At 37.7% G+C, this 144,179-nt stretch overlaps 1 protein-coding gene across 1 annotated transcript; it reads left to right on the top strand.

The window, feature by feature from the left end:
• Positions 1-30,827: 30,827 nt before the first annotated feature.
• wif1 (wnt inhibitory factor 1) lies at positions 30,828-136,999 on the top strand. The gene is made up of 9 exons (XM_028806979.2): positions 30,828-31,135; positions 31,344-31,483; positions 82,704-82,812; positions 86,204-86,344; positions 97,220-97,315; positions 103,757-103,852; positions 108,123-108,218; positions 109,123-109,218; positions 136,451-136,999. The coding sequence occupies exons 1-9, from the start codon at positions 30,994-30,996 to the stop codon at positions 136,570-136,572; spliced, it is 1,038 nt and encodes a 345-aa protein (XP_028662812.1). The 5' UTR covers positions 30,828-30,993; the 3' UTR covers positions 136,573-136,999.
• Positions 137,000-144,179: the final 7,180 nt, after the last annotated feature.

Below are 144,179 nucleotides of genomic sequence, written 5' to 3'. Positions count from 1 at the left end.
TTCCCACTTTTGTACTATTGGAACTTGTGGTGTGCATTATGCATAATTATAGTGACTACCAGAAAAGGCTTTACATCATTTGTCATTGTAACTAGATGAAATTTAATAAAATCATTGATATCAGACCTCAGTATGTGCGTCTCGGGAACTGCAGGTCTGACAGTGTGGTCAGCAGCACAGGAGCGCTGCAGGGGACTGTACTTTCTCCGGTCCTGTTCAGCCTATATACATCGGACTACCAATACAACTCGGAGTCCTGCCACGTGCAAAAGTTCGCTGATGACACTGCTATCGTGGGCTGCATCAGGAGTGGGCAGGAGGAGGAGTATAGGAACCTAATCAAGGACTTTGTTAAATGGTGCGACTCAAACCACCTACAACTGAACACCAGCAAAACCAAGGAGCTGGTGGTGGATTTTAGGAGGCCCAGGCCCCTCATGAACCCCGTGATCATCAGAGGTGACTGTGTGCAGAGGGTGCAGACCTATAAATACCTGGGAGTGCAGCTGGATGATAAATTGGACTGGACTGCCAATACTGATGCTCTGTGCAAGAGAAGACAGAGCCGACTATACTTTCTTAGAAGGCTGGCGTCCTTCAATATCTGCAATAAGATGCTGCAGATGTTCTATCAGACGATTGTGGCCAGCGCCCTCTTCTACGCGGTGGTGTGCTGGGGAGGCAGCATAAAGAAGAGGGACGCCTCACGCCTGGACAAACTGGTGAGGAAGGCAGGCTCTATTATAGGCACGGAGCTGGACAGTATGACATCTGTGGCAGAGCGACGGGCGCTGAGCAGGCTCCTGTCAATTATGGAGAATCCACTGCATCCACTAAACAGTATCATCTCCAGACAGAGGAGCAGCTTCAGCGACAGACTGCTGTCAAAGTCCTGCTCCACTGACAGACTGAGGAGATCGTTCCTCCCCCAAACTATGCGACTCTTCAATTCCACCTGGAGGAGTGGAGGGGTGGGGGGTAAACATTAACATTATACAAAGTTATTGTCTGTTTTACCTTCATTTTTATCACTCTTTAATTTAATATTGTTTTTTATCAGTATGCTGCTGGCTGCTGGAGTAAGTGAATTTCCCCTTGGGATTAATAAAGTATCTATCTATCTATCTATCTATCTATCTATCTATCTATCTATCTATCTATCTATCTATCTATCTATCTATCTATCTATCTATCTATCTATCTATCTATCTATCAGAGGGTACTAAGGGCAATAAATATGCGTAACTGTGCTCTTATTTTATTGGACAGGAGCAGAACTCTGCCTTTGCCCTAAAAGGTTATAGAGAGTTGTGTCTTCTGCTCTGTTTCTTTCTTTACCACTGCAGTACACTGCTTTTAAGCTAACTGACTGTAACCCATCTGTTGTCTTGCACAAGCCATGTCTGTGTCTGTCAGCCTTCCAAATCAATCATCTATTTCCATCCACATGATAGTCATTGATTGCACATTGACTAGATGGTGATCTGTTCTCCACATACTCTTAACACTATTTTTGTGAAAATTCCAGCACAGCTATTGTGAATAATACAATAATTAGAATGTAAGAACAATTTTGAATAGAACAGGTCATTCAGTCCAGCATACTGCTTAGCTCATCAGTCCCTAGTCATAGGCAAGATATCACCCAGTTGTGTATCAAAGGTCCCCAAAATACTACTACCCATCACAATAATTGTAATTTATTCCAGACAATGTCTCTCTGTGTGTAGAAAACCTAACACACACAACATTAACCTTTAAGCAGCTTATATCTGTGTCCTGTATCTTGTTGATTCAGTCTTCTCTCCTCATTCCTCCCGATTCAAAACAATTCAATAATACATCCTCTTAAGATTCACTTCTTGAAATCTTTACTCAGCTCACACCCTGTGGTCCTAAAATAAGCCCACTTCTCTCTGAACTTTATTTAGTGCTGTTGTATCTTTTTTGTAATATGAAGTCCAGAACTGTACACAGTATTCCAGATGAGGACTCACTAGAACAGGGGTGGGCAAAGTCATTCCTGGAGGGCCGCAGTGGCTGCAGGTTTTTGTTCCAACCCAATTGCTTAATAAGAAGCACTTATTGCTCTAGAAACACTTCTGCTTCATTTTAGTTATCTCCCTCATTAAGATTTTGAACCCTTATTGCTTATTTAAGTCTTAAACAGCTGCATTCTCGGTTTTAATTGCTCCTTATTAGCAATAAGATGCAAATGACAAAAGAAACCAGCAGTTATTCATTTTGCTTGTTACCCTTTACACCTGTGTGTATTTATCGTGCACTATTTGGTTTAATTAAATACTTGGAAGGAAAGAGAAAAGAAAAAAGTGAAGGATTGAGAATTACCCATCCGTTTTACACTTCAAAGTATTTGGATGATATTCTTAGAATGGAAAAAAAAATCTAGGATACGAGAATGACTTGACATGGCAGAGTTAAAGCACTAACAAGCCATGAAATGTAATTATTGGCAAGGATTGTTTTCTAATTAAGCAACTGGGTTGGAACAAAAACCCACGGGCACTGCGGCCCTCCAGGAATGACTTTGCCCACCCCTGCACTAGAAGATTGCGTAGCTTATCACTTTAAATTTGTTTACATTATCTTTCATCCGCCACATACCAGCCCAAGTCTGAATTCTGTTGACTCTAGGGCAGTGGTCCCACACTCCGGTCTTGGAGGGTCACAGTGGCTGCAGGTTTTCATTCTAACCATTTTCTTAATTAGTGACCTGTTTTAGGTGCTTATTAACTTCTTTTGAATTAATTTTAATTGACTTGCTCTTGAAGACTCAGACCCCTTAATTGTTTCTTTTTCCTTAATTAGCAGCTGTGAAGACACAGACAGGCAGGAGACAGATTTTGCCACAGAAAACCAATTTACAATTGGGTAGCGTTTCACCCTGCTCCCCACAGCACAGTGCACCAATCACCATTCAACACAATTCAGTCCCTTCCTTGCCACCAGTTCATCCACATCCACCTCCACTCCACTCCACTCCACTCCACTCCACTCCACTCCACTCCACTCCACTCCAGGCTTTGTTCTCTTCCTCCCGACTCTGGCCCTTGAATGGAGTGAGGCGGCTCCTCTTATTCAGGTCCCGGGAGTGTTCCACGTGGCTCATCAGTATTACCTGGAATCACTCCCAGGTGTGCTGGAGGTCCTTTATAGGGCTATGCAGCTCACCCCTGGCGGCCCTCACAGAACCCAACAGGGCTTCACCAAATTCCAGCTCCTGACATGCCCTGCAGGAATCCATGGTGCCACAGCCGCCCAGGAGGTCTGCCCTCTAGTATCCCAGGGGAGGTTTTACCTCACCAATGTCCTTTCCCCTGGTCCTTACACTCTGGTGATGTCCCAGCCATCACACAGTGAAACAGTAATGAGATACAAAATGCGCTAAAACATGACCAGCAAACAGCATCCCTCATACAATATCTGAAAATAAAGTAAGGTGAAGGTCCCTAAAACACTTTAGCAGTGCTCTTAGAAAAGAGAAAATTGAAATGTCTGCTATTGCACAATGAGAGCAGCAACAAGTCGTGGAATTAAAGAATGAGTTTAATTAACAACAAGACTCAGCGCTTAATTAAGCAACTGGTTGGAGTGAAATTGGTTGGAGTTTGAGGCCCTGAGTAAGATGGTCTTCTGTTGACTCACTCACTTCACATTTCATTTCTGTTTGGGTACCATTTAAGGAAAGAAATTAATCAATTCAGGGGAACAAATCTTAAAAAAACAAGTCAATTAAAATGAAAGGAAAAGGAGGAGTTAATTAGCAGCAAAAATGGGTCACCAATTAAGAAAAGGGTTTGAATGAAAGCTGGCAGCCATTGCAGCCCTTCAGGACTGGAATTTGAGACCACTGCTCTAGGGTATCTTACATACCACCTAGCTTAGTGTCATCAACTTTTAAGTAAAATTTTTATCAAGCTACTTTAAGTTCAGAAAAAGTTACTCTCTCTGTGATGTCCTGTTTTCCTATGTTTAAGCCAATTTTGCACACATTTGTACTAAGCACTTCAAATTCCACCTTCTCTCTTAGTTTGATCATGAGCCCCTCATGTGGTACATTATTTAAATCTGTTTGAAAATCAAGATAAATAATATTGGTGGAACACCATCTCTTCATTTAAACCTGTGTTGATCATACATCTGCACTTGATATAGGCTGCTCAACCTTTTCTTTAATAATTGCATCCATTAAATTATCCATAATACACATTAGGCTTGCTGGAAAATTGTTGCTAGGACTGCAATTATTATGCATACAATAAGACAGTTTTGTAGTTTCAGTCTTTAATAATAATAATTCATTACATAGCGCTTTTCTCAGTACTCAAAGCACTATCCACACAGGGAGGAACCGAACCCACAATCTTCCACAGTCTCCTTACTGTAAAGCAGCAGCACTACCACTGCGCCACCTGTGAGTCTTTAGGAATTTCTCCATTGTGCAGCAATTATCAAACATACACCTTAAAGTTTAATATATATAATCACTATCATTTTTTGAGCACTATAGTATAAATATTATTACATTCCAGTGATTTTTTTAATTTCATCTTTTTTAATCTTGGTAGCACCTTTTTTCTTATCTTTTCCATATTATTTAATACCTCCGTAATAATCCCTACAGGTTAACAACTACTTAACACATCAGTACTTCACAAAATATTAATTCAGAGCATTTGATATGTCGGCCTTATTTTTCTTAATACACTTTGTGAAAAATTCACGAAACATGGGTGCAAGGGCTTAGGATATTAGGCAAGAGAGCCCTATTTAATAACAAAAATTTAGCCTACTTATGCTTAAGTGGCAGATATAAACAAAAAGAAAACCATAATTTGACTTCTTTTATATTGTCTCACCATAGCTCTAGGGGACAGTAAGAATTTTTTCAATGGAAGGATTCATTACAGTACTGCACAGCCCCTTAATGGCCACTAAATTATAGGAGCAAATGCTGCAAATAAAATTAAAACTGGCACACTAACAAGAACAAGGACAAGCTCTCTACTTTTCCCAAAATATGATGATGTCAGTGCAAAGCAAAGATTTGCATATCAGCAGAGGCAGTTGGCATGTGGCATTCATTGTCATGCCATGTACAAAGCAATCACACATAGGCTAATACTATACTTTGACACCTTAACGAATGCTTTAAGTAGTATTGTCTGCATATGGAATCCATTCATTAATTGAGTCAATTACATGTGAAGAGCTGGTGTATCCAATAAAGTGTCCACTCAATGTACATTTGTGTGTTCATTTTCTTCAGTAGTAATTCACAATAGTGAGAACACTTGTTGAGGGTCTCTTTGACAAATATATGGACACAGCTGGCTTTACAGATAAGCCAAGTTTACATCAGACAAGGGACATTGTTCCTTCCCACTGGCTGAATACCAAACAAATTAGGATTGTATTAGCCATTTGCCCCATGTATAGATCCTGCAGTAATAATAAAATGTGTTTTAGACTTTTCTTCTCATGTGTTCAGTAATCAGTACAGGACCAGATGCATTTGTGTGCTTATCAGACTGCAGAGCTTTGCTAAATATTGTTGCACTCAGCAGTTACATAAGGAAATGGAATTCTGAACTACAAAGAATTATTGCACAGGAAAGCAGTAGCATTGGTTAGACAGACTGGCTGTTGAAGGGAACAAAGGAAGTTCACTTAAGAAGTTTCTTTTACGGACCCTTCTAGTTCCAGACAGAATGGCTCTTACAGCTAAACAGAAGAATGTTTTTTTGCCAGAGGGGATGTAGAGACAGACACATTTCTTCCCATATGTTCTGGATACATCCCAAAGCCAAAAAAAGAAAGTAGAATTCTTAGTAAGAACAGATTGTAATATAGGATGTTCACCATGTTAGGTACTGTAAATACTATGCAGGTATTTAGTGCTCATTTCATCCAAATTCAGTATTCAGGACAGCTTGTAAAACAGATATAAAGAACAGTATTATTAGTGCTCCGTTTGAAGTAGAGGAGCATATTATAGACAAAGAGCATGTGCCCAATTTGTAGACCTAAATAGCATTTTATTGATAGAAAATTAGAAAACTACTCCACAATCCAGTGGAACTAAACTCACTAACTAGAAATCTGATGAAATCATAAATTTTCATATGCCAAAATAGCTTGATGTGCATCTGACCCAATCCCACTTTGTACATGTTGGCTGAGGATTGATAAAATGATAGAAGAAGTATAATTAATGAGTAATGGCTCTTGTAGGTTGCTTGGCACACAACACTCCCACACATTGGACTCCAAAGTGAATTTACATGGTAACTATTTATAAAGCCAACTTGATTCCTAAAGAATGTTACAAAAGTTCTATGCTAGAAAATACCATTGAGACCAACACTGCTTGTTATTTATTCTTCATTTGGTATTTCCAAAACCATATCAAATACAGATTGGTTTCCAAGATACTACTTTAGTGAAATTTCTGAATAAATAATTCCATATAATAACAATTATGTGTGCTTTTAAACATCCATCCACTATTAAACTCACTTATCCTGAGCAGGGTTGCGAGGATGCTGGAGCTTATCCTAGCAAGTATTAAGCCAAGGCCAATTGGACAGATGAAAAATATTTTAATTATGAATTAATGTAAAGTTTATTTGTCTTCATAATTAGGCATTTCTTATTTTTGTTTCCTCTTACCTTTTCCTTTTTTGACATAGCTAATACCCAACATTTCAGGAATAAGTCTGGTAGCTTTAATTTGTATTTTCTTTAAAATGTTCATGTTGTTTTAGAGATATAAGACCAAAACTGAACATGCTATTCTAAACAACCTTTCAAAAATGTATTATATTGCTCAAGCAGTGTCTCCTTTAATTTCTAATTTCATTCATATTGCAATTTGGCTTTTAAGTGTAGGATTGTGGTAGGCTGGAGCCTATCTAACAGTACTTAGTGCAAAAGAGGAATTAATCCTTGGCAGAGTGACAGTCCTTTTCAGACTACACTCAGGGACACACCCACATTCACTCACTCTGAACCAGTTTAGGGACTCATTCTTGGAAACTAAATAGCCTAACCTGTTCCGTGTAATTATATCTAAAATTTTTGCTCTATACACTTTACATTCCTTTACATTAATCTTCTGCCATATACTACATCTGCTAAAGTTTAAATTTTGTTTGGGTCCCACCTGTAATGATTCTGCTGAGTGTTGGGTATCATTCTGTCTTTTATCAGGATGAATTATGAAAATCAAAAAAAGTTGTGCCCCCACATGATATGAAAGTCATGTGATGTATCATGTCTCTTCTGTATAAGATGTTAGTATCTTATACTGTATATCTTAACGGCCTTGCTTTGGGTCTCTCTTATCACTTACATAGATTGTCTCTCTGTCCCTCTTGCTTCTGCTCTCTTTTTAGAGCAGAGGAAGCTAGAAGACTCTTCAAATAACATTTTGGTACCATTTATTTATTAAAAAAGAGTGAGTTTCCCACCAGAAGGAGTCCCTGAGGGCAACAACAGAAAAATCAAAAATGCCCATACAAAGGCAAAGATAGCCAACTATAAAATGAAAAAAAAAAAAAAAACATAGCTTAAAATAATTATTTTCTAAGTAACAAAACATTATGTAACTTTGATTTAAAAGGTGCACTGTTTGAAGTCAACATTATATCACTTGGAAGATTATTCCAGAAAATTGGGTTGTGTTACATCTGATTACTAAGAATGCTCTGCCATTACTGCTAACAAAATTAGCCAAATACCTATAGTTTCTAACTGCCACAAAAGGAGCATGAAGAGCAGAATGCAAAAGATGTCCAACCTTTTGGGTAGGCTTTAAAGAGAAAAGTGAGAGAAAGAACAGTTCTCTCTGACAAAGGGCAATAGCTAGATTAGGTAGTAAAAACTTAATATTGTTAATAGCTTTGTCTAATAGTATCAGATGGCAATCAACAGCAGAAATCCAAAAAGGTGAGCATTGTCCAAACATGGGTATAATAAAAGCAAAAAATTATCTAACAACTGCAACATTGCTACCATATTGGCAAATGACATTTAGACAAAAGACAAAGGTAAACCTTTAAAATGAGCTAACTATCAATAACTATACCCAACAGCTTGACAGTGTCAGCCATGGAAAGTTTGAGACCACTAAGAAATAAGGCTGGATGGTGAGGAAGCAAGGTTCTAGACCTGCTTATAATGATAGAAAGAGATCTCTGTAGGGTTCAAAACCATACTCAGTGCATACACCAGTTTGATATTTGAGCTAGATCCTTATTAACTGGACAAGCAATGCTCAAACAGTGCCAAACATGAACAATCAACTTATTCTCCAATTTCTGCCACGTATCAGCCATGTAAAAAAAATAAAACTAGACCTGAAACTCTGCCTTATGGATCAAAGAAGACTCCACGAAGCAATGGACTAGATTTATCATCAACAACAAAAACCCACTGTTGTCCAATTGTTAAGAAATTCTTCAAGGCAGAGTACTGTAGAATGCACCTCCAGTACAAAATAACAACTGTTTTTATAGTGTGGCCTTATGGTGACCATAAGTCTGCCATAACAGCTGGGTTCAACTTTTAGTCCACCAGAGCTAAGCAGTATGGTTAAAAATTAAAACACTGTGACAATATTGGTGACAACAGATTTTATCTCAAGAACATCTCTTGGTGACTTTAGGAGGAATTTTTCTAGAAATTGATGCAGGCTAAGTAATTAGACCATTAGAATTTCCATTTTATAGAGTATTACAGATACAGTATCTTCAGAAATAAGCTAGTAAGTACAAGACTTTAAAATAACTTTTTGACAAAAGGTTGAATTGGGTAAAAACCCCTTGCAATATTAAAAGTCTCCAAAGGGGGTAAAACTTTGGCAGTAACGACACCAGGTACATCAGTAAGTAAGCAATCTAAAGATTCCCAAAATGAAGTGTAGAACCATACATTAATTGATCACAACCTGAGTTAGAAACATTCAAAGCAGCCACACTATAATGGAGACAAATAATAAATGCAAATAATCATTGTTGGTAAGCATTAAAATCACCAACAAAAATAAAGGATGATTTATTATTGGTTTCCTGAAAGGAAGTCATTGCTTCAAGGGTATAATTATAAATATCTGCTAAATCCATACTGAAAATTAATACTTAACATATAAAAATTGTTTAAATGGCTTGAGGTCTTAACAATGTAACATAGCTAGTCAGAAACAAAAATTGCACTAACAGCAGCCTTTATATACAGTACGTAGTCAGACCACAAAGTCTATGGATTGGGTCCCCATGAAGCAACTTTACTTTTCTGAAGTTAGCCAAAAGAATTTCAGAGGTATGTCTGGAACCTGAAACTAAAGTTTCAAAACACAAAACAATATTTTAATTCTTAGATGCAATAGACAATTCTTGAATGTTACTGAGGAATTCATTTATATTAGTATTCATTAATCTACAATTCTGAGATCTTTGAGGATCTGGATTTACTTCAACTTTGCAACAAAAAATAATAAGCAAAAAAGACAAGCATAAAAAAAGAAAAGAGACAGAAAAAAATGACAATACAAATAAAAGAATCCAAAGATTATTGAAAACCACAGACTACTTAAAGACTGTTAGGGTTGCGGACAAATATCAAACAGCTATCCATAGTTCTTCTTAAGGAAAAAAAAATCAGAAGAGTAATGAGAAAAATGTCAGATAGCAGAAAAGAATGAGTGGTGGTAGTGTGGAAGACCATTTGCCTACCTTAGGAAGTCACTATCAACAATCCAGTCATCCCAAGAAAAAGAGACAGAACGAGCACTGATATTCCAAAGGCAGAAAATGCTCTAATAGCTAGTTTAAATTTACACACTACCAGAAAAGAAATGTAATGAGCATAAGTCTGAAACAATATAAAGCACCACATTGATGACAACAGCACACAACTCAGAGTTGACATCCCATGGCAAAAGTTCTGACTCTGTGAAGAAGACATATATGACAGAAAAATATTTCACTTTCATTCACAGATATTTGCACACAACAGACTTCACCATGTAACAATAAAATAAATAGTCCTTGTTCATTAATACGACTATAAATATCTCATCAGAGCCCTCTACTGGAAGAAAGGGATGGTTACAATCAGCACATTTGAAAGAAAAAACACAGGATTGTAACTGTTTGCTTGTTTATTGACTTTTATTCTGTTTAGTGCTTTGCCTTTGACATGATGTTCTTTGTTGTCTATGTTCTATGCCTGTTCTATTGATTAGTCAGTCAGTCAGTCATCATCCAACCCGCTATATCCTAACACAGGGGGTCTGCTGGAGCCAATCCCAGCCAACACAGGGCGCAAGGCAGGAACAAACCCTGGGCAGGGCACCAGCCCACCGCAGGGCACACACACACACGAACAAACCCCGGGCAGGGCACCAGCCCACCGCAGGGCACACACACACACACACACCAAGCACACACTAAGGACAATTTAGAATCACCAATGCACCTAACCTGCATGTCTTTGGACTGTGGGAGGAAACCGGAGTACCCGGAGGAAACCCACGCAGACACGGGGAGAACATGCAGACTACACGCAGGGAGGACCAGGGAAGCGAACCCAGGTCTCCTTACTGCGAGGCAGCAGCGCTACCACTGCGCCACCGTGCTGCCCCTTCTATTGATTAAGGTTCTGCCAATCACTTCTCTATTTGCCATCTCCTAGTTTTTCCTAACTCTGTTCTCTTCAGGGCTCCCTCTGCTGGCAGGTTGATTATTCCAGAGTTTAGAAGCTAGATAGCTGAAGGCTCTATTTCCTACATTTGTTCTACTTATTCTTGGAATTTTCAGAAGACTTAACGATTTGAGATCAAAGTGTTCACTCTGGAGTACATGTATTAATAAATTCTATAAGGTAAAGGAAAGAAAGCTGCGTCTTAGTTCTACTTATGAACCTTGCTGCAGTATATTCAATTAATTAGAGTAATAATTGAACAATTCGGACTCAAAACAATTTAAAAAGTCAATTCTTTTTGGCATATTAAAATATTTTTGCAGTATTTATCTCTAGAAGTATTTACTGGAACCTAAGTCAGTACCAAATAAAACACCTTAATTTTATGTTGATTCATTCAAGATAAAGTTCAAGCACTTCAGTTCCATAAGAAATAATTTTCAACCCATCATATGTTTCACATGACTAAAACACAAAATATTGGCATAAAAGGGGAAGTAACCTTTGATTTTATCAATAAATAAAACTGTCATCAGCAGTAAACCGAAAAACAATATTATGTTTCCACTTCATATTTTCTAACAACATATAAAGACAAAAATTAATTGGGCTCTGAATTAATGTAAGCAATTGTTGCAAAGATAGCTGGAACTGGAAGTGGGTGGGCATGATGATAATATGAGCAAGTCAGAGTTAGTAAAGAACACTTAAAAACATCTTTGTCATACAATTATTTATATACTAGTCATTTAGCCCGTTACAATAATGGGCGATAGAACAGTAGTGCATAAACATTAGTAGGAACAGTCTATATTAAATGGCAAGGGACTTTGACCTCATTCTTTTTGTTGCTCGTATTTTTCTTTCTTTCAGCCTTACTTTTGTTGATGTTTACTTGCTGAGCTGACCGTTCTTCGTGGGCCACCACTGTGTATTGTGTGTCTTTAATTTTCTGTGACAGTAATACTGTCTTGTACGTCCGCTGGCTTGTACGTCCGTAATATACCTTTAATTTTCTCTGGCAGTAATACAGGCGTGCGCATCAGTAATATGCCTTTAATCTCCTCTGACAGTAATACTAATATGTGGCTGTAATATGCGTCACTGTATTGTGTACCTTTAATTTCCTCTCGCAATAATACTGGTTTGTATTTCCGTAAAACGCCTCTAACTTTCTCTGACAGTAATATCGCGCATCGCACCATGCCCCGTGCATGCACACTTCACCAGAAGCCCCGCGCATGCGCACTTCACCAGAAGACACACACACACGGACACATGGACGCACAAAGGGATTTTATTAAAGAGGACTAGACATTAAGCCTGTTACTATATTTCATTTATGTTAGGTAGAATGCCCAGAGGGGACTGGGCCGTCTCGTGGGCTGGAACCCCTACAGATTTTATTTTTTTCTCCAGCTTTCTGGAGTTTTTTTTTGTTTTTTCTATCCACCCTGGCCATCGGACCTTACTCCTTTTCTATGTTAACTAATGTTGTCTTATTTTAATTTCTTATTTTGTCTTTTATTTTTCTTTTCTTCATTATGTAAAGCACTTTGAGCTACTTTTTGTATGAAAATGTGCTATATAAATAAATGTTGTTGTTACAATAATGGGAGCTAGAACAGTAGTGCATAAACATTAGTAGGAATAGTCTATATTAAATGGCAAGGGACCTTGACCTCATTCTGTTTCTTGTCTTAATTTTTTTTTGTCAAAAATATTGCAGAGTCTCCCCAGGATGATAATGTAATGTGTGGCGTGCAGCGGATAATCGTGGCTATGCCGTCTCTCCAGCAAGTACTGTGCAGTTTCCCAGCAAGTATTTATTCTGTGCTGGCGTGCAGCTGATTATTGTATGTGTGGCGTCTCCCCAGCAATGGATTTTATGCACGCGGCCGCGAGTACCCAATCAGCACTCTCCCCAGCAATGATGTCCTTTATCAAAGAGCTCCCGCGCATGCGCACTTCACCAGAAGACACACACACGGACACATGGACGCACACAGGGATTTTATTAAAGAGGATATTGATTTCTATATGCGGTGAATAAACATATAACACTGCTCACTATAGAAGTGAGGCAGTGCAATACAGAGACTGGAATATTTATGACAACAGCCAGAGTATTATGGCGTGCAGCTGATTATTGTATGTGACGCGTCTCCCCAGCAACGGATTTTATGCGCATGGCCGCGAGTACCCAATCAGCACTCTCCCCAGCAATGATGTTCTTTATTAAAGAGTGCCCCGCGCATGCGCACTTCACCAGAAGACACACACACACGGACACATGGACGCACACAGGGATTTTATTAAACAGGATAACTAGCCATAGTAGCTATGAGAGACAGATAGTAGAATAATTAAAAATATTTGCTACCTCTTGCCCTACAAATACCTTTAGTGCCTTTCCTCTGTGTGATTGTGTGTCTGAGTCTTTCTTAACTGATGCTCCATCTCTCAAGCATGCTCCCATAAACTCTGCTTCTCAGACTCTGTCATTAATTTCAAGGCACCTTTCTCCCTGCTCTTGTAGTGTACATGTTTGCCTAGTTCTGAAAATATTTGATGAATACTTCTTTTGACAAAAAAGCAAAGTAAACAAAATATATATTTTCTACTTTCAGATTCAAAATGCAGGAGATCTATTTCATACTGATAGAGCTAAAGAAGGAATTATGAATTTTGAGCTCCAAAAAACTCATTGATTTTGACCAGAGATTTCTGACATATTTCACAAAAAACTTAAACAGAGATCTTTTCAAAAGAGTGACCTTATGTGTTAGTTAGTCAGGTCTGCATTCAAGTATGGTTGACTCAGACATGTTTAGTTTAACAAATAATGACAGTAACTGTTGTCATAGATGGCCGGCAGCTCAATCCAGTCGGGACATCCCAGGATGGGAACAATGGACAAGGGTACCCTTTCCAGGGCACTGCCTCCCCCAGGACGCTAAGTGGCAGCTCCCCTGGATGGGAAATGTACCCCGGATTCCCGCAGGACATCATGGGACGTGGAGTCCATTTTCTCAGCACTGTTGGGTGCCATGGGTGCCGCCAGGGGGAGCTCTTAAAGGACCTGGGGACTCTTATGTTTCCTACAACCCGGAAGTACTTTGGAGTCACGAGGACGGAAGCCCACAGTACTTCCAGAATATTTGAGGACTGATGATGTGGCGTTTGACCCGGAAAAAGAGAAGGAGCACTTCTGAGTCAAGGAATATAAAAAGGACTGTTGGAGACCCAGCAAAGAGAGCCAGAGTTGGGAGGGTGGGTGACGAAGCTGCTGGGAGTGGAGGATTGTTGTATTGTTATTGATTTATTGTATTGATTTATAGTATTGGAGATTTGTGGAGTGTGTGGTGCTTTGTGCACTGTATTGAAGAAAATAATTCAAAATTCTTCTTGGTGCTTTTAAACGTGTGTCCTGGACGTCTGTCTGTGGGGATTCACGGGGCAACAGCGACCCCTAATGCCACACTTTATATTTTTTAGTTTAGGGGTTTAGGAGAGAACCCTTTTTAACATATATTTTGAAGTTATATTTTTATTTTCAGGTCAGCTAAATTTCCCCCTTCTGACAACAACAACAACATTTATTTCTGTAGCATGTTTTCATACAAAAGATTACACAATGTGAAAGAAATAGATCACATAAAGTTCTTATTTAGGACTTTCTTGTCAAGATTCTAAAGAGAAATCAGATAATAAGCTTAGATGGCAAAGCTTAGATGGCACAGTGGGGTTGTAAGGGGAGTTTCAGGGGCATAAGCCCTTGGTATTGGGCATTCAGCCCCTTATCTTCCTGATCAGCATGCTTTGATTTGTCATACTTTGAAAATAACAGATGGGGCTAAGACTATGATATCGGCAAATCTAAATGACACGCCTGGAAGGATAGAAAAAGAAATTTAAAAGCCACCATAGGGAAAATACTAAATAAAAAGCAAAATATGGAGGGGTTCCAATGCCAAAAGATGGTTGAAAATAGTCCCAGGCTGGGAGAGAAGGAATTAGGATCAGGTAGTAAAAGGTCAACCAGGGCATGTGGTCTTTTCCAAGCTAATTAAAGATTCAGGGATGCATGGATGACCTAGGCAAGTATATTTGTTATAAAAATAACCCCCACAATCCTTTTGTGGGGTTTAAAGTTGCCTTGTGCCCAAAAGCTGACTGAGTTTAGATTCAAGAGCTAAGCTGGAAAAACAGCTCAGCTAGTGGATGGAGAAAAGTGGCCAGACTACAGGAAGAACAAGAGAGAGAGAGAGAGAGAGAGAGAAGGCCAGGAAGGAAGCACAAAGTGATACTTCAGTAGTATGAGCTATAAGAGGATAACACAAGAGTCAATAGCCTGAATGATATGACTCTGAATGGTATTAGTTTTGTTGTTTATTCTCCATATTTGCTTCTTTCTACCTTTCAGCATCTCTCCTTTGTGTTATTTGTTTAATATATGAACCATTTTTTTCTTTCTTACTTGCACTGTTCTGAATAGAATGGATGTTATCATAGCTTCACCTCTTTTTGCGAAAGTGGTATAAACTATTCTATAAAAGGCAAATCAAAAATATGTGTGGAAATATGTATGAATGTTAACAAAGCTGAATCATTTAGGTACAGCAGAAATGATTCATAATGCAACAGATATGGATAGTCACTTAGAAAACAGGGGTAAATTTTGCTATAAGATTCATGTTGAATCCTTTTTATTCCCTTTAATACTTGATACTGGTGCATGTCCCTCTGATGCCTAAATTTCAATTTTATGTTTAATATCAAGTACAGACAGTGCAATGAAAATCTTATTTGCATGTTTCCTACACTAGTGAGTTTAATACAATGCAAATAACAAGCAATGAATATTACATTAGGTGATAAATACTATATATTTAAATGTGTATATCATACTTTTGTACAGGCAGGTCAAAGGACTTGCTCAGGGTCACACAGTGTCAATAGCAGGATTTGAACCCACAATTTCAGGGTTTGAAGCCCAAAGCCTTAACCGCTACACCACACTGCCTGATAGTTATTTTGATATTGCATTCTTAAGGATTGCATGTAATTGCATATAAACACTTAAAAATCACTTCATTTTTTTGTCTGGCACCTCCTGACTCACCAATACGCTTGACTCATCTTGATGTCTACTTATGCAAGATATCAAGCATAAATTTTTAGCCCCTTTAGTGCAGGAAATTACACACATGCTAAAGAGTAAATCGGTATGTGTTTTCATTAAAAATTATCAAAAGTACTTGAAGTTGTGCATGCCACATCAACTGACCCCATGGGTTTACCCCCAATGGGATAGGAAGGGTCAAAGTTACTCCTTTTCACAAAACTTGAAAAAATATAGGTATTTGGAGTGCTGTTTTATGTTATTTCAAGTTTTACGATCATGAATATTATAATATTTTGATATCTGTATCCCTGCATGTAGCCCTCCAACATGCAGGGAAAAACTTGAGGGCTGGTGGCAGAATTGGCACTCCAGCCACCATAAAAAAACCTCACACTGTTCCACTCCATCTGAACTAGTGTGGCGCTGAAGGGTCACCCATTGCATGGCTGCACTCAGGTCCAAATCTGGATCCTGAGTTGGTTTGTCGTGTGGTGGATGCAGCAATGCGCTGTATCAGAGTGTGCTCCTAACCTCTCTCTCGCTCTCTTTACCTGTGGTCCAAACCTTCTAAGACCCACTCCCAGAAAGTTCTGAAAACATGTTCTGGGCAAACTTCAGTCCCACTTTGCTCAAATGAATTCCCTTAAATTGCTCATTGGATGTGTTCATACTGTTTTTCAGTAATGACTTAAACTGGAATTAAGCTAGAACAGAAAATTGTAAATGGGTATTCATGAATATTTTGTACATAAGCCTTCAATATTTTCAACTTAAAAGGTGGCATGACTTTAAAGAAGTTTTGTTTAAGTCCATTTCTCACTTCTGTAATCTTATTTAAAAGAGCCTAATAAGACTCAACCAGGCTATCTTCAAACAGATGGCTGTTTTGGGAACTGGTTCTTTGAAGGACTTAGAATATACTTGCCAGTATTCTAGAAGTTGGGATTAAATTTGAAGAATGCTATTTCAACTTGTCAGGAACTTTTAAACAGAGCTGGGCCAATCATCTCAGACTGACAAAAACATAGAACAATTGCTTTCTGCAAATTCTGATACTTATAAAAACAATGAATAAAAACAAACAAATACATGGAAATGCTTTCTGTCTACATATAGATATGCCTTTTTTATATGGAACATTTTCAAAATATATGAAGTAGTGACAAATCATAAACAGAGAAACACAGAAAACATTTCTTTTGCTTTAAAGTGCCAATGCAACTCTGTCATTTGTCAGTACAATGTGCTACCTACTTTGTATTCACCATTCAAAATAGTTATGTTGAGTTATGTTGAGTTCTCAAACATAATGCCATCTTCCACTACACAATCATATAATCTCAAAATACATTAAGGTATTCAATCTTGAAGTTTAAGTATATTTGAAGGCAGTCAGAAAAAGAGAATCAGTTGAAAGACATCAACCAAGGGGCATCTACCTCCCTTCCTTGAGAGCTGCAACACTACTTTCCCTTTTAAAAAAGAGATAAAGGAGGAACCATCCATACATCCATTTTTTGCTTCTGTTTAGTATGTTGAAGGGATTGCTTCATCTCCACCTATTCCACTAGCCTCAGGTGCAAAGCACAAGTAAAGTTTGTGCAAAGTCCATGTTCACTGCACAGCTTGCTCACATACACCACAAACTAACTCTGACAGGGCCCATTTAGAATCAGCAATCCACCATAATGTCCATGTTTTTTGAGATGTGATAAAAAATGGAAAGACTTCAAGAATATCCACACAGACAAATGGACCTGGATGTTATTTAAACAGGATCCAAAATCATGTTTAGCAATTCTTCTTACAACCCAAGCATATCCAAGATTCTATTTCAGGAAGTCAAATCTCTAGAGCCAAAAAACTTTTCCAGTGTATTACTTAACCTGTCAAATAAGTGCTCAGTATTAATTAATTTCATCTTTAAGAAACTGTCTCAATTCCCTGACAGTGATACTTGCATCTGATTTCTCTTTAAAGTTCTGTCTATTAAAATGCACCTTTCAGATACACAGATACACAGACATGCACATTACTATAATTGTGTTTGCACTTTCTTTTAATTCCTATCAGTTATGTAGCTTATAAAATTATTTAGCTAGGATAAATGCAATGATTCTTTTCAATTAAACTACTTTTAGCATTAAAAGTAAGCCTGCAATTAAAACCTGTATTCTGGAGCTCATTTTGCCACCCCTCCTGTATTTCATGCTGCTTTTCCCATTGTTTGCCACCAGGTGGCACAGCAAGCTTGCCAATGCACTGGAGTAAAAACTGCTTGAAACATCAGTACAGCTTGATTCTAGTCTCAACCCCAATAAAATACAGTTTGACAAAAATTAGTAATCTCTGCAAAGCTAGGAGAAGAGTTTTCTGCTTAACACTATAAATTACATTTGGCTTTAATATGCACTGTCCCTATGAGTTTAAATTGGATTAAGCAGACTTCAGAATATTATGTGAGATTATGTGCTGTTTAGTGCTAAATAGCTTCTTTAGATGAAAAGAGTTTCCGGAAAGGCAGAAAGTCAATCATCTTAGGTCTATATTCATTTCTAATAAAAATATCTGAGAAGCTAATTTACTTTACAAGCTTATCCATCATCTATGCATTATGAAATCTACTTAATCAAGTTAGGGGTTACAAGTACTGGGAATAAGGCAGAAGCATCCCTACATGGTGTGCCAGTCCAGCACAAGTCTAATTTAGAGTCAGCAATCAGCCAAACCCACAAATCCTTGACATTAAAGAGAAAAAACGGGATGCTAGAGAAAACGCACAGGCATGGGGAAACCATAAACATCTCATATAGATATTAGTGATTAGGCCGTTATATGAGTTTGTGACACTGTAATCCTTAATCAACTTTATATCAACTTAAGAAAGTTTAGGAGAAGGAGGCCTACTATAGGTTAAATCTAAATCAAAAGAAAACAAAACAAGAAAAGGTATTTACCACTTAAAAATACAAACTAGTTGGAGTCCATTCCATCTCTTAACAGAGACAGATAGGAACCAACTTAATGGTTCTTGTGAAAAAATCCTCATTGCCTCTAAACTCATAATTTGTTCAACCAGGTTAAATGTTGCTCTTTTGATATGTTTGCTATTTCATCTCTCTTAGTTACACAGTCTGCAGCAGTTGCTTATAAAGTCTTCACCTCACCAGTATGGCAAGGTCCTAAACACTGGTCTGAGTAAAGAGAGCATATAACCCAGAAAGAACATCTCACTGTTCCTGTGGTGGTCTATTGGTCTATTTTGCACTAAACATGACTGATGGAGTAATTACCATCAATATCATTTGCATTCCAGAAGTAAACTATAGAATTTAATCATTTTGGAAAAAAACTGGAAAAAGATATAGGGAGTGTTATACAGTATAACCAACGATTCAGTGCAAAAACAAAGGATAAAGTTTATAAAACAGTAATCAGACCAGAATTGATGTATGAATTAGAAGCCTGGGCAGTTAGAAAGATTCATGAAAGAAAACTGGATGTTATATAAATGAGGCTGTTGAAATGGACATGTGGAGTAACAGAATCAGGGGTACAGTTAAAGTTGGGGAAAGCCCAAAGAAAATACAAAAAGAAGGTTAAGGCATGTCAGGTGAAGACAGCTAAACAGCTTGGGGAGAATAATCTTGGATATGAAACACCAAAGATGAAGTGGTTGGGCTTTGTGTAGGGGGATTTAAAGGAGTAAAGGGTATCAGGTGATGAAATGTACAACAGATGACAGTAGAGAATGATGGTCAAATATTGCAAACCCACACGAAATTGGGAAAAGCTTTAGAAGAAGAATAGATTGTTTGCATTGACCAACAGAGGAAATGCACTTAACACTGCTAAATAAATATATATCAGTAATGGAATCCATCAAAGGAATAAAATAATAAAGAGAAAAATAATTTAAAAAGTCTCAACTTCTCAAAACATTAAAATAAGTGTACATCATAACAAAAGACAATAACTGTGCAATAACAGCAAAGTATAAGCAATTACAAACATTAATCAAGTCTAAGATGAAAAATACAATAAGTACATTTAGTCACCCCCTGCAGCCCTGAACTGGATTGAGCAGGTTTCAAAATGGATGGAATTAGTCACTCATGGCATGAGAATACAAAGAGAGATTCAAACAAAGAAAAGAACATTAAAGTGAAAAAGAAATATTGCACTTATTAAAAAAGAATGCAACAGTATAATTATGAAGCATCAGTGTAATTAAAGTATAATTTTGGTGACCTAATAAGCAAGGTGATTAATCAAATTTGGAAAAGCTCGTTCATCTTTGCAGAAAGAGATGATTCTGTATGGATGGCTTTGTAGTCTTTGTTCTCTGCCTTAAAATTCTTCTTTACAGTATGTCATTTTGGGGAGGAGACTGTCAACTTTAAATTGAATAATTAGAACCCCTCATTTGGGCAGCATGGTAGAACATTGATTTGCCCTGCAGAGTCCAGGCTCCAGGGACCTTGGTTTGCTAGTCTTGTTATTGCCTGGGTACAATTTGTAAGTTCACACGATATTTTCATGGGTTTTCCCGAGGTGCTGCTGTTACATACTGGTTAAGTTATGTGATGGTTCTAAACTGGCCCAACACACCTAAGAGTGAGTCGATCTCTGATTTGACCATCAGGGCATGGATTTAATAACGTGTCAAAAGAGTCACACATGAATGTCAGCTCATGTCAACTAAAATATGCCCTATTTTATTTGGTAGGGACTTTAGTATGTAGTCTGCATCATTCCACAAGTGTATAGTTGGTTAGATATTTAGTAACACATGGAGATACTCCATTTAGTTGAATTCTCTGCCAAATCAAATGGTATAAAAGCAAATTTTCAGAAAATTAATTAATGTATGGGCAATACGTATTTTATCTACCTGTTAGTACTGCGATCCTTACCTTTGTGTGTGAAGTTTGCATGTTCCCACCTGTTTTTTTATGTTTTTCTGCCACATCCTCAAAATACACGTTTGGTAGGTTAATTGGTGATTAGAAGTTGGCCACACATGAATGTGAAGAACCCACGACAGGATACCTTTTCAGCCCATCTTGGGTTGGGTCTTGCATTGCACACAATGCTGTCAGGACAGGTTCTTCCTGCCTGTGACCATGTATTAGTTTAATTGAATTTGAAAAAGTTATGTTCAAATTTAATGAGGTATTCTGAATTAATAAGGCAAACCAAATAAAGGGGAAGCGAAAACAAATATAGCTAAAAAATTAATTTACTACAGGAGTTCAATGATAAAACTGGACCTTTAATTGTGGAAAAATCAAATTTGTTCTAGAAAATACAGTGGCATGCAAAAAGGTACCATTGCTTAAAATGTCTGTTACTGTGAATAGTTAAGTGAGCAGAAGATGAACTGACCACCAAAAGGCATAAGGTTAAAGATGACACATTTCTTTTCAGCATTTTATGGAAGATTAGTGATTTTTTTGTTTTGTACAATTGTACAGTGAAAAAGGGAAAGGAGCATCACGCAAAAGTTTCAGCACCCCAAGATATTAGAGGTCTCAGATAACATTTACCAAGGTCTCAGATCGTAATTACCTCTTTACAGCTTTGGCTTATTCAGAGCCATCATTAGGAAACCCCAGGTGATGCAAATTGCAAAGCTGTATAAATTCTCTGGACCTTCAAACTTTGTCCCAACAATCAGTAGCCATGGGATCCTATAAGAGCTGCTTAGCACTCTGAAAAATAAAATAATTGATGCTCACAAAGCAGGAGAAGGCTACAAGAAGAGAGCAAAGCATTTTCAGGTAGATGTTTCCTCAGTTCATAATGCTATTAAGAAATGGCAGTTAACAGAAGTGGTGGAGGACAAGTTGAGGTCTGGAAGACCAAAAAAAAATTCTGAAAAAACAGTTTGTTGGATTGCTAGAAAGGCAAATATAAACCCCTGTTTGACTACAAAAGACCTTCAGGAAGATTTTGCAAACTCTGGAGTGGTGGTGCACTGTTCTACTGTGCAGCTGTACATGAACAAATACGACCTTCATGGAAGAGTCAACAGAAGAAAACCGTTCCTGCACCCTATCCACAAAATTCAGCACCTTAAGTTTCCAAATGAATATCTAAACATTAGCATGCCACTAAAGACAAAAAGCACTTACTACTTTTACATTTTAGGTGTTATCTTTGTGGTTTGTATTTTGGTTATCACATAGTTGCACTTAGCGGTGCAATATATCATATGATGAGCACAGATATTTCTGGGTTTTCTTCACTGATGGCCTCGTAAATCCACATGTTTAGTTTTTTAGCTAAACATATGGTGCACAAAAAGGTTGACTTCACTTTTTCTTTTCCTGATACTGTTGCTCAGTTATGGGTAGACCAAGCGATGCATGGTAAAACACTGAGGAAATTTGATTCCCAGCAGCAGATATTTCCCGTCAATTCCAATGTGTTTTCCTGCATAATCTACACTTGATACACTCTCTTTGGTGGTTGTAACTTGCAGTAATAACTGATCAACAATTAATAATTCACTGTGATTTGTGCTATAAAAGGCTTCACATTTGTTTTTGTTATATTTAGTCATTTGCAAATGTACTGTATTTACATTGCATTTATATATGAAATATTTATACTTAATTTCAAACATAATATGAAATTATGTAGCATGATATTTAGATTATACAAAACTATGTCATTTTTAAATTATAACCATACAAAACAGAATAAGCCAGAGGTAATTCAGTAGATTCTTTTATGTGAGAATGTATAGCCTGCATTCTCCAGAATATTCAATTTGGGGTCTTTAAAGGGATATTTTACTAATGTTTTGGTTATTGTATTGATTCTTGTAAACAACATTCAAATAAAGTGATAAAAATAGCAGCTAGCATACTCTCCTGATGCTGCTGCTGTCACTATGGTTTATCATCTCAGTGCTTTCTTCTAGAGTTAACAAGTCATCCAGACCCTGCATGTCTCTTCTCTAGACCAGCTCAGCTGGAGACAGCTAAATAGTCAAGAATTCAGCAATAAACAACCAGGCACTCCTTTGATCTTGCCTCCATTACTGCACAGCAGAGATTCCTGTTTTGAGAGTGATGCTGGTGATGGTGATATTTTACTTGTCTCTAAAGATGCTGTGCATAGATAGATCAGGAATAAAAGTGAAGCTAAGTGCTACTTTTTCCTCTATGTTTTAGTGGGATGTCTATGCATGTAAGTAGAAGAATCTGACTTTTAGAGAATATGAGAAAAATAACCAAATTTATGTTACTGTGCACCCCTAAAGAATGCAGTCATCATAACAAGAGACAACAACTGCCTAGAGATGCTATTCTAACATTTCATGCAGCACTGAAGTGTTATGAATAGACTATTTCTTTATATTTTCCAGGCTTTTCTGATGCTGAAAAACTCCTCTGCCTGTCATTTCTGGGGTTTATACCCATCAATGAATTTAATTATGTGGTTAATTTTTTAATTACAGCCTTCATTTAAAAAACTGACTTTTATTTAATATCTTTTTAGACACCATTCTGTTTAGAGTATGGGGCTGGCCGTTTTGTAGTTTCAGTCATCATGATGCAGATACTGGTTGCTAAGGACATGGCCTTTAAGGTCATTCCACTGAGGGTAATTGGTGAAGGGTTAAAAGGCCGCCTCGATGGCCATTTTGTATCCAAGACTGGATCAAACCCAGTGATTCACTTTACTTGATATTTTGGTTACTGGTTATTGAATCTAAGCTCTGTCTTTTGACACTGATTTTTAACTCCATTGTTCTCTCTTTTTGACTTTTGGTTTTGAATTCACTTTTCCTTGACTCTGTTCTTCCTCCTGTGCCTCACACGTGTTTTCTGAACTGACTGCCCTTTTTGTGGTTAGTACATGAAGAGGTATGGTGAATCAAGACAACCATATAAAATCTATGACTTTGACCTCATCTTGTGGAGTTTCTCAGTCACTAGAGCCACATAAATAAGCCCAGATCTAATACATACAATATCCACTGTCTCCTCTTAGAAGAACATGGTCACAGTTTTTAGAAATGACAGAAAGTGTACAATAAATCTGCAGTCAACATTCTCTGTCAGTGTCAATATTTTCACTTTCTTGGCTCACAGACAGCACTTAGTGAAATAAAAAGAAGGCACTTAGTGAAATAAAAAGAAGTTTTTGCTTGGAAGGCCTCCATTAACTTCTTGATGATTAATCTTATGGCCTACCAAAATACCTGGTCAACCATCACTGCAATTATATACATTTTAGATAACAGATAACTGTCACAATCAACAAGTTCTGTCATGTTCATTTTAGGGCATTTCAGTAGGTTTGTCAGATGCATTAGAGGAGGGTACACTAATAATTGAAATTAATAACCAACATTTGCAGAGCAACACAAAACTCATAGTCAATACATAAGTCCAAACCAGAATCCTATACTAATTTAATTTTACTGAAAAACTGGGTCTTTCAAAGTCTTCTTTTATTTTAAAAATCAATCACTCATTTTTGGCCCAAGGTAATCTGGTACCAGCTACAACTTTAAGCATGTATTTGTTTGAAAACTGAGTTTGTTATGGACAGTCCATGACAAGCTGAGGAATCCAATGACAATTCATCACTTAAATTTGGATGACAGAGGTAATTTTTTCAATTATGTTCCTCTGGGTCTCTCTATAATAAATATGTAATTCGCTCCAGATGCAAATCATACTCATTTTCAGTGGAACTTTGGGACCCTATTACCTACTGGAAAAAACTTCCATGCTTCATATACGCGGGAGAAATACCATCTGAACCACGTTTAGTCCCTTGCTCCTCCATCACATGACTGCCGTTCAATGAGCATAGTATAGCAACAGACAGGTCTGAGAAGTGTCACTGGCTATTTAAAGGGCTAAAGAATGTTAAGATTAAGAGCTGCTGTAAAGTCCTTATGCAAACTCTAGCTGCACTGTATTCAGGCTAGGTCTGAACATTAATAATTTAATAAGGTTTTACTATTTTTTGATGTTATTGGATGTACCATTAGTACACATTACCAAGCTAAAGCTGTTTAGCAATTTGTATAATAGCATATGGGATGCTGGAGGCGGCCCCACAAAAAAGCAATGAAAAGGAAAAGTAAGATTTCTATTGTTACTTATTCAGGAATAAGCCATGGAAAACTCTGGGCCTATATTTTAATAGATTTTATTTGTAGAAAATTACATTCCATACAATCAAAACTTTCTTTACAACAAAGAAAATAATATTACATACAATTGAGTCAAACTTAACAAACCCAAATTCAACCCCTGTCCAGGGAGGCCTATTTTTCATTTATTTTGTTGTTTTTTAGTTGGCTATGTCACACTGGATAGCAGTGTTTCAGTTCTGCTTAGTTCTACGTGTTATACTGAACACTGGTTCACCTATTTCTGTTAGGACTGGTATCATAGCTCAGCTAGCATGAGGGAAAAAAACAAACAATTTGCCAGTAAAACCTTACTTATTATTGTGACAATATGATTAAAAGAAAGCATTTGGTATAATTGCTAAAAGAGTGTTAGATGGAAACAGGCTGAATTAAAAAGAAGCCATATGAAAAGCTCATAAACTTCACTCAGCAGTCTTGTGTGACCAGAGAAAACTCCTCCCAAAAACTCACCAAAGATACCTCTTGAACGGGAGTGCCAGACATAGAAAATTAGCAGCCCATAGGGTCAAGGAAAAAGCAATCAAGAAATGAAAGCAAAGTCAAAACAAAGCAGAAGTTAAAACTAGAAAGGAAACAACTGTGTATCCAAAACCAACATGAAAACAAAATTTGAACCTAGCCAAAAAAAGTCAAGGACTAGAATAATGCTAAGCAAAAACTTTTTAGATTGCATCCTGGAGATTGGACAGGTTTTGGCTTGGAACACCATCTTAAATAATGTTGAGTTGGTCACATCATGCAACATGATTTCTGAAGGCAGAACCTAGCGACAGATGCCCACATCTTAGCGATAAGAGCAGAAAATGGCAGTGCCCATTAAATAAATAAATGTAATCTAGAAATCTCCAAGCAAAAATAAAGCACAAATATAGATGTAAAACAAAAAACTGTGTGATCCAAAACCTAGAAAAATAAATTGTCAAGCTTATACACTTTATTGTTGAAACAAATCAGAATGCATAACTATGAAAAATATAAAAAAAATAACAAACAGTAATGAAAAAATATACATGAAAGACAATGACCATAATGCTGAAATTCACTAGGTAAAAAACTTTAGAACAATGTCACAAACATGGCACCTCCCTTTTCTAAAATGGATTAGTAAAACCTGAGCACTCATTTTGACCTCTTCCGCTTTATTTCCAAAAAATGGTAACTACCACTTTCAAATGCCCAATTGCCCATAATAACGGACCATGTTCTCCATGCTTGTATGCAACCATGCTCATCACTGTCATATGGTGTCCTGAGAACAGGAAGGACAGCAGAAATTATTAAAAAACATAAGGAAAAAATAAAAACACATGCAATATGAATAATACATTTTGCAAGTTGTGTCATGTCACAAGGTTTTATATCTGTCCAGCTAACCAACCCTCAAGCACTTACACTGTTTCTGTTTAGGTTGTGCACCATGTCTTTGTCTTCTCTGCCTAATATGCCAAATATCAACAAATGCAAAGGTTATATTGTCTCTGTGTTATTGCATTTTCACTTCTCATTAAAATAGGCAGTTGCTGTCACTTTCTATTCTGTCTCAACAGTTGGCTAATACTCAAACTAAGAGACAGCTAACATTAATGTAAGCTTTGTTAAGCCAAACTCAACAATAGAGATGCTGGATACAGCACCAGGCAGAACACTAGACAGAATGGCCAGGTCCAAAACCAGAAACTGAATGTAGAAATGAAAACAAATATAACTGAGGTGTTAGAAACCCTAAAAGAATAATTCCATCATGAAAATTCCACACTGGAAAATGTTCACATCAATGTTTTGAGGATAGAGGGGATACTTTTTGGGACAGACAGAAGCTGTCTTCTTCTCAGTTTTTATTTTCCAAGGACATGATGAAAAGTTTACTGAAAATGGAGAACAGTTTAAAAAAACAATTTGCAATGTGGTACATTTGACAATTTCCCAGCACAAAAGCTAAAGGAGCCAAATTCCTTTGGCAAAATAGGGATATGTTTTATGCAGTATTCATTTGAACAGATATGATCAAGTACAGTATAATGTCATTATTAGAAGAGCAAAAGCGACATATCAGACATCCTGTCCAAAAGAAAAAACAATTAGTTATCTAGAAGAAATTACATTTAGTCTTAAAGGAACTAAAAGTAACTGAGGAATCTAATAATGATTGTTCAAACACCTGTGCTGGTGCTGAAAGTACAGTTTGTTTTCTTTTAAAATAATTTGGGGAAGTGTAAAAACATTGTAAAATGTAATGTATGTACAGTGCCAGGAAAATTGTGGATGACACAAAAGAGAAATTAATAACATCCTCACTTCATTAAGCTTAGATATACTAACATGGAAGAAGGCCATTTTTCCTTCCACTGACTGGTAACTGCTCCCATTGAGATTGCATGTGGTTTCTGCAATGGGATTCTGCAACCATATCTATAGCATGCTGGATTTTATTCATATGATGTTATCATTTACAGCTTGATATGTAAAACATATGCAGTAACCGTGCAGTTATTCAGGCTTTATGGGAGGGAACACTCATGGTTAACCAAATCAGATGCTTGTGTGAGGCAAATTCTGCTAAATATTTGACTTACATGATTTGTTTCATTTTGAAAAACCTTAAGAAATAAGGATAGTGGTTGAATGTTATGTGCCAGTTGCCATAAGAAAAGGGTCAGGGATATTTCTGGGTTACTACACTGTTATATGATAACAGTATTATTTATTATTTATTCATTAATTTGTTTATTTTTGCCTACCAGGCATTCTGTATCTTTTGCACTCATATGGTACGAGTGGTATGTCTGAATTAGTTGACTAGAAAATAGAAAAATATTTAAGTGAACAGGAAGTGCAGTAGAAAAAGGAAGAAAAAACATGAAAGTGAAGAAAACTATCACCCTCCTGGTATTGTTAGGAAGATCAAAACTAAAGTATTTTGTACTCTGGGAGATATCTATGACTACATTTGAGGAAGTGTTCTGTAAGCAGAAAGGGCAAAAAAAATGTAAATTGTGAGGTAGAATGACAGATACTTAGAAAATAGATGTGCCAGGTAGGGTTTAAAAGTGAGGGAAATAAGTGAGAAAAAAAAAAGTTAATATGGCTAAGCTAATCTATCAGCAACTAGAAATGCCTTGTACATCATTACTGTATACCTTCAAATTCATGAAATCCTCTGGAATTTTAAATTCACAGACTAGAGCACTCAGTTTCCCAGCACTCCTGAGTCCATAGTAAATACTGTCTTTTCATAATTGCATTTTCACTTACAGAAGCCACATACTGCCACTTCTTTAAGTCAGACTTCTATCTAGACCCCTGACCAGTGCCGGATTAACCAATAGGCACATGTAGCATATGCTACGGGCCCCACAATTTCGGGGGCCCCCAAATGGTGGACCCAATATTTAATGAAAAAGTGTAGCATTGAAAAACTGGTCTTTAAAAATATTATCTTTACGTTTTTAAACTGTAAATTTCTTACACAACAAAACTTTAGGGGCCCAACACATAAAATTCACATAAATATTATAAGATTCTTATTATAATCGAGAGTAAAATAATTATTTAGTCCGGTTTGAACTGTTCAGAATCTAAACTTCAGATGATGCAGACCAAAAGGGCCCCCAAATTTGAAATGTGCTACGGGCCCCCAAAGCTCTTAATCCGGCCCTGCCTCTGACTGTTAGACAGGCGAGTAGTGGTCTTCTACTAGGTTTCCCTAAATTCATTCTTAAATAAACAACCTTGTCCCAGCTTCTCTACATATTCCCTGTGCTGCCACCTGATTACCAGGAGATACTATACATAGCCTCATCAAGCCTTTATATCCTCTAAATCTTTCTTGCTCTATGAGATTGGATTGCTTATGTTTTAATGTCCTCTGAGAACTTTGCATGTTTTCATCCATACCATCATTCTCTCTTTCTGGTAGTGGCACTTTACCTAAAAATGTGCACTGCCACTTTGTGGCCCCTGCCTCCCCACACTAGCATACCTGTATAAATATCAAGGGTCAACCTCAAACACTTTTAAGTGCCAGTTTCTTCCGTGCTTAATATCATGGAGTCAGAAAAGAGCATTGTTACTGGAAGAAAGGAGGTGAGCTCAAAGGTACACTTTATGGTCAATGTCTTCCCACTTTGCACAACCCTTCAGATAAGCCCTATATACAGATCAATGCATCATTGTAAACCAGGAAATGAACAATATCAGCTTATTTCATATTGTTGATTATCTTTACACTTTTTTCATTATTTTCCTTGTTAATATGTGTGGGTCCATATTTATTATTAATTCATTTTCAAATGTACTAAGTCTAATAATGATTTTGGGAGGCTGGAAGCTATAAAGGAGGAACTGAGCACAAGGCAATAAATAACCATGCATGGGGCAATGGCCAGTTGCAGGACACGCTGGTTGTTCAGTCACATGCACAGCCCCAGCTCCAGAGCAACACAGTAAGGAAGTTGTGTGAAATACTAGGTGGGGCAAGGAATGATAAAAATCCTCAAAGATGCAACAAGTAGCAGTATACCCAATACCCAGCAAAATCCTCATTGTTAAATTCATACTTTAAGTGTATATTTTGGCTCACTTTGATACATTAGTTAATGTAACCTGGCAATTTGACTGTGTAGCGTGGATAAGGAGGTCTTGACATGATATTTGGAGGGCTTAGCCTGGCTAATTGACTCCCTGGAGCCAGTCCTGCATAGACAGATCATTCAAACTCCTTATAGACAGTAATTTGGCAGGGATTTTAACTCATTCTACTTAGAGCTGTAATGCACCAGTTCCAATGCGCCACCCCAGTATTTATCAGCTAACTTTATATCAAGAATGCAAACACACATTGTTAGCCATTCGTACAGACGTTTGTGCATCATTAACTTGCTTAGATGTGCAGGGATCTCAACTTCAGTTACCAACAGTGAACGTATAACATCTGGCGCACACATTATGAAGAGTTTTCTTGCGAACAAATTAGCTGTGCAGCACCTCCAGCTGATGAGATCTGCTCACCGCCCCTCTGATTTTGTTAAATTGTGGCTCGTGCACTACTTTGAGGAACTCACCGCTGATGTTTGCATGTGAATCTCCTTCAAGCTGAGCAGTCAAATAAAGCTAGAGACTCCGTTTTATATTCACGCTTCTTGGACACTTAATGTCATAACCCTCCACCCGCATCCCCCCTAATGCCTTGCCGTTTTTGACTTACTTCTTCCATTATTCGGTAACGGTAAAATGTTAAGACTTTGTTGTAGCCAACTGAAAAGTCATTAGAGACTTTACAAAAATACAATTTGGCAAATCAAATGAACTATGCTTGGCTCAGTTTTTTAGAGTATCATGGCACTGGTATTAAGATAACAGATTATGCACCCATTAATACTTTTAGGAGAATGTCGTATTCCTAAATATGTAATCACATTCAAAGTTCGGATACGACTATCGTACATGACTGTAAATATATTTTAAACGAACGTTGAGATACGCTTACATTACAACCTTAAAGAATACATACATTAGCCTATGTCTTGATCTGTGCGGTGAACAATAAATGTAATTTTATTCATGGACTTCAAAGTTTTCTTAAGACAGTGTGTGCGCGCACGCTACTACTCAGTTCAAGTTCATTTACTCGCCTTCTTTTGAATTTATCGACAACGCAAGGAAAGTCCTTTAGTGTCAAGCCGCCCTCGAGTATGCAAAGACGACTATAGCCCTCTTACAAAGCGGCGGATCGGTGCGTGCAGCGCGCTTCGGCTACTCGAAGTCGCCCCCTTGAGGCACACGTTGTACACCCCCTTTATAGCGGGGCTGGCCGGACAGCGGCGTCTCACTTCAGCTTTTGCTCCTTGACAGCTGGAGACCCCTGCGGTGAGCGGCACGCACTGAGCAAACGGCACTGAGCACGGGGGGAAAGAAAGTTACAAAAAGGCGTATTAGAATAGACTGAGACTCGAGTATGGCCACCAGCACGGCTACCTACGCTTCGCTGCGCTCCTACGCTCTTCTACACGTGCTGCCGTTCCTGTTGGCGAGCGCTGCGCAGCGAGAGGGGACTTTCTACTTGTGGATCGATGCGCATCAAGCCAGGACACTGATAGGTAACAGCAACCACCGGCACTGTCACGTTTCTTATTGAAGCTTAAGTGTTTTCATTCCCCAAAGTCTTTAATTGGGGTTCTAATAAACACAAAACTGGCAGTGATGCAAAAAGACTGCCAGGCATTGTGCAAGCTCAGTAATTAACGTACCGGTTTTATGGCCGTGATGTATTGTATTTCACCGAACTTTCTTCGCTCTCGCTTGCAGGTTTCGAGGAAGATATTTTAATTGTGTCCGAGGGAAAAATGGCTCCGTTTACTCACGATTTCAGGAAAGCGCAGCAGAGGATGCCAGCGGTTCCTGTCAATATCCAGTACATGAATTTCACATGGCAAGCCACTGGCCAGGTAGGCTCAGCTTTTCAGCACTTCATAACTGCCACTGCATATTATTATTGGCATGAACTTCTACTGAACTTTGAGAAATCTGAGAAAAAAAATCGGTTACTTTGATGATGTTTGATGTACAATGCTTTGGATTATTTTGTCACAACACTTCAAAAAAAGAATTATGCCTTTAAATGTTCTACCAGGCAACTTTTATGAGTTGAATTTATAACTTTTTTCTATGTAAGATTTTAAAATTTTGATTATAATTAGTTAGTGACAGAATATCTTAAAAGAAGCAAATAGAAATAATATTAACATTCACAAACCTACCTAATCTATGTCAAGGTCATGGTGGGAACCAGAGGCTGTCCTAGCAGCGGTAAGCACAAGGTATGAAACAGCACTAAACAGGGCAACAGTCCAACAGAGGGCTCACACACACACACACACACACACAACACACAAATTAAGAATTGACAGTTAACCTATCCTGCACCTCTTTTTGATGAAACCCCACAAAGTCAGAGGAAAAAATGCAAACTAAACATGGATCAAAACAACAATGTGATTTGAACCTAGGATTCTGGAGCTGCCAGTCGCACCACACAGTCTAATAAAGGTGTATGGTAAATGTTAGTTTATTCAGTGTAAAATAAAACATTGTGTAAAATTTAGCTGTATGTATTATTTTTCCTGTTACATAGGCATACTGAAATACAGTGCTGGTGCTACGTTATTTTGTGCCCTAGGCCCAGCTTATTAGTGTACCAACTGTTTGGTAGTTAAGACATTCGGCTGGGTCTCCCCCCCACCCACTACTTATGGTCTGTGCCCTATGCAAATACCTAATTCGCCTTAATGGTAGCACCAGTCCTGCTGATATGTATCTATATATTTATGTATGTATTACTTTAACTTCAGAAAAATGCTACTAAGTAGTGAAAAAAGTGCATTTTTAGTTTTAGAAAAGAGGGGCATTTTTCTGTAGACTTCTTTTTGAAAGTCTTATTGTAGCTCCTCTTCTGTAATTTCTGCTCTCTCTTTCTAGCTCAGGGCATGTATTAAATATCTAATCTGTAGAATGAAAACTCCCATCAGTTGCTTCCCAAACTGAAAGAGTGTACCTTTAGCACTAAGGACTACCATAGTTGTAGTGAAAAAGTCACCCATGGTTCAAGAGGCGTGTGACAAAGTCAGATCTACAGCTTAGCTGGTCCTTCTGAGGTTGCACCAATAAATATATAAGTCCTGTCCAAGTCACCATGAGGTAGATATAGTTTTCCTGGGCATTGCTTCAAAGGAGTTTGCACCCCACACGTCCACACATAGGAGCAGTAAAATAAATACATAAAACAGAAACACTGTCAGTTTACTAAACAGTCGTGTATAATGTTTTTATGGTGCAGCATTAGTGGGTGTAAAATAATTCATGAGTAATGTTTTTGAGCCAATGCAACAAGCATTTGATATGCAAAAGTAATTCACATAAAAGAACTAATCCATGCACTTAAGTTTTTATTCCTTTTTTTTTAAATCACACGTATGTACTCACTTATAGCCATCCATTTGTTTGAACCTATCCAGTTGTAGGGTTGCTAGAGTCAGTGCCATTTCTTGCAGAACTGAGCACGCTAGCAAACTGAATTGGATGCTGGTTAATATTGGCCACATTCATACACCCACTTACACTCACTTATATTAGATCAGTTTAGAGAGCCTAATCTATTTCACAGGAATATGTTTGACAAGAGTGAGGGAAAACTCACACATGGACACGATGAGACAATGAAAACTCAACATAGTCGGCAAGTGGGCGTGTAATTCGAAGTCAGGAAGCTAGATCCAGAAGGCAACTGTGTTAACCACAAAATAACTTGATATTAAGTGAGCTGTAAATAAAAGTTTTAGTGAGTTGTAAGAACATCACAGAATTTAGTATACTTTTAGAGCCTTATTTATGAATGAACATTATTTCTGCCTAAATGGTACAGAAAATTAGGATTAATTTTATTTGTATATTTTTTTAAACTTTGGAGTCTTTTAAAACCAAAAAAATGTTATTTTGGGATTCTGTTATAAATTAAAATTTATAACAGAATACCAAAAACTATTGGTACAATTGTTTTCATACATACTGACATAAAAGTATTGAAATATAATGCATTAAGATGTATCAACATCAGTAACTAGTGAGTGGATAGTTTATTTTTTATGTAAGTTTTCAGCATTATTGTTACTGGTTCTTCTTTCTTTCTCTATTACTGGATTTTCCACCCTGTCCAGTATTCAGAAAACTGGGAAATTCTGGGCAGATGTTAAATTTGTGATATAAGTGAATCAGAATGTTTAGATAGATAGTACTTTATATGTCTCAAGGAGAAATTAGCTTTTAACAGAATCTCAATAAATATTACAACAACAGCAACCCTTTTAGATATACACCAGGATTACTAAATGAGCAGAGAGCAGAGACAGTGAGACATTATGCAGGTATATTACTGCTGGTATACAGGAGCCTGAGTAGCGTTTCTTGACACACTTCTGCTGAATAATTTGTTGTCTAAAAGTACTCAATACCAGTGTGTCAGAGAGAGAAAGTTTATCATTGCTTATAATAGCACTCAGGTTTGTTTCCATTCTCTCCTCTACCACTTCCAGAGGGTCGAGAGTATGCCTCATGACTGAGCCTGCCTTCTTAATCAGCTTATTGATTCAGTGGTCCTCTCCTGAAGTGACGTTACCCAGCACACCACAGTATAGAAAATTACACTGGTCATCACAGAGCTATAGAAAACATAAAGAATATAATTAACCACATTAAAGGAAGAAATCTTCTCAGATAAAAAAGACATCTCTGCCCTTTCTTATATAGATGTGATATACAGAGTATGTTTAATTGGAGTCTGTCCAGGTTTAACAGTAAAAATGAATATCACTTAAAAGTTAGCAGTTGTATATTCTATTACATAAGTTCATAAGAAGTCTCAAAGCAAAGAAGAGCTCACTGAGTCACAAAAATCATTCATATTTTTTAAAGATTTTGGTTCAACAATATGGCTTAGTAATATGTTCCTCATTGCTGTGACTCTTTCTATGAAGAAGTGCTTCCTGTCTTCTTTCTTACGAAAATGCACTTCTGTTAATTTACACCAGTGAACCGAACTATATGATTTATTGTTTATTTGAAAGAACTCTTATCAATCTATTTTATTAATGGATTTGAGATTGAAACAGAGTGGCATAACATACAATATATGGGGGCCTTTCCCCAGTACATTTTGAAATAGCATATTTTATCCCTCATATTTTTCAAGTGGCATTAAATAAATAAATCAAAAAAAGGACAAAAACAGGATATATGTTTCAAAATAGTCAGAGAACTGCAAAGTCAATAACAGAATGTAAAAAAAAAGAATCAAAATAACTTTGATTCCATCTGGGAAAAACAATTTAAAGCAAGTATTTCTGATGTGTTGAAATTAATTTTATTCTTTAAGGCTGGCAGAGTGGCACAGCACACTGCATCAAGCCTCTGATTGACTTGCAGGGCACTGATTTCCTCTTATTGTCCAAAGTGTAGTTGTTAGATTTATTTGCAAATGTAAACTGGTCTAATGCAATTGAATGTTGGTTATGTAGTAAACATGCAATGAACTTTCATCACTTTCCGGATTGGTTCTTGCATTTCTGCTTGAAAACCAGTACTGGATAAAGAGGCATCAGAAAATGAATAGGTGAAAATATTTGTCATTGTTTAGTTTGAGTTTTTTTTAATTATTTAGGAAATCAAGTATATGTTTGAAGTATATGATTGAATTTGTGTAAACTAGTATTTCTTTAGCCTTTTGTATATATACTTTTTCAGTATATTAAATTAGAAATCTATATCGACCCTGTTTGAATGAGTCTTGACATGTGTGTCACTGTACCGAACAGTCAATTAGAGTCTGGTGTGTCGTTGACTTCTTCATTATGCCTAATTACACTGTATTATAACAAACCATCCTGCTAGGCTCTACTGAATAAGTGAGCTTGAAATCCTTGTTGCTTTTAGCCATACAATATTTGTAATTATATAGAGAACTAAACTGATTAATTAAAAAAATTGATTGAAACTGAAACAGGCAATTTACATAAATGATCATGAGGCTATACATTGTGTTTAATTGTAAGATTAGATATAAAAGATGATTTTAGAGAATGTTTTAAAAACTTTCTCAATCAGCCTGGTAGCACTTTAATATTGGCCACAATATTTTGTTTCTACTGTCTTTTTCTTTTTTTGTGTTGTAATATTATAAGCCAGCATGCGAAAAATCAGGACTATCAATCTTGATAGCTAATATGTACACACCCCTGACTTTATGTGCTATTTAGAGAAACATTTTGTAAATTGACAACGCTTTTGCATTTGTTTTACTATCATTTTGAATTGATTTACACACATGGACATCATAAAATTAATGTGCCACAGAATATGTCACACATCAGTTGTTTATAAGTTGTACATCAATTAGAAACATAATCACACAGCCCATCCAAGACAGCACAGTACTTCCATAATGGTAAAATTAATGAGCAATCAAAACAAAAATAGAAAATCCTAATCAGGCACAAATTAATTTTCAATAATATATTATTTGGAAGTATTATAATCAAGTACCATGCACATGTAATTTCAACTTTCAATTCAATTCAGTTTAAAACAATTTATTGTTATATAGTGTTTTCCACCAGACTCATGGCTCTGTATATGTTTAAGTACTGTATGTATACACTGCAAATGCTGCCATTTTGTGGTTTGGTTGTCACAATGCAATGTCTAGTTGGCTTCAAAGGTCACGTGTAACAATATCATTAGCCACATATTAGCTTCTGTATCATCAGTGATTGTGGATTCAAACAAAGCTACTGTAAGTTTGTTTGTGATTAAAGTGTGTGTGTTTTTTGTAAATTATTGCTGATCTATTTAAGACTACAAATTTGGGATATTATTTTGGTTTTGGCAAAGGAGGTTTCAACCTCCCAGTTTTCATTTTTCTTCATTTAAAGACTTAAGTATTTCTCCTGGTCATTACATAATTCAGACTGCTCAGTCAGTTAGCACCTGCAGCAAACATTGTAGCATAGTCAAAACCACCTTGTCAACAAACACCATGCACAAAAAAGAAATAATTTTTTCATGATCAGATGTTTATTAGACACATATACTTAAAATCTTGTAAAGTTTGTAATTTCTAGTTGTAGTTACGGTCCCTGCTGAACACCCTGGCAGTAAAGCATAGCAGTAATGAATTCTGCTTGAATCAAATGAATTAACTAGCTTTCTGAATCCTGCATAATAAAAATAACACCTTAATTCTAATTTATTTTAACCTGGACAAAGCAGAACTTAGTGTGAAAACGTGACATCTAAAGATTAGATCTGTCATGAAGTTAAGCACGTAATCCCAAAAACACTTCCAAAAATGACCACCATGGGGGATTTACCATTAAACCTTGGCTAGTAATAAGAGCAAACACAGGATCCTAATAAAACAAAATTACAAAATACCCTGTTACACTATAAATCTCAGAAGAGCACATAAGGCATAAAGAAGTTTCCAGCAACACAAGGCATTCCAAGCAAAGAAAGACCCAATTCAGAAACCAAGGCGTAGTCAAAAAATAGAGCCCAAGTTCAAAATATCCAAAAAAATACAAGCGCAGGAAAAATCACAGTAGCTCAACAAACACTTGTAAGCATATCTAAAGTGAACCGCCAGGAACTGTGAAACTGGATTTATATGACCGAATGCAGTTCCTGGCTCTTGGGGGATCACCCAGAAACACATAAAACATAACATAGGCAGCTTTAGTACATAGACAGAAATAAAGAATAATGAACATCCATCCATCCATTTTCCAACCCGCTGAATCCGAACACAGGGTCACGGGGGTCTGCTGGAGCCAATCCCAGCCAACACAGGGCACAAGGCAGGAAACAATCCTGGGCAGGGTGCCAACCCACCGCAGGACACACACAAACACACCCAGACACCAAGCACACACTAGGGCCAATTTAGAATCGCCAATCCACCTAACCTGCATGTCTTTGGACTGTGGGAGGAAACCGGAGCGCCCGGAGGAAACCCACGCAGACACGGGGAGAACATGCAAGCTCCACGCAGGGAGGACCCGGGAAGCGAACCCAGGTCCCCAGATCACCCAACTGCGAGGCAGCAGCGCTACCCACTGAGCCACTGTGCTGCCCAATAATGAACATATGAACATAAATAAAAGATTCAAGAAGGAACAAAAGATACATAAAATATGAATTAGACCCCCAGTCAGGAGAGGATCCCTGGCTGAGATATGATAAAATCAGTGTAGTTATAGTACATCCTAAATTTCAAATGAATTCTGAGACTAAAGTTCAGTCCTCCTCATTAAGAAAACATAAATGTTACTCAGTAGAACCATTATTATTCAAGTTTATTGACCAATACATCTGTATGTAATCAGCAGATTAATGAAAATGAATATATTTCCAAATTATGTCTCTTATTTGGAGGCAAGACGCAATTGTCCAAGCCCTGAATACTGAAGGACACAATATCTGACTTCAGTTAGGAATGACAATGCATTATCATCAGACATCTACAAATATTAAGAATAGTTTAAGAAACAGAAAGTAAACTACTTAAAGTAATGTGCCCTCTTTATTTATGCTTACTGTATTACAGAAAACCATTTGTATGTGTCAAAGAAAAAAATGGCATTTTAATTACAGGTATTTAGTTAAGTAGTTCTGATTGGCAGAATTAGCCAAAGCATTTTTTGCAGTGAATGTGCTGTGTTTGCTGCCTTGCTGCCTGGAAATGTGCTGTGCAGAGTGCTTAGGTGAACATTCTTTCTCAGTACCCATGATGCTTTGCAAGGCCAGCCTGACATCACAGAACTGTAGCAGCCATTCACAGAACTTTAAAGAATGCCTACTGTAAGATTGTTGCTGATTTTCTTCTGCATGAAGGCAAGACCTGGTCAGTACTCGAGGTGGATTTCCATCCCACATGTGCTTAAAAACAAAAACAATCTTTGCAGTATTTTCAACTGAGGGGTACATTAGCTGTCCATGTGGAATACCACCACCTAATTTGTAATTCTCATTCCTGTGCTCTGCCACCACATGGCTAATATCCATGCATAATTTGCCATGTGCCTAGCTGCATCTTAAAACAAGCCTTAAAGGAGCACATCTCTCATTAGTTAACAGGAGACTCAGTGAAATAATAATAATGAAAGATTTCTTACTATATACAAGGCGTTACTTTCTTCTTCATTGAAGACAAAAGTGTAAAGCATCTGCAAAGATGCATAGGTGCAGTTGTGCTTGTGTACCCCAAGATTAGAACTCTGTGAGCGCAAAGATCTATATTTTATTTACTTATTGCTAGTTTGTGGCAATTTTTTTCTGTTTTGTTTGTGGTATTGGTTTCTATTTTGTTTGTGGTATTGGTTCTATTTGTGTCTTTTGTTGTTTTTGTGGTTAACAGAAATGCTTCAAAGCTCAGACCACATTTTTGACCACAATAATCAGTTCAGCATAGTTAGCAGATGCTTCCACTGTTCAGTTCCTCCTTCCCTATTAACTTCAATGCATTTTGTGGAGTTTGGCGAACACACAGCTAAGCAAACTCTGCTGGGTTCGCTCATCACTAATCATGAGACGCTCATTTTATTTGTATAAAATCTATTTAAATTTTTTTTCTTGGAAGTGTTTATTTAAATCTATATCATTTTTGAACTCACCTCCTTTTATATGCGTGTATTCATTTTTAGAATGTGGAGGTTTGTGATCCAAATTAACTAGTAAACCATAAGAAGAAAATTTGTACTTCTCCCACATCTCATGTAGCTATATGCTTGTTGTGATACTAAATGTATTTCCTTATGATTTTCAACGTTTATTATACAATTTCAATGTAAATAACATGAAACCTGAGAAGCTTTTTTATTAGAACTCTCAGAGTATCAATTTTACTGCATGAACAAATGCATTAATATTGCAAATGTCTTGAGTTTTCTTGTGTTAGTTTTTCAAATTCTGTTAACTGTTTTGATCCAAGAAAAAGTCAGTTTGAGTTAAACAATAATAATATTTGTTCATTATTTGTGTATTATTTCTTCACAAACATATTTATTTGCTGAAAAGTTATTATTTTAAACATTGTTAAATCATGTCAATTACATATGCTTATGAAATGTTTGGTTAAGAGATGTGATCATTTTTAAATTCTGTTTTTTATAGATTTTATTCTCAGTTTTTACTGTGTTGTTACTTTGCAGAAATACTTGTCTATGAACATTTGTATGTCTAATTGAGTCTTTCTTAATGAACATTAATACAGTTTGTTATCATATGTTTAACATATGTGTATAACAATAGTGTGAAAGCATTAATTGCATATTTTTTATGAACAATTTCTAAATTTATATTGACTAAAGGCAGTAGCCAATTTGATACCAACTTTCCTCTGCATTTCATTTTTTGTAGCATCAAATAGAGGTAATGCACCATTTTGTGACCTTTGCACTTAAAAACTGAAGTCTTTATGTGAATATGTTTGTAATGTGAGGGCAGGGTTTATTGACACTGGCTCCCCTGAAAATGGAGAACCCTAAAGCTGTTCATATTTTGATTCTTCACCCTTGTGGTATTTTACATCTTGGTGTTGTAAACATTCTGTTGGGGATCAAAGTCTAATGTTGTAAAGATCACTCTATTTAATGCAAAAGCATATGTCAGCCATATGGCTGTGCCTGTGGACAGAAAATAACAATGGCACATCTTTCAAATCACCTTGTCACAAATGTTTGCAAAGCTGGGCAAAGCTTTGCAATAAAAACAGTTGAACTGAGGAACACCTGATTTATTAGAATAGTGTTTAATTTAGAAAGTTGCCCATTTAGGGCTATCTGGTTTTTGATTCTTTTCCCTTTCTACACATGTGTTATTAATGTATGTACTGTAAAAATGTTCTTGCTTTCATGAAGTTGGAGATTTAATTTGAATTATCATCATGAAATAGATCAAAGGTATGGAAGTTTTGATGTAAATATACTTTGTTGTAAAACCGCATGTATAAAGTATCATTTTGAGTTAATTTATTTTATATGTTGAATGCTGTCTGATAATAATTTTGCGTCCATAATCCTTTATTTGCATGTGTTGCTTTTGAATCACATGTTTAGTTTTCATTTTAACAGTTCAGTGTTTGTTCAGTAGGAGGACGTTGTCAGTTGTAGTTCTTTAGCAAAGAAACTGAGCAAACTAATATTTGCCACATCTGAGTATGCACATTTGTGTTTAGAAGTCCAAGTTCCAAGTCAAATTTTCCACTATACCATTATGTCTCATATACTGTATGTAGTAAATACTGAATTATTTTGCACTTTTTAACATTTATAGCTTTTTTAACTGAAGTCCAGATTATAGAACTATGTTTTTTCTTTTATTATTGCAAAATATGTGATTTCTTAGTGATAAGTACTGAAGATTTATTGATTTATAAATCAAAAAATATACATTTTCTGAAACATGTTGCTGTATTTTCATTCACCCTCAGTGATGATATAATCATACCTTCATCTTGTGAAAAAAATGTCATTTTTGATTCCTCCCTTTGTTGTTCAACCCACATACAGTAAATCACACTGAAGTTCCTTACTTCTACCTCCTTAACATACCCTGCATCCACTTGTTTCCGTCATATCTTGTACTTTAAGTGTCTATTAGCCCATGTCCCTTCTAATCTATTTCAGGTAAAGGTGGTTCAAAACTCTGATGCAAGAGTCCTCACTCAGATCTGTACTAGTGAGCACATAACTTCTTTCACATATTTTAAGTGGCCTTGCGCTTCGACTTGCAGCACCAGAGTCTTGTTTGCCTGCTTCAGTCTACTGATGCTGATCACCTTGTTGTGCTCCAAACTAACTAGTACTGTATGAGTGACAGGGCTTTCAGTTCTATTGCACTCAGCCTTTGGAATGGTCTTCCTAAAGTAATTCAATCAGCTGACTCAATTCCCTCTTTTACAAGGAAACTTAAAACACAATTGCTCAGGAAGGCATTTACTTTACACTGACATTAGGGTGGGCGGCACAGTGTCGCAATGGTAGCACTGTAGCCTCGCAGTTAGGAGACCCAGGTTTGCTTCCTGCGTCCTTCCTGCGTGGAGTTTGCATGTTCTCCCCGTGTCTGCGTGGGTTTCCTCCGGGTGCTCTGGTTTCCTCCCACAGTCCAAAGACATGCAGGTTAGGTGCATTGGCAATCCTAAATTGTCCCTAGCATGTGCTTGGGCTGGCACCCTGCCCGGGGTTTGTTCCTGCCTTGCGCCCTGTGTTGGCTGGGATTGGCTCCAGCAGACCCCCGTGACCCTGTGTTAGGATATAGTTGGTTGGACAATGACTGACTGCTTGACTGACATTAGGGTCCATGAGATGATCAGTATGTAATGGTTTCACTTTTGCTGCTCTTTGGGCCTCATCCATTACTCTTTTTATTTTCCACCTCTCAGTATTTATGTTTGTGTACCAGTACAGGTAAACAAATTATTAACTTACTTTCTTGTATTGATATGTTCAGGAAGGAGAGCTCCTCTTGAATTAGTGACTGCTACTCCAGAGAAGATGGCTTTCAAGTCCAAACATGACCTTGTCATGTTGGTTGATCCTAATCAGTCATCCTTAACAATGATAAAGCTCAAAAAACATTGTCAATGAAGAAAAAAATCATGCAAGAAGAATTTTTAAACACGGTCATCCAAATAATTTTTTTTGATTTAAGAACTGATTTTAATGCTTTGAATGCCAAGCAAAATCAATTTTCTAAATCTTTTGACCTTTTTCTGGGCAGACTGGAATAATGTGATTCAGGTACATTCAGGTACATCCTTTTTCTACTCCAAAATAGCAGCTTTGTGGTTTAAATTAACAGAACAAGATGACAGAGCCAGAACAGACAATTTTATAATTCTGGGTATTCCTTCAAGTGCTGTGAAGGGTAATATGCTGCAATACCTTTAATTGAATTAGTCACTTTGATTACTGTATCTTCCCAGTTTCAAGTCTGAGGTCATGAGGGCCAATTGTATTTACAACAAGAAGAATAATGCAGTCAATCCAATTGACTATAAAGTTTTTAGGGTACTTTGACTGGCAGAATGTCCTGCAAGAAGCAAGGAAGGCAAAGTCCATTACTGTCAGAGGTTTCATGATCCTTTTCTTCCTTCATCATACTGCACAGACAGCACAGGCATGCAAGTGATATCCCTAGTCCTGAAGAAGTTCAAGGATGCTGGCATTAAAGCCTTTCTTTTGTATCCTGCCAAACTCAACTTAACACATGCAAGCTCACAGATCCCAATCTAGCTATGGAGGCACTAAATGCCTCATCTTGAGTGGTACATAGTCTATTTGACTATCTTATGTACTCTCAATCATTATTTGTTAATAGCGCTACTGCAGCTGATTTTTGATTACAATGGTTTTGCAATGCTTCTTTACAGGTTCATATATACTATAAAAAACTAAGTATAGGGGGCTCTTTCTGTAAATTTTATAGTTATGCTAGCATAGCATGACAGGTAGTCTGGAGTGAGAGGGTCATTGGTGTGGGTTTCATCATCCTGCCAGGAGCTTTTTTTATATTGTTTATTAGGTTTCCATTAGGTTATGGAGGATGTACATTCAGAGATGTTTGGATATTCACTTTATTTTGTTTGCGCTGTTCTGCATCATTGTATTGTTAAAAGTTTGTTTATTGATTTTTCTGTTCTTTCCTATAACTTTCTCTTGTCTATAGAATAATGGCTAATCTTAATATTCTGTTGTGGAATGTTAGGTCACCATCAACCCCAGAGATGAGATGTTAGCAGTTTTCTACATTGGCATAAAGTGAACATAGTTTTTTTTTTTTGTACAAAAAAGTGCTGCATCAAAGAATTTCCTTGTTGCTGTCTCCTCTTCTGCATCCACCCATGAAAGTGTTGTTATGATTTTAGTTAGCTGATCATTACAATTTAAGATTCTTTTATCCAGGGGTGATGTTTAAAGGATGGCTCTGTTATGTTTTTGTTGAGTTGGGTGGTGAGAAATTTGCTTGCTGCTTAATTTACACACCTACACCATACAGAAGCAATTTATTCTCTGACATTGCAAGAAACATTCGATCATTTGTTGGTTTTGAGCCTATTGTTGGTATTGATGCAAATTCGTTCATTGACTTACTTTTAGATACCGCTCATCCCCTAACAAATCTGCATATTCCACCCTCATCTCCCACTGTTCCAATTTGTTTCTGATTTGACATTAGTTGATTAACACCTTAACCCATCTATGAAGAATATTTTTTTCTTTTCCATGCATCACCAGTCTTCCTCCAGAATTATATCTTTATCTCCAAAGCGCTATCTTGCTACAATGCTAATGTATCCGCACTTTTTCCCTCATTATCTGATCACAGATTTTCAACATTAAATTTTCACCTGATACTTTTGGGATCCACACTTGAGCATTGGCAATTTAACACTTCCTTGCTACAAAGCACTGAATTCATTGACCTGCTGTCCAAGAAACTAAGTGATTTTAATGAGGCAAATGAAAATACAGTAAGCAATCATTTTGTGGGTGGCTATTAAAATCTTTATAACAGAGTTTTCTATAGCTTTCACTGCTGATTGTGTCCATAAAGCTCTGCTTTCACTTCTGATTGTGTCCGTGCTAGTCTGCTTTTGGTGTTCATACACTTAGCAGTCTTTTTCGGGAGTCAGAATTCTTTTCATTCCATGATTTTTCCTCTAAATTTTAAGTGTCTTTCTCTACTTTGTTTTCTATAACTAAGGTTGGTCATCAGAACATGCAGCATTTTTCTGTCCTCCCTTGTCTTATCTCACCTTTTTACAATTTTGCTTGTTCAGCCTGTTTTTTATTCAAACTGGTCTCAGTGCCATATGCACAGCTCTGTGATGCAGGCAAAAAGCCTTATATTTCAGTCAAGTGGGATTCAGATCTGGACACTTCATCCATCAAATATTGCTTTAAAATTTCTACTAACAAAGTTATTCAGTTTAAAATTGTTCATGGGATTTATGAGACTACCTTAAAATAATGTTAATGGGTTAAGTCTCTGACTGACTTTTATGCCCTTTTTCATATGTTTTAGTCCTGCCCACCTGCCATATTTTTGTGGTTCTCTATTTTCACCTCATTTTGGATAATTTTACTTCTTGTTCTCCATGGCTTTTTTCATTTTTTATTGTACTCCTTTGCACCCATTAATAAGAAATTGATTTCTGTTTATTCTTTAACTGCTAACAGCCACTTAGTATCTCATTGGAAAATCCAAAGCCACTGATTAATAAATGCCTGGAGGAATTTATTTTATGACTTAATTCCTTTAGAACTTTTCAGTGCTCGTATTCATTTCTCTTCTCTATCCACTATATTATCTTTAAAAAAGGAATTACATGCATTAAATGGTTTATTTCACTCTAATTGGGATGTTTAAGACATGCTTCTAGCACAACATTTCTTTTTTTGCTATCTTCAAATGGGGTACAAATGGGGTGGGAACTTTATCTTTGTTACACCTATATCATTTGGTTGTTCACTATTTATTTTCCTTAAAAATTAGTAAAAAAAAAAGAAAGCCTTTACAAAAAAAAACACACTGTCAACCTTACCCTTTCTTTCAGGTCACCCTCTATATCCAGGTACTTACGATGTTTTTTGTTCATGGGATTGTAGCATTTTGTGTTTTGTTCCTGTTAATTGTTTGTTATTCTAATTCAGAACTTTATTTTTAAGTATTAGTCTTATATTTAGTGTTTAATGTTTGATATTATTGGGTATCTAGTTTAATGTATTTAATCTTTGAGCTTTATTTAATTCATTGAGAGAATAAGCTTTCCATTTATTTCAAAACTAGAGTTAACCTGATAAGAAGTTCTTGCTGTGACAATCTCTTCAGTATCACGATGCAGGTTTCACCCAACATTATGAAAAATACAGCAAGAGAAGACAAATCAAAATACAATGCAGGAAAGTATCTAGTAGTGGTTGTGCCACTTGGGATGTCATTCAAAAAAGGAAATAAAATTACAAATTAATCTGCAACAAATATTAAAAAATCAAATAAAAAGTAAATTCTACATGTAGTGTTACCTTATCTCTTTGATCAATGCAACCTGCATTTGTCTTGTTGTAGTGTGATCCTGTGGCATTGTGGTATGTAGAATGAAGTTCTGTTTGCTGTAATCTGTTGCTTATGCACTGTCAGGCATATTTATTGTGCATTGTTGCTCAAATGAAAATCCAACCCCCTATTAAATTTGACCGTCCATGCTACCTAGTCAAGTTATGTACATATTGTTTTATATGGTATATTGTAGTTTTCACACTCACCAGTTGATGGAAAGTCAGTGTCAAAAGAATCCTATTTGCAGCATGTTTTATTTTATTAATTACTTTAACAATATTACTTCAAATTCTGATAGTTTTCTTCACACTTTCGATTAATAAGGTTTATAAGTAGGATACTCTCTTGTGTGTGAGTGTGAGTAGGCAAACTCAGCATTTAAATTACACCTCTTAACATTTTAGTATTTAAGTATTTAGTAACATTTTAGATTAGATAGTATCTTCTAGTTTTTCTTAACAAATCTGAATGTCAACCTCTAGGCATTGACTGGATGAAGTGGACTAGCACATAGTCACCGAAACCTGTTTCATTCTCTTGTATAAAATACGGTATGCGTTGAGTACCAGATATTGTTTAACATACTGTACAAGGTGAGTTATACAAATAGTATGAGGGAATGCTTCCAATAGTCCTTGAAAAAAATAAATACTTTCATTTTTAGTTTAACAAAAAAATACAAAAACTATATTATATACTGTATATTAAACAAAATCAATGTAATTAAGATGACTGTCATTCTGTATCTTAGTAAATCCTGTAAATATACTTTTCTTTGAAACTTGTTTTCAAAAAAGCAAGATATTATATTTGTCACACTTCAGCTATGTGGTGAATGTCATTGTAATGAGTGATAAATCTATCATGCATTTATTTATAGGGTGACATTCCTGACCAGCTATATATTTTACCATTAATACATCTAAGCTGCGTTTACATTTATTTGCTTAGCAGACACTTTTATCCCAAGTAACTTACAAAAGAGTTCAATCTAATCAAATAAACATTGTTCAAGGAAAGAGTTGCAAAATTGAAATTAAAGATTTCTGCGTTTACCAAGAAATCAAAAAGCTGTTTTGTAAAACATCCTCTGATAGTGTGCCTTCTGAAAGGCACTTTCTAAAATAAACATTTGATCAAATGATTGATTATGTGTCAATAAAGAGAATTATATGTTTGTGATAATTACAATGGAGTATTTATAAAATGACTTTTTTTACTAATACACATTCTATAAAGTAACATTTAAATGGACATCTGTTTGTATTGTTCACACATTTATCAGTAGGTTGACCAATAATTTTAATCTGTGTAACCACTTTTTATCATTTGATCTGTATCAACATGGTTGTGTGATGGAAATAGGTGTTGCTCATTGGGTGTGAAGCACTTATGTTACACAATTGGTAATTGGAATTTAAATAGTAAAATTAACTTATGGACCTCTCTCTAATAATAAGTCAGAGGCAAGAGAATGGTTAGTAAAATTTAAGCAGTGTTACAGCATAGAGTAAATTTAAAGATTGTCTAGAATGTTGTGCAACATTTTATTGCTTGGTGACTATCTATTACAGTTGTGGCGGACGGTCGTGACCCTTACCCAGCTAGGAGTCCCTGATTATGGCATTTGCAGGGCCCTATTTGGCAGCATTTCCGTCACACCCAGAAGTGCTGCCGGAAGATGTTTGGTAGGCACCTGGAGTCCTTCCAGGTGCCCTATAAAAAGGGGCCAGTCACCAGAAGTCATCTGCCAGAGTCGGGGGGAAAGAGGACAAAACTTGTTGTGGAGGACTGAAGGCAAAGGGACTGTGTTGGTGATTAGTGCACTGTGCTTTGCCTTGTTCTGTGGAGTTCTGAACTGTGTAAATAAAACCATGTGCTGTGTGGACTAAACCTGTATCCTGCCTGTCTGTGTTGTGGTTAGGGCGGCTGTACCCGCCCTGGCATCACACAGTGTAACATTGAAAATGAGATGTAATTATTTGTCTGCGGTGGGCTGGCAACCTGCCCGGGGTTTGTTTCCTGCCTTGTGCCCTGTGTTGGCTGGGATTGGCTCCAGCAGACCCCCATGACCCTACAGTTAGGATATAGCGGGTTGGTTAATGGATGGATGGATGTAATTATTTGTTGTACTGTATACTGTATGTAAAATATAGAATAGTCATTTAAATACATCTGTCTTATTTTGCTTTGCTTTCTTTTCATCATATTTTGTCAAATGCTATAAGAAATTAAATTAATTATCACCAACATACTTTTTATTTATAACCTCATTACTAAATTTTTAAAAAGCAATATAACAAAATAACTGCGGTGGGTTGGCACCCTGCCCAGGATTGTTTCCTGCCTTGTGCCCTGTGTTGGCTGGGATTGGCTCCAGCGGACCCCCGTGACCCTGTGTTCGGATTCAGCGGGTTGGAAAATGGATGGATGGATGGATAACAAAATAAAATATACATTATTATTCTTCTCCACTGACATCCCCAGTTGTTCCTGTGCCCTTTTCTCCATTAAATGACATATTAGCAAGCAAAGAACATCGAAGATTCAAGATAGTTTTAGGGATCGATGAAGAAAAGATAGATATATTCAATACACTTACTGGCTTCATCACTTCATAGTAAATTAGGCTGTTGTAAAAAGATAGGACAGCAATGTCAACATAATAATCTACTAACTCAACCTGCTGCCACACTCAAGCTCATATAAACAGAGAAGGTTATTGTCAAGAAGAGCAGTACAACTTTAGCCAAAACCTTTAATAATGGAATGTAGGTGACATGTAAGAGCTTTGCCTGACCCCTGTAGGAAGTGAGCTAGAACTACTTGGCCAAGGGCAGGCTCTGCTAAAGAAGTTGGTCCAGAAGAAGAAGATGAGAAAGGTGAAAGAGTAGGGTAAATTGAAGGTAAGAATAATGGAGTAATGAATAGGGAAGGAGTTGGCTAATTTGAAGGAAAGGAGGAAAGTGGAAGTGTTGCATGTGTTGGAAAATAGATGGAAGAGGAATGAGGCAAGATAATTTGGAGGAGGCTGTAAGTTGTACAGTGGAGCAAATGAGCAAATGATAGACTGTGTAGGGATATTGATCCAAAGAACTTCAGGACAGACTTGTTAGTGTGAATTAAAGAAGTGAATTGGTAATAAGTATAGGGTGGTCCAGATCTAATTATGCAATTTTCATTACGCTATAACTTAAGTTTATTACATAGAAAATCACCCGAAAAATCCCGGACCATCGAGAAGTGTGCTAACTGACAACATGAAGAATCGTCTTCGCACTGAACTGGAATCGTCCCCGCATAAATCAAAGTCATCCAGACGATCTGGATCTGCATAATTAGATCTGGACCTCCCTGTATAAAGCTGGTCATTGATGAGACTGTAGTTAAGGTCATTAGTACATATGTTCCTCAAGTGGGCTGTGAGGAGGAGGAGAAGGAGGGGTGGTACAAGAGGGAGAGAAGGTGATTTTTGTTGGTGCTCTAAATGGGCATGTGGGAAAGAGTAGAGAGATGATCGAGATGATCGTGGTGGGTGGATGAGGAGGGGTGCTGAATAATAGAGTTTACCATGGCATTTGATTTGGTTAGAGTTAGCACATTTTTTGAGAAAAAGTAAATCAGCTTGTTACTTACAGTAGTGGAGGAAGTTAATGCCAAATAGACTTTCTAATGTATTCAGAGATTAAGAACTGTAAGGTCATAAATAGAGAAAGTATGTCACTGCAGCAAAAAATGTTGGTGATGGACTATGAGGTCACAGTTTAAGCCAGAACAAGCAGTACTAAGTTAAAATGTGGTGGAAATTGAAAGATGTATGGGTTTAGGGAGAAAATTATAAATGAAGTGCATCCCTTTCAGATTGTGGAAGAATGGTGGGAGAAGAACAACAAAGTTGTATTGAGAGTAGGCGAAGAAATGTTAGGTAGGATGACAGGAAGGAGACCATCTGGGGACAAAGAAATATGGTGGTGGAAACAGAGAGGTGCAGAATGTGATATAAGCTAAGAAGGAGGGAATGAAGACATGGTCCCTATCAGGGAGAGAGAAAATAGAAGATAGTCTGTATAGAAAGACAAACAAGGATGCAAAGAGGACAATGGCAAGAACCAAGGCACAGACTTTGGTGGAGGTGTATGAAAATTAGAAACAATATCAATCAATCAATCAAATTTATTTATAAAGCACATTTAAAGACAACAGATGGTGTACCAAAGAGCTATACAAAGAGACATGTAAGGCTACTGTAAAACTACCAATTTTATAAAACAGTCAATTAAAACTATTTACTATCTATCCTCTACTTCCCAACAACATCACCCACCATAGAAATGCGGAGGAGAAAAAGTAGGTTTCTAATAGTCTTAAAAACCTCAATTGAAGGAGAAGATCTGATATGGATCAGCAGATCGTTTCAAAGTCTTGGAGCAATAACTGAAAAGGTCCTGTCACCCTTAAACTTTAGCTGTGATCTAGGTACTGCAAGAAGTAATTGAGCAGATGACCTCAAAACTCTCATTCTCAAGAGGGGATGAAGGAGATCACAGATATATTTATGGGCGACACAATGGAACAACAACAACAACAACATTTATTTATATAGCACATTTTCATACAAAAAGTAGCTCAAAGTGCTTTACATAATGAAGAGAAGAAAAATAAAAGACAAAATAAGAAATTAAAATAAGACAACATTAGTTAACATAGAAAGGAGTAAGGTCCGATGGCCAGGGTGGACAGAAAAAACAAAAAAAAACTCCAGAAGGCTGGAGAAAAAAATAAAATCTGTAGGGGTTCCAGGCCACGAGACCGCCCAGTCCCCTCTATATAAGGAAGGCCTTATATACAAACATTGAAACTTTGAAGTCAATCCAAGATCACACCAGCAGCTAATGGAGGGATGCCAATGCAGGTGAGATATTATCTCTTCTGCTAGTGCTGTCCAGAAGTCTAGCTGCTGCATTCTGTACCAACTAAAGGCGCCACATGGCAGATTTGGGCAATCCCACATATAAAGAATTTCAATAATTAAGCCAAGATGTAATAAAAGCATGAATCACTTTTGCCAAATCCTTCTTTACTACCACAGAGATTTGTTTGTCAAAGCTTAGAAATGAATAAAAGATGATACCCAGGTTCCTGACATCATTACAAATTTTTTCCCTCAACAAGCCTAAATGATTGCCAATTTCATTAGCAGAAAAAACTAAGGCCTAAGATAAGGACTTCAGTTTTATTTTCATTTAGTTTGAGGTAATTTTGCACCATCCAGAGTTTAATATCGTAAATACACTCTATCACCTTCTTTACAGATTAAACAATGTCAGGGCTAACTTTAATATACTGTAAAGCTGGGTATCATCAGCATAACAGTGGTAATTAACACTATGTTTTTGAAAAAAGAAATCCCAGAGGGAGCAACTATAAGGCAAATAAGCAGAGTAGTGTCTTGTGGTATGGCCTGAGTGAGCTGAGGTGGCTGGGAAAAGTTGTCACCTATGCTAACCGACATAGATCTATCATTTAAGTTGGGTGCAAACCATTTCGGTGCACATCTTTGAATACCAAGTTCACACTTGAGCCACTTTAATAGAACCCCATGGTCCACCGTATCAAAAGCTGTGCTAAGATCCAGCAACACCAAAATAGCACAAGAACCTGAGTCCAAGGTTAATAGAATATCATTTTTCACTTTCAACTAAACAGATTCTGTACTATGAAATATTTTAAAGCCAGAATGAAACACATTGGGTAAGTAAAATATACAAGTAATTGTACACAAACCACCTTTTCCATAATTTCGGACAGGAAAGGGAGCTTAAAAATAGGCCTGTAATTTGAGAGCACTGTAGAGTCCAGATTAGGCTTCTTCAGTAGTGGCTGAACAATTGCTTGCATGAAATTGTCATGCATTGCCCCAATTTTTAAACAGTTGTTAATTATGGCCAAAACAAGTGGACTGATGACCCTAAAAGAGTCTTTAAATAGGCATACGGGTAAAATATCAAGAGGATAACTGGAAAGTTTCAAATTCATGGCTATATTAGCTAGCTGGGAGGAGGAAACTGGTTTAAATAGTGTAAACCTGGTATGCACTGGCCTAAGGGAAGCTGGAATCCCCTCACTGTGGTCCATAGCTGGAAGAATAACGCCCGACCGAATAACTTGGATTTTATCTATAAAAAAGTTGAGAAATAACTCATTGGTCTCAGGCAAGCTTATAGGGAAACCACTGCCTGGTGGATTTAAAAAAAGTGTTTATGGTGTTACAAAGCACTCTAGCTGTTGAGGCAGCATTTGCAATTAAATTCGAAAAGAGTTTCAAGCAAGTTTTCAGAGTTTTATATGAGACCTGGAGTTTATCCTGCCTGATAGCACGAGTGGTGTCATTTAGCTAAGGCTGAACTCTGGCCTTAACTTTAAGTCTTATGATAGAGTGCCTGCCAAGAGGTCTGGAGTAGGAAATCCATTCCCGGACGGGTTTATCCATTTCCGGAATTTTGGGAATCCTGCATTTAATTCCCGGGGCTCCCGGGGATGACACAGTGCACGGGCATCTCATATGTGAACGGTTTTAGAATGACTGACTGCAATATGTTGACACAAATAAAAGACTAACCTTATCTACAAGCAGTTCATGCTGTCATATAAGTACATGTATCTTTAGTTGTGGTAATAAGAGCGTACAAAGCACAATGTCCTCACAGGTGGTACAGTGGTAGTGCCGCTGCTTTGCAGTAAGGAGACTGTGGAAGATTGTGGGTTCGCTTCCTGGTTCCTCTCTGTGGATAGTGCTTTGAGTACTGAGAAAAGCGCTATATAAATGTAATGAATTATTATTAACGTGTCCAGCGTGCGGTCGTCCATGCGAGAGCGTATCTTCGTGCAGAAGTACGCCAGCCACTGAGAAAGCACTCTCTGCCTCCACTGAAGTAGGCAGCATGATCATCAGATACTGATACACTTCTTCTAAACAACGCCCACCATTGCACTGAAACACCGCCATTTCAGCTTTTACTGATGCATCCAGTTTCTTGTCATCATTCTATGATGGCAAGTTTCTTGGCACAGATAATGCGGATGCAACAGACTGACGCATTGCAATTTCAAGTTGCTGTTCAAAGCTGTTGTCTGATGAAGTGCAAGCTGCAGCAATGGCACCACCTTAATTATTTTCAACTATAACTCTGTTATTTCTTGATTGATTTTTATACTTTTACACGCTATATATACGAGCTTGGCCGTTCCCATTTTCCTGGGAATAATAGCAGTTTCATTCCCGGGAATGAAAAATGTCCGGGAATCCAGCCCGGGAATGGATTCCCTAGTCTGGAGGTGCTTGAGAGAGAATGGGTACCAGAGAAGCACGTTGAGATTGTACAAAATATATATTAGGAAATGATGACCAAGGTTAGAAGTAGTATGAGGGGAAATAGCCAAGATCCCAGTAGAGAGGAAGTTGGAGGAATAGAGAAAAGCTTTGGAAGTTAGAGGACTGAAAGTAAATAGGAAGAAGACAGAATATATGAGGTTTAATTATGATCAGGATTTAGAAGTTAGCCTGCCCTGAGGGCCATTAAAAAGAGTGGATAAATTTAAGTACTGTATTTTCTTTGCATGAATGTGTATCAGTAGATAGAAAATACAGTATTTATTCTAATAGTCACTTAAATAATTATTAAAGACACATTTTTCATCATTGAACTTTTTTACGAGGGACATCTGCAACACCCCTTCTTGAACCGCCACCTTATCGTGGTGGAGGGGTTTGCGTGTCCCAATGATCCTAGGAGCTCTGTTGTCTGGGGCTTTATGGCCCTGGTAGTGTCACCCAAGGCAAACTGGTCCTAGGTGAGGGATGAAACAAAGAGTGGTTCAACAAAACCTCCTATGAAGAACAAAAAACTTGGACGGCGTTTTCCCTCGCCGATGACGAGCAACTGGTCACCGGGCCTGCACCTATGGGGCTCGGCCGAACACAGCCCGAAGAGGCAATGTGGGTCCCCCTTCCCATGGGCTCACCACCTATGGGAGGGGCCAAGGAGGTCGGGTGCAGTGTGAGTTGGGTGGTGGCCGAAGGCGGGGACCTTGGCAGTCCAATCCTTGGCTACAGAAGCTGACTCTTGGGACATGGAATGTCACCTCTCTGAAGGGGAAGGAGCCTGAGCTAGTGTGCAAGGTCGAGAGGTTCCAGCTAGATATAGTCGGGCTCACCTTGACACACAGCTTGGACTCTGGAACCAATCTCCTTGAGAGGGTCTCTCTACCACTTTGGAGTTGCCCCCGGTGAGAGGCGCCGAGTGGGTGTGTACATACTTATTGCCCCCCGACTTGGAGCCTGTTCATTGGGGTTTACCCTGGTGGACAAGAGGGTAGCCTCCCTCTGCCTTCGCGTGGGGGGACGGGTCCTAACTGTTGTTTGTGCGTATGTGCCAAACTGCAGTTTGTACCCACCCTTTTTGGAGTCCCTGGAGGAGGTTCTAGAGGGCCTACCTTCTGGGGACTCCCTTGTACTACTGGGAGACTACAGTGCTCACGTGGGCAATGACAGTGAGACCTGGAAGGGCTTGATTGGGAGGAATGGCCCCCCTGATCTGAACCCGAGCGGTGTTTTTTTATTGGACTTCTGTGCTCGTCACGGATTGTCCATAACGAACACCATGTTCAAGCATAAGGGTGTTCATATGTGCACTTGGCACCAGGACACCCTAGGCCTCTGTTTGATGATCAACTTTGTGGTCGTGTCGTCAACTTGCGGCCACATGTCTTGGACACTCGGGTGAAGAGAGGGGCGGAGCTGTCAACTGATCACCACCTGGTGGTGAGTTGGCTTCAATGGTGGGGGAGGATGCCGGTCAGGCCTGGTAGGCCCAAACGTGTTGTGAGGGTCTGCTGGGAATGTCTGGCAGAGTCCCCTGTCAGAAGTAGCTTCAACTCCCACCTCTGGCAGAACTTCGACCACGTCCCGAGGGAGGTGGGGGACAATGAATCCAAATGGGCCATGTTCTGTGCCTCTATTGTTGAGGTGGCTGACCGGAGCTGTGGCCGTAAAGTGGTCGGTGCCTGTCGTGGTGGCAATCCCCGAACCCGTTGGTGGACATCGGTGGCGAGGGATGCCGTCAAGCTGAAGAAGGAGTTCTATGGGACTCTTTTGTCCTGTGGGACTGTGGAGGCAGCTGATAGGTACCAACAGGCCAAGCGGAATGTGGCTTCGGTGGTTACTGAGGCAAAAACTCGGGAGTGGGAGGAGTTTGGGGAGGCCATGGAGAACGACTTTCGGACGGCTTCGAGGAGATTCTGGTCCACCTTCCGGCGTCTCAGGAGGGGGAAGCAGTGCAGTGTCAACACTGTATATGGTGGGGATGGTGCGCAGCTGACCTCGACTCGAGACGTTGTGGGTCAGTGGGGGGAGTACTTCGAAGACCTCCTCAATCCCACTAACATGCCTTCCAATGAGGAAGCAGAGCCTGAGGACTCAGAGGTGGGCTCCCCCATCTCTGGGACTGAGGTGGGACTGAGGTGGTCAAAAAACTCCTTCGTGGCAGGGCCCCAGGGGTGGATGAGATATGCCCGCAGTTCCTCAAGATTCTGGATGTTGTCGGGGGTCCTGGAGAGAAGGGTCCGTCAGATAGTCGAACCTCAGATTCAGGACGAACAGTGTGGTTTTCGTCCTGGTCACGGAACAGTGGACCAGCTCTACACCCTTAGCAGGGTCCTGGAGGTTGCATGGGAGTTTGCCCAACCAGTCTACATGTGTTTTGTGGACTTGGAAAAGGCGATCGACCGTGTCCCTCGGGGAATCCTGTGGGGGGTGCTCCGGGAGTATGGGGTACCGGACCCCCTGATAAGGGCTGTTCGGTCCCTGTACAACCGGTGTCAGAGCTTGGTCCACATTACCGGCAATAAGTCGAACCCGTTTCCAGTGAGAGTTGAACTCTGCCAGGGCTGCCCTTTGTCACCGATTCTGTTCATAACTTTTATGGACAGAATTTCTAGGCGCAGCCAGGGCGTTGAGGGGGTCCGGTTTGGTGGACTCAGGATTGGGTCACTGCTTTTTGCAGATGATGTTGTCTTGTTTGCTTCATCAGGCCGTGATCTTCAGCTCTCTCTGGATCGATTCACATCTGAGTGTGAAGCGGCTGGGATGGGAATCAGCACCTTCAAATCCGAGACCATGGTCCTCAGCTGGAAAAGGGTGGAGTTCCCTCTCAGGGTTGGGGGCAGGATCCTGCCCCAAGTGGAGGAGTTCAAGTGTCTCTGGGTCTTGTTCACGAGTGAAGGAAGAATGGAGCGTGAGATCGACGGGCAGATCGGTGCGGCATCTGCAGTGATGCGGACTCTGCATCGGTCTGTCGTGGTGAAAAAGGACCTGAGCTGCAAGGCAAAGCTCTCAATTTACCGGTCAATCTATGTTCCTACCCTCACTTATGGTCATGAGCTATGGGTAGTGACCAAAAGAACGAGATCGCGAATACAAGCGGCTGAAATGAGTTTCCTCCACAGGGTGTCTGGGCTTTCCCTTAAAGATAGGGTGAGAAGCTCAGTCATCTGGGAGGGGCTCAGAGTACAGCTGCTGCTCCTCCGCATCGAGAGGAGTCAAATGAGGTGGCTCGGGCATCTGATCAGGATGCCTCCTGGACGCCTCCCTGGTGAGGTGTTCCGGGCACGTCAAACCGGGAGGAGGCCCTGGGGAAGACCCAGTACACGCTGGAGGGACTATGTCTCCCGGCTGGCCGGAGAACGCCTCGGGATTCCCCCAGAAGAGCTAGAAGAAGTGGCCGGGGAGAGGGAAGTCTGAGCATCCCTGCTCAAGCTGCTGCCCCTGCGACCCATTCTCGGATAAGCGGAAGAGGATGGATGGATGGATGGACATCTGCAACACATGGCTGAAAAATGTGACTGTTTTACATATATAAACAGTTAAGAGTAGTAATTCTCAATTTTAACAACAATAACAGCAACCATTCAGTGGTCCAAAATAGAAATGCACTAAATAATGTGCCATTTTCATTCTTAATGTGTAGTTGGCCAGCCAGCTTATAATTTAGTATTTTTTAACTATTTGTGCTAGCTTACTCACACAATCACTTCTTCTGTCACTTATTTTCTTTACTCTCTTAAGTAGATAAGATGCTGTTATTTTTAAAGGTTATCACAATTGTTTAATTAATATCCTCCAGTTTATGTTATCGTTTTGCTTTGCAGAAAGTCCTAACAGTGCACTATATGTGTGTGGGAAAATCAACAAAATGATTTGTGAAATGGGGAGAAATAAAAAAAATAGCTGTCTCTTTCCACTTTTTTTCAAAATATTTTGTTAAACTAGCTGCTTAATGATGAAAACATAAAGAGGAGAAAATGGTACCAACTTTGTTGGTTACCTGTTGACTTTTTTATTATATACTATATATCAATGTTAATTACTCAGTTAAGAAAAATAAATGAAAAAGTTATATTTCTCAACCAACAACAGGAATAAAATTAAGCATTAGAGAGTATAGAAACCAAACTTAACTCATTCCTAATGAAAGTGTTGAAAATTAAAAGCACACTTTCACAATTTCTGAGAGAAATAAAGGTATGTACTATCATTCAGTTCTAATATTCTGCAGACAGAACACCAGAATGAATAGTAAGTAGCAAGTTAAATCAACAACAAGGATAGATATTAAATTAATACACTCTTTGTAACAAATGCCTGCAGTCATTGTGTCCATCAAGGACCAGGATTAGATAACCTTGCCTTTTGAAGACTGGGAAAGGCTGAGCACAGTGATGTGTTGCATGTTGATTAGCTCATGAAAGTAAGAATTTTACTGTATCCATTACATGTGACAATAATAACTGTATAAACCTTTAAAGCTATATTTTGCACTTCAAAGAGTATGTTCCTAGTCGCTTTACATAATACATGTTCTGTCCAGATTTTTGGCAAAAATTTGTATTTTTTTCCATTTCTGAAACTGGTTTCATTTTATAATACATGAGCATTCTTTTCTCTTGATAAAAGTTATTGTATTATTTTAATTGTCATGCCAAATACATGATTCTACCTGAACATCTTTGCATTTATTTTGTATACAATTGTTTACCTTCAAAGAAATCACTGTTAGCCTTCTGTCCTTTTATTGTATAAGAGTAGATGTCACAGTTATCCAATTTGTAAAACTAAGACACACTTGCACAGTTATTGTGAAGAGGTAATGAAGTATTGCTCATGATTATTCTTCAGTATGCAAAAGTTATCTCTCTTACACAGAACAAAAGTAATGGAAATACAGTTTCAAGTTGCAGAGTTATTAAAAAACTGCAAAATAATAGGTATCGTAGAGGATGGATCAGTTGTTTTAACAGTATTAATATGTGTAGCATGTAAAGTGCTAAGCAGAGAGTGCCCACATAGTTTCTTAATTGCAGCTTTACACACAGTGTTGCAGTAGTATCTGTAAACTCTATAGCATGTACATGATAATGGGAGAAAATACAAAACTTGAGGCTTGAATAAAATTGAAGGCCTAATTGTTAAAAATGAACAATTATTTGAATAAATGCAATGCTCCTTTACTCACTGTGGAAATACTGCCATAGGTATCTTTTATCAATTAACCAATCACTTATTCTTTATTATTTACTGTTCTCTTTCTTATTATTTATATTACTCATTTTCCAATATAATAAACTGCAAGCACTATCCCAAACCACATTCGAAGTCAAACAGCATTTTGGAGATATAAAGATGCATTAACTTACATGACAGTAGTGTGTGGTCCTGCAAATCTGTGTTTTGTAAATTCATAAGATTTTGATGGAGACTTCATTGAGAAAAGCCACAGGCTAAACAGTGGCGGAAAATCATTCAGGTTTCAGAGCGAAAATTATATTTGCTGTATTATTCATACCAAAATTGTTTAAAAAATTCAATATATAAAAATAAACCCATTTAACATACAATTGAAAATTGTGATAGTGAATAAGAAAACAAGGTGGTCAGAGGGTTGGCATGGAATTTGTTCGGTATGTCCTCTTTGAACTCCATGCCTGTGTCTGAAGACTTCATATGAAGTTAGGTGTAGTCTATCCAATGCTGTAGTCTGTATGACGGTGGCTTACTTTGCCATCTAGAGCGGGTTTATTTTTCAACGACAATACTGATTGTGTAATCTTATACTTGAATAATCAGGCAAGAAAATGCATAGATAAAATATATGAACGAATAAATAAGTGATAACTAAAAAGATGAACCATATTGACTTTCTGGTTTACATATTTTTATTGATTCATATATCTCAAACATCAAAACATTATGAAACAGCAAACCAGCTATAGCCATATGTTAAAAATGACATGTTTTGATCATATCAAAAAGTTAATTCAGATACTTCTCAGAATTAATTTTTTATAGGGATACAGTTTTGTGCAATTCCATATTTCAATCATATTTTGTACATTTTACACATTTGTGAGCAATTTCATATTTTATTATTAGGATAAGAATTTCACAAATGGAACGCTAGATGGCACTATTTCAGTAAGATGAAGGAAGGATATTTTGAATTACAGTATTTTTTTATACTCTTTACTGTTCCCATTTTATTGAGATTTAATTCTAATTACATTTTATGGATACAGTACTGTATTTGGGTTTAGATTCTTTTTGCCTCATGTCTTTGCTCTGCCACAGACACCCTGGAAAAATGAGCTGCTTCTTATTTCAGGATAATGTGATTTCCTACATTATGGAGTGAATATAAAATCAAAATGTATGCAGTGTTTTATTTTAGATGCATCTGAACCAATTTGTTATGAATTCATGGTCATGGTTTATGTGTTTTATTGACTATATTGCATTATGATGAAAAAATACATTTTTCCTAAATTGCATATGATGAAATTGTGCTTCATAAGGGAAGGTTTAAACAGTTATATCAAATAACTATATATTCAAATTCAGAACCTTCTTATTAGATCAGGACTGTGGTATGTACTTGTTTTATGATGGTAAGGCAGGCAACATTGTGAGGGAGTTCTCAGGTTCAAGTCATTATCTAAGCATTGTGTTTCCTCCTATCTCCCAAGGAGCTACAGGTTATGTTTGTTGACAGTATTAGGTCTGGCTCCAACAACCTTGGAAAAATCTTATCCTATATCTACTTTGCATGCATAAATATGTATATATAAAATGCTAAGGGTTGTCCATCTGGACCTTACCACTTGATCTTGATATCAATTCAGAGATTATGTTGTGACATGCATAACACGAACGTTGAATTGGTAATGCATGCTACCACGGTCACAGAATTTGGCTTCAGGTCCTTCACATACAACACGGCTGCTCAGACAGGCGGCATTGCTGACAAGAAAAGAACCCCTTCCCATGGTGAGCAGTGACTCTGTACTAACACACAGCAAGAACGCAACATGGCCAGCGCCCTTGGTGGATTGAGCTGGGGTGTGTTGAGCTCTCCTGACAGTGAGGCATATTGCTTGGGAGGAAGTGCAGCCTAGCTATGCCACCTCATTGGGCTTCAGGTCCATGCAGCATGTCTGTCAGGAAAATAGCCATGGCAGTATTGGATGACAGCAAAGGATACTACATCACTACCATTTTTACTGTCAGTATAAAGCATTGCATATGCCAATCAGATCCAATGCCTGCTCAGGTCTTTACAACAGAGTGGTCGTTTTCTTCATAACCAAAAGTCACACATTTCAATCACAAAACAAAGTAAAAAAAAGACTGTTTTGCCATGAAAACAACAAAATCTGTGACCTCAGCTCAACTTCAAGCCAAAAGCAGAAGTTGTTTTACTGATGCCGCATGATGAACGATAAGATGGCAGGACACTGCTGCATATACCAAAGCGAGATGTCAGCTCAGTATAGGGAAGTGTGCCAATACTATGGCCCATTGCCAGTGCAAAAGTGCTGCTAAGTTAAAAAAAAAGCAAGAAGAAACTATTTAGAACATGTATACAGTATCAACAGCTCCATACCTTTGGCATCCATGGGAACCTCTAGTAATAATCCTCTATGACCAACTGCATACGTGTTCAGGTGAAACACTTATGCAAGGACTTTCAAGTCCTTAAAATTAAGACATCTCTCCCCATTTGCTTAGAAAGGCTAGGATTTCTTTGATGTAAACTGTCCTTATGCCTGAGCCTTTAGAAATATGAGGCAGGTTGAAGAAGAAGAAACACTAAAAGCATAGACAATTTCTGTTTTTATACACATGTACTGTTACTGTTGTTACTAACCCTGCCTGTCCAACTGTTCTTCTGAGAAATATTCTTACCCACATTTATTGTTATAGGAAGAATTCTTATACATGAGCAAGTCTGTTGAGTCCAATGAGTTATTTAATATTGAGAACTTCAGCTGATACAAAGGATTATTCTTGCTTGGAAAGAGCAGAGATTTTTCGTGTTTGTGCATCTTATTGCAAAAACTATAATTTGGTATTTGTCTTGAGTAGAGCTTTAACAGATATTTAATCATTTTGACAATCTGAAAAAAAAATATTTACAAAAACGATTTGAAAGATTTGTAATGGTTACTTTGGCTGTTCTCAAGTGGACAAACTACAGAATTATTAGTGATTTACCAAACTATTTAATTAGTAACATTTTTCTCAGAGTGGCATTTAGTTAAAATTAGTTAATAAAATTGATGAATATGGATCAAGTCTCAAATCAAGAAGGCCATTGTTAATAACAAAGGAAAAATCTCAGACATTTTTGATTTTAAAATAAAGTAGGAAATATTGGTGTTAAATCATTTCAAACAATGCTGTTTTTGTCTTGCAAATTACATTACAAATGTATAGAAGACTATTGGAATTCTCTCTTTTTAAATAGTCTACGTTCAGTTTAGAGAACAGCTTGTAGGGAAAAAAGGCTGTTGGGAGAATTTCATTGCAACCATTTGTAAAATAGTCTATGTAAATAACCATGCTGGAATACAAGTAATTTGAGATTTACCAAAGATGAGCACAGCTATTGTAAGTTTATTTCATGTAGAACTATGAAATGTTTTATTAAATTCACAGTATAGAAAACTACTGACATATAAATTAAACAATTTTGTGAACTCTGAACAATAACAAAAGACGGGGTAAATCAGTGGTGGACTCTCCCCTCTCTTGAACTGTTGATATCAAATAAACCAAGTAGTTTAGTAAAATGGCATAAAGTTTTGCTAATTGGATATGCAGAATCAATAATTAAGTTCACAAATTTATTGCCTTGTGGAACTGGGTCTCTTTGAAGTATTTTAATACTGTAATATAAATTAATGCTTGAAACAAATACATTAAAGGGATAATTATATTTCACATATCTAGCTACTTTGTACAGGAGGAGACTATAGTTTGTATTATGAAGCTGTATACATTTGTCAACTCCCAATTTGCTTCTCTTTTGTGTCATATTAGGAAAAAATTGTCTTCCTTATTTTATTTTCGAAATATTGTCATATTCTACATTTTTAATCCAACTGAAGAGCTACAAGCTACACTTTACTTGGCATGTAGAATGATTAACAAAACAAATAAAAAGCAGAGTGAGAAAGTAATGTTCCTATATTGCAAGAAATGTCATCTGCAGGACACACTAAGGAAATAATACAGGTTTCAGTGCTTATATAATGCAGTGTCCTGTGTATTGACACATCTGTAATCCTCATGTTCTCCATTTATTCTGCATTTTTGCAAAGGTGTTGAGCAGAAAAAATGTAAATAAGTAAGTAAATTTGTTGGAAAATTCCACAGAAACAGAAGCATAAAATGTATTTGTGTGTATATATAAAAGAGCAACAAGGATGGTAGGTTACCACCTAGAATTTGTGGTTAGCAAGATGAAAAAATAAAACTAAATTATTCTTATATAAAAAAATAAATAAGTCAGCTTATTTGGAATATGCAAGTAAACTGCTCTTAAATGGGTGTTTCATGGTAACTGTTAAAGCACACTTAAAAGATTTCTTTGTTTTTTTAATTACTTATTCTCCGTCTTGGCATGATATAGTTAGCACCAGACATTTAATTTGTTAAGTAAAGCCATAGTAATTTCAATTAAACAAATGAAATGTTTCCTTCAGGGCCTAGTGGCCTCCAACTGATAACATACAATTCACACATTTACCACCCAATAAAACAATGAGAACAAGGTAAAGTGATTCTGACCAATATGAAGGAAAACAAATAAAAATTGTGTCTGTTGGGTCCAAATGAATTCTTAAAGCAGTATAGAATATTTTTTGAATAACAGTAGTACAGTAAAAAACCTGAGATTACATTCTCAAACCTGCTTAATCCATTTCAGGATTTTGTTGGGAGGTGATGATCAGAGCATACAGTATATTAGCAGCCAGTCCATGACAAGGCCCACTCATTCACACACTCACACTCACTCTGGTCCAATTTAGAATTGCTGAACCATCTAACATGTACATGTTTGGGGAAATGAGAAGAAAACCAGAATACCTCAGACAAAAACCTGTACATACAGAGGAAGAGCATTCTGGCTCCACATGGTCAATAGTCAAATACAGTATTTGAAGCATGGGCACTGAATTCATCAGGCAGCAGCACTAACCTACCCTTTACTTGTAATTTAGTTGTAGTTCTCTAAATTCTCTAAATTCGACATTAGGAAGATTTTATAAAATGTGTTAGAATTTTGTGCATCTTATTCAGTTTGATAAATAACTTTAAAACCATTTTAGCATCCAATAAAAGGTATATTAGTGTTCAAAACAAGTTTTTTTTTTTCACATTAAATGAGTATCTCCATCGTGTGTTAATGCATTTGATTTGCTTATTTTTCTTCACACAATGTATGCCAGCTCCAGGATAAATTTTTCTGGACATTACCTATGGTGTTTGTGCAAGTTCTTACTTAGAACATCAGGACTGTTGGCCTTTCAGTACCCACTCCTGTGGAAGACCTGCAGATAAAGGAGGGATGTTCCTGTGAGTGCAAATCTGTACTGATCAATAAAGATGCTGGTGAAATTCTTTATTCGTCTTGCTTGTGGAGATGAGAATTACTGAAAAACCGGCGTTTAGTGGTGATTTTACTTTGGGTGTGATTTCATTTAGAGAATGATTAAAGTAATTGTTCAGGTAGATAATTCAGGAAGATGTTGGTTCATGTACATGGTTTTAGGTGTAACTTTAGCATGTTAGTGGTTATAACTGAGTTGGAACATAATGACTTTCCTCAAACATGTTCATGTCACAAGCAAAGCTATAGTGCATGATTTATTTGCTTATATCTGCTTACAGTATATACATAATGTATTATATGTAGTTGTTACTGTTGATGGACTTTTAAAATACCATTATTAAAATTACCTAAAGCAATTTTCCTTTAGCTAAGCTCTCCTTCTCAGGGGTGGGGTTTGATTAGTCTTCAAATTTGTTGGGTTATAAATTGATCTGTTTGTATGGAATGATTACAATGAAAATTAATAAAATAAAAATATTAAAAAAAAAAAAAATTACCTAATCGTTTTTATTGTTTTACTTCTAAACACTAATATACTGTAGTTTGTGGATAGTTAAGTGGCAGTATAGCGATATGTGAAGCTATGGGCATAGCAAGGAGACAGACATTACTCCTCAATACAAACTAAAGAGCAAAATATCTTTCTGTGAACTATAAGATTCCATTGGTTGTGATATGAAGATCATAGCAGTCTTCAGCAGAGAGCCGTGTCCTCTAAGACTCATTAGGTCAGACTGTTTACTGGTATGCTTCTTAAGCTGTTTTGGCAAATGTATACCAAGAAAATTCCCAGGACTAATAAGTAAAGTAGATTTGGCTTGTTTTATGTAACAGGTCATAGAGCAGGGTTGCACTGAATCAGTTCTTTTATTCAACTGACATTGTTGCACCAATTTTGCTATTATAGTTTAATGTTTTGTTTTCTCTTTTCAGTTTAAAAGACTTTGGTAGCTATTTGCTCTTATAAACCGCAAGCTCTGCAGCTTTGCACAATCTGTGAGCTATTCATCTTACATCTTGTAACTTGCTGTGGTCTGACAGTTTGTCTTTCAGTGACTTGTTGTTTGATATTGGTTTACTCACTATGAACCTCAGTTGTAACCATTTTTCCTACCTGAAGTCTCAAGATATTTAATGCTAACCATTATGGACACAAATTTCTTTTTTCTTAAGGTTTTAATAAATATGTAGAAAATATTTAATACTCATCTCAATAATGCTATGCAACACCACAGTTTTTAATTTTCCCAATTTCAGAATTATGGCACACCTTCCCAGATGTTGCTCAGGTTCTGGCCATGGTAAGTTTACACTTTCTCCCAGTGCCTACATGTATTTTTCTCTGGGTACCTGTATACATGTGTGTAGGTCATTTGCCATTTCTTTTTTTTAATTTTATTTATTAGTTTTATTGTAATCATTCCATACATATAGATTAATTTATAACAAAAAAGAATTGAAGACAAATCAGACCCCACCCTTGAGAAGGAGAGCTTAGCCAAAGGAGAATTGCTTAAGGCTTTTTAATAGGGCAAAAATAAACAAAAGAAAGGAAGAAATATATATAGGTAAATAAAAAAAATGGAGAAGGGAAATAAATGCGGTAATAATTATTTCTCTTATTCTAAAATATTATTGATTAGATCCTGCCAGGTTTTGAAAAAATTCTGTACGGATCCTCTAACTGAGAATTTGATTTTTTCTAATTTCAAATAATATAAAACATCGGTTTCCCACTGATTTATCAGAGGAGAGTTAGGATTCTTCCAATTTAACAAAATAAGTCTGCGTGCCAAAAGTGTAGTGAATGCAATCACCGTTTGTTTGTCCTTCTCCACTTCAAGTCCGTCTGGAAGAACACTGAACACAGCGGTTAATGGGTTAGGAGGGATTGTGTCCCCAAGGATGTCTGAAAGGCACTTAAAAATTTTGGTCCAAAATGATGTTAATTTGGTGCAGGCCCAAAACATGTGACCCAGTGAGGCAGGAGCTTGGTTGCAGCTTTCGCAGGTTGGGTTTTGCCCTGGAAACATTTTGGACAGTTTTAAGCGAGACAGATGAGCTTGATAAATAATTTGTTGTTGAATAATTCAATGCTTTGCGCATATGGAGCTTGAGTGAATTCTCTGCATTGTTTATATTGTAAAATAAGCCAATATGCAAAAAGCCACCTGACCTACAATCATTTTACAAACTTAAAATCACAAAAATATGTTAATAAACAACTCACCAACTTCTTGCGTCCACTTCAGATCTTCAGCTGTAGTCTGCACTAACTGTTCGTTACAATACTAGCACAAATTTACATGAAACTAGAGCAAAAAAAAACGTTAAAATATGCGGCTATTACTACTTGTGATGGTCAGTTCTGCCCAGTGGCCAGTCTCAGCAGCCCAGTCAGTAGTGTAGCCTTAGCAGGGGCGGCTCTAGGCTCGTGGCGGCCCTGGGCAGAGAAAGAATCGGTGGCCCCTTCACCTGGCAATGTCAATACGGTATCTTATGCACGGCGGATGGCCATGTCCGTTGCGGACACTGCATAGCCGCCTCATGCTCATGACACGCTTCCATATACGCGTGTCCGTAACTTGAAAACCAAGTGGCGGCCCATGATATTCTCATTACGGCAGAACGTCATAATACCACATATAGCTTACTGCTCCGACTCTAGCGACATTTGTAAATACAGCGTAATAATTAACAAGAAACACAATGTTTTTCAGCCACATTGCCGTCAGCTGTGTCGTTATTTTCTCTTTCTGTTTTATATTCAATATATATTGGCGTAGCGGCCCCTGGGATTTGGCGGAACTGTGCAGGTGCACAGTTTGCACATGCCTAAGGCCGCCCCTGCTGCCCGCTGCTGCAGCCTAGCACTTCAGTTGTGATGCTGCGGCTCATTAACTTTGGTCAAGGCTTGTGGCTATACTAGCAAATGACGTTTCTGGTACCGTAATGCCATGGGAAAACACGCTTTTGTCAGAAGGCAGAAGTAAGAAAAATCAATAAGTAACACCGAAGATGCAGAATGATTCAATCACAAACGATAGTAATCATTTTGTACAAGTTCAGTGCTAACTAGGATCTGTCATGCGGGCCACACAGATTTGTGTTGCGGGCCGCATGTGGCCCGGGGGCCGCGTGTTTGACATGCCTGCTCTAAAGGCCTTCTTAAGAGAACAGATTATTTCATACCTTTCCCATAGAAATAAATTAGAAACAAAGAAAGTGTCAGAGCTAAGAAGCGAAATTACTAGAACTAGAACTTGACAACTAAAGAAACTGAACAACTTATTTATAAGTCAAGACATCATTACTATGAACACGGAGAAAAAGCTGATAAGCTTTTAGCTCAACAAATTCACAAACAGGAAGTTCGCAATGCAATACCAGCAATCACCAACACGAATGGAGAAGAAATCATTGACCATAAAAATATAACGCACACATTTAGAGATTATTATAAACTAGCAAAATACCCACGCTTCGCAGCGGAGAAGTAGTGTGTTAAAGAGGTTATGTAAACATATATATACATATACATATATATACAGTACATATCTACATATACATATATATACATACATATACACATCCACATATACATTGTGAGCTGCGAAGCTAATCCTACCCCCAAAAAGATACAGACGCCCCTGGAAAAAGCCCTAGGAAACCCCTAGGAAACATAAAGAGACTACCTTCACATTTCTCCTTTTCCTTCTGGCCGGCTCTGTCGCGTAATCTGCCTCTCGCGCGCTACTCCGCCTTGTCAAAAAGCCTGTGCCGACTTCTCTCTGTGGTTATAAATTGATTTTCTGCTTCTTTCTCTCTCTCTGACTTCTGGTGCTCCTGGCACGTATTCCTCCGAAGAAGAAGAAATCCTTGGTTGCTTTTAAATGACAAGCGGAGGTGTAAACTCTTTCAAGGAGCATGTTTGAGACAGTTTTAAAAGATAAATGTTTGTTTGCAGTGTTTGAATAAAAATTAGAATTTCTTCAACTTCCACTGGTCTTCTGTGCAATCTTGTAACCCAAGCGTGACAAGTGGTACCAAGAATGGTTGCACAGATGGATGCATTAGCACAACCGGAAGCCGAATACCTTTTCCAAATCGCCCAGAATGTTCCTATCCCATATGATTCGGAATGCGGAAGCCGAATACCTTTTCCAAATCGCCCAGAATGTTCCTATCCCATATGATTCGGAAGATGATTTACATTCCGAACGTCCTGCGTCTAGCCTCCAGCCTCCGTCTGTCAGACGAACAGACACCCAACAATATATTCAGCCTCGAAGAGCTTCTCCAATCCTTCAACAGTATGTTCCGCCTCCACCAGCACCTGCGCAAGTTACTAGACGTGTGATTCCTCTGCCTCCACTTCCGGACAATGCTAAGAATGTCCTGTCGAAGATGGGCCCATCTGATGACCCAGAGCTATTTCTTTTGGCTTTTGAACAAGTGGCGACTGTGTTAGGATGGGACAAACGTCTTTGGGCTGTTATCATCACCCCGTTTTTGTCTGGTGATGCACTACTTTCATTACGAAATATACCTAACGACTAATTTGGCGATTATGATTTTTTGAAAGATCAGCTTGTCTTGAAGAAAGCCACGACGTTTTTGTCAAAAGGTTTTGCACTTTACAACTGGAGGTTGGATATGGACAGGTCTGTTCGTGCTCAGATACAAGATTTGATTCTCAAAGTGCAATGCTGGTTTGAGGGAGATAAGGTTGAGCGCATCGTTGAAATAGTTGTTATGAACGTAGTGCTGTTTGGAATACCTGCACCCATCCGAGATGAATTTCTTCGTCACAATCTTGAATCTCTAGATATTATTTCACAACGTCTAGAAGGCTCCCAGACCGCTTTCAAAACAAGCAGTAGCTTCGGTACTCAGTATCCTGTGTTAAAACCTATAAGGGAACGCCCAGAGTATCCTCGTCAACTTGATCGTGTACCTCGTCATCCTTCAACAACTGATATTCAGATGTCGTCGGCTAGACCACCAGGAAATGCAGTTGCTGAAACCACAAATGAGATGCCTGCTACCGGAGACAGAGGTCGTGGTCGTGGACGTCGTCGATTCAGTGCCGGCGAGCGAAGATGTTTCTGGTGTGATCAGCCTGGTCATTTAGTAAGAGATTGTCGTCTATCTCCAGCCCGTTCAATGGAAATTGGCATAGCAGAGGTTTGTTGCTCGAATTTCCCGGATCCGTCGAAAAACAAAGATGGCTTATTTTTCTCTATAAAGTTCGGGGGCCGACAGGTGACAGCGTTTTTGGACTCAGGCAGTGACCTTTGTGTTGTCAGACGCGACTGTCTTGACGACAGTTACCATAGTAATACTGAGACTGTTAACATATGCTGTGTACATGGAGATGTTAAGAACTATGAGACATTATTTCTTCCTGTAACTTATAAGAGTCGTCACTTTAAAGTGTGGTCTGCTATTTCTGATTCATGCCCTTGGCCTTTGCTGATAGGCAGACGGAATGCTCTTTTTCCTAAATTAATGGCGGAACACCAGTCACTAATCGACTCACCTGTTAAACCCATTCGGGGGGAGGGAGACGGGGAACTGGTGGCAGTAGGGAACAATTTAGGCCCCAATTTACATATTGAACCAGATCTCTTCAGTGAGTCGGAGGAAAACTCCCTGGAGAATTTCTCAAATTGTCAAGACCCTTGCACGTCCTCTCAAATTGTAAATGTCTCAGAACCCAAACCGAGTTCTAGCGAGCAGCAGGATTTTGTGCGCTTGCAGCGTGCTGATAGCTCGTTGGAGTATGCATTTAACCAGGCTTACACTGCCAGTGACTCCTATTACCAAGACCGATATAATGGGAGACTAAAAACGCCACACTTTCTGGTGAAAGATGGTTGTATTTTCAGAGTGATTTCGGACCATTTATTGGAAGACTTTATTGAGCAATTAGTAGTACCTGAAGCACATAGGGAAATTCTATTACAGCTAGCTCACTCTCATATCTTGGGAGGACACCTGGGGTCTGATAAAACAAGAGAGCGATTATCGAAGCGATTTTATTGGCTAAATATGGGAAAAGATGTTGAACGGTTCTGCACTTCATGCCCTGACTGCCAAATCGTCTCTGCTCATAAGCCTCCTAGGGCTCCCCTTTGCCCTATGCCTATTTTGGATGTCCCCTTTCAGAGGGTGGGTTTAGATATTGTAGGACCTTTGCCTAAAACTAAAAATGGTTTCCAGTATTTGCTGGTGTTAGTTGATTATGCAACGCGATATCCAGAAGTAACTGCTTTGAAAAAGGCAAACTCCTCGTCTGTAGCCAAGGCTCTCTCTGTGATGTTCACCCGTATTGGCATTCCTAAGGAAATTTTAACTGATCAAGGCACACCTTTCACTTCTCGTGTGATGAAACAATTATGTAAACGGTTCGCTATTAAGAAATTGTGCACCACTGTTTACCATCCACAAACTAATGGCTTGACTGAACGGTTTAACAAAACCTTAAAACAGATAATCAGAAGAGTTGCTCATAATGATCCCACAACATGGGACACTGTCCTGCCTTTTGTTTTGTTCGCTGTTCGAGAATCGCCGCAGGCATCCACTGGTTTGAATTCTTTCGAGCTGTTATTTGGCAGGCGCCCAAGAGGCATCCTAGATGTTGTTCGAGAAGAATGGATAGGTCATGAAACAACCTTTCCTGGGGGAGGGTTTTGCAGAGCGAATAGTTTCCTTACAAGAAAGAATTTCCAGACTTTCTTCTATTGCTGTAGAGCATCAACAACGAGAACAGGAAACACAAAAACGTCTATACGATAGACGCAGTCAGCTTCGTGAATTCAAACCAGGCGATCGTGTTTTAGTATTAATACCGTCAGACCCACATAAATTCCTAGCTAAATGGCAAGGCCCAGCAGTTATCAAAGAGCGTATGAGACCAGTAAATTACAAGGTTAGAATTCCTGGTCGACGAAAACCATTTCAAATTTTGCACATTAATCTCTTAAAGAAATGGCACGACAGACAACAGGTTCACAATACCTTGACTGCTGTTTCTCAGACTGATGTTGTCATTGGCAACGATTTGACTGATCCACAAAAGACAGAATTATTAAACTTAATAGAACAGAACACTGATGTTTTTTCAGACTTACCAGGCGTCACTAATTTAGCAGAACATAAAATCACAACTGAAGCCGGTGTTCGGGTGCAGATGCGTCCATTTCGAATTCCGGAAGCACGAAGGAATATTGTGCGCGAAGAAGTCAAGAAGATGCTGGAACTAGGTGTGATTCGTGAAAGCAAAAGTGACTGGTGCTCTCCGGTCGTGTTAGTCCCCAAGCCGGACGGTTCGGTTAGTTTTTGTATTGATTTTAGGCGCTTGAATAAGGTGTCTAAATTCGATGCTTACCCAATGCCCCGGGTGGATGAGCTCTTGGAAAAACTGTTCAAACTTACAATATGGAACCTTTTCACAATATTCTAATTTTCCGAGATACTGAATTTGGGACTTTCATTAGTTGTCAGTTATAATCATCAACATTAAAAGAAATAAACATTTGAAATACATCAGTCTGTGTGTAATGAATGAATCTAATATATAAGTTTCACTTTTTGAATGGAATTACTGAAATAAATCAACTTTGTCATGATATTCTAATTTTATGACCAGCACCTGTATATATATATATATATACAGTGATCCCTCGCTATATCGCGCTTCGCCTTTCGCGGCTTCACTCCATCACGGATTTTATATGTACGCATATTTAAATATATATCGCGGATTTTTTGCTGGTTCACGGATTTCTGCGGACAATGGGTCTTTTAATTTCTGGTACATGCTTCCTCAGTTGGTTTGCCCAGTTGATTTCATACAAGGGACGCTATTGGCAGATGGCTGAGAAGCTACCCAACTTACTTTTCTCTCTCTCTTGCGCTAACTATCTGTGATCCTGACGTAGGGGGTGTGAGCAGGGGGGCTGTTCGCACACCTAGACGATACGGACGCTCGGCTAAAAATGCTGAAAGATTATCTTGACGGTGCTATCTTTTGTGCAGCTGCTTCCTGAAACGACATGCTGCAAGGTGCTTCGCATACTTAAAAGCTCGAAGGGCACGTATTGATTTTTGATTGAAAAACAAACTCTGTCTCTCTCTCTTTGTCTGCTCCTGATGGAGGGGGTGTGAGCTGCCGCCTTCAACAGCTTTGTGCTGCGGTGCTTCACATACTTAAAAGCAAACAGCCCTATTGATTTGTTTGCTTTTCTCTATCTATGTGACATTCTGTGCTCCTGACAAGCACTCCGTTGAAGAGGAAGATATGTTTGCATTCTTTTAATTGTGAGATGGAACTGTCATCTCTGTCTTGTCATGGAGCACAGTTTAAACTTTTGAAAAAGAGACAAATGTTTGTTTGCAGTGTTTGAATAACGTTCCTGTCTCTCTACAACCTCCTGTGTTTCTGCGCAAATCTGTGACCCAAGCATGACAATATAAAAATAACCATATAAACATATGGTTTCTACTTCATGGATTTTCTTATTTCGCGGGTGGCTCTGGAACGCAACCCCCGGCGATGGAGGAGGGATTACTGTGTAGCAAAATACCCGCGCTTCGCAGCGGAGAAGTAGTGTGTTAAAGAGGTTATGTAAACATATATATACATATACATATATACACATATCTACATATACATATATATACATATATATATATACACATATCAACATATATATACACATACATATACACATATACATAAACACACACATATACATCCATCCATCCATCCATCCATCCTCTTCATATATACATACAGTAATCCCTCCTCCATCGCGGGGGTTGCGTTCCAGAGCCATATGTTTATATGGTTATTTTTATATTGTCATGCTTGGGTCACAGATTTGCGCAGAAACACAGGAGGTTGTAGAGAGACAGGAACGTTATTCAAACACTGCAAACAAACATTTGTCTCTTTTTCAAAGTTTAAACTGTGCTCCATGACAAGACAGAGATGACAGTTCCGTCTCACAATTAAAAGAATGCAAACATATCTTCCTCTTCAAAGGAGTGTGCGTCAGGAGCAAAGCCTGTCAGAAAGAGATAGGAAAGCAAACAAATCAATAGGGCTGTTTGGCTTTTAAGTATGCGAAGCACCGCGACACAAAGCTGTTGAAGGCGGCAGCTCACACCCCCTCCGTCAGGAGCAGAGAAAGAGAGATAGAGAGAGACAGAGTTTGTTTTTCAATCAAAAATCAATACGTGCCCTGCAAGCTTTTAAGTATGCGAAGCACCGTGCAGCATGTCGCTTCAGGAAGCAGCTGCACAGAAGGTAGCAACGTGAAGATAATCTTTCAGCATTTTTAGACGAGCGTCCGTACCGTAGCCCCCCTGCTCACACCCCCTACGTCAGGATCAGAGAAAGTCAGCGCAAGAAAGAGTGAGAGAAAAGTAAGTTGGGTAGCTTCTCAGCCATCTGCGAATAGCGTCCCTTGTATGAAATCAACTGGGCAAACCAACTGAGGAAGCATGTACCAGAAATTAAAAGACCCATTGTCCGCAGAAATCCGCGAACCAGCAAAAAATCCGCAATATATATTTAAATATGCTTACATATAAAATCCGCGATGGAGTGAAGCTGCGAAAGGCGAAGCGCGATATAGCGAGGGATTACTGTATATACATACATACATAGTGCGTTGTAACACGGGCTGTGATTGTTACATGGGAGGGAGACGACAAATCACAGCTTCCCGCTTTCTAATCGGGCCTGTGACTGGTGTTTTGACTGATGCCTAGATCCCACAGTATGTCCCCTTAGGAGAGGTGTTAGGCAAGTGTAATTGAATAGCGGTGCTGCAAGTTTAGCTTTGCACCTGTTTTTAAGGCTTATTGACTGAAAGGGGCTTTCATGAAAAAACTTAGGGCTTTGCTACCGGATACACCCTCCACAAGTTAAGGAAGTAAAAATAAAGGTATATATTTCTGTTTTATTTAAACCTTTTAAGTTTGTATGCGGGTGGCATGGTGGCGCAGTGAAAGGTGCCAGTTAGGAGACCCGGGTTTGCTTCCCTGCGTGGAGTTTGAATGTTCTCCCCGTGTCTGTCTGGGTTTCCTCCTGGTACTCCGGTTTCCTCCCACAGTCCAAAGACATGCAGGTTAGGTGCATTGGCGATTCAAAATTGTCCCTGGTGTGTGGGTGTGTGTGGGTGTGTGTGCCCTGCGGTGGGCTGGCACCTTGCCCGGGGTTTGTTTCCTGCCTTGTGCCCTGTGTTGGCAGGGATTGGCTCCTGTATTTAGGATATAGCAGGTTGGATAATGGATGGATGGACATTTGTATGCATAGCCCCATTTGCCCGTTTTCTTTTTTTTTCTTTCTTTCTTCAGTAATATTTCAGCAAACCCGGAGCTTGTCAGTTCAAATCCTGGTACTGACACCACTGTGTGACCCTGAGGAAGTCACTTCACCTGCCTGTGCTGCAAAAAATAAAAGTAATGTAACAAATTGTACCTCAGATGTTGCAAGTTGCTGGAATAAAGGCTTAAGTCAAATAGATAAATATGTATTATACACATAGGAACTATTCATTTATTTTCAGTTAAGTCATCTGCAGCAAACCTTTATAAATGAGGGTTTCTCCTTTTTAGATAGTGCAAACTGTTTCTTCTTCATTGAGGTTTTCTCTTGGAGAGCTTTTTTCATTTCATTGAAAATTAAAGCAGCAGCTGCCAAAATATGTAGCTTTCTTATTAATTTTTCAACATTGTGTAAAATAACTTTATCCATACTAATAAAAGGCAAAGCCCTCACTGACTCACTGACTGACTGACTGACTGACTGACTGACTGACTGATTGACTGACTGACTGACTGACTGACTCATCACTAATTCTCCAACTTCCCGTGTAGGTAGAAGGCTGAAAGTTGGCAGGCTCATTCCTTACAGCTTACTTACAAAAGTTAGGCAGGTTTCATTTCGAAATTCTACGCGTAATGGTCATAACTGGAACTTGTTTGACTGACTCACTCATCACTAATTCTCCAACTTCCCGTGTAGGTAGAAGGCTGAAATTTGGCAGGCTCATTCCTTACAGCTTACTTACAAAAGTTAGGCAGGTTTCATTTCGAAATTCTACACGTAATGGTCATAACTGGAACCTGTTTTTTGTCCATATATTCTAATGGAGGAGGCGGAGTCACGTATTGCGTCATCACGTATTACGCCACCTACGTAATCACGTGAACTGAAAACGAGGAAGAGATTTACAGCACAAGTCAAACGCGGGAACGAAGGTAAATGACGTTAATTGTTGACTGTCTTTAAATACTGTGTAATTGTTGAGTGTCTTTTAATACTGTGTAAGCATACATATTAACATGTGCGATTAAACGTGTGCATTTACGGGGTGATTTCTCAGGCTTAAAAGCTCGCCTTTTATTAAAAAGGTAAATGCAAACTCTTTTCATTCTGAAGGGCACAAACCACGTTAGATTTCAGCCGTTAAACGCGCAAAAATGTCAGTACACCAGATAAATAAGCGCAACATATTATCAGTTGTATTGTATGCTTACAATACATATAGAAATGTGTTAATCGTTAACTAATATTATGGGATGGTGTTTTTCGACTCGTGCCTTGATTTAAACGATTGCATGTCTTGGTGGGTTTGCGTAGCTTATTGTCAATATCTTTACACTTCTTTTTAAGACTTAATTTAAAAAGGTTTTCTTTTCTTCTTAATTAAAATTTAAAAGCAATACTTCACCGCTGCAAAGCCCCTCTAGCGCTGACATCCGAGGTTCGATTACCGTAAGCGAGTGCAGTGAGTGTGTACGCCTGATGAGCCAAGAATAAGGGGGAAAGACGTGTCGCGTACTCTTTGCATTATTTGACAGTAAACTATTTTCATCCATTCTGTGATCTGCTTCTCACAACTGAAGGCACCGTGGCTGATGTTACCTGACTTGCTGGCCAACCATAAGTGTTACCTGGTAGGTAACCACCCACTCACTTCACTCCCTTACGGGAATCGAACCTCGGACATCAGCGCTAGAGGCGAAGCCCCTAAAATTGTGCCATGGCGTGTGGTTCGTTTATTTGACAGCATGTAGATCGGGGTAATTACATTCACGGCATTCGTAGTCTGATTCACAATCTGATTGTATGGGTGGTTACCTACCAGGTAACGCTTATGGTTAGCCAGCAAGTCAGTTCGAAGTGATCACTCGAGTGAAGGCAGCTTCACAAAAAAACAGATCCTTAACAAACTGTTATTGATATATTTTCCCTCAATTTTAAAAGGTTTTCTTTTCTTCTTAATAAAAATTTAAAAGCAGTACTTCGCCGGTGCGAAGTACTGCTTATAAGTACTGCCTTACTTCTCTTTAAGAAAGGAAGATGTAATGATACTTGATTTAAACGATTCCATGTCTTGGTGGGTTTGCGTAGCTTATTGTCAATATCTTTACACCTGTTTTTAAGACTTATTGACTGAAACGGGCTTTCACAAGAAAAGTTAGGGCTTTGCTACAGGATACACCCTCCACAAGTTAAGCAAGTAAAAATAAAAGTGTATATTTCTGTTTTATTTAAACCTTTTAAGTTTGTATGCATAGCCCCATTTGGCTGTTTTAGTTTTTTTTTTTTTTTCTTCAGTAATATTAAATCTCCTTAAAGAAAAAGAACATATGCATTTTACTTTTTTTGTATCTCTTTAGTAATATTTTAGTGTAAAAGGATAACCAGTATTTAAACCTTTTATGTTACTTTATAAAGTTATTTTACACAATGTTGAAAAATTAATAAGAAAGCTACATATTTTGGCAGCTGCTGCTTTAATTTTCAATGAAATGAAAAAAGCTCTCCAAGAGAAAACCTCAATGAAGAAGAAACAGTTTGCACTATCTAAAAAGTAGAAACCCTCATTTATAAAGGTTTGCTGCAGATGACTTGACTGAAAATAAATTAATACTTCCTATGTGTATAATACATATTTATCTATTTTACTTATGCCTTTATTCCAGCAACTTGCAACATCTGAGGTACAATTTGTTACATTACTTTTCTTTTTTGCAGCACAGGCAGGTGAAGTGACTTCCTCAGTGTAACACAGTGGTGTCAGTACCAGGATTTGAACTGACAAGCTCCGGGTTTGCTGAAATATTACTGAAGAAAGAAAAAAAACGAAAACGGGCAAATAGGGCTATGCATATAAATGTCCATCCATCCATTATCCAACCCGCTATATCCTAAATACAGGAGCCAATAAGTAGATATGTATATATACAGTATATATATATATATATGTGTGAATGTATGTATGTATGTATATATGTATGTCTATATTTATATGTATATATATATATATATATATATATATGTAGATATGTAAATTTGTATATGTATATATATATGTATATGTGGATGTGTATATGTATATACAGTAATCCCTCCTCCATCGCGGGGGTTGCGTTCCAGAGCCACCCGCGAAATAAGAAAATCCGCGAAGTAGAAACCATATATTTATATGGTTATTTTTATTTTGTCATGCTTGGGTCACAGATTTGCGCAGAAACACAGGAGGTTGTAGAGAGACAGGAACGTTATTCAAACACTGCAAACAAACATTTGTCTCTTTTTCAGAAGTTTAAACTGTGCTCCACGACAAGACAGAGATGACAGTTCCGTCTCACAATTAAAAGAATGCAAACATATCTTCCTCTTCAAAGGAGTGTGCGTCAGGAGCAAAGCCTGTCAGAAAGAGATAGGAAAGCAAACAAATCAATAGGGCTGTTAGGCTTTTAAGTATGCGAAGCACCGCGACACAAAGCTGTTGAAGGCGGCAGCTCACACCCCCTCCGTCAGGAGCAGAGAAAGAGAGAGAGAGAGAGACAGAGTTTGTTTTTCAATCAAAAATCAATACGTGCCCTTCGAGCTTTTAAGTATGCGAAGCACCGTGCAGCATGTCGCTTCAGGAAGCAGCTGCACAGAAGGTAGCAACGTGAAGATAATCTTTCAGCATTTTTAGACGAGCGTCCGTATAGTCTAGGTGTGCGAACAGCCCCCCTGCTCACACCCCCTACGTCAGGATCAGAGAAAGTCAGCGCAAGAGAGAGAGAGAGAAAAGTAAGTTGGGTAGCTTCTCAGCCATCTGCCAATAGCGTCCCTTGTATGAAATCAACTGGGTAAACCAACTGAGGAAGCATGTACCAAAAATTAAAAGACCCATTGTCCGCAGAAATCCGCGAACCAGAAAAAAATCCGCGATATATATTTAAATATGCTTACATATAAAATCCGCGATGGAGTGAAGCCGCGAAAGGTGAAGCGCGATATAGCGAGGGATTACTGTATATGTATATGTAGATATGTGTATATGTAGATATGTATATATATGTATATATGTTTATGTATATATATATATATGTTTACATAACCTCTTTAACACACTACTTCTCCGCTGCGAAGCGCGGGTATTTTGCTAGTAAAGTAACATAAAAGGTTTAAATACTGGTTATCCTTTTACACTAAAATATTACTAAAGAGATACAAAAAAAGTAAAATGCATATGTTGTTTTTCTTTAAGGAGATTAAATATTACTGAAGAAAGAAAAAAAAAACTAAAACAGCGAAATGGGGCTATGCATACGAACTTAAAAGGTTTAAATAAAACAGAAATATATACTTTTATTTTTACTTCCTTAACTTGTGGAGGGTGTATCCTGTAGCAAAGCCCTAACTTTTTTCGTGAAAGCCCGTTTCAGTCAATAAGTCTTAAAAACAGGTGTAAAGATATTGACAATAAGCTACGCAAACCCACCAAGACATGGAATCGTTTAAATCAAGTATCATTACATCTTCCTTTCTTAAAGAGAAGTAAGGCAGTACTTATAAGCTTACATATATATATATAGACATATGTACATATATATATCTATATCTATATATATCTCTATATATCTATATCTATATATATCTATATTTCTATATACATCTATATATATATATATATATATATATATATATATATATATCTATATCTAAATCCCCGCGAAGTACTGCTTTTAAATTTTTATTAAGAAGAAAACCTTTTTAAATTGAGGGAAAATATCCCAATAACAATTTGTTAAGGATCTGTTTTTTTGTGAAACTGACTTCACACAGCTTTTCCGCTGTTTTATAAACGAACGCCATATAAGGTCTTCCTTTTTCCTTGCTTTGCCAAGGAAGGAGCCTTTTTATTAAATCCAAGGGTTCTTCGCTTTTTTTATTCTTTCTTTTTTTACGATTGTTGTAGTTCTGTTTGTATACCACGTTGTCAGTTCAGCACTCCGGTTGTAATATGACCAAGTCGTGCAAGCTTACTGTTAAGAATGCAACGTATAGTTGTACAGGAGAAAAGCAATCTTGCCTCAAATCAATGGCAACCTTTTGTAGGTCTATGAACTTAATTTAAACTTTAGGTTTACACGGTGCTTTCTTTCTGAAGTACTTGCACTCATGAATATGTCTGTATGCGTCAGTCGCTCAAATCCACGCGCTTCGCACCGGCGAAGTACTGCTTTTAAATTTTTATTAAGAAGAAAAGAAAACCTTTTTAAATTGAGGGAAAATATACCAATAACAGTTTGTTAAGGATCTGTTTTTTTGTGAAGCTGCCTTCACTCGAGTGATCACTTCGAGCTGACTTGCTGGCTAACCATAAGCGTTACCTGGTAGGTAACCACCCATACAATCAGATTGTTAATCAGACTACGAATGCCGTGAATGTAATTACCCCGATCTACATGCTGTCAAATAAGCGAACCACACGCCGTGGCGCAATTTTAGGGGCTTCGCCTCTAGCGCTGATGTCCGAGGTTCGATTCCCGTAAGGGAGTGAAGTGAGTGGGTGGTTACCTACCAGGTAACGCTTATGGTTGGCCAGCAAGTCAGGTAACATCAGCCACGGTGCCTTCAGTTGTGAGAAGCAGATCATAGAATGGTTGAAAATAGTTTACTGTCAAATAATGCAAAGAGTACGCGACACGTCTTTCCCCCTTATTCTTGGCTCATCAGGCGTACACACTCACTGCACTCGCTTACGGTAATCGAACCTCGGATGTCAGTGAGCCAAGAATAAGGGGGAAACACGTGTCGCGTACTCTTTGCATTATTTGACAGTAAACTATTTTCAACCATTCTATGATCTGCTTCTCACAACTGAAGGCACCGTGGCTGATGTTACCTGACTTGCTGGCCAACCATAAGCGTTACCTGGTAGGTAACCACCCACTCACTTCACTCCCTTACGGGAATCGAACCTCGGACGTCAGTGCTAGAGGGGCTTCGCAGCGGTGAAGTATTGCTTTTAAATTTTAATTAAGAAGAAAAGAAAACCTTTTTAAATTAAGTCTTAAAAAGAGGTGTAAAGATATTGACAATAAGCTACGCAAACCCACCAAGACATGCAATCGTTTAAATCAAGGCGCGAGTCGAAAAACACCATCCCATAATATTAGTTAACGATTAACACATTTCTATATGTATTGTAAGCATATAATACAACTGATAATATGTTGCGCTTATTTATCTGGTGTACCGACATTTTTGCTTGTTTAACGGCTGAAATACAACGTGGTTTGTGCCCTTCAGAATGAAAACAGTTTGCATTTATCTTTTTAATAAAAGGCGAGCTTTTAAGCCTGAGAAATCACCCCGTAAATGCACACGTTTAATTGCACATGTGTTAATATGTATGCTTACACAGTATTAAAAGACACTCAAAAATTAACGTCATTTACCTTTGTTCCCGCGTTTGATAAAAGGCGAGCTTTTAAGCTGAGAAATCACCCCGTAAATGCACACGTTTAATTGCACGTGTTAATATGTATGCTTACACAGTATTAAAAGACACTCAAAAATTAACGTCATTTACCTTCGTTCCCGCGTTTGACTCGTGCTGTAAATCTCTTCCTTGTTTTTAGTTCACGTGATTACGTAGGAGGCGTGATGACGCGATACGTGACTCCGCCTCCTCCATTACAGTATATGGACAAAAAATAGGTTCCAGTTATGACCGTTACGCATAGAATTTCGAAATGAAACCTGCCCTAACTTTTGTAAGTAAGCTGTAAGGAATGAGCCTGCCAAATTTCAGCCTTCTACCTACACGGGAAGTTGGAGAATTAGTGATGAGTGAGTCAGTCAGTCAGTGAGTCAGTCAGTGAGGGCTTTGCCTTTTATTAGTATAGATCCTTACATTCTACTGAGTTCAAAGAAGACAACACACAATCTAATGCATTTCTAGATACATTACAGACACCACAAATAGATGCTTTAAGTGCTGAGGAACTGGACAAACCTCTGACACTATCAGAATTACTAGATGCTATAAAGTCACTTCAAAGTGGGAAATCAGCAGGCCCTGATGGTTACCCCGTAGAATTTTATAAGAAATTCTCCACTCAGCTAGCTCCCCTCTTATTGGCAACATTTACAGAAGATAGAGACAACCAAATACTACCTCAACCTTTTCGTCAAGCATTAATCACTGTCTTTCCTAAACAAAATAAGGACTTGTTACAATGTGTCATTTGCCATTTCTAAGAATGTATTGTCCTTTATCTTACAATGAAATCATTGTGATGGACACAGTATGACATACAATATATGGCATATTCTGCCAGAATAATCAACATTTGCCTACACTGTGGCACATAGTGGTTTGACCATATTTGCAGTCTGGAAGTGGAAGTTGGATTTTCTGTTCTCCCTCCCATGCATTTATTGTTGGATGGATATTTCAAAACCTCTATACATGATTCTATATATATATTGCAAGGTATTTTTTAGCATTCTTTGTAGTACTTTTGTTTTAGATAATTTGGTGTTTTATTTTCCATATATTATTCTAGGTATACACAGAAGTATTTGTTACAAGAGTAAATCCAATTAAAATGAAGTAAATAATGTCTGAGAAGATGCTTCTTGTTAGGAACATGACAATAAATCCCTTTAATTTCTCCTGTGTTTGTGGTCTTTATTCAGTAAAGCATCACTCTCTCCTTCCTGATAACAGTATGATGCATGGACACATGCAGAGGTAGAAACATAAGCCACCATATTAATTGCAGGGAAGTACTCAGTAGTTTAGAAGTAATTTGTAATGAAATCCAGAAAATGATACAGCCTAGTAACAATTTAGTTCAATAGAATGATCAGACTGAAGTAAATGAGTAAAGAAGAAGAGAATAAGATTATGTGAATAGATACTTCATATTAATTTGTATTACACAGACATTTTATTACTAATACTAGCACAAATCACAGAGTATGTATTGTTTAATGCATTTTATACTGCCCTCACACACTTTTGTCTTGATTTTAAGTCTTGTATTTATTCCTTTCTTAAAATTAAAAAAAAAATGTATTAAATTACAATGTATGCAACACAATGCAACAATTCCCTGATTGATTTTTGGCATAAACAAATCAAAGCATCAGCAATCATTTCAAATATCGTGTTACAGTTTTAAAAGAAAAGCCCTGACAATATGTTTTATTTCTAAAGCATACAAATCATAGTCTGTCATTTAGTTTTGAATTAATATGAATAAGGCGTTCATATATTCAGTTTTATATTATTAACCTTTTGAAATTCAGGTTGAACATCAAATACATACCTACTCATTGCGATCTTTCTTTAAAGACTTGAAGTCGTATCATTTCTTTGCCCTTTAAATATAAATACTGACAGCCACATTTCCATGCACACTTAATATAATAGTGTTTTCTTTTACTATTGTGTGTACAATATAGAACTCTGTTTAAATTGGCCTTTATTGAGAAGTCAATCATATCTGGATGAGTTTCAACTAAAACTATTTTTTGAGTGTTGAATTTTTCAGTAAATGTATTAGATTTAATGCATATGAGAATACAGTTCTTTGGGTTCAGTAAGGCAAAGTTCTATAAGTTCATTGAAAGAAATAGTAATTTCTTCTTTGTTCTGTATTTTTGCAGGCAGAGTATTATTATGAATTCCAGACTTTGCGATCTTTAGACAAAGATGTCATGGCAGACCCAACAGTGAATGTGCCACTCCTTGGAACTGTTCCTCACAAACCCTCAGGTCAGAAAATGTCTTTGTTATTTTTCATTTTCAGCATTGGTCTCATATAATTTGTCATACTGTAGAAAAAGTATGAAAAGAAAAATTAAGCTGGTTGTTTCACTTTGGACTTTTTGTTTTTGTGATTATTCTTTCCTTTGTAAAGTTCTGTAGACCTGTGAAATGCTACCGGTAGTTGTTATGTATCAGTTTGAATTTATCTGTATTTTATGTTTTTTGGGTTTTTTTTTTGTCAATTTTCTTATATTTCTTGTTGTTATTTCTGTTAGTTTCTTCTGTCATTTGTCAGTTATGTTCTGTCCCCTTAAATGCGTCTAAATTGCCTGCATTTTATGGGTGGAGCCACTGGTGGTGCGGTCACCTTGATGTCATGACTTGCTGGCTCCTCCTTCTAGTTATTTATTAAAGTCAGAAGTGAGACCCAGAAGACAAGTATTGTAGTTGTTTGGAGTCTTATGTAAGTATTATTTTTTTTTCTGTTCTGTTCTGTTAATAGATTTCTCTTTTGGCTTCTGTATTGGAACATATTTGCTTAGGATTTCCTTTTATGCAAAACCTTTTGTGCCTCTTTTTAACTATGAGAAGCTTTTCCTTGTATTTTTGATATTTTGTAATAAATCCTCTTTTAATAAAGATTCTCACTTGTCCATATTTATGCATAAGTGAATATTTACTGTCACTCTTCTACTTGTGGGGCGTTGGCATGATTTTGAGACATACAACTTTATTTTTGAGGCAAAATCCTTTTTAGGTTTGTGGTGCCTGAGACAGACCGCAGGAACACGGATTAAGACCCTAGGGAGAGGCCTTTACCAGGCAGGCAAAGAAGGCCAGTGAAGCTTTCTGTGTTACATTTTGGACGCCTCACACCCATTTTCTCCTTTACTGGAACTCCCAATCAAAACATTGGCAGATTTCAAATATGCTTCTTAGTAAATTTTCATCATTTATAGCATATTTTAGAAAGCATTTAACCCTCTTTATAAAGCACTTCAGGTATTTTATTTTTTATTCAGGTGAACAAATAAACAAATCTTCACATCTATGAAAATTGTGTATTCCAACAGTATTGTAATGAAAATTAAGCATAGGTAATAATCCATTGCCAAGTGGGTTGGAAAGACTTTTAGTGACCAGTTAAATAACACATTAGAGGAATGGCTCGAAGGACAGAAAAAATAAAAACAACTCCAGATAAGCTGGAGAAAAAATATAATCTGCAGGTGTTCCAAGGCCAAAAGACTACCTAGCCCCTACTGGGTATTCTACCTAACATAAATACTCTTAAGTTATTCTTTGTTGTTTCTTGGGGGGGGGGGGGGGGCATTGTCTTAGAAGATTTGACACAGTGGGTCTCGTGGAAAGTTGGGGTATCTGCTTTCATTTGGACATCACATGTGGCTCCACAGTACTTTGATCAGGTGGTGGTGGTGAAAAGTGCCATCACTGAAAAGAAGGCAGAAAAAAAGTAAAGATTAATAATGATTGCAAATTCAATGAAAATTTGATAATTTTATGCAACTAAAATGTAGCAATTAAAAAGCCAAATTAAAGTTTTAGCCTGCAGTATCTTGATTGGTAAAGTATTTTTGGAGCATAACAGCAAAAACCCGCCTCACTACTTCTTTATTCTTGGCTCTTGGAATAATATGCAGACCACCATTAGAGGATCTAAGGTTATAATTAGGAATGTAGGAGGAGGGAGCGAGATTATTTAAGGCTTTATTAACCATTAGTAGTATTTTAATGTCAATTCTAAAAGACATGGGTAACCAATGTAATGATGTTAAAATGGGTGAGGTATGTTTAAATTTTCTTTTTATGGCTAAGATTCATTCTGCTACATTCTGCACTGACTGCAACCGGTCTTCCTTAGGCAGTCCTGTTAGGAGTACATTACAATAATCTAGTTGACTAAAAATAAAAGTGTGACTTGCATCTTGCAGTACTATAAGAGGTCCAACTTTTGCAATGTTCTTAACTCAAACAAATGTAGTCCTAGTATTCTGGTTAATGTATGATTTAAAATTTAAGTCAGAATCCTTGATTAGACCTACATTTTGTACTTCTTTGGGATCAAGTTTACTTCTAACCTCCTCATTATTTCTGTTTTCACCAATGACTAAGATCTACATTTTTTTCCTTATATAAACAAAATAGACTTTGATGCTTGTATTTGAAACCATGGGAGATCTTTGCAAAACCAGATTAAATATTTTTTAATTACAGTTACTGGAGTTCATGATATTACTTGTTCCTTTATTGTATTTTTGTTGTTGGCTGTATTTTATTCTTCTTTAATGTGTGTTAAACTTCCTTTTTGGCACAGTTGGACAATATGCAGGTTATGCACATTGTCCTATAATCTCCCAAAAATACTGTTGTAGTACATTTTATTCTTTAAAAGTAATTATTACTATATTTTGTTATATACTGCTAGTTATATACTCAATAATCATGCTTCTTTAGAGTAGCAAAATGTTGCATGTTGATTAGCACACGCAAGTAAGAATTTCACAGTACTCTATATATCCTATAAACCTACAGTATATTTATGCATATATTTCAGTTTTGACTATTTAAAATCTGTTTCTGTACATTTATAAGAAGTTCTGGATTTAAATTAATGTAGGAGAATGTTTTTAAAGTTTGTGCATTTGCAACTTTGTACATTCATTTAGTTAAGAATAATCCCAGTCTGAAAATATAAAGTTCTTTTGTTATGTTAAATAAACTAATTCATGTTTTTTTTCAGATAATTTTATTGTTCTGTTGGTGTGAATTTTTTCTTTCATCAATAAACATTCTGCTATGATAACAAATATGAATGTATTAAATTGAAAATAAAATGAAATGGTAGTTTATTATTATCTACCATTGAGTGTTTGTTGGGGTAAAAATTAAACAACACTTATTATTATTATTAACATGCATTTGTGTGTGTGTGTGTGTGTGTGTGTGTGTGTGTGTGTGTGTGCGTGTACCTGCTCCCAGAACATTTCAGAGTGACTTTGTAGTAGATGTACTGTACTTTAAATGCATTATGGGAGCTACATATGCACAATGATTACCATGGCTGGCTATAGTTAGTTGGCTGTTAAGATCAAATCTGGCCATGTAGGTATATGCTTGAAGGTTTTCTCAGTCTTTCTGTTTACTGCACAATTAAATTCATTTGGTATAGTATTTGTAAAGTAATCCGCATAGTATTTTCAGTGCTGTAATATTTTGTCTGCATTATCCACAAGCTGTTAAAAAAAGCATACAGCATGTTTGGTTGGAATCCACAATAAGTTGACATGAACTAACGTGGATGAGGTGGTCTTTATTTTTTGTTATTTATTTTAATTGTACAAAGAAACTACTCAATTAATTATTTTATTTTAATCAGTAATACAGATCGGTTTTCCATGCCTTGGAAATCAAGATGGTGTGGCTGCTTTTGAAGTTACAGTGATTATAATGGATGAAGAAGGGAATGTTATCCTTAGAACTCCACACAATGCCATTTTCTTCAAAACCTGCCAAAGAGGTAATGCAATATATATATAAGCATTTCTTATTTTAGGAACTTCCATAAACAGTGTACAGCAACCACAACATACATTAAACGGCAAAAAAAGATTGCAATACTATGAGAATACTGAATTACTCAATATTGCAACTGAAACTTAAATAGATTTAGAAATAAATGGTGAAACAGTGATAACTAGATGGAACTTGAAACAAAGACCTGACATCAGGAATACTGAAAACATACAATTAGAAATTGTTTAAACAAGGAAATAATTTGAATCAATGAGAGCACAGAAAAATGAGGTATAGACAGTTACAGAATAAATGTCAATATAATATTAAGTGTAAGAGAAAAAATGGTGTCTCCGGTTTTCACTTAAGAGGATCGTTAAAAAAGGGTTTCTTTGAGTAGCAAACATTAAAACAAAATGAATATTACTCAGTGGATGTTTGTGAGTAAGCTATGTAGAAAAGCATTCTGGGGTACTGGTCTTGAAACTCTGTGATTCTGTATGTGAGAGAATGCTGCTGTAGTTGAACTATTGAAAATGTAACAGACTGAGTCAAGATTCTGGTGGTTGTGTTTTGTACTTGTAGTCTGTTAATGCTTCCTGAACAAACAGAAGTAACTTAGCTACATTTTTCTGCTCACTATAACGCATGGGTGTCAAAAACTGCTTCTGGTGGGCTAAAGTGGCAATGGGTTTTCACTCCAGTCACTTCTTAAGTGAAAACTAATTAGTACTGCTTACTTTGGTTCTGTCCCTTGTTAAGATTTATAACCCTTAATTGATTCTTTTCTTCTTAAACAGCTGGATTCAGAGCCTTTAATTGCTTCTTTTGGTCTTAACCATCTGTCAATTAACAATGAGATGCTAATGACTAGAATACTAACAGACAACAAGCTAACTGATCTTAATTAAATTTTTGTTTCCATAAAATATATGGAGAGAGAAAAACTAAGTACTAAGAAATGTTGAGCAGCTCTGCTTCAAAAAATACTGAGATGAGGATAGCAGAAAATTAAAAAAACACAATTTTTGATATACAGTCTCTAATATAGTTGAAAGAAAGTCCTGGAAAGCAGTGTATAACAATCAGCTTCTTCAATTGTAAATTGTCACATGCAGGGTAAAAGGAGTTAGTACCAAAAGCCATTGAATATGTAAATAAATTAACACACCATTTAGGTTAAAAATAACAAATGGCTTAGTTTGAAATAATTTATAATAAAATAACTAAAACAAATGTAAGGGGATAAAGTCACGGTGTATGGCATTGTTAACTCTCAGTATTCAGATTCCTAATCTTTTAAAATAACATGATATGTGTTTTAAATAAAAAGGATGACAAGCTTCCATTTTTCTCAAAGGGTTTCTACATGTACTCATTCTGATTTCATTCATGAGTATTTACAGGGCACAGCTATTAATTTATATCAGATATAGCTGTACCTCATGATTACTTTTCCTTACTGTGGTACAGATGAGAGGAGATATTTATTGTGTGCTATGGTCCTTATTCCTCTGCACATGATTTTATTTTTCTTCTATATTCAGCTTCTTCATTTTGCCCTGGTGTATTCCCGAAAAACTAGCTCCAGCTAGCAAGAGCATTCCCCCCTGCCCTTACCTCTCTCTTTCTGTCTGTCTCTTATCTATACCTTCCATATACATTTCTTCACTCTTCTTGGAATTTAGTAGAGCCTACATTATTTACACCTCTTCTAGCACCAGGCCAACCACATCAGTTCTGACAATAGAATGTAAATCCAATCTGAATCCAGAAGATAAATTCCTATGTTCGTTTGAAACTCTAAAAGAAGGTTATATGTAGTAAGTGTTGACATGCCCCAGTTTATCACAAATGAAATGGGCAAATGACTTGCTGACTTTCCCTCATCATGTTGACTTCCAGCAGACATACTGCTAAAAGCCACTTCACTTGATTTATCACCAAATACTCCATGTACTTGTTTGTCCTTAGTCTTGTTGCTCTTCCTCGTGTAAGGTTTAAAGTTTATCAGTTGCTTCCACAATAAAAATCAAGATGCAGTATTCAGATTTCTCTTTCATGAATGTGAAGTAATGTGAAAAAAGATTCCTTCCAATCAAGATAAAGACATACTTTCTTAAAAAGTTCTTGTCTACATGCCGTACAGGTTTCTTACTGAAAGCTGAAAAATGTATCCTACTTAAAGATTGCATCTCCTCTATGTACATCTCAACATGTTCTGTAGGACAGGCTGTAGTGCAATAGAAGATGTTTTATATTTTTCTATTAAAGATATTTTGTTAAGGAGGGAACAAGGAGTAAGCAGAATTCGATACACATGAGTCAGCATTATATTTCAAGATCTTATTACTACTAACTCCAAAGTCAAATTTATAATTACTTAAAATAAAATTTATAGCCAGAATTCCTTTCCATAAACATTTTTTCTTTCCTTGACTGTTAAATTTCTTGCCAAAATCTTGTCTTTGTTAATTAAAGTTCAGATGTTTGTTATGTGTCTATTCCTCTTTTATAGTGGAGCTAAGCCAACATTAGGCGCTTTATAGCTTGCCTCAGGTTCCTCAGGAACATGTTGTGTCCTACACCCCAAAATGGAGACACCAATGAAAGAGCAAAAAAAAAATTAACAGTTTGCTTTCTTGGAACATATTTTTCCTTTTATCATGTGTGCACATTGAAATTGAGTGTCTTTTCAATAACTCTCATTGTGGTAGAATGCAATAATAAAGTGGGAAAATTGCTGAAAAGTTCATTTGATTGACATTTGCTTCAAAGTCCAGTATCTTAAAACCTAAACAATATTTTATGAGCTCTAATTCTGTATCATAACTTGAAATTCCAGCTTTTTCATCTTGTGTATTTACCAATATGGAGCACCTTATTTTTAGCATCAACAGAGATGCTACAACATGCTGAATAACTATTATGGACCTAAAATAGTGACCTTTGACACTTTGGGAGATGGGTGGGATGGGAGGAGGGACTTCGGGGTTGAGATGTCTTAGACCTGCTGTCTCACTATAGCCCACACATTGTATTTTCGAATTGATGATGCTTATAGTTTTGAGCACCTATAAATGTGGCAAGAGAGGCTGGTGTTGAACTAGAAATGGCCTGATGATCTAAACAAACCATTCCTGTCCAATTTCCAGTTTATCATAAAGCTGTCCTTGTCATAAAATCGTCTTCCAATTTATATGTTTCTTCCTACAAGTCCAAATTGTCTATGCATTTTGGCATCTAAAGTAAGATGTCAGAGGAAGTAGCTGGGTGGATATACCACAGGACAAACAAACCACCTCGAGAAGCATTGAAGAAAATATGTGAAATCCATAGTAACACTGTAATAGAAACATAAAGACATGTACATTATTTACAAGGTGTTCAAGACTGTAGCCTTTCATGTTGGACTGACTTGCTGAAAAGCACTTCTTCAAAAGGTTCCGAGATCAGGTGAGAGTGTATTTGTGATCTTTTCCAGGATCTTTGGAGCAGTAACAGAGGTGGTAAGGTAGGATAAGCATGAGTCAAAAGCCTACAAAAGAAATTTCTCAGTCCAATAAAGTTTCATTTAAAGGTTTAGTGAAGGTTCAAAGCAAAACAGTTTACACAAAAATAAAGATGAAAGGTTACTACATATGCAGAATGAAAGGCAAAAAAAGAAAAATGTTACTTTTACAAACTTAGCTTTTCCTTGTTAAACTTCAGTCGCTTTGTATACCTAACAGTTGTGTTATTTTTCTATGACAAACTTATATAAGCTTTATTTAATACATTTAGTATGTTCTCTACGTATGGCACTGCACATTCAGTAGGGACACATTGCAATTCAAAAGGGCATGGTTTGAAACTATTTGCCTTCCCTGCATTACTTAATGCAAGGTAGATCATAAATTAAGTCTAGTCTGTAGTTAGACGGAAAAGTAAGAATATTCTATTTCAATATAGCATGTGGGGGGTTATAATAGAATCTCCTATAGATTATGCATTAATATATAGGCAAATATTTTAACATAAGTAGAAAATACTTCTATTAATTTAACATAACAAAAATAACTAGCAAATGGTTCTTACATGTAGAGAAAAATATTTGTAATGCTGAACTGTAATGAGTACCAAACAGCGTAGCCTATTTGTTTTATAATTCTCAAGGATGTTGAGGGCATAAGTGTAGACATAACATAATTCACAAAAATTTAAACTGAAGTGAGTCTAGGAAGGTACAAAATCCTCACCTCTTAGTTCACTTGTGTTACAGATGTAAAACATGACGTCAAGTAAAAAAGAACACAATTACCCCAACTATCATTTAAAGTACCTACCTGAAATATAATACATATTTTAAGCAGAAACCCCCTGTCACAGGTAATCAATAAATAATGCTGACAACAATATTTCAAGAATAGTTTTCTCAGCAAGTGGACTTGTTTGTTACCATGATAAAATACAAAAACATCTCTGTTATCTTTTAAGACAGCCAATGCCATATATGCAATGAAGCACAGTAAACAGTTTCTTCATAACAAGTGAACAGGGTCAACTTTGCATATTCTAGGCACATGTAGACTGCTCTGCTCTTTCTGGTTTTAGCACCCAGCATTGTTAGGATGCATTTCAGTCATATTTTAATAATCTGATTCCAAAAATGAATGACTGATCTATCATAGGCCCTTATAATGAAGTGATCGGCCTACTCATGATTTAGTTATCTCTGGTGTTACAAAGGCTTACACAACCCATGGCAACATATCTCTGAAATACCTGACTCTCAAAGTAACTTTTTTTTTGCTGTCCATAAAGTCAGTTCAAGGAATTAACTCATTTTGAGTTGTAGTCATATAATAATGTGAACATAAATATCATCAGAATTCCAGTCCCCTCAAACAAATATATTATCCAAATACCTCCCACTTCATCATGCATCAGCCAAAACAGGAAAGCAAGATTTCAGTTAGTGTAAGAACAACACCAAACAAACATGCCTATTCTAACAACACTGTATCTCCTTGGCACGCAAGAAATTTTATTACCAAGAGTATCTAGGGATACTGTGTCCATAAATGATTGCATAAAACTTCATGGAACCATGCAAGATACAGCAAAAGCAATGGCTTACCATTGTGAACCTCATCCACCATATAACCTAGTAGCTTACTTATTGGTGATTTCAGAATCACTCCATTGAATATTATTGTGGCCTGAACCATTAATGTGTATGACTAACATTTTGTGCAGCTTGAATTAATCAATGATTGCTGATAAATAGTTATAGAATAACAGCAGTCAAAACATATAGAGAGAGGTACATTTTGAAGCGCTGAAGGTTGTCTCTATGTTGTTTTTTTAACCTCACTTTGATGTACTGAGGAGAATGGATGTTATTTTGGAAAGCACACAACATGTTTATTTTTACCAACATCAAGACACCTTACCTGTGTATGGGTGTGTGCAATTGGACCCTCATTTTTGTATAATTCAAAACGAGAGTGTGCTGTTCATCGGAACAATGTTATTACTTGCAGCATTGATGCTGTGATGAATTTAGAGTTGAGTCATTTTGCCTTAAAATTATTACTGCAGTCATACTAGAAAGATTATAAAACACAATTGTGAAATATGAAGAGTAACTTTAGATATCCTAATGTCTAGATTGCATGCCTGCTGACTTAGTGTGCTCCGAACTTGCTCCTTTGATCCATTTTTAATCATTTCATGAGTATGCATGTTTGTGCTCCTGTACTTCCTTAACCTTTCCTAAATAACTGCACTGCAAATAAAGATGTTGTTTTAACTCTTAACATTTCATTCAGAAAAAGGTATTGATGCATTTTTTTAGTTTTTGTACTTCTAAAGACCCCCATTAACCACTGCAAGCAATACTATTGAAAGCTGATAGCCAGACATGCCTTTGGAGACAATAATTGCCATGAAGTTTTTTTGTTGCTTGGAGTGAGTGTTCTTCACTTGTTGGCTGGTTGTGTGGACTAATGTTTTTCAGTTCTCTCAGGTTTGATGGGCACCTTCTCAAAACTGCAACTTTCAACTCTATCCACAGTTATTCAACTGGATTCAGATCAGAGCTCATAGCAGGCCTCTTCGAAAAGGCCAAATTTTTCTTCTACTCCATTCTTGGTGTTTTTTTTTAGGTATATTTTGGGCTGTTATCCAGCCTAGAACACTTGCGAAAACTGTGGACAAAAATGCAGCTTTCTGACACTGGGGCTCTTGTATGGTTCAACCCAAAATGCCCTGATAGTGTTCAGATTTTTTTTGTGTCCTGCACAGATTCAAAGAGGGCAGCAAAGAAATCTCAAGACATCATTGAGTCCTCCTTTATACTTTAAATAGGGATGGTTTTTCTAGAAAGGCTTTGTTTTTTACTGTGAACACAGAAGTGGGTGTGATTTACCAAAAAGCTCTCATTTTGTTTTGGTCTATACAAAGAACATTTTCTCTGAAGAACTGCAGCTTGTCAACGTGGCATTGCAGCAAACACCAGAGCTTGTCTGTGTTTCACTCTTGGAAGTGGGATCTTTCTAGGTCTTCTACCACAGGAGGCCTCTTTATCATCTGGATAGCGAAGGATTGTATGACCTGAAACTATTGCGCCCATGAGCTTGGAAGTCAGCTTGGGCCTGTTGTGAATTTTTCTTAGGTTCTTGCTCACCATTTGAACAATCTTTATGTTTAATCTTGGGTCAATTTTCTTTGTGCAGCCACGTACAGAGATTTAAGCTACAGTCACACGGATCTTAAAACTCTTCATCATATTGGCAGCAGCGGTCACAGGAACATCATGCTCATCAGAGATGGTTTTCTCACCTTTACTTTGATCATGCTTGGCTTATATTATCTGTTTTAACTCCTCTAGAGACATCTCTCTGCTTTTCCTTCTCTTTGGCAATATATAGTGTGATGCAAAACAGTTCAGTGATCTCTTTTCTCTGTATAAACTGGCTTGTTGTGTTTACAAGATTTAAGATCCCTGTAATAATCATTAAAAGACATTAGTTCATTTGAATATTACTATTACTATAATCAACTATAAGACAAATATTTCTCTTAACTTCTAAAGTAATTCTAATAATTTTGTATGGCCCTTTTGGAATGTCTTTGCAGAATAATCAAGAATTTAGTTTTTTTTCGTGGCTTTCTTGTTTCATTCCACTGCAAACCAAAAAATGCTTTGTATGGTTGAAGAGATACTTTAACAAATTTTACATTTCAGATATGTGGTAATTAGAAGAAGCACATGTTTCCAGTTCTACATGATCTCATCACTATACTTTTGATCTGGGCTGTATAGTGGTCTTTCCTTGTTTTATCTTTGTTTTGTTTGGAGTATATCTAATAAGTATAATAAACTGCCAACCCGCGGCGTAGCATACGCCCGCATAATTGTTTATTGATGGGTGAACACTTCCTGAACAACACAGTTGTCCAAATGGGGTGGGTTTGAGGATACGACTGTGAGTGGATGAAAAGATGGAACTCTGGAGAGAGCAACATACAATTGTCCGAGACTGAAAACTGGTTTTTGGCAGATACAGGCATATCTTTTGAAAGTTTGTCCCTGCGCCTTATTAATTGTCATTGCAAAGGCCAATCTAACAGGAAATTGTCTGCGTGTAAAAGTTAAAGGCAAATTTTGAATCTGATGGGGTCAGGGAAATCCGGGGAATATGGACAGTTTGTGAGGTAGCAGCTGCGATTGTTTTACACTCTCAGTACATTGCGGTGAATGCTGGTAACAGTCAGTCTAGTGCCTTTACAGAGACTTCTTGCTGGCATGAGGTTTCTGAGAAGCTTGACGACTGAACCAATTTTAAGTTTGAGTTTATGCGGAGGCAATGCCAGTGGGAGTAAGACTGTTAAGAAATTCTTCGGGGAATGATACTTGATCTGCGGATCGTCTGTGACGTTGGAGGCAACGCTGGTGAAAAGTTACTTCGTCGATAGGGATAAGTTTCAGTACTTGTTCATTAAGGTGTAGCGAGTCTTCGTTGGTGACGCTTAATATAGCTTGCATACTGAGTTGTTCAGTTGAGAAACACTTTTTTAATGAGTTTTAAGCACAGGGAAAAAAATGAACATTGAAACATCCGTAATGTAATAAACCATCAAGAAAAGTAACATTGCAACAATGCACGCTACGAACCGATCGCTGTAAACAGAAGTGAAAACAAAATCAAGCCCGGTGCATTCTTTAACTGCCTTCCTCTGCCTTATGTGTCCAAGCCCCCCCTCTCCGCGCGCGCACGTGTGTCTCTCTCTCTCGCGCGCCTGTGTGTGTGTCTCTCTCTCTCTCGCGTGCCTGTGTGTATGTGTCTCTCTCGCACCTGTGTGTGTGTGTGGTGTCTCTCTCACGCGCCTGTATGTGTGTGTGTCTCTCTCAAGCGCCTGTATGTGTGTGTCTCTCTCGTGCGCCAGTGTGTGTGTGTGTGTCTCGCGCTGCCTGTGTGTGTGTGGTGTGTGTGTCTGTGTCTCTCTTGTGCGCCTGTGTGAGTCGCACTCTCTCTCTCTCTGGCTCGCTTCGCTGCACAGGGAATGCACAGAGAGAAATCATCATTGCGCACAGCTGCTTAGTGAATTATTGTTGGTGGGCAGGGCCCTGTGAGTTGGGCGGGGCGTGGCTCTGTCTTGCATGCGTCTTGCTTGCCATGGACGGTTTCTGAGAAGCATGACGACTGGAACCTATTTTAATTTTGAGTTTATGCGGAGGCATACCAGTGGGAGTAAGACTGTTAAGAAATTCTTCGGGGAATGAAAACTTGATCTGCGGGATCGTCTGTGACGATGGGGGGCAAACGCTGGTTAAAGTTACTTCAACAGTAGGGATATGTTCCAGTACTTGTTCATTACGGTGTAGCGAGTCTTCATTAGTGATGCTTAATATAGCTCGCGTACTGAGTTGTTCTGAAGTTCACCAGTTGAGAAGTCAATGTCGCCATATAGTTGTTGAACGGGATCAGAAATAAAAGGAAAACAATGTGAAGGTAATGTTGCAGGTGTTCCGTTTTTCCCGTCTTGCGAAATCTTGTTCGTGAGGAAGAGCTGTCATATTTGTCGTCAGGGTAAGTACATGCATGCAGCCGGAACTGAAAAGAACAATGAAAAGTCAACGTGGCTCAGAGGTGCATGTGGACTGTAGCAGAGACAAAAGGGACTGAGGCGGTGTTTGGTGAGGTGCTGCGTGCCTCGAGAGCAAGGATGGACTCAGGATGAGGGTTAGAGTGGCGGGTGGGGCTCTGTCGTGCGTATCCCATGGTCTTAGAGTTGGTGGGCGGGGCTCTGTGAGTTGGCGGGCATGGGTCTTTCGTGCGTATCCCATTGTCTCTGTCTTGCGTGCCATGGTCAGCTGCTTAGTGAATTGTTGGTGGGCGGGGCTCTGTGAGTTGTTGGGCATGGCTCTGTCTTGCGTGCGTCTTGGCTCTGTCTTGCATGCGTCTTGCTTGCCATGGACTTAGTGAATTATATATATAGATACTCCATTGTCAAAGTAGTTTTATGGTCAGAGCTTTTAATTGGACGTTTTTGGTGAGAGATAAGCCATATAGAGCTTATTTCTTGTATACTATAAATTTAATTCAAATGCTTACTAGGATACTTTTGGTTTATACAGTTTACTTGAGCTTTGCCAGTAATTTTATGTGGCACTTCAGTGCTACATGCAACCTAAATATTTGCAGAATGAAAAATTACAACTTTAATTTTAACCTTGACATTTCAGGGATATGATTTCATACCTGTAGAACATACATTGAAAACATTTTTAATTGGACATTTAAGATTTTACACAGTCCCGTTAGTACTGACTTTAGTAACAATTCAGGATTCTCAGCCTAAATTCCATCAAGTTTTTTGTTTATCACTGCTATATTGCAGAGTTCAATGGTGCGTGCTAGTTTAATGGGAACATGCTAGTTTGCATACCGGACAATGAAGATGCCCTCTTATTAGAATTCTGAAAATGGCCTGGTCACTGCTTCCCCACATGACTGCCTTGGTGTGCCTCAGTGCAGGAACAAGTGCTGAAAATGAATGGCAGTAAACAAGGAATACTACAGAATCGGGGCTGAAATGCAAAAATTGTTTTGTCAGTTTATAAAGGAACAGGGACAAGATTAACCTTGAATCAAGAAGGGAGAGGAATTATTTTTAATACTATGTAATATTTCCTGAACCTGAACTGCTGAAAAAATAGCTTTTCGATTTCATGTGTTCTATATGAGGATCACAGAATATTTGCATCTGTGATTCTCAGTTTGTTAAGGCTACATGCTATTTTTTTCCTTTTGACATTTTTTTCTAATCCTACCTACAGTTTATATGCCTTGAAATCATCACTCTGTTGTGCTGAATATTGAAAATCATATCCTCTTTCAAAAATCTTATTTGTGACCCCCCTGCACCATACCAAATGCACTAGGAGTGTATAAAATTCAATCTTGCATTAACTGGTAGTGACAATTATCATGCCTGACATGGTGAGAGCTCACTTTCTTACTGAACTATACACTGTTTAGTTTTACAATGCTTACTCACTTAAGGCAAAAGAAAGTTATGTGGAACAATATAATCATCTTGACCAACCCAAATATCAAAGAAATTACATTGTGTATGACATGACCATTAGCAGAAGTCAATATATGATGTGTGATCTTTACCAACTGTTTTAGACATAAGCAGCAAGCCTTTATTAACATGCTAACATACTATTTCATTTTTGGAAAGGGGTTAGAAGGTGTGCAGATACACAAATAAATGCTCTTTTAGAAGTTACTAACAACCCAGTCTGCATTGAAAATTTGAAAGTTTTTTTTTGTTTACAAAAATTTAACTTCTTATTAAAGTTACATTTTTCTTTAATTTAAAGCCAAATGTCCAGGTGGATGCCGAAATGGGGGATTCTGCAATGAAAGGCATGTATGTGAATGTCCAGATGGGTTTTATGGTCCACACTGTGAAAAAGGTAATGAAAACAACAAACAACTTGTCAACAGCATTAAAAATTAAGTAAACTTTGCCCTGGTTATACTGGTAGTATAATCCAATCGTATGTGTTTTTTATGTAAGAAGTGTGATAAAAAGGTATTATTAATATAGAAGTGCATGACATTTTCTTTGTGTTAGCATTATGTAATGATATGCTTACAAAATAGTTTTCATCTGTAGCTATAGAAACTCAAAATTTTTATCTTGATCTGTATCATATTGTAAATCATGTAACATAATTACTGAAATTGAATAATCATGTAAATATGAGTAATGATCTACGTTTCAAATTATTAGTACATTTTGAAGGATGATATTAATTGAATTGAAATAGAAGAAACATATCTTCAGAAAAAAAAACATATACTTCTTCATTGTAAGTTACGCTGCACATGAGACACTAATATGCGTAAAAAATGCAAATTATCTCTGTAGAAGAAAATGTACTGGAGAAACTTTACTGAAAAGCAATAGGCTTCTAGCATTTTACATTGTGGATTGATATTATTTTTGAGTATTCATGTCCATGGGTTTACATTGTGACAAAGAGGAATCACTCTAAAAGTGGTCAGATTTTGTTCAGCGATGCATAAAATGTGTAAATATGTAAAATTCAAGTCAAAACTTTCACCTAGTCTCAATACTTTCCCTGAAAATTTGTGTGTAAATACAGTGTTTATAGGGAAAGTAAAAAAAGTTTGAAAAAGGATGAAAATGTATTCAACTTGGTCTCTTGTTCTCTTTTTCTTGCTTATTATACTATACTGTAGCAATTGAAAATAGGGATATGCAGCCAAGCAACTTATACAGTAAAATTAATTATTTTAGTGTATAACAATCTTAATACATAATTCGCCTGCCTCCTCACTCACTCACTCATGTCCGTCCGAAGCCGAATGCGCAGCTGCCCGATAAACCTTACGAGACCGACATCCAACCCCAACATCGCGGTAGACGGCGGATTTACGGCCGCAAAAATTTAAAGAGAAAGGCGACTTCGATTAAAGCTCTAGAGGCCTGAAAGGTGATTTCGACTACAGTTTGAGGCCTAATTATGCATTCTGATTCAATTACGCATTCATTCCAATACAACCTATATCAGGTTTGTGGTGCTTATACTTATTACTATTCCATATTGTACTGGAACATTCATCATTCAATATTATACTATAGGCCTGGAAAATTCATCAACTACCAGTACAAGCCTGTACAGTAATGAGTAAAGCGGACTACAATCATTACAAAACAACTTCTTCGTTACTTATCATTTGTTCTTCATACACTGCTGACACAAACTCGTGCCCGTTTCATCTTACATTGTCGAAACGGGCTCTTTGTCTAGTTTATAATAAAGTAGAATAAAAATTACATTATTCAAAATATTATGAAAACAAGAACACAAAGAGATTTTGGTCATGCATCCATCCAACCAGTTTATGAAGCCGTATATTCCTTTTCAGAAGTAGAATTTATCCTTTCAACATTTAGCACAAGGCTGAAACCAACACTGAGTATGGGATGCTAGTCTATACACAGGACATTTCACTGACACTTGTCAGTCTCAACACAGTAGTATTAGAGCTAGTCTAGAAAGAAAAAGCAAGTCGCAATCTATCCCTCCAATTGTGAATATGTTAAACGCATGCACCAGACAATGAACAGGGTATTTGGAATTTGGTATGTAGTATCCTGATAGATTAACCTGAGGTAGTCATTTTAGGTGCTAATCACTGAGAAGAGTTCAGAACATCAGCATGATGAAGTTTGTGTTAGAAAAAGGTAGGCTCACAGATATATGTTGGGCCAAATAGTGTAATCACCTTCATGACTACTGTCCTAATGCTGGGATGCTTCTGTGCACTAACAAGGCTCCAACAGCAACAGACTGATACAATTTTTACCGGATGTCACAGACTGAAAACTTCCACCTGTAAGGCAACACTGAGCTTAAACACCACAATCATTTACTCAGAAATGTCACCTCCATAAAGGGGTTTGAAATGAATGTAGCACATGATTCCAGATGCACAAAGCCCTCAAGTTCTTTCCTGGCCTAGCCTAATTATACTTATGAATGTGTAGGGCCCCAGATGTGGCTCTATTTTCTTTAAGAATTTTTTGCACAGATAGAAAGTATATCCCTTTCCATTTCTGCACTTGCTGGAGAAAAAAAAGCCCAGTCCTGCCTTGCAAGCTTTCACAGTTCTGGCTGTTTAATTTTCTGTCACATCTGTTAGAAAGGCCAACACCAGTAGAAGTTGTAGTGTCAGGCTGCAGTGTGGTATCCTCATGTCTCGATTCTATAAAAGCCTTAATCTCAGATGAAAGTGGTTAATAAAAACAATGCAGGATATTTCCTCTGCACAGCCATTGAATTTCTATGTGAAGTAAAAGGTCATTGTATTTTAAAGAGAGTTTTTCCAGAAACACCTAGAAACTTCTGTGTGGTTTGGCATTTGTCAGAATGGAATTTATCATCCTGAAGACAGATGTCATAACACGGTCAAATCATGAATTTGGCACAGATAGCCTACTGGTGGATAATACAAATATAGATGGAAAAAACAAGGAAATTTAAGGTCTGCTTTGCAGGGTACAGTGAAGCCATTATGCCTTCTTGTCATAGCTGGGCATCCATCTGTTGTTAACAACACTCATTATTCTAAAGGCCCATTCTTTTCAACAAAGTAATTCTTTAATGAATTGTACATGTCATCACATTTAGTGGTTGTTTTTAAATGTAACAGTATCAGATATCAGTATCAATTCCCCTTTCACAGACAAATCTGCAAAAAATTATTCTAATGAAAACTGCCACTTGAGCATTTTCACCTGTGTCCACTGATTCCTTACACTAAATCAAAAAACATTTGCAAGTGCCATTACCTTTCCACAGCTGCTTCTTTGCATCTAATGACAGAGCAGAAACTCTTCTCTGTATGGTGTTTGAAGTGCATCTCTGATTAAGAGGACATTATTTTAGTCCCTTTTTTGTGAAATTGGAATAAAAACTTAGTCACGAGAATCATTGCATTCATAATATATCCGCTATCTGTAAAAGGTTTTTTATTCTTTGCTAGATTATGTGCCACTTTAAAGGATGCTTCGGGTTGCAGCTTTGGATTTCTTGGCTGGTTTCATGAATGATGATTGCTGCCTTTTTAATCCTGCTTTTAGTTTGCTTACCTTCTCAAATTCCAGGAGGCGGCCAGCAGGGAAATCACATCAAAGTTCTTGTGAACTGTGGTAAAGTGCCGCTTGAAATTACAACTTTTCCAGACTGCAGTTCAGACTCTACATATTAGGCCCACACACTTGCCTTTTAAAACTTGTGAAGAAATACTTGTACTCCTACTCTTGATAAAAATAGTATGTTCTGTTTTCTCTTCAATGACACAAGACTAGGTTTAATTTGTATGTAAATTGTGGCTTGGCAAAGGATAGCCAGCTTTCATCAAGAAATTTCAAGAGCACCATTTTGAAAATTGAACATTAACTGTCAGTCTAATGCAAGAATGTCCCGTAATTGAATGCTAGCTATAGCTCCAGATACTTGTGTGGAATAGGCAGACAAATAAATTCACAGCTCACTTTTTATATAAGATGCTTGAAACAAAATGTGATTCAATTTATGATAGTTAATGTACAAATTCGAACATAGCCTGGGGCTTTTTTTCATACACGTTTTTGGATTATTTTGAGACTATTTAGTGAACTACTTATTACTGGTATGTGACTTACCAGTAGTTTGCAAGCTGCCTTTTGGATATCTCTGATCAAACCTGTAAATCTTTAAATTATTGAAAGAAACCTGAATGCACTGAGAAAATACACAAAGCTCCCTGCCCAAACAGTAATGGATCTGAATTAAAATATCTGGAGGTGTACAATAGAAGAACTAATCAGAGTTCCAAAATGTCACAGTCCATTTCAGCGCACATTCACAAACACATTCACACTCACAACAGGCCAATTTGAATCTCCCGCTTACCTAACATCCTTTACTTTAGAGATCATGAGTACCTGTAATAAAATACTGCAGAGACATTGGAACAGACAGTAAACAGGCTGTGATTTGAACCCGTGATACTGAAGCTGTGAGGTAGCATTATTAACTGCTATTCCAGTCAGCCACCCTGCAATATAATAAATAAACTTAAATCCAAATATAAAGGAAAATTTTAGTAAGTGCATTTCATAAATCAGTAATTGAATATATCTTTTGCAAAGATCAATCCATCCATTCAGTAGAACTTCCTTAAGTGAAACAAGCTCTAAATAATACATCATACTGAAATATGCCAAATTTTTGATTGATACCTAGAAATGGATTTTATTTTTTCCAGATACTTTAGCTTATGTTTGCTCACCATCTTCAGTAAACTCTGCCCCAACTTTGTAGCATCAAGTGGTAGAAATCAACCAACTCTTAACAAGGTTACAGGTTTACAATAGTACTTGAAAAGATGAGCATGAAGGTGACCCATGATCTCATGGAAATACATTGTTTGAAAAATGATTTAAAAACATTCAGACAATCTGGGTAGAGGTAGCACATTATAGAAAACTGTTCACTATCGGTGTATTTTTATGCCCTTTCCTCGACACACAAAGAATTTATGGTTATAAGTAAATGTAGCCAGCAAAAACTTGTGCCAACAAGTAGAATTGGACCATTTGTACCATTTTCATATGACAAATTGTCCTTTAGATGGCTGATTATTTTTATAAAGAACATGAGTCAAGTGCATGCTTCCATTTCTAGGATTTAGTGAGTTCTGTTTTTAGAAAGATTTGCAAATGGCTTGGCAAAGTTCTGCATGCAGATTGTTTATTCTTTGTCTTGAAAGAACATATTTCTTGCCAGTAATATCATGCTGTAACTTGTGCATTACAGTAATCCCTCCTCCATCACGGGGAATGCGTTCCAGAGCCACCCGCGAAATAAGAAAATCCGCAAAGTAGAAACCATATGTTTATATGGTTATTTTTTATATTGTCATGCTTGGGTCACAGATTTGCGCAGAAACACAGGAGGTTGTAGAGAGACAGGAACGTTATTCAAAAACTGCAAACAAACATTTGTCTCTTTTTCAAAAGTTTAAACTGTGCTCCATGACAAGACAGAGATGACAGTTCCGTCTCACAATTAAAAGAATGCAAACATATCTTCCTCTCAAAGGAGCAAACAAATCAATAGGACTGTTTGGCTTTTAAGTATGCGAAGCACCGCGGCACAAAGCTGTTGAAGGCGGCAGCTCACACCCCCTCCGTCAGGAGCAGAGAGAGAGAGAGAGAGACAGATAAAAAAATCAATACGTGCCCTTCGTGCTTTTAAGTATGCGAAGCACCGTGCAGCATGTCTTTTCAGGAAGCTGCACAAAAGATAGCAACGTGAAGATAATCTTTCAGCATTTTTAGACGAGCGTCCGTATCGTCTAGGTGTGCGAACAGCCCCCCTGCTCAATCCCGCTACGTCAGGATCAGAGAAAGTCAGCGCAAGAGACAGAGAAAAGTAAGCTGGGTAGCTTCTCAGCCATCTGCCAATAGCGTCCCTTGTATGAAATCAACTGGGCAAACCAACTGAGGAAGCATGTACAAGAAATTAAAAGACCCATTGTCCGCAGAAACCCGCGAAGCAGCGAAAAATCCGCGATATATATTTAAATATGCTTACATATAAAATCCGCGATGGAGTGAAGCCGCGAAAGGCGAAGCGCGATATAGCGAGGGATTACTGTACTGTATAATTCATTGTATAGTTTTGAGGGGGTTGTGTCACTGTTTTGTTGGTGTAGTAAACAGTGTCGTTTTGGTACAATTAGTGTAGTGACTGATTGTCTGCATCATTGCCTTTGCTGTGTTTTTACGATTACTCTAAAGTTCTATCATTGCCTAGACTGCAATGATGAAATGTAACCAAACCCAAACAAAACAGTTCATTAATTTGTAATATTGATTAATGTTGGAGGAAACACACTGGCAGTTGTTTTCTTATAAAATTGCTTAGATTTGGCAGTTGTTTGCTTATAAACATGGCTTAGATTTACACACTGGACACTCACTTCTCTCTTGGGAGAACAGAAGTAGCTAGTGAAAAAATTGTATTTGTGTGAAAGGAGTAAAAACTGCTAAAGCTAGCATGGCTGCAGAGATTTCAGTATGAAATGCTCTGTTCAAGTTTATGTCAAGCATTTGGTTTCAGTTTGATTTATACAATGTTACAGGGAAGAAAGAGGTCAATATGTAACTGCTAATTTGTAAGTATTGTCATATTAAGATGAAGTATTTCTGTACACCACAAGCCAGATTTGTCACATTAATATTTTAATTTTGTGTATACTTTATAGTTGGTATTACCTTATACAGCTGCACAATTTTATTCTTTTTATAAGCATGCATCTTTCATATTTTACAGCTCTGTGTGCTCCACGATGTCTGAATGGTGGATTGTGTGTTAGCCCAGGCATGTGCATTTGCCCACCAGGCTATTATGGAGTGAATTGTGACAAAGGTAAGCCAGAACCATAGAACCACTGTAAAGTGATTGGTTCAGTTGTGATCACTGCTGATCTTTCTTAGCCTTGCGTGTGTATTTTACATGGATGGGTTGGAAAGAATACTTTATGTGCTCTAGTGAAAACCACTTGTCATTTTTGTCATAAAACGTTGTGTGCCTCTTCTGTTGTTTCTTATTTACCTGTCTCAGAGGAGTTGAATTCAGAGCCATCTACTGCTGAGAAACATATCCCAGAATGCCATGGTTTCTGATTTTCCTGTCATTTCTGAGTTCCTAGAAAGACAGGTTACAGAATGTTCACCTCCAGAGCCTCAGAGTCGCCATTGCTTGACATTCTAGAGCATGTGCAGTGTTCTCCTGATAGGCTATTGCTGACCACAGAGCTGATGCCTGAGAACCATTCTGTGCTCCTGTTCTTTTGAAAAGAGATAGCACACAGCAGATAATCGATGTTATTATGGCAAGAACATGCACAGCGAATGATGTTGTGATGGCCATTTTGTGTTTATGTACTTCTTGTCATTTCATTTCATTGTCTGGAAAGTCTGATTCAAGGGAGTGCTGAAGTTCTGAGGGTTAATAAAGAATTGGAATTTGAGTAAAATAAAGATTTTTTTTGGTTTAAGCTAATGATTTTTCAGTGATTTTACGTTTACTTTCCTGTTTTGGATTTGCTGAAAACTGGCATTCAGGTTTTTGTCTTCCTAGTTTTAAGACTGCAAGTGTGTTTAGAAATGTAGTTTTTTCATTCTCTAGTACTAAATGCACCAATAAAGCTTATCATCCATATGTGACACTTTCCTGTTTCTTCCTTTCCTAAAGAAAAAATGTTTTCCTCTACTAAATGTTTGATATTTCTCTGCTGTGTGTTCTTTTCTAATTTTCTCTTCATCATTTTTCACCTAATCTCAATACATTTTCTTACTCTTGTATAACTGATAATAAATGTATTCCTTTATTTTTTTCTTTCCAGACACTATATTCTGTTGCATTTTGGGTCTAGGGTTGCACAAAGAATACTCAGAAAGGTCCTTCTAAACACACTTTATTCTTAAACTTGAAGGAACAGTATTGGAGTCTTTTAAAGACAGAAAGCAAACATGGTAAACTTCACTCGTTTTACTCTAGTCATACCTTTCTGGCAATGAAAAGATTTCACAAGTGTCTCCATCATTGCTATCAAGCTCCGTGAACAATGTACAGGATAGAAAACTCAGACGGTTAGTGAACCAATTATACAGTAAGTTGCTGAGCTTTAAAGGTTTTTGCTAGCATGAGACATTCAACTTTGACAGTGCAGGATCAGCTAGAAGCTGGCACACAAAGTGTCACCTGTCTGAAAGAGTGTTTTCACTGTAATTGAATCAGCTCTAGAAAATGACAGCGCAGTCCAATCATTTACAAGTTCTCTTGTTAATTTATATCTTGACAGTAAAGTTTTAATTTCTTTTGGTAATGTTCTGTATCTTCAAGCAATTAACCTAAAATATAATAGTATCTAGCATTTTTAGAGTAAAGGGTGTATTTTGTTTTGCTGATCAAAAACCCAGTTTGTCCTTGACTTTTTTTTCCCAGATCCTTTGAATGTTTTACTGCTGGGCAGGGTAAAGTTCCAGAAAATGAGGTCTATTTATCATTAGCATTATCAAAGATGGGATTGTGGTATTGCGTTAGCATACATGATGCACTATATGCTTCTAAATATAAACAAAACTGCCTAATAATAATAATAATAACTCACTCATGCTATTTGAAATAGTAGCATTTCTTCACATTTCCATGTAGACTTCAATGAATAAAGTTTGTAAAAAGAACATAACCAAAATTGTATATAAAAATAATGCTTTTATTTATCCTAAACATTCAAAGGGGTCTCAAAATGCAACTTTCCTTTGTATTCATCCATAAAAATCCCACCATCGGTAAAAGCAAAAAAACAAAAATGAAAAAGTGCTCATCCTAAAATAGTGTTTCCCTTCTTCATGGCAAACCACACTTTTGAAATCAAGGAAACTGAGAAAAATTTCATATGTACTGTAATGTTTGTAAGATCCTCTTCTGGTTCAGATGTTATCTATGTGTATTTTCCAGATCTGCAAACAAGATGTTAACTCATTATTGTACTTTTGCTTTCTGTTGTCCTTTTTTACAGAATAAAAAACATAATTTCTCTTACACATCCTGTTTTTCATATCAGTGTGTTATTAACATGAGGAAAAGACTGACTACTGTGTATGCTGAAATCTTCGTAAACTGAAATAAAGTCCTCATTTATGCTTTGAAATGCATGTATCTCAGTAGAAGTTGCTGGAAGGCAGGAACCAGACCTGAACGGGACACCTGTATATAGGGAACTCATACTCACATATACTTGGGCAGTTATGTGCAATCAGCCTTCAACTAAATTATGAGGATTACTCATAATTATCCATATTCATTGATGTAGAATCTTTCATGGCAGACACTACAAAAAGCTGGCTTAACAAATACAATATATTTCTTTCTTTGACTTTGGCAAGTACTGTATCTTTCAGATTGTAAGTAAATTCATTTTTCAATGTGTGCATGATAGGGTATAGAGATACATTACATTCATTCTTTATAAAATTATTGTTTTGTGTGTACTACAATGTTCTTCTATATTTTAAACAATACTCCGTTAAAACTGAAGAGCACGGATGTGTGAAATTTAGTGAGAAAATAAAAATGTTGCTTATTTGTATTTGCTGTTTTTCATACCTTTTAAGTGTTTACTGTAATTCTTGCTTGGATTCATAATATAATCACACCAGAGAGAGTGTGGATTTGTGTTTTATGTTGGGCAAAGATCCAGTATTTTTACAAAACACTTCAGAAAGGTTAACAAGAATATTCTGTAACATATGTTGTTTATTGCCATGATTGCCATCCATGGTAATAAAAAATGTTTTGTCATGGTATAGGGAAGCATGAGTGTTTTGTCTGAAGTGATAGAGGATCAAAGCCATTTAGCTTTGTGTTTTCAGTGTTACAGGCGGAACAATAAATATAGCTTGGTCACAGAAATGTGCACCATTTAAAGAATGTTAATGCTTCATGTGTTCTGTAACTGCATGAACCTTATAAACTATCTTTCCACATTCCAAGATGCTGTTACCACCTGCAAGTAACAATTTCACCGTACTCTGCACACATGCCAGTAATTACCCTATAAACCTATTGTTTTCTGAACATGCCTTTACCTTGCAGAACTGCTGGAATTTAGCCTCACAGGATTAGATGAAACTAGGGTTTAGAACTGAATGCAATGCCAGTCTATTACAGAACATAATTATGGATACAAAAACACTTAGTCACAGTGGGACAGTTTAGAGCTAATAGTGTATGGTGTCTGCTGGCATTACCTTTGGACTCTGAAGAGAACCTGAAGTCTTAATGGAAAAGCACCCAAGTGCCAAAGTTCCTGTAGCAGCACAGTCTATTCTGCCACCATCTGGATGAGCAGGAGCAAACTTTAATTTTTCTGGTATTATTCCAGACCAAATTAAAATTTCAGTTTTAAAGTAAGGTTAATTGAATAATATTTTGATGGAATTCAGGATTTAAATTATCCAAAATGAAATTTAAAAAAAATTATATGGGTAGTCAAAAAAACTAAAATGTTCTACATTATAAAACCATCCAAATTAAGTACTTTATTTTTCAGTTGAGCATTTTTAAAAATCTATCATTTTTGTAAATAACATGCAGAAAGTTCCAATACGATAATGAACTAACATGTTTGGATAACAATAGCCATCTATATGCAAACCCAAACATCACATTTTCATATTTGAAATTAAATCTATGAAGTCATCCATATTATTACAAGTGATGCTCATACAGAAATGATGCATTATTCCTAAGCAAGTTATGGAGAGTAATCAAACATGAAAATCAGTGGATTCCAACCTGAAGGTTTGCATCATTTACCTGACAAAGCTGCATTAGGTGGACAACTAATGTTATGAAAATTGCTCTTTGTACATTTGCCAAATTGCAGGGCTTCTATTTGAATGCTTCATATTCCAGACAAGTTACATGCTCTCTACATGCGCCATTTCAGTTGTATATGAGGCATGAAGGGAAGTTTTGTGAAAATCTGAAAATTTAAGAGGTATCTAATGCTGCTATATTACTAGGAAACGAATAAATAAAATGTGAGTAAATGATCTTGGGATTTTGTGAAATTAGATTTTGTTCTTATTTTATTCATTTTTGTTTTACGATCATCTATTATTTGCAGCAAACTGCACTCGAACTTGTCAAAATGGAGGAACCTGCTTTCACCCTGGAAAATGTCTTTGTGCTCCCGGTTTTGAAGGTCAACATTGTGAGATCAGTAAGTGTGCCTGTGCTCTGCTGTTTATAAATAAATAAAATCAGTAAAAAGTCAAGAGCATATATTATTAATTTGAAAAGCTCAAAAAGCTCATGTTTTCTTAACACAAACCAGCATTAGGGAAACGTTAACACACTAAGCGAGAGATCAAACAAAACAACTGGCTACCAGTTGAAGTGTCTGATGTCAAACAGGCCTGTTACGGGAAGGAGCTCAGCTGGTGTTTTTCAATAGCAGAGTTTGCAGCCAGCTGTTAAATACTTGATCAGACTTGAAAGAAAGAATGACTCCCTCATGCCAGACAGAATTTCTCCTGTTTTCTTCTTATTTACTGTCACTGATCTTCATATTATTAATAGCACTTTGCCATGAAAGATTTACTAGTGCCTTAAAAGTGCTCATTTTAGTAGGCACCTGTCAGTATTTGAGTACCAAACCTTTTTTTCTCTGCTTTTAAGAATGAATGTTATTGTAAATTGCTCAAGGTTTCATTTTTTTGTATACTATTAATGTAGCACAGATGAAGACTCCAATATTTGATAGGACAGTTGTGTATTTTCCTTCATAAAACTAAAATCAAATGCTTAGATGAATGATTTTTTTCTAAGACATTAAATATTTTGAAGTAATTTTGGTACTTTATCTATTTTTTTTTTCAATGATTCGTAAAGAAAAATTTTTGAGGCAATACAGTATTTTGATCACACTATGAGAACACCCATTAATATTTTTACCCAAAGGTTAAAAAAAAAAAATGAAACATATTATGAACCTTATATGAATGTACTGGTATGTAAAAGTATTTGCAGTATTTGGAAAATCCTTCAAGTCATTCATTTTGTATTTTAAATATTACTGTAACATCACTGTGCACTAACAAGATGGGCGGGGTCTTGTATTACAGGCAAATGTCGTCAGCCATGCAGAAATGGTGGAAAATGTATCGGAAAAAATAAATGCAAATGCCCAAAAGGTTTTCTGGGAGATTTTTGTTCAAAAGGTAAGTGAAATCTGGAATCTAGGCAGATGAAAAGGAACATTCTGTTAGCAGTTATTAATAATGTTCTGCATGTTTTGGTGTTGTGTATAGTGCTGGTGCTAGGTTATTTTGAAGCCTAGGCCAAGCTTATCAGTGTGCCAACCGGCTGTACATTAGCTGACCCATGCAGCTGGATTCCCTCCACCCCCCCTACGCCAGACAAATGCCTTTTTTACCTTAATGGTGGTGCCGGTCCTGGTTGTGTTGGTCTTTTGATACATTTTATATGTGACAGCAACAGAAAACGTAGAATTGCTGTGGTTATTAGTTAGTGAATAATGTAATGTTTTAATTAGTATGATATTCTAATATTTTCTCAATTAAATTTTAATTTTTTTTGCTCCAGTACTAATCTTGTGATTTTTTAAATGCTGTATTCTGTAATATATGTTAACGTTTACTGACAAAACATTAAGACTTTAATATATGAGTGTTTGTTCAAATTATGTATAAATTATGGGCTATTCAAGATAAGTAATTGATAACATTTGTGCAGAGGGGACGTTACATTTCATTTTACTGCATTGTTCACAGGGATACAGGGATATTTTATTTGTTGGTGTAATTGTTTGTATGGTGTGGGATTGGTTTGTACCCTAATTTATCAAAGTTACATATTTGCATATTAAGAGCAATGTGCATTAAAACAGGCATTCAAGATTCAATGAAGAAACAGACATTCAAAGTTGAGGGTTTATAGAACTTTCAGAAATTTTGAAACACTTTGATTTAAAATAACATAATTTGAAAAGGTCTACAGTATGTACACTGTATAGGTTAACTGTCAACTTTAAATTGGCCACAGTATGAGAGAAAATGTGTGTGTGTGTGTGTGCGCGTGTGTGCGCATGTGTGTGTGTATGCACACGTATGCACAAATAGGCCCTATGACTGGTGGCCTGTTCAGGGTTGGTCTCTGGCTTGCATCTTAAGCTTCTAGAATAGACCCTGCCCACCTTTGTTTTGCATGTAAGTAGGTTATGTAATGAAATACTTACTGTGGATTGAGAAGTAATCCAGAAAGTATCCCTTCACTTTCTGCACACTTTTTTGTTTTTTAAGTTTTAGCTAAATAGCTAAGTGGAAACACATTTTCATAAAGGTTTGCAATTTCTTAAAATCAAAAAACTCAGATCTCTCATTTACAGAAGTATTCAGAACCTTAATTCAGTACTTTGTAGAAGCCAATTGGGCAGTAAATGCAGCATGGGGTTTTCTTGGGTAAGTCCCTACAAGCATTGCACACTTGGATTTGATCAGTTTATCCCTTTCTTTCTGGTAGATTTTCTTAACCTCTGTTAGATTGGAGGGAAAACAGTTGTAGACTGTCATCTTCAGGTTTCTCCACACATTATATTTGATTTAAATCTGGGCTTTGGCTGGGCCAATGACTTGTCAGAGACTTGTCATGAAGCCACTTCAGCATTGTCTTGACTGTATGCTTTGGGTCACTGTCATGCTGAAACACTTGTTCGCATGTACTCTAAAGCAGGTTTTGTTCAAGTACCTCTCTGAATTTGCATTAATCCTACCCTTGATTCTGACAAGTCTCCTTTTCCCTGCTGATGTGAATCAACACCCTATTGGATGATGCTGCCATCACCATGCTTCACCATAATGATGTTATTAGGCAGATGATGTGCAGTTCCTGGTCTTCAACAGACATAGTGCTTGGAGTACTGCCCAAAGAGTTAGATTTTGTCTCAACAAACCAAATAATTTTTTCCCTTATACTCTCAGAGTCCTTTAAATGCAATTTGGCAAACTCAAAGTGGGTGTTAGCCATTGTACCGTAAATGTCTGATTGATGGAGTGCTGTTGAAATGGTTGTCCTTCCGACAAGTTCTTCCATCTCAGTAGGGGACTTCTGGAAGCTTTGTTAGAATGACCATTGGATTGCTGCTTACTCAGTTTGGCCAGACAACTAGCTCTAGGAAATTTCATGGTGGTTCCAAACTTCTTCGATTTCAGAATTATTGAGGCCACTGTGCTCAAAACTTTAGGCCTTGTCCACACTGGTGTTCAGATCTTGGTTAAATGAATGCGCTCTGAGCGACCTAAGCGTTTAAGTTTAATTTTGTAGTGGCGCTTAATTGACTTCAGTATGACATTACATTCACGTTCGTTTGACTCTAGGAAATGCCAATCTGCAGCACAGATTGTAGTTTTGTGTGTTTTCCTGTGGAGGGCAGTTATCAGGCAGTCCAGAGTGTTTTTAACCTGTGGGATTTGAAATTCATCCTTCATTGGATGAATCAGAATTTGAATCAGTTGTCTTTATTAGACTTGAGCCTTGACTGCCTTGTGTTAAAAATACTCCTGATACGGTGACGTAGGCAGAGAAAACATCACCACATCTACTGGGTTCACCCTCTTACACAGCATGAGTGTAACCTATGAAGAAATGCGAAAAAGAAAAGCTAGTACAACACCATATTACACACCGGTCAACCAATATGCAAGTCAGTGAAGAGTGGCTGCTTGTCACCTAGAAGTAAGCAGGTATAAAATAATTTACAATTGAACAAAACAAGTAAAAGTAGAGTGCATTGCATAGATTAGACTACAACACCATTTTTAAAAACAACATTGTTCCAAGTCTTTCAACATGGGATGTAATTGTACCACACAGTGTTAACAGGAATTTGGCTAAACATAACAAGAACGTTTCTTTTACTGGTATCCCATTTTTTAAGGTAACTGCTGTAGCTGAGAGGCATAAAAGTATAAAGGTCAAAAGACATTGGGGAATACCTGCCATTGAATAGGTCTATGACTCTTTTGGGAAAGTAATTGTTAGATTCCTTTGGATGAACAAAAGCATTTCTGTATGTTCAACTGTAAGCTTGTTCTCGTTTCATTAACAATATGACAGTACATTAAATAATCTCTCACTCTCTACACTACTGCATGAGGCAGAAAGGTATTTCCTTGACATTTGAGACAAAGTGAGGAACCAGTACTGACCAGTATTGATGTCGCTGTTTGTTCGTCTATGATCTCATTAAAAATACACATCAAACTACTACTCAGCTGGTCCTTCTAGTGACTTTGGCAGGTGGTGCTGTATAATCCTGTCCAGCTGCCTCTAGGCCACATAATTCCTGTAGCTCCAGCAACACCATCTCTTTGGTCTTCTAGGCTTTATTGATACTTGAAAAGAACTGATCCTTATATCTATAACAGGAAACATTTTTTTCTGATGATACGCATACCAGTTTTATGTATAGTCACTTGAAAATTTTTGATTCTTAAAGACATTTAATGTAAGTAATTGAAGAGATTGTTTCAAAATGCTACATATGTTTTTTTAAGAAATTATATTAATTAAAAAAATTTTTAAAGCCACCCTAGAGAAATAATTAATACATTTTTCAAATTTATTTACATAGTCATGTTCAGGATATAAATTCTTTCAAAAGAATATCTATCTATCTATCTATCTATCTATCTATCTATCTATCTATCTATCTATCTATCTATCTATCTATCTATCTACAGGTGAGAATAAGATATATTCTTTTGAACAAATATTTAATAATGAGTTTACAGAACATTAAAATAATGAATTGGGAATTGAAATATGCAATCTTTTTAGACAAAAGCAAAAATGGCATTGCTCCAGTAAAATAATCAATTTGAATGCAGAGTCATCAATACTGATGCAGACATACATACCAATAAAACCAATATTTAAGTTTTATGTTTAGTGCTTGTTTGCAGTGTTAAAGTAAATAACAAAACTCTACATCAATGATGCTTCACATTATGAAACAATGATGAAGCACAACACGGATTGTATTCCGACATGTTCTATCACAAAACAGATACTGTTCATGTCTATAAAAAACACATTTACTTATAATATGGTCTGACAAAATCAGTATGTCTATTAAGTGACCTTTAGAGTTTCATTTCATTGATTAAAACGCAAAGTGAAAACTGGTGTTTATTGTGTCCAATACGAAAAGCTTAGAAGGTAATGAAACATTTCCAAGTTAATAAAATATGTGAAAAATACATAGTGTAGTTTAAATAATGAATTTCATTATTTTTGTAATTTAAAGTAATTCATATTCGCACATTCTGTTTAGTTTCTCCATAAAAAATAAAGCATGTGACGTAGAAAAAGCAAACAGTGGCACATCCACACATACTGCTTTTAACTGTAGTGCATCACGTGGCCTATTAAAACGACATACCTTAGATCAAGTAGAATGGCGACCCTGAATGTCCTCTAAGCAAGAGTACGCTAAGATAGAATGCTTAAAATGCCCAACTATTTTATCCCTTATTGCTACAGCTTTGTTGTGCAAAAACATCCTCTGCTACTGCCAGCTGCAGTGTGTAAGCAACACAGAAAAAACTTGGGACTCCAGCATCATCAATGATTTTTAGCATATTTTTGGAATGGCCCATGTGCCAAGCATTTCCAGAAATACATCTGCTATGGCTTGGCATATATGGGAGCCTCAACCCTGTTTTGCATGCAGCATACCTACGGTGGATACACACTGGAGAGCGAAATTCTCATCTGTCACCTGTGCAGTTAAGCTGATGACAGACACTGGGATAAACTACACTGCTCCAAATGTTAGTGGCGGGGCTGACAGCTAATTATGTCATGCACAAAGCTGAGGACATGCTTTTTTACAAACCTGTGAATCCTTGGTAAGATGACATCTGTGGGTATGACTTAGAATGTTGTACTTGGATTCCAACACATTCAGGAGGTGCCGAAATCCCATGTTAACAACAACCAACAGTGGTTGATCGGCAAGAACAATATCGCATCGCAAACAAATGTGACTATGTAGAAAACTGATGTAATTTGTTTTTGAAATTCTTAATAAATGGAGTCAAAAAAAAGTGCGGAAAATTTTTTAACGCCCATCGTATATATTTATATATATATATATGTGTGTGTAATGAGAAAGGGAGAAATATCTGAATTTTATATTTATATAGAGAGAGCATAATTATGTGTGAAAAAAATACTGCATATTGCTCTATGTTAATCTATTTTTTGATCTGTTACATTTAATTAACATTATGTATTGCTGAATCAGATAATGTAAATTCAACCAATGTAGCTGTTTTACACTCAGTGTAACACTTTCACGGCTGTTTTGTCACTGCATGGCCTGGCAGATACCACTTTTTATCAATGCAATCATAAAACAAAGACCCACCTTCCACATTTAGCACCTACTGAGGTTTGTACTTACACGATACTGAAATGCAGAGCAGGCCTCAGTCTGTCAAGCACAACATTGAAAAGACACAGAAGTAATCTGTGTGACTTAAGTAAATGGGATCTTCTGTGGTTTGGACAGCTAGCTATTGTAACAGTGTCTGCAGTGCCTTAACACTTAACTATGGCTTTAGTTATGTCAGACCTTCTGAGAGGACAACTGGGTGAGCCGCAAATAAATGAAAGTGACATATAAACACTATATTGCTTCGTTATGGATAATTTCTCAAGAAATACTTGTTAAGGACAGATGAAACAGGTAGACTATGAGGATAAAATACTATGCATATACAGAATATTGTATTTTTTATACATAAGCATCCATAGCATATAGTTATTACAAATAATATCTTTTTTTAATAAAAATGTTAACATTATACATAGAACAATCTCAACGAAACAAAAAGTAAAGGTACGTTTTAGTCCAATTCACTTAGTAGTGTATTTGAAACTTTCCAAGAGATGCTCTTTAGTGCAGACACTTTTTCAACCTGAAGTTTGTGTACTTGCTGCAATCTCTAGCAGGAATGTTTTATTCAGCTCTCAGGTTTAAAGACTTTGATAGGAAATGAGGACACTAAATAAGGCATTAGGCAAACTTGAAACTATAATTCTGTTTCAGCTGGTTTTGCCTCATCCTTGTTATGCACTATCTGCAAGATGCAGATATCCAGTATATCCAGTGTATTTTACAACACAACAAATTAAAGTTGTTACCACAAGTTAAATTCTTGCCGAGAGTTAATTTAATTTGAAATGTAGTTTAAAAATTATTTTAAAACTAAACTACTGTGTATATTTTTGTGAATATTCTATCTGTGACTCTCTGAAAGCAAGGCACTTGGTCTGGCATTCTCATTGGACATTTCTTCTTTTTGTTTAATGTTTTCGTACATTATGAAATTTCCAGTTTTGCAAATGGTTTACAACAGAACGTGTGTGGTGCATGTTAAGCTGTTCTTTAAATAATGGGCAGGAAAATTAGTATAGCTTGAAAATGGAAGGACACAAACACTGTCCTAGGAACCTCCATGAGCTACAAGACATACGTCAAGAGGAATGGGCAAGAAAACCATTCCTAACCTCCGTGTAAAACCTGTAGATACCTACTGAAAAATATTAACCCATGATTGCAGTAAATGATGGCTGATTCAAATACTAATGTATGGGGGCTAAATAGTTATGCAAATAGTTTTATTTTTACTAAAAATACCAGATGTTAACCTAATAATTTAATTTAAAAAATGTAAGAACTTTGTCTTGACCAACTGTGGGTGCCACATTGATGCAATGGTGGTATTGCTTGCTCATAACAAGGAGATTAAGGTTTACATCCTAGGTGCTCCCAGTGTAGATCTTACATGTTCTACCTTTCTCCGCTTTGGTTTCCTTGAAGTAATCCAGTTTCCTCCAACAGTCTGGCATTGCTATTTTGGCCGTAGTGTGAATGTTTAAATGAGTGTGATGGGCTGGCATCCTGTCCATGTGTTGTTGTTGCCTTGTCCCCAGTGATTGATGGGATAGGCATCAGTTGACCCACAACCCTGCCCTGCATAAGCACATTATGAAAATGAACTGGATTGACCAACTGAATTTCTAGTAAACATACAGATAGGAAGAAAATGAGTGTGTATCATTGGGAATCCAGCAACATTTTGCAGGGCCTTGTGTCGGATGCACTAGGAAATGGGCAGGTTATGAAAAGGGGTGAGTGGAGATATATATTTGTATATAATGTGTATGGCAGTATATAAAAGTGTTCCTTTACATCCAAAGGATAATAGCTTGTTTTCTGCACTGCTCCTGGGTTTTGATGCTACGATGGAGAGGGAAATATTTCACACTTAAGTACCATCCATCCCTCCATCCATTATCCAACCCACTATATCCTAACTACAGGGTCATGGGGGTCTGCTGGAGCCAATCCCAGCCAACACAGGGCGCAAGGCAGGAAACAAACCCCGGGCAGGGCGCCAGCCTACCACAGAGCGCACACACACACACACACCAAGCACACACTAGGGACAATTTAGAATCGCCAATGCAAAATCCCAGGTTGTGACAATCATTATGTGGTGATAGGGTTGGAGCTGAATACTTTTTGTAGACCCTGTACATTCTCAAACCCAATTTATTCAGCTCAGTGTGGTTGAGAGCTTGGGGTCATTTTGTGGTTGCACTGGGCACAAGGCAGAAGCTCACCCCGGATGAGTTGCCTGTCTATCACAAGGCACAAACTCAAACTGTTTAAACTACAGAGTCAAGTAAATTTTCAATGTAAAGATTTGATACTCTTTGATTTGATTTTTTTATAGTAATATTGTCAGGCAGTAAATCAACAGGATTACTGTCATGTTATGCCATTTTCTAACCAGTCTAATCCAGATCAGGGTTTGGGATTGGATGTTGCCTATCCCAGCTAGCACAGGACACAAGGTAGGAACAAACCCTGGATAAGGCGCCAGTCCATTGCAGGATTATTGTGAAACAGCTAATAGAAGTAATCAGAAGAATATTGTCTCCTTCCATAATGTGTTACCATTTTCTCAAATGCTGTCTGTTTTAATTTAGTCAGTCAGTCATCGTCCAACCCGCTATATCCGAACACAGGGTCACGGGGGTCCACTGGAGCCAATCCCAGCCAGCACAGGGCGCAAGGCAGGAACAAACCCCCAGCAGGGTGCCAGCCCACCGCAGGGCACATGCACCCACACACTAGGGATAATTTAGAATCGCCAATGCAGCTAACCTGCATGTCTTTGGACTGTGGGAGGAAACCGGAGCACCCGGAGGAAACCCACACAGACACGGGGAGAACATGCAAACTCCACGCAGGGAGGACTCGGGAAGCGAACCCAGGTCTCCTTACTGTGAGGCAAAATACAGATAAACATGCACTGCTTCACTTGGAGGAAGTTAGAATCAGTAGCAACTAATAACATTGGAGGAGAGTCATGCTTGTTTAGGTTACATTTTTCATTTGATCAGTGTCTATTTTGTAAACAGCAAAGTATCACAGCAAATGTGCACAGTCAACAGGCTTACAACAGATAGGTGTAAAGTGTACATTTTGATTCAGAATTTTTGACCCACAACCAATATATTAAAAGTGGACCTAGTAACACAACAGAAATCAGGCAAATAGGTCTGTTAAATTGCCATGCATCCAAGCATCACTTGATTTATATCACCAGAAAACTCAGAAAGAGAAGCAAGATATATGGCATAAGGTAAAAAAAATAGTTTGACATTGGATATGATTAACTTTTTTTACAAACCCAATTACTTTCAATAGTCAACTGGAAATCAAAGAAAAGACAAAGTACGTCCAACAATTGCAGTGTGTCATCTTGCCTTCTTGTCAATATTGACAGATCTTGTTGTCTTTATCTTTTGAGTAAATGAGCAGAAAAGGTGAGGACAGAGGCAGCATGAAAGTGGATTCAGACAGCTTCTTCTGGGTCATAGTCGTAATGGTTTTAAGTAAAAGAGACAGATGGTTAAGCTGTGTTGCCACAGGCACTTCCTTCTCCCATGTCTCCTTTAATATCTCCATAAGGCTAAAAATACATTTACACATGTGATGATAAATGATGATTTTTTGCAGTAGATGAACATGGCTTTTCTTTAGTTAATGGTTACATCTGTATGTAAAATGGAGTGTGCTGTTGGTTTGCTGAGTGTTTTTTTGGATATCAATAATATCTTGATTTGAACATATTTAAAATGAATTGTTTTATTTCATCACCAATGCCCAGAGTACAGAATCTCCTGGATTGGATATAATACAATGTTAACACTAGCATATACAGTACATTAGTGCAGTACAGTTCATGTTTTTAATGGAACAGTCTAAAAATAAAATGCATCTCGATGTCTCCATTACATAAAAACCTTAGAACCTTGGAACAGTTTTGATGAAAGAAGGCCAACAAAGAATTTCTTTAATTTCACGTCCCATAGATAGTGTGTTTCTTCATTTGTTTTAGGTTCTAGTTTCAATGACATTAAAGCTTGAGAATGATTATCTTCTTTCTGTACATGCTGTGATCTGTAAAGTTGCCTTTTAATGCAAGCCCAATATGTAAACCTACAAGAAAACAATGCCAAAATGAAATTTTTGTCATTTTAAAAGCAGAAGAAAGTGTGATGGAGCATACTATTAAGCTGTGCATTGTCGACATCTGTCTTTTAATTATGTACAGTTCGTGAACACTCACAGTATTCAAAATCAATAGAGTACACAGTTCAGCCATGATTCAACCCAGGTAGGTGCTCTGTTGTTTTAATATCTGGCTTGATTTAAAGAGGGCTTACACTGTGAAATGTTTCATTGGGTTTTATTCTCTGCCAGCGGTGTAAAATGAAAGGTCAGTATTCACTAATTAGTTGTGCAGTCCAGCCTACTGCATTTCCAATGTTTTCTTCTATTTCTGATGAAATGTCTTTCTGTGCATACACCATGGCTGCTAGCTTTTTTTCCTGTGTTGTTGCTAATTAAGTTAACAAAGAACATTCCTTCAACTTCATAAAGAATAACATCAAACATGTGTGACACCAGGTTAAAGGAAGGAGAGTTTTTGTGTACATTTTTTTCTAATTCATTTAGTAGAGAAATAAAAGTTGGATGAGTGAAAAGGCACATCGTTTTCAATATGCAATCGGGAATTTAAGATCTCATTTACAGTAATCCAGTGAGCTTTTGGCTTAACACGGTTTAAATTAACCTGGTCAATTAACATTGGTGTCAGCATTTTTTACCTGGTGGCTAAACTGAGGAATTTGGAAATGATTCAGAAATTGTCTTTTTGACACTTTTAAACATGGAGACAACCTTTTTTTTTTGCAGAAAATCAGGGTATGGTTCCCAGCTCTATTTAAATGAAGTAAAATATATGGCTGTGCCTTATGGAAATTATCATTTATTCACGTTTCATGTGAAGTGTATTTATGTCCACAGAGTGGCACATAATGGCTATCTCTCCTTGTTTTCCAAACCTTGTTGACCTTCTCCATCACTCATAAGAACTATCTGGTTTTGCTTGACGCAGGTGACTAACGTCTAGGTGGGAGGGTTATTTATTTCAATTATATACACAAAACACATCATATTATGGAAGAATATTATGGAACTCTTAAGTTTTTTTTTGTTATTCTTGAAATGAGTTTTTGTTATCATTATTATCCATTCATTCATCCATTATCCAGCCCGCTATATCCTAACTACAGGGTCACGGGGGTCTGCTGGAGCCAATCCCAGCCAACACAGCGTGCAAGGCAGGAAACAAACCCCAGGCAGGGCACCAGCCCACCGCAGTATCATTATTATAATAAGGCTAATAAGTATGAAGTTGCTTCAGTACCTTCAGTCATCCAACATCAACAACTCAGTAGGCACAATACATTTTTCATAGGCTTAAAAGGTGCCACTGAACCCTAAGAACTAGGATGAGGAGGGAGCTAAATGAAGGCCTCCTTGTAAATCCTACACAGCATTGCTTTGCTCACAAAAAGTAAAGTTAATAGCTGCCTGAACCAACTAGCTTCTGATAGATAGATAGATAGATAGATAGATAGATAGATAGATAGATAGATAGATAGATAGATAGATAGATAGATAGATAGATAGATAGATAGATAGATAGATAGATAGATAGATAGATAGATAGATAGATACTTTATTAATCCCAATGGGAAATTCACATTGATGAGCTCAAAAGAAATACTACAGTACTGTTAAAGCACCGATTAATGCAGATCATAAAACAAGATGCAAAATAATACAGAAATAGGTGTAATACACATGAATTTTAAAAACAAGTTGAGACAGTTGGACAAACACATATGATGGAAAAACACATCAATGGAATGGAGTAGCTTTTCTAACAGGAAACAGAATTGCTGGCAACACTGCCATGTCTCTGAACTATTTTTATAGGGTAAATAGCCACTGTGATGTTGCATGCTGCATCCATCTTAAATCCTGTTAGAAACAAAATAACAATAAAAAAGGCAAAAAGGAAATAATAAAAGTAATACATTACAGCTCAAATCTTTTGCTCAACTGACTATAAAACTCAAGAATGCATACCTTATCAGGAACCAATTATGTAAAACCGTTTAGCTGCAGAACTAGGCTTCCTTTTAGGAAAGTAAACAGGAAAAGAGAATATTCTTGGAGAAGAAGGTACTGGAATTAGAGTATTCCACCCCATATTTTCATTTCAGTAGTTTCAGACTAGGGCGGCACGGTGGCGCAGTGGGTAGCACTGTTACCGGGTTTACTTCCCAGCTCCTCCTTGCGTGGAGTTTGCATGTTCTCCCCGTATCTGTGTGGGTTTCCTCCAGGTGCTCCGGTTTCCTCCCACAGTCCAAAGACATGCAGGTTAGGTGCATTGGCGATTCTAAATTGTGCTTGTGTGTTTGTGTGTGCCCTGCGAAGGGCTGGCACCCTGCCCAGGGTTTGTTTCCTGCCTTGCACCCTGGGATTGGCTCCAGCAGACTCCCGTGACCCTGTGTTCGGATTCAGCGGGTTGGAAAATTAATGGATAATGGGTGGATAGTTTCAGACTACCCTGTTATTGGGGAGTTCGTGTTTTTAACATTATAACTTTTGACTGAGAAGTCCCCAAATGAACACTAATCAAATCTCACATTTTCAAATGTGCATAACATCTATATTGCAAATGTACTCAGGCAGAGTGAAGGCTGAGAATCTTCTGATGGTGTGCTTGAATTTCTCAGACCAAAAGTGATTCTAAAAATCTGTAATTTAATTTTTATAACATGCAAAGTGAACAGATAATATCAAAATGAATTTGACATGGACAGCCTAGTGAGACACTTTATAAATTTGATCATTTCAACTGATGAAGGTCTACTTTTGTTTAGGAAATGAATATATGATTGGTTGATTTTATTAAACATAATGCAATGTGCTAAGGTTTTTAAATGGTAACTGAAAATGAAAACAGCAAATGTAATGGAAAATAAGTTTATCTAAAGGAATGGATGCTTAGAATGAACACTGATCAATAATAATACACATAAAGGAGATGGGGTTGGTAGGAACACCTGTTTTTCACATATTAACAGGAATTTCTAAAGAAAACAATGCTGAGGATGAAATCAGATTATAAGAATGAAGCAAAATCAACAGTTAAAGTCTTTGAACAGATATTCAGTAACTCAAAACTAAGTGGACAGTTGATCCACAAAATCACGTCTTCTGCGTTATCAACCTGAGAAATAAAATACCGGTTGGATTGGTGCAGCTTAAAGTTTAGTACTTGTTCTAGAAAGCCATACTCTGTTGTTGGTCATTTTAATGGAAAATGTTACATAATGTTGTGGCAATTCCATTTCACTATCAGACAGTACTTCCAGGACTGTCACTAACTTAAATATCTTTTTTTTTTTTTACTACAATTAGTGATATTCTGGATCAGATAGTGTAATGTTAAGATGGCACATCCAGATGATAAAATAGAAAAGGGACAGTTGGATTCTTTGCCAAGAAACAGGTGACAGGCAGAGATATGGAGATACTAGAATGTCAATCAGCAAAATGATCACCAAAGGCGGTAATGCCAAATACAGAAATCATAGTTTAGGGAACATAACAAGAGGTCCTACTATAAAAGTCTTCCCAGGAGGGCCTTTTTGCATCCACTTACACCATCAAAAGGAGTTTTAGAATTATAAAAATACAAAACATGGACACAGACTCCTAGACGTTTCCTACCTTTAAACCTGCGTGTTATGATGTCAGATGTACATTACTATCATGTGATAGCCAATAGATGGTGTTACTGGAAACAACATGGCTGCACCCAACCTAAAACAAAACACCACGGCACAAAAACAATACCATAAAATAGAAACACAATAATGTCACCACCAAATTATAAGAATAACAATAGCAAAAATTAAATCTAAAAGCCAAAAAATATAGTTTCACTACATCTGAGTGCAACAGATAAGTGCAGGGGAGTGCAGGACACTTTGGTATCATGCTTTTAAACCAGGGCTCCACCCCGGCCTTAGCTTTACCTGTTGTTGATGTTTATTTTCATTTTCTTTGGAACTTGTTTTGGCCATTTTCTCATTATTGTAGTTTCTATAATATAGGGTATACAGTATATTGCTTGGCCTTTTCTTCATTGTATTTTTTGTGTCTTAGCTTTTCTGTTGCTTGACCATTGCCTTACTGTATTTATATTGCTTAACCTCTTTTGAATGGACTTTAATTATTAATTCTGTTGTTCAAGTAAAAGATCACTTGTAAATAGTAAATGGTTAATGTTTGCAGTGCAACATAAGTTGGAATGTATTTTGTAATGTATTTAGTAATAAAATTAATTGCATTTGTTATTCCAATAGATGGCACATCACAAAAATGTATAGTTTTAAAATGCATTACTACCAATGTTTGATGCACTATCTGTTGGAATAGCAATATATATTTTGGTATGGGCTTTGTCAAAGCAGTGTTAATGTTTGTAATGTGCCATCTGTTGGAATGACAGAGACAAAGCAAACCAACAAACACACAGACACTTGCCCTCTTTTATCAAGTTGGATTAAACTGATTAAGCTTTTTTTTTCTCATAATTTTTGAGACTGACAGTCCTCCTTACTGTCCCCTCACTTAAAATTGTAACATGTTGAAGATGCAGTGTCATTATCATTTTTTAGATTAACAATACATTTTTGTTACCTGGAATATTATGTTATATAATATATAATATAATATTATGTTATGTTATTCTTTGTAGTGTTTGTTGTTGTCTGTTTTGCTTCCAGTGGAATTAGGTGTCATGCCCGACAATCAGTAATAACCCAAAAGGCCAGGTTTACTATTGTTCTGGGAGAATTGTTCATCTTGGCATTATACCATTTACTCAGCTATACATATGCTTAAACCAGACTTGACAACTGTTCAACCACTCTTTGTTGTGATATTGAACTAGGCCACATCTCAATTAACTGGGTGAGTTTTGGATTTGGATATCTCTTTTAATTTTGAAATGTAATCAGTGTTGTGTGTATAGTTGTATATTGTTTAAATTGTTATTTGTTGTTCAATGCACAGTTTTGGTTGTTTACCTGGATTGCTCCTTGTCTCTGAGTATGTGAGCTGGCCCAGGCTTGGTGAAGGCCTAACCTTCTTCTAAAATAAATAAGCCAAATGGACATCTCCGAATGTGGCCCAGGTTTAATCAGTACTGCTACACTGCTAAGAAGTCCATAATTGGAATATAACAGTACAGGAGATGTAACAGTTGTGAAGGAAAGATAAATCCATGAAGTAAGTCTTTTTGACTGACTACTTACTGTAAATCTGTTAATTCCAATGAGGCAAATGCAGAAGCAAAGCATTATTTTCATCCTAAAACACATCTAAGAAGTGTGAACACATTGGATTTACAATACTCCAGGCATAATCTATGTAGAGTGCACTTATTACACTTCGCTTAAGAGCTTTGTGAAGCCAGACCTTCTGGAAAGGGCGCAGATGCTAAAATTCCTGTCTTTCATACAGTATGTATACTTAAAAGTACATTTTGTGCTTGATTTGGTTTTAAAGATGTCATCAGTTATTTTTAAGGGTGTAACATCATGCAGCCTCTTACAGCAAATAAATATAATATGTGGCAGGAGCTCAATTTGGACTAAATCAACAGAGAGAATGTACATGAACAGAAGAGGCTGATGTTAGATTTGATGAGAATTCCTTGAGCTGAAGTTCCATACAAAGCATTTGGCTATTACAAAAGTTAAAAGTGTTTTAAGGATTCCTGTTGTCAGAGAAGATCTGCCAAAATCTGTTAAGCTTAAATACTTTTAAGAAATGAATTTAAGAGGAGGAACAAGATTAGATAAAATGAGGTTGTTCTGGGAGAAGAAAATATGATATCTACAGTATATGCTCAAACTGTACAGGCTCAAGATTGTAGTGAAATGTAAAAGAAAATGGAGACATGGATCTGTTATAACATAATTCTTCTGTGTAAATATTTCCTTTTTATAAATTACTTTTCTTCCCTTTCATGCATAACACCAAGTTGCAAGTATAAGAATTAGGCAGTCACAAATAAAGTAAGCACATATGTTTATAATATATGTTGAATAAAAATTTTGTAAAGGGTGGTAGTGCAGAACATTTATAAGTAGCAAAGTGTCATGCTAAGCATGACAAGGCACAAAGCACAGCAAACAGATTTTTGTTACTTTGTCATCCATCATCCTGATTCCACTACACTTGACAAGTTAAAAGTTGTGACCTGACGGGAGCACTCCAGCCATCCAAAAACGACACAAGCAGACACCTGGACACAAGCTCCAGCACAAGACATGCTTTTAGTCATGTAGGGAAGCGCTTTCTGTCACTCCCCATTGCAGCACATTACAGTCAAGCCCCAATGCAGTACAATCACGCACAGTATGTTTCTTCTTTTTCTTCTTCTCTCACTCTCTCTCTCTCTCTTCTTTGCCTCCACTCTTTCTCCAGTAAGCTTTGTCCTCTCCCTCCCGACTCTGGTTGCCTTAGTAGTGGTGGCTGGCTTCTTTTATAGAGAACCCAGAAGTGTTCCAGGTGTCCGGTGATCTTCTTCTGGCAGCACTTCTGGATGTGGCGTAAGTTCTGCAACAAAGGGCTCAGCCGTTCCTGTAGCACCCCGTGGCAGCACCCGTAGAACCCAATATCCCATGAAGCCCTGTAGGAGTCCGAGACACCACTGCAACTCAGGAGAGCTGCCATCTAGTGATACAGGGGAGGCAATGACCCCACTATGCTCTTCCACTATACAGGTGCTGGTCATAAAATTAGAATATCATGACAAAGTTGATTTATTTCAGTAATTCCATTCAAAAAGTGAAACTTGTATATTAGATTCATTCATTACACACAGACTGGTGTATTTCAAATGTTTATTTCTTTTAATGTTGATGATTATAACTGACAACTAATGAAAGTCCCAAATTCGGAAAATTAGAATATTGTGAAAAGGTTCAATATTGAAGACACCTGGTGCCACACTCTAATCAGCTAATTAACTCAAAACACCTGCAAAAGCCTTTAAATGGTCTCTCAGTCTAGTTCTGTAGGCTACACAATCATGGGGAAGACTGCTGACTTGACAGTTGTCCAAAAGACGACCATTGACACCTTGCACAAGGAGGGCAAGACACAAAAGGTCATTGCTAAAGAGGCTGGCTGTTCACAGAGCTCTGTGTCCAAGCACATTAATAGAGAGGCGAAGGGAAGGACAAGATGTGGTAGAAAAAAGTGTACAAGCAATAGGGTTAACCGCACCCTGGAGAGGATTGTGAAACAAAACCCATTCAAAAATGTGGGGGAGATTCACAAAGAGTGGACTGCAGCTGGAGTCAGTGCTTCAAGAACCACCACGCACAGACGTATGCAAGACATGGGTTTCAGCTGTCGCATTCCTTGTGTCAAGCCACTCTTGAACAAGAGACAGCGTCAGAAGCGTCTCGCCTTTGGACTGCTGCTGAGTGGTCCAAAGTTATGTTCTCTTTTGAAAGTAAATTTTGCATTTCCTTTGGAAATCAAGGTCCCAGAGTCTGGAGGAAGAGAGGAGAGGCACAGAATACACGTTGTGTGAGGTCCAGTGTAAAGTTTCCACAGTCAGTGATGGTTTGGGGTGCTATGTCATCTGCTAGTGTTGGTTCATTTTGTTTTCTGAGGTCCAAGGTCAACGCAGCCGTCTACCAGGAAGTTTTAGAGCACTTCATGCTTCCTGCTGCTGACGAACTTTATGGAGATGCAGATTTCATTTTCCAACAGGACCTGGCACCTGCACACAGTGCCAAAGCTACCAGTACCTGGTTTAAGGACCATGGTATCCCTGTTTTTGATTGCCCAGCAAACTTGCCTGACCTTAACCCCATAGAAAATCTATGGGGTATTGTGAAGAGGAAGATGCAATACGCCAGTCCCAACAATTCAGAAGAGCTGAAGGCCACTATCAGAGCAACATGGGCTCTCATAACACCTGAGCAGTGCCACAGACTGATCGACTCCATGCCACGCCACATTGTTGCAGTAATCCAGGCCAAAGGAGCCCCAACTAAATATTGAGTGCTGTACATGCTCATACTTTTCATGTTCATACCTTTCAGTTGGCCAACATTTCTAAAAATCCTTTTTTTGCATTGGTCTTAATTGATATTCTAATTTTCCGAGATACTGAATTTGGGACTTTCATTAGTTGTCAGTTATAATCATCAACATTAAAAGAAATAAACATTTGAAATACATCAGTCTGTGTGTAATGAATGAATCTAATATACAAGTTTCACTTTTTGAATGGAATTACTGAAATAAATCAACTTTGTCATGATATTCTAATTTTATGACCAGCACCTGTATAGACATCCTGGTCAGGCAAAGGCTCCAGCCCTCCGCCACAAAGTATAGCAGAAAAACATTTGTGATTGGTTGCAAAACTGACAACTGCTAAATCAGCGTTTCTCAACCTTTAAGTATTTGCGACCCGAGTTTTCATAACAGTTTTAATTGCGCCCCACTAAGGTTTTTTTGAAAGGATCCCACTAATACCAATTTGTTCTTTTGTAATTAATGATATATCATAGGTGCGTATTTTATTATACCTACTTAACTTTTATCGACATTTATCTAACTCTATATTTATTTTTCTAGTATCAGAATGTAGTTTAAGTTAATTTGTTTTGGTTTCAATAGATGTATTTTTCATATTTTCGATTCTTGTTTTCTTTTTTTCACATCTTCGTGCCCCCATTTTTGTTACTTCGCGCCCCCCAGTTTGAGAACCACTGTACTAAAGCATCATTGGAACCTGCAATGACAGCATGGTAAAAAATAACAGACTGCATTTCAAAAGCAAGATGCAGTTTACCAACCCTAAGTACAGAAGTGGTCCAGGAACCAGCTTTAAACTTGATGCAATAAAGAAATAATAATAATAATAATTCATTACATTTATATAGCGCTTTAGCAACTCAGTCAGTGAGGGCAGTAAGAGGAAAATCCACACAGGCGCAGGTGTATACACACAGTAAATGGGCCTAATACAGGTGGATTTGAGAGATTTAGATATTCAAGGTGTCTAAATTTTATTTTACATCTTAAGGACATACACATTTGGTTATTTGGAGATCCCACTACATTTTGAACACATCCAAGGCTGTTTACCTTGCATGCGGCCATTGTTACAAGGATATCCCCTGATCCCTTAGCAACCATGAATTAGACTGCGCAAGTTTGAAAATATATTCTATTATGTCTGAGGTGTTATCAATTTATTTAATTTGGAGAGGCAATTTGCATTGAGTAATTTTAGTACATATTTTTTTTGTTTGTTTGTTTCACCTCTAATTTGAAAATCTATTTTTCACCACTCCTTTGCACAGACATGGTCTGGGGACCAGCTTTGAATTTGACAAAGTAGAAAAATAGCAACAACTTTATCACTTTTAAAAGTATCTCTATTTTAAAATCTTCTTGATCCTTTGATATTGAAATTTTAATTCATAGCAACGTTTAGTCTAAGACAGTATGAAAGTATACAGTGAATGAAACAAAACGTGATTAGCATCTACAGACACATGAAAGAAGCAGGTGTTGATTTTTCTTTTTACTTGAAAAGTGAGTTGTTGCTGTCAAGAAAGTGACTGTGCCACAGAGGTGGTTAAGCCTCTTTAAAAACCTATTAGCCCACTAAGGCTGACTGGGAGCACATTCGTCCGCAGCTGAGTTCTTGGAAGAGTGAAACTGATCCGACTGGGCCTTTGACTAAACTAATAGGTCCTTAGTATGAAGAGTATTTTTATAGAGCTTATAGTAATCAAGTTTTAAGGATATTATTTTAGTCCTGTAATGCTTATGAATTTTCATGGGTTTTTACTGTGTATTTTTCCCTCTGCTTTAAAGGCCTCTGCCAAGTTTCCTGAAGTCACATAACAGCCTTCCTTTTGAGCTTTTCTTTTTTGACTCACCAAGCTTCTAATTAGGAGGAGATGTTTGCTGATGATAACAGTAGTAAAATGAATTTGCCTCATTTGCTGAGCTTGGCAGTGCATCCCAAGTCAGAAAATTACTTTCCACATAGTAAAGCTGAAGTGGCTTTTTGATTTTGATTTTTTTCCATTTACATTCACCATAACGTAAGATGTTTTCAAGCCTGACTAACAGAAAACTCTACAAGGTGCAATCCTAACCAAAATATTTGAAAGCAATTAACCTCCTCTGGCTACTTGCTAGCAGCTGTCAGTGCTCCTCTGTTGTGCATGGTACCTGTGTGGAGCCAAACAAATTCCACTATAAAAAAGAGGACCTAGAAGATACTGCAACAAAAGGGAGTCAGAGTCTGTCTCTTACAAGTCTGGCGTCTTTCCCAAACATTTGGGGTTGATTAAGATACATAAATCTTTAAACACTGTGTCGTCTACACTAACTCAACATTCCTGTCAATTAGTTCTGCCATACTGATCACATGGAATCTGTAGTTATAGCCATATGATTAGTGTGGTCATTGAACTCTTTTTTCTTCTTTGTCTTTTTCCTAAATTCCATAATTATTATACAACATTAAAGGAGCCCAGACATGCTTGTCCAGTAAGTTTCTGCCTCTAAAGAGAGAAAACATTTTAGATTTATCAATGTCAGTCTGATTGTTTTTCTCAGGTTAGGAAGATGCATATGTTTCATTTTTTCTTTTTAAAATAAGTTAAAAAACTCCAAAAATGAAACTTTGAGCATACTGTGTTGTCTTAACTACAAACATACCAGTACCACACTGTCACTGTAAGCATTGATCTGCTGTAGCTACGAGGTGTGCGCAAGGAAGATTCTGAAGTCCAATCATCACAGCCGCTGTCTTCTGGCTCCTACAAAAGAAATAATGTAATGAGGAGATAAAAAAACTGAAGCAATGCTAAAGAAATCAGATTACTGCAATAAGAGTTATTTGAAGAAGGTAAAGTTACAAAACTGTCATTTACCAACTGACACATCAACCTAAGCAACACAGGCTAAATAAAATCCTTTTCCTAAAAGCCATTTCATGAGCCAAGCATGTACTGCATATCATGAATTTGAACATTGAGTCAGTCACACTTAATCACATTCAACGGATGTTTCTGTTCACTTAGCAGAAATGCACTCTCTAAAGGCAACACATAACAATTTAGAAGGTACATAAGATAATTAAAGATTTATTATGTGTGAATATTGCTACGTTCACACTTTCTGTTATCAATGGATGCAAAGTCTGTTTTTTGCTAGTTAGCTTTGATTTTGATTCTTCAATTGTCGATCGTCTTCTGGTCCTTTTCCCTCAAAACAATTCATAAGCACTTTCCGTGTCTTTAATCTACTAATGAGTCAGTACTTGACAACCTCCTTGAAGATTGCAAGATAGAACACACATTTTTAGCAGTGCCTGTTGTATCTACGCTTTTTTTAAAATACACCACGTTCAAGTGTAAAACACTGTAGAACAGTAGAAAACCTGCCATTTGAGCAAGGCGTTATAAAAACTCTGTGCTCACTGAACCCTCTGTTTCATTTTTTGCATTCACTTTATGAGTTGAAATCTTAGTTGAGTCAATTTAAACTATCATGGAATAACTGTGACTTTTGAAAATCTAACATTTTTATACTGTGCAATTTTCTGCACTATGTACACTGTATTTGATTCAGTAGCAGCTTATACCACTATATAAGTTCCAAAATAGCAATAACAGTCAAAATACATATTTCAATGTATTTTATTTGATAATTCAAATTTTACTTTTAAACTTTTTTGTCCACTATGAATTTGTTTTAAAGTGAGAGGAGCAATGTTAAGGTAAATGCAATTCCTGGAAACACTAAATGTACACAAAGTACAGCGAGTGTGTACCAAAAAGCTATTACAAGATCCATCACAAGGCACACTCATGCATAAACTTTTTAAACAATATCAGTGCATCACTTTTAGTTATTGTAAATGCATGGCAGAGGAGTGGTTGATTGGCATTGCTGCCTTATATCTGCAGGTAGTGGGTTCAAATTCTGGACTAGTTACTGTCTGTGTGGAGTTTCTTCAGTTTCCTTCTGTATCCCAGTGATGTGCAGAGCGGTTTAATGAGTGGCTCTTAATTTGTCCATTGTGTGGGTCTTCAAGGTTGTTTACTGCTTTGTGCTATGTATTTATAAAATAAGTACCAGAATTACTATGTATGAGCTCATAAATGAATGGGTGGATGGATGGATGTATTTGTTGATTCATTTCTTTATAAAATTTTAAATAGGACCTTCTTTAATACCATTCATATACAGTGGTGTGAAAAACTATTTGCCCCCTTCCTGATTTCTTATTCTTTTGCATGTTTGTCACACAAAATGTTTCTGATCATCAAACACATTTAACCATTAGTCAAATATAACACAAGTAAACACAAAATGCAGTTTGTAAATGGTGGTTTTTATTATTTAGGGAGAAAAAAAAATCCAAACCTACATGGCCCTGTGTGAAAAAGTAATTGCCCCCTTGTTAAAAAATAACCTAACTGTGGTGTATCACACCTGAGTTCAATTTCCGTAGCCACCCCCAGGCCTGATTACTGCCACACCTGTTTCAATCAAGAAATCACTTAAATAGGAGCTGCCTGACACTGAGAAGTAGACCAAAAGCACCTCAAAAGCTAGACATCATGCCAAGATCCAAAGAAATTCAGGAACAAATGAGAACAGAAGTAATTGAGATCTATCAGTCTGGTAAAGGTTATAAAGCCATTTCTAAAGCTTTGGGACTCCAGCAAACCACAGTGAGAGCCATTATCCACAAATGGCAAAAACATGGAACAGTGGTGAACCTTCCCAGGAGTAGCCGGCCGACCAAAATTACCCCAAGAGCGCAGAGACGACTCATCCGAGAGGTCACAAAAGACCCCAGGACAACATCTAAAGAACTGCAGGCCTCACTTGCCTCAATTAAGGTCAGTGTTCACGACTCCACCATAAGAAAGAGACTGGGCAAAAACGGCCTGCATGGCAGATTTCCAAGACGCAAACCACTGTTAAGCAAAAAGAACATTAGGGCTCGTCTCAATTTTGCTAAGAAACATCTCAATGATTGCCAAGACTTTTGGGAAAATACCTTGTGGACTGATGAGACAAAAGTTGAACTTTTTGGAAGGCAAATGTCCCGTTACATCTGGCGTAAAAGGAACACAGCATTTCAGAAAAAGAACATCATACCAACAGTAAAATATGGTGGTGGTAGTGTGATGGTCTGGGGTTGTTTTGCTGCTTCAGGACCTGGAAGGCTTGCTGTGATAGATGGAACCATGAATTCTACTGTCTACCAAAAAATCCTGAAGGAGAATGTCCGGCCATCTGTTCGTTAACTCAAGCTGAAGCGATCTTGGGTGCTGCAACAGGACAATGACCCAAAACACACCAGCAAATCCACCTCTGAATGGCTGAAGAAAAACAAAATGAAGACTTTGGAGTGGCCTAGTCAAAGTCCTGACCTGAATCCAATTGAGATGCTATGGCATGACCTTAAAAAGGCGGTTCATGCTAGAAAACCCTCAAATAAAGCTGAATTACAACAATTTTGCAAAGATGAGTGGGCCAAAATTCCTCCAGAGCGCTGTAATAGACTCATTGCAAGTTATCGCAAACGCTTGATTGCAGTTATTGCTGCTAAGGGTGGCCCAACCAGTTATTAGGTTCAGGGGGCAATTACTTTTTCACACAGGGCCATGTAGGTTTGGATTTTTTTTTCTCCCTAAATAATAAAAACCACCATTTACAAACTGCATTTTGTGTTTACTTGTGTTATATTTGACTAATGATTAAATGTGTTTGATGATCAGAAACATTTTGTGTGACAAACATGCAAAAGAATAAGAAATCAGGAAGGGGGCAAATAGTTTTTCACACCACTGTACATGACATACAATGCCTTGAAAAAGGATCCAGCCCCCAAAACTATTCTAAAATTAAATTATTCTTAAATTGCATTAAAGTAAGAATTTTTCCAGCTTATCTACAAAACAGTGTAAATTATGTCAAATTAAAAGACACTGGTAAAGGCCAGCCCTGACACAGACAGGCGTAGAACAAGGGTTCAAAGAGTTTTTATTTTCTTTTACCTTCTGAGCAACTCCTTCCCCATTCCCACAAGCTCAACACAGTCCCAAACCACACAGCACACAATTCTCTTCTTTCTTTTCTCTTTCCTCTTTCTCCTCCACTCCTCCTCGGCAAGCTTTGTCTCCCTCCTCCCAACTTTGGCTTCTGGAGTAGTGGCTGCTGGCTCCTTTTATAACACACCCGGAAGTGCTCCAGGTGCTTGGTGTGGTGGAAGAGCTGCTCTGTAGGGCTCAGCAGCAGCTACAGCACCCCCTGGCAGTGCCAATGAATCCGAACAGGGCTGCACCAAACTCCAACTCCCATGAAGCCCTGCCGGAGTCCTATGCACCGCTGAAACCCAGGGGGGCTGCCATCTAGCGCTCCAGGGGAGGTAATGCTCTGGATAGGCTGGCTCCCCCAGTCCTCCCAGCATGGAGGCGTCCCAGCCGAGCACACTACAAACTGAAAAGCTTTCAACAATTTGAGGAAAAGGAGTAATCAGATGCCCTGCGGTGGGCTGGTGCCCTGCGGTGGGCCGGTGCCCTGCCCGGGGTTTGTTTCCTGCCTTGTGCCCTGTGTTGGCTGAGATTGGCTCCAGCAGACCCCCGTGACCCTGTGGTTGGGATATAGCGGGTTGGATAATGGATGGATGGATGGAATAATCATAATGGTGAGATGTAAACATTATTCACATCCTTTGTAAACGTAAGACTAACTCTGCTCAAGTGCAATTAATTACCAGAGCAATTCACTCAGTTTATTGATGGTGTCCACCTGTGGAATAAATGGGTTGATCGTCTGCTCTCAATTAATTTATGAGCATAAACACACCCTCTCTTGCTGAGGTTCAACACAATGACAAAGATTTTCCACAAACCAAAATGAAGACAAAAGAACATTCAAAACAAGTCAGAGATATAATTATAGAAAGTTCAGATCTGTGGACCATCCCAGAGGTACTGAACATACCTCACAGCTCAGTACAGTCCATCATATAGCAGTGAAAAAATATGAAACTACAACAACATTGCCTTGGTCAGGCCACCTTCTAAACTTAGTCACCGAACAAGAATGGCACTTGTCAGAGAGCGATTACAGCGACTCCAAGTGCCATTCTGACTAAGTTGCAGAAGTCGGGGACTGCAGTAATAGAGGGGGCTCACAGTGCAACAGTCTTCAAGGCATTGCATAGAAAGGACCTTTATGGAATAGTTTCCAGGAACAAGCTTTGGCAAAAAAAAAGTGTGTCCTTGCCTATAAAAAAATATAAAACATCTCTTGGCAGAATGTGTTCTGATCTGATGAGGCTAAAATAGCAGTACCATGTTGTGGGGATGTATAAAAGACTGGTAGTCTGCTCAGGATTAATGCGAAGATTAATGATGAACAATACAAACAGATCCTAGAGGACAACCTGCTCCTCTCTGCTGGAATACATAGCTGGAGAGTGAGCTTTTCTTTCAGTAGAACAATGGCGCAAAGCACATTGCCAATACAACAGTTAAGTGGCTTAAAATGACATAAACTGATGCTCTTGAGCGTTGCATTCCTTAACCCCATCGAACATCTGTGGTGAAACCTCAAACTTGCTGTCCACTGCCATTCCCCAACTAACCTGACAAGGAGGAATGATCACATGTACAAATTGTTGTACAAAATTAATAGAGACTCTCAAAAACACTACTGTACTAGCTGATATACAGTGATCCCTCGCTATATCGCGCTTCGCCTTTCGCGGCTTCACTCTATCGCGGATTTTATATGTAAGCATATTTAAATATATATCGCAGATTTTTTGCTGGTTCGTGGATTTCTGCGGACAGTGGGTCTTTAAATTTCTGGTACATGCTTCCTCAGTTGGTTTGCCCAGTTGATTTCATACAAGGGACGCTATTGGCAGATGGCTGAGAAGCTACCCAGCTTACTTTTCTCTCTCTCTCTCTTGCGCTGACTTTCTCTGATCCTGACGTAGGGGGTGTGAGCAGGGGGGCTGTTCGCACACCTAGACGATACGGATGCTCGTCTAAAAATGCTGAAAGATTATCTTCACGTTGCTACCTTCTGTGCAGCTGCTTCGTGAAGTGACATGCTGCACGGTGCTTCTCATACTTAAAAGCTCGAAGGGCACGTATTGATTTGTGCTTGTTTGTTTTTCTCTGTCTCTCTATTTCTCTGCTCCTGACGGAGGGGGTGTGAGCTGCCGCCTTCAACAGCTTTGTGCCGCGGTGCTTCGCATACTTAAAAGCCAAACAGCCCTATTGATTTGTTTGCTCTTCTCTATCTCTCTGACATCTGCTTCTGACGCGCATTCCTTTGAAGAGGAAGATATGTTTGCATTCTTTTAATTGTGAGACTGAACTGTCATTTCTGTCTTGTCATGGAGCACAGTTTAAACTTTTGAAAAAGAGACAAATGTTTGTTTGCAGTGTTTGAATAACGTTCCTGTCTCTCTACAACCTCCTGTGTTTCTGCGCAAATCTGTGACCCAAGCATGACAATATAAAAATAACCATATAAACATATGGTTTCTACTTCGCGGATTTTCTTATTTCGCGGGTGGCTCTGGAACGCAACCCCCGCGATGGAGGAGGGATTACTGTATAGAGGTGTTGAATGGGGGAATGAATTCTTATAAATTGCTATTTTTGTAATTTAAATGTTATAATGGTTTACACTTTTTTTGAAATTAGATTTACAAATAAAAATTCCTTGCCCAATTGAGCAAAATCCCAGGTTGTGACAATCATTATGTGGTGATAGGGTTGGAGCTGAATACTTTTTGTAGACCCTGTACATTCTCGAACTCAATTTATTCAGCTCAGTGTGGTTGAGAGCTTGGGGTCATTTTGTGGTTGCACTGGGCACAAGGCAGAAGCTCACTCTGGATGAGTTGCCTGTCCATCACAAGGCACAAACTTAAACTGTTCAAACTAAGGAGTCAAGTAAATTTTCAATGTAAAGATCTAATTCTCTTTGATTTGATTTTTTTATAGTAATATTGTCAGGCAGTAAATCAACAGGATTACTGTCATGTTATGCCATTTTCTAACCAGTCTAATCCAGATCAGGGTTTGGGATTGGATGTTGCCTATCCCAGCTAGCACAGGACACGAGGTAGGAACAATCTGGATAGGGCGCCAGTGCATTGCAGGATTATAGCTAATAGAAGTAATCAGAAGAATTGTCTCCTTCCATAGTGTGTTACTATTTTCTCAAATGCTGTCTGTTTTAATTTAGTCAGTCAGTCATCGTCCAACCCGCTATATCCGAACACAGGGTCACGGGGGTCCACTGGAGCCAATCCCAGCCAGCACAAGGCAGGAAACAAACCCTGGGCAGGGTGCGCCCCCACACCAAGCACACACCAGGTACAATTTAGGATGGCCAGTGCACCTAACCTGCATGTCTTTGGACTGTGGGAGGAAACCCACGCAGACACGGGGAGAACATGCAAACTCCACGTAGGGAGGACCCAGGAAGTGAACCCGGGTCTCCTAACTGTGAGGCAGCAGTGCTACCACTGCACCACCGTGCTACCCTGTTTTAATTTATCTTCAGTTTATTCTTGTGTGTTCTACTAAAAATGGATACTCGTCTCTTCATGTATTTCACGTACCGGTAAAACAATGTTTTATATTTGTACATTCCTGCTGCAAGCAAGTTTCCCACTGGGATAAGAATTTGTGCCTAGACCTAAATGTAAACATGTAATAGAAATTGCTGCTTTTCTTTCTGTTCTTTATATCTGCCAAAAGGCAAAGATTTCTAGCGGTGGTGGTAGGCTTCTAATTGTCAGTGTTTTACAGGAAATCGAGCTGGAGTGATGACTGCCCAGAGAGCTGCAAGCGCCAAGCACAAGCTTCACCCTGCATCCACCAAAGATGTGGACAGTGGCAAGACTCAACCTGAGACCAATTACATCTTGTGAGAACGGAATATAGAGACAGCATGACCGCAGGTGGTGCCCTGCTAGCCTTTTAATCTTTTCACTATGATGAAGACTAAAGACCTCAACAACTGGGCTTACTTGCTCTAAGGTGATCCTAAATCATTGCCCAGTTCCGAGGTTTGATTTTCTGTTTTTACTGATACTCCTTATTGTAAAAGGGAATGATCAGTCCCTAAGATGGTTTGTATGAGAGATACATACTGGATGTTGGCTCTTGAAGGTTGGTCTGAAAAGTATAAGTATTTTATACATAAATATTTGCTGTTCTTAATCTTTATTATTTCTGCATATTTACGTCTAAAGTGTAAGTATGTCAATTGTAAGAAACTGCATATAATTTTAAAACTTTAGTTATTAGTGATTTATGTTAGGTATTAGAAAAGTTTATAAAATGACTTGAAAAAGACCTTTTTTTGTCATTTGGTGTATTTTCCTCTGCCATCCATCATGTTTCCATTGTTCTTGATTTAAACTCAGTTAACCTAAATTTCATTTTTCCTTGTACTGTAAAGTTATATACCGTTTGTAAGAAAAGAAAACAGGCACATCAAGAGAGGTTTGGGGACCCAGCAGGGACTCACTGTCTACTGCCACATGACAAAACTCCTGCATTGGTGGGACGTCTGCAAGTGGTCGACCTATCTGATGCCATCTTGAGTGTTCTTCAGGGTATAACCCTGGAGGCCAGAAGAGGTGGAGTTGATGGCAGGTCAGAGATGGGTTTGAAAGAACTCCACAAGGTTAAAGTCCTAGCAGCAATACTCAGAAAGGAAACACAGGTTACCTGTGGTGCCATCTTTCCCCGATGTCCATATTAAATCTGCTTATGACATACTCTGTCACTGTATAAATATACAGTATGTGACTTGAGGCAGCAGTGGGCTAGCATATCTTTGGCCTTCAATGCAGATATTACCGAAATCATTGTTCATGATGCAAATGAGTATATTAGATGATTCTAATTCTTGACTTTCAATAAAAGCAGGCAGGCAGTGTGGCATTGTGGTTTAGGCTTTGTGGGTTCAAACACTGTGTGGCCATGACAAGCCCCTCTGCCTGCCAGAAGACAAGTAACCAATTGAATGTCAAATGTTGTAAGTCACCTTGGATAAAGGAATCAGCCAAGTAAGTAATAATAAAAACAAAAGTATGATTCTACCTTCAATAACATAACGATGGGGAGCACTGTGATTATTATTGTTTTGCTAAATTCTGCCCTTAATGCCTCAAAATAACATTTTAACATGGGACTGAGAGCTGACATTAAACATGTGGTCCAGTTTATTACCAGTTGCCTATACATTTAAGCAGAGCATATATTCAACATTTAAAATCCCTTTCTTCTTCACCTTTTAAGACATGTCTTTCTGTCCATCCATTTTGTGAACCCATTTTTACAGCACGCTGTTTTAAGGAGCTGGAGACGAGCTGTAGCAGCATAGGGCCAGGCATTGTTATTTACCAAAATAATCAGTTTTATTTTTTATTTAATTTTGTATGTAAATTAGTACTTGAATAATATTTCACTTCTTACATCAATTCATGTTGATGTCATGGCAACCTCAGAAAATGTCAAAACAAAATCCAGATAATTATTATGAGTTTATTGCTATAGAGCTACACAAAGAATGGTTGAGTGACAGATTACAGAGCATAAATACATAAATCACGATTCTGGGTATGTTTAAGTACAGCGGAAGTTTGAAACCCAGTCTTTCCACAAAGCAGAAATCTCAGCTCTCTTTCCATTACAAGTTCTCTCCATTTTCTCAATCAGTACTTCTTTGCCTTTAAAGCTACAATATCTCACATTCCGGCTTACCATAGTGCAGCTTGTCAGAAAGCAACACTGATTTTGTGACCACTTCTTCTAATTTGCATTGTGTTTCTGTATTTATTAAATGACAAAATAATCATTTATACAATAATTAAGTCCTTCACTTTCAAACAGTTGTTATTCACTATTTTTGCAACTCTTTTTTCAGCATACTCTCAGCATGGCAATCTCCTGCATTTCCCCCAGTTTTGGAGGAGTTGCTGTTCGCTAATGATCTGCATGTGACATTCAATAAATATCTCTCCGTGGAGCTCATAAACTTCTCTTTATTTAAACTCAAAGATACTATTATAAAGAAAAAGCTCCTAAAATCAGTTCTTCTTCTTTAATCTCCCATGTGACCACCACGGCCTATGAAGTTCAAAGAAAAATGTGTGCAAATGTGCTGCAAAATCTAAACCTCATTCAGGTCAGGTCAGGTTGGGGAGCATGCACTGGTACAGCACATTGCCGCACCCACCACATGACAAAACAGCTCAGGATCCTGGCCGGCAACCCCCCAGGCAAACACGCACTCCAGTCTCACCCTCCGGAAATGACCCTCTATTTGCCACAGCCAGGTGTTACGTGGGCGACCCCTTGGTCTGGTCCAGCCACTCGGGTCCTCAACAATGAGGATCCTGCAAGCAGGGAATTGTGCCACATGGCCGTAGTGCTGTAACTGACACCCCCTCACAGTGCAGGTAATGTGCCTCATTCGGGACTCCATGAGCAACCGCTCATTCGACACAAAGTCAAGCCAGCGGTACCCAAGGATTTTCCGGAGAGACACAGTACCAAAGGAGTCCAGCCTTTGTCTGAGGTCACTGGATAGCGTCCATGTCTCGCAACCATATAGCAAGACAGGAAGCACCAGGACTCTAAAGACTTGGACCTTGGTCCTTTTGCATAGATATCGGGAGCGCCACACACCCGTTTCCAGCGACCTCATGACCCCCCAAGCTCTACCAATCCATCTACTGACTTCATAGGAAGAGTCACCAGAGACATGAATGTCACTGCTGAGGTAAGTAAACCTCTTGACATGGTTGGCACTCTCTATGCAAACAGACACACTGCTGATGGCTGTGCCCAAGAGCTCAATTAAAGGCCTGGATCTTGGTTTTTATCTCAATGGAGTTTGGGTTTTCCTAAATTGAGAAATCTGATTTTGGTATTTGCTTTTGTTTACAAACAGTTCTGAGAAAGTTGAGTTTTACCATTTATTCCTCTCACACCATTTAGTTTTGCCTGTTGCCTCAGCAATATTACCCAGAACCAACTGGGAGTGTGCAGTTTGTGACATCATTGGAGTGACAGTATAAATATCAGCAGTGCATTTCCCCAGTAACCCAGATTAGGATTAAAAACAGAGTTGGTGTCGCTTTAATTTTGACCAAAAACTTCCCCAGTAAACAAACTTGTTTTTCATATTGCAAACTGATTTTTGACGAGTGTTTTGAACACATTTTTTATATTTTTAGGAGTGACCTCAGCTCAGCCTTTTGACTGTGTCTCATTTTCAAATCCTACTGTCTCATTTCGAGTAATCTACAATACCAAGAGGTAGCAGCCTGCTGGTAGGTAAGAGGATCACATCAGGAGGACTCAAATGGGAGAAGGCAGAGATCTTCTGAGGAAATGAAGAAGGCGTTAGTGGTACTTGCATGAGGCCTCATGTCCGTGATGATGAAGAGTGTGACGGCAATTGCTGATATCATGATACTGACAGTGCTGAGGTTTGGAACAGCACAAGCCTAACGATAATCTGCTCCCAGTTTGTATTTGTTTTTGTAAAAAATGACAAAGTGAAGACATCCATCTCATTTGGCTCTTCTGGCATGGTGTAGCTGTGAATTGTTGTTTAATAAACAAGGCTATTATTTGGATGAACCTGTGTCAGTGCTACTGAAAGGACTTGACATCCCAGCAGTTAGCAGTAGTGGATAGAGAGGCTCATGATGGGGCGAAGCCGTGATGACTTGCACCTTTAAAGGAATCGGCGTTCAGATGGAACAGATCAGAGCCAAGCTGCTGTAGTTTTCCACTCACAACAGCTAAGTGTTAATGTGCCATGAAAAGGTGGCCTCTCTATATGCTGCTGGTCAGCAGTACAAGATGGTGCTGTGTCGGGTTTGTTTGGTGGTACGGTTTAGCCCAGATCTCTTTTTCTTGTGTAAAGATATTTTTGTTCTTTTAAGTTTTATTTAGTGTTTTATGTTTTGATATTTCTATATTATATATTCTTTTTACTTACATGTGTTATGTATATTTGTGCCAGGTCTCAGCCAGGGTTACCCTGCTAGCTGTGGTTCAAATTCATGTTTGATGTCTCCTTTGCTCATGTGATTACAGACTTCCTGGATTTTTTGCCCCATTCTCGATTTTTCTTGGGATTTCATTTTGGGACTTTGATATTTGATTTTTGAAGTTACTTTTACCAGGGTTTGTATGCCTTTTGTGCTCCTTGGTGCTTCTCAGTCTTACAGAGTATTTTTCTTGTGAAGAACAAAAACAGTATTTTATATTAAAAAAATACTTGTTTGCCCTTGTTACATACTGACTCATTTCAGGACCATGTGCTTTGAAACTCTTTAATTCTTGAGACTTTGTGTTTCTAAGTTATATCCCTGGTGTTCTGTGTGTGGAACCGCAAGAGGCGGGTCCACCAGGACTTCAGAACAGAGGGTCTGCCTCGGCCTGTATCTTCTGGCTGAAGCCTAAGGCCCTTCAGAGTGCCATTAAGTGATGTTGGGTTAGGGTCATATTGTGTAATTCTCATTCAGATGTTCTGGTTTCCTTGGATATTTTGATCAGTTTATTTTCTTTGGGTTACCTTTTAGGCAAGACCTTTTTTGATGAGTTTTTGTTCCTTTTTGCCCACCTTGTCTGTTTTTTTCTTCTTTTTGATCATATAATAAATTCCTTGAACATTAAGGAGTTTTGTTTTTGCTGTCCAGATGACCAGAGGTTTACAGCCATCCTCTCTTCTACAGGGCATTTGTTGAGTACTGTAAGATTTGTGAGCTTTAAAAGCCTTAGGCCAGGCTGTCTAATTGAGTTTGGGGTGAGACTGCCTGGGGTGAGGCTCCCTCCGGGGGCCTTGATCTAGTGGAGTACTGGTTTGTTCATTTTGAGGTCTGCATCCCAGTTTGCGTACTGCGTATAATGCAATTTTGTCTACTTACAGTAGGCATATCTTAACAGATAGCATTCTCAGTAGCTCATTTATTGTATATTACATATTCTCAGAATAAGATTTAAGTGCTTATCCAACATTGGAGGACTAATGAGACCACATGGGGAATTTCACACACTGACTATATCTGTGAGAGAGAAAGAAAAACAGGAGGGTTTAGTTTGAAAACAACTTCAAGTGCTTCTTTACAGTGTATAGATTTTCCACTGTGACACAATGATTATATAAATTTTCAGTCCTGCTCTTGTTGGCTCATGCTGCCAGCTGTTTTTCATTCCATTTGATGTTTTATTCACTGAGGAAAATAGCATTTTGCTTGAGTAAGTTTGCTGAAATGGTTTAAATTATCCTCACCTATTTAACATCAAGTGGGATGGCAATCAACAGAATAGCCGATGACATCAATGGGCACAGCATGGCTCTGACTTCTGACATGAAATATTTAAGAAAAATAAAGAAAAACTGATTAAAAGACCGCACAGAATGCACCAGTGCACCACAGATTGTGAGACTGCAAGAGGTGATGCTTCACAAAAGGAGTTTGCCTTCTGCTCTCAAGCCTTGGCAAAAGAGCTCCAAGTATCACAAATGGTATCTCTTGTTACTAGAAATAAAGTAATGAGGAATAAACCAAGCAGGAACACAACATTTAATGTAAACAGGAATACATATGTGAAAGGTGGCATAGCCATCCCGCAATCCCATCTTCCGAATGCCAGAAGACATCTCTTCACATTCTGCTTTTCTTCTTCTGTATTGTCCATCAATAAGTCTTTTCCCCAAAGTCACCCACATCTTCAAACTAGATTTGTTTTTTGCTAAGCAGCCATATTTTAAACCTCAGGGATGTCTTTACTTTCCAGCTCCCTATAATTCCCGTAGATACTCATTTTGCTTCAAGGTGTAAATGTAGCAAAAGGGGTGCTAAAGGCACTTAACACCCATTCATGAAGGTTAAGTGGCATCTGAAACTTGTGGACAGTAATGTTATAAAGACAATTAAACCCTAACTTCTAAGGTGACCTGAAAATACTGCCACTGGGTATTAGTGAAGGGCGAAGAGTTCTGATTTTAGATACTTTGCTGAAACTAACAGCTAATCACAGTCCTCTGGTAGCTTTACAAATCATTTCATTCATTCTTACATCCATGATTGAACATTCTTATTCTATATTTCTGTTGGGGGACCTGAGCGTATCCCACTGTATCAGCAGCAAAGCAGAATTCTACCCTGGAAAAAAAAGAACAGTGGCGGGCTGAGCATCAGCAGTCACATCATTCGGGAAGGATGCTAGCTCAAAGTCATTTAAAATGAGACACCATTTCCATTTTTGGTACAATTCAAAGTAATTCTCCATATTGATGTTGACAATTACACACATGCCCTGTGATGCTGCAACACGTGAATCTATAAGGTGGCTGTGAAGCTTTTGTTTTAGGAATCTGAATGTAGCGAAATGTCTGAGCTACGAATGTTTACTTGGATATTTTTTTAAATGGTCTTGAAATGAGTTGGCAGTTTTAGTGAACTCTTTGACATTATGACCAGTAGGGGGCACTGTACGATTTGCTTAACTCCAAACACAACTAAGATGTGCTTCTTTCTATTAAATTCAGTACCTTTTAAACAGGTTTGTTCCACAATTAACAAAAAAAAGATGATTTCTTATCTTTCCTCCATTCCTCCACTCTTCAGGCAAGAGTTGTCCTCTTCCACCCGACTCTGGATGACGTCGAGCATTTATGTCTACTGGTGCCACCATATTACATCCAAGAAGCATCCCTGGGTCAGGCGGCACCCACTTAAAATAAGGACTCCTTCCTTCTGCAGTTCCCAAGAAACTAAGCAGGACTTCCCGTTGGAACTACAATTCCCACATTGCCCTGCAGGTCTGTACATAGGAGATCCACACAAAGGATGCTGCCATCTAAGAATTGTTCTGGATAGACAATCTCTCACTGTTCATCCATTATGACCTCCCAACCAGGAAAACCATTAGCAACCAACCCAGGTGGGATGCCTGCCCATCCATGTCCTTCCAGTACGGCCTTCTGTCCAGTTTCTTCTAGAGGTACTTGGGCCATTGGGCAGTTTTGAGCTACCTGCGTCTTCAGTTGTGTTACAGGGTACTGGATTCAAGTCAATGTCATTTCTTAGCAATGCTGATATTAGTTAATTTTCCACATGAAATTTTGTTCTAAATTAAAATATTTTTTGTAAATTAAAAAAAAAATACCCAGTCTGTTCTTCTGTTGTAAGATCTGAGGTTTTTTGTTTTCATGTTTAGATCCCAGTCTACTCACCCCCATTTTAAGACATAAGAACAGGCTAGGCATTTTTTAACGTTTATAAAAAAAAATGCTTTACCTTAGAACATGGTGTTTTGCTGGAAATTTCCACATGCCATGATTGTGAAGAAATTACTTTGAATTGAAAAAGAGCGGATTTATCTTTCAAGTTTCGTCTGAACCAATAGGAGCCCCGCTGGATCATCCGTCGTCAGCTTCCTGCTTGACATGCGTACTCTTGGTGTTATTTTCGTGTTTCTGGATGTTAGCTAACACAGATTC

Source organism: Erpetoichthys calabaricus, chromosome 1, assembly GCF_900747795.2.
Source record: "Erpetoichthys calabaricus chromosome 1, fErpCal1.3, whole genome shotgun sequence".
Classification (NCBI taxonomy): Eukaryota; Metazoa; Chordata; class Cladistia; order Polypteriformes; family Polypteridae; genus Erpetoichthys; species Erpetoichthys calabaricus.
The sequence above is the reverse complement of the archived record's forward strand: the minus strand, read 5'-3'. Positions and strand labels throughout refer to the sequence as shown.

Bases quoted from the DNA above. Each gene is read 5' to 3' on its own strand.
- wif1 (XM_028806979.2), top strand. From the start codon at position 30,994: ATGGCCACCAGCACGGCTACCTACGCTTCGCTGCGCTCCTACGCTCTT. The intron at 31,484-82,703 runs GTAGGCTCAGCT...GTATTTTTGCAG, and splicing joins CATGGCAAGCCACTGGCCAG to GCAGAGTATTATTATGAATT. The intron at 109,219-136,450 runs GTAAGTGAAATC...AGTGTTTTACAG, and splicing joins GGGAGATTTTTGTTCAAAAG to GAAATCGAGCTGGAGTGATG.